Source organism: Bombus vosnesenskii, unplaced genomic scaffold (assembly GCF_011952255.1).
Source record: "Bombus vosnesenskii isolate JDL3184/JDL3185 unplaced genomic scaffold, Bvos_JDL3184-5_v1.1 scf7180000013265, whole genome shotgun sequence".
NCBI classification, from domain to species: Eukaryota; Metazoa; Arthropoda; class Insecta; order Hymenoptera; family Apidae; genus Bombus; species Bombus vosnesenskii.
The window spans coordinates 2,588,898-2,696,508 of NW_022882925.1; the positions used below are offsets into that span (position 1 = coordinate 2,588,898).

At 36.8% G+C, this 107,611-nt stretch overlaps 3 protein-coding genes and 2 non-coding genes across 16 annotated transcripts; 3 read left to right on the top strand and 2 right to left on the bottom strand.

Moving 5' to 3' along the window:
• The first annotated feature begins 3,232 nt into the window (after positions 1 to 3,232).
• Positions 3,233 to 50,235, top strand: LOC117243344. Its single transcript, XM_033510734.1, has 3 exons — positions 3,233 to 4,988; positions 44,855 to 45,054; positions 47,507 to 50,235. The coding sequence occupies exons 1-3, from the start codon at positions 4,886 to 4,888 to the stop codon at positions 49,058 to 49,060; spliced, it is 1,857 nt and encodes a 618-aa protein (XP_033366625.1). The 5' UTR covers positions 3,233 to 4,885; the 3' UTR covers positions 49,061 to 50,235.
• A 14,515-nt stretch (positions 50,236 to 64,750) lies between these two features.
• LOC117243360 (NAD kinase-like) lies at positions 64,751 to 91,312 on the top strand. Of its 10 annotated transcripts, XR_004495444.1 has the most exons (10): positions 74,664 to 74,929; positions 75,860 to 76,477; positions 81,712 to 81,795; positions 86,027 to 86,156; positions 86,622 to 86,747; positions 86,870 to 87,041; positions 88,136 to 88,488; positions 89,411 to 89,465; positions 89,550 to 89,632; positions 90,081 to 90,146. XR_004495444.1 is itself a non-coding variant. In XM_033510774.1 (9 exons), exons 1-9 carry the CDS (start codon positions 64,938 to 64,940, stop codon positions 90,271 to 90,273), a joined length of 1,308 nt encoding a protein of 435 aa, XP_033366665.1. In that variant the 5' UTR covers positions 64,751 to 64,937; the 3' UTR covers positions 90,274 to 91,312. The 10 variants fall into 10 exon arrangements, 9 of the variants coding, with proteins under 9 accessions (XP_033366665.1, XP_033366667.1, XP_033366668.1 ...); XM_033510774.1 differs by lacking the exons at positions 74,664 to 74,929; positions 75,860 to 76,477; positions 89,550 to 89,632 and adding exons at positions 64,751 to 65,050; positions 66,889 to 66,942 and having other exon boundaries at positions 89,411 to 89,493; positions 90,081 to 91,312; XM_033510776.1 differs by lacking the exons at positions 74,664 to 74,929; positions 75,860 to 76,477; positions 89,550 to 89,632 and adding an exon at positions 64,751 to 65,050 and having other exon boundaries at positions 89,411 to 89,493; positions 90,081 to 91,312.
• On the bottom strand, positions 70,611 to 70,681 carry Trnag-ccc. The gene has a single exon. It is a non-coding gene; the product is annotated as a tRNA-Gly (tRNA).
• Positions 76,761 to 76,832, top strand: Trnae-cuc. Its single transcript has one exon. It is a non-coding gene; the product is annotated as a tRNA-Glu (tRNA).
• Positions 91,313 to 91,794: 482 nt separating the features above from the next.
• On the bottom strand, positions 91,795 to 100,255 carry LOC117243337. Of its 3 annotated transcripts, none has more exons than XM_033510719.1 (6): positions 97,988 to 100,255; positions 97,669 to 97,695; positions 94,449 to 94,570; positions 93,888 to 94,127; positions 93,561 to 93,793; positions 91,795 to 93,114 (listed from the first exon to the last, which is right to left on the bottom strand). In XM_033510719.1, exons 1-6 carry the CDS (start codon positions 99,475 to 99,477, stop codon positions 93,058 to 93,060), a joined length of 2,169 nt encoding a protein of 722 aa, XP_033366610.1. In that variant the 5' UTR covers positions 99,478 to 100,255; the 3' UTR covers positions 91,795 to 93,057. The 3 variants fall into 3 exon arrangements, with proteins under 3 accessions (XP_033366610.1, XP_033366608.1, XP_033366609.1); XM_033510717.1 differs by having other exon boundaries at positions 93,557 to 93,793; XM_033510718.1 differs by lacking the exon at positions 97,669 to 97,695 and having other exon boundaries at positions 93,557 to 93,793; positions 97,988 to 100,254.
• Positions 100,256 to 107,611: the final 7,356 nt, after the last annotated feature.

The window sequence follows — 107,611 nt, forward strand, 5'->3', positions numbered from 1 at the left end:
TTTCGTTAAAAAAGGAACGAGATACAACTGTTACTAACGATATTTTTCAAGATATACGTCCCTGACATAGAGTAGACCGAATAAAAAATTAAATATTTAAAATGTATCGTAGTTACTAACAGAAGTATCGGTTATTCGATAAAACATTTATCGTACATAGCGCTACAAATGTCATTCATTTGTTTTTATACCACAAGACTAAACACGTTAAAAACCTATAAAATCTACTTGAGAAAAGCTTCCCGAAAAAATTACTTCCCGAGGCTACTGTAAATAAATAATAAAATGTTGTGGAAAAAAACAGTACAAAACTGCTGAATGCTTCAACCCCACTTTACCCTACAATCTTTTTTCATTCTCTTTGGATTGTTGATTTTATTACAGAATATAAATTCACAAATTTATGTTTCCCTCGAATATGTATGTCTTAATGCGCAGAGAAAATAGAAGAAGAAGTTTGATCTGCATATAATTTCTAATCTCACGAGATGTGAATCGATACCAGTCCGATTCACCTTATTTTTTCACCTGGCCATATTGTGGTAACCCTCGGCGAAGTAATTTCGTCTTCCTCTTCGGCCCCTCTGATCCGTTTTTCCTCGGTGACAATAGCACGTTACTAATATGTCGTCGCCACAATTCCGCTGCGAGGCAGGACATATGACATTTTTCGGAGTTTATAGTATTCGAGCCGGGAAGATAGTAAAAGCGATACCTGGAGCATCCATCCCTACTAGGGATGGTACCCTATGTACCCTTTTTTTGGGGGGTGACTTTGCTTAGTGGACGACCGAATATTTTTCTGTGACTTTCATATCCTACTGGTAGCTCTACGTTTGTTCTTATTTATAGAAAAGTAACGTTTGAAGTGTGAATTTCATATTCGACTCGTTAGTCTGAAATTTCTCTTATTTATAAATATAAAATTAATATTGTTAATTAATTAAAATTAATATTATTTATAAATATAAAATCAACGTTCGAGGCATGAAGATTTTTCTTCATATTCGACTCGTTGTATATTTTTTCATTTATAATTCAAATAATGCTTGAAGCATGAAGCTTCTTCCGTTACTTTCATATTCGTTTCATCGCTGTAGGATTATTTTTATTTCGAAGAAAGTAATAATCCACAGCACGAAAATTGTAATAAAATAGAAATGAAATGTAAATATAAATACAGTAAAAGAATTCTAATGTATCAGATACATATATGTACATACTATTCATAGGTTGAAATATATCTAAGAGATGAGTCAAATAATCATCGTAAACGCATCTCCAATTTCCCAACTTTCCATTAGAATTCAATATTTGCAACGTCAAGTTGACGCATGTTTGCGTCCATTTCTTATCTAGCTTCACCAATAAAGTGAGGGTGATGAGGGTGTGACTCAGCTCCTTCCTTCCATCGATATCCGGTGTTCCGTGTCGTTTTGCACGTAATTAGACGGAACTTCAATGGGGCCCGTTCACAGGTAGCCCGCGCGAGCCAACGAGTGAAAGTGTGTCACCGTATTTTTCGTTTTTCACGTGTTACTCGCAGACGGTGGTCTTGAGACGTTTTGACGTCATGCGTTCCCGCCGATAGCCATTTCCGCGGGCCATTCACTTGACGTCCAAGTACACTTCGGTTTAACAAGATCCAGATAGAAGCCTACCGGGTAGAGATCTATAATATTTATCCAACGTGAAGAACGATGAAGTTGTAGGTACGGGAATAATGCTCGTTCGAAAAATAGGAAAACATACGTGTCCGATCAAATGGAAACGAGAAGATCAGACAGAGGGTTATTACCAAAGGGTGAATTATGATCGTAAAAGAAACTATGGTGTGAAAATAAACTGCCACGAGTCACATTTTAACCATTGAGATATCACGAGCTCGGAGTAACAACGAAAATTCGTGGTTTTACTCGCTCGAGAGATAGAGAAGAATACGTGTTCGATCGAATAGAAATAAGAAGATCAAACGTGGGTTTACTAAAGGGGTGAATTGTGGTTCTAATGGTTTAAATACGAACTTGCACGAGTGAAAATTCATGATCTTATTGGCATCCTTTCAACAAAAGTTCGTGGTTTTACTGGCTTAAAAAATAGAACAGAGTACGTGTTCGATCGAATGGAAATAAGAAGATTAAATGTAGGTTTACTAAGGGGGTGAATTGTGACTCTAATGGTGTAAGAATAAACTTCCAAGAGTCAAATTTCAGCTGTCGAAATATTGCGACTTTATCACTATTGTTTCACTAAAAACGCGCCAATGGTTTCATTATCTCGTATCATTATCGACACGTCCGATAAGAATGACGTTTTGCCGCACACCAAACCAATCCAACGTTTCTGGACCATTAATATTTTCTTTTCGCCATCCACATTACCAATATCGTAAATCTTAGCATACGATATGAAGGATGGAAGAAGTTGAAGATTAGTGCATTACATCTATTCCCTAAGGATTTCAGAAACATATCGAAAATGTACAGTTTGTTTGAAAAATAACAGGATTGTCAATATATGTATTTTAATCACGGTGGATGTTTATGCATACTATGAAATTACGATTCAAATAAATATGTACGAAATGCACAAATAATACACAAAGATTTACACGACACTTAAAGTACTCATTGTAATATTTAAAGGACGAAACAAATCTCATTCCTTTAGTTTTGTTCATAAAAATGTAAATTTGCGTACATGCACGTAGTTTACTCGTCATACTTGTAAAAATCGTTCTTTTATTCAACATCGACACAACTCTAGAAATGGCCAACGTATGAATAGATTTCGGATTTTAATAATATTATTCCTTTTCGCCATTCATATTTCAGCTGCTCAAAAGTCATAGATATCTAACGCCATAAATCCATACATTTTTCAGGAAACTGCTTCCAATAAACAAACTCGTGCAAGTGAAGAAATTCCTTCAGAAATTCGACGCTACGTGTATAATTGGACACGTATTTGGCAAGTAAAATCGAGAAACTTGCAAAAGACAAAGTCGATGATCGAATTCAAAGAGACTCGTTTAACAATTTCATACGTGTTATCGTATTATCGCATGAGTGAAAGAGGAAAGTTGAAAAATTAGCGTGCCACTCCTATCCTCGAGGGATGCGTATAAACAGAACGAAGAACGACAGAGGGTTGGTTCTGAAAGGGGGAGAAAGAGAAACCAACGATGGCGATGGAAGGGGAACACGAGGCAGTCGAGCTCGATGCACTCGGCCGTCTATTTAGTCGTTGGTCGTGCGCGCGCCATGCTGGATCGACAACGATCGTTTTTACGTTGCTATTGCGACCAAATGTGTCCGTGTTTTCCTCATCGACGCGTTAATTAAACAGCCTCCTGGCTCGTGAACGATCGTTGACAACGCCGGGGGGTTGGGGGGGAAACTCGGCGAGAAAATCGGATTAATCAGACCATATATTCCTCCGTTTTTGCAACTACGTACAGAACATTGCGACTGTGATGGAAATCGCGAGTGTCGTTGAAACTAGCCTCGATTCGATGGAAACGTACGTATCTGGTTGTCAAGCGAAAAACCTGGTGTTGTGAAACGAAGACTGTTCTACGAAATATCGTCGCAACAAGGAATTATTATACTAAAGTATACGCGTACATATTACTAAAATTTCGGTGCCAGTTGAGTCCAAAGTTTCTGCGTTCAACTGTACTGAAACTGTGAAGATTCTGTAATTAAACCGAAGTTTGTATTTAAGCTATAATTAAGATCCGTGGAATTAAAAAGTGTTAGCAATTGGCCCGAACTAAAATCAGAGATTGTAAAGTTATATCTGAATTGAAGCTTCTGTTATCAAGGAGACGGTGAACCAAAGTTGTAGGCCTTTAAAATCGAAGGTTCTAAAATTAGATTTAAATTAAAGCGTTTAAAAAGTCGGCGAACCAAAGGCGAGTTGTTCATCTTAAAATTGAGGATTCTGAAATTAAATCACAATCAACGTTTCTGTTATTGAAAAATCCGCCGGCCGAAAGAGTTGACCTTAAAACTGAAGGCTCCATCACGCAACTAGACTACAGTTTTCGGAGTTGAGAAATCAGCAGACCGAGGGAGTTGACCGGCGATACTTGTTAACTCGGTTTCGAAGGCGAACGCGCCGGCTTGATAAGCGTTATCTGGCTGCAATAATTGCAGGCTGTGTATTACGGTCGGCCATTGTCGTCGAACGTGGAGGCTCCGTTGAGGCGAAAGCTGCTGACCGTGTGTGTCAACAGGTGATACGATCGCGAGAGACAAAAGGTCGAGAGAGTGGGACGTTATCAATCGAACAGGAGTTTGAATGAAAGGGAAAGAGTGCGTAGCGAGCTCACATGAAACGAGAGAATAGAATCAAAAAGAGGCTGAATCGATCGTACAGTGCGTTGTAGCGTTTGGTCACGCGATAAGGTGAAGCTTCGCGTGCGCCGCGAGAAACTAGATAGAGTGATAAGGCCGAAAGAGAGTGGAAAAGGAGTCTGGCGCCTCGTTCCTTCCTCGCTAAAGTGACACGTCGCCTTGGCCAATAAAACGACAGACGGTCTAAACTGAACGGAATCGGCAGCTGCTCTCCCGGTGTGCGCCTCGTACGTTGGCCCCGTCCGCTTTAATTTCAGATCCAGTCAGACCTAGCATTAAATCCTCGGTCGAGTATCCAGTGAGAAAAGTGATCAGCAAATAACAAGAATCTTTTTTGGGGGCCTTCCAATTGCTTTTCCTCTTTTTTTATTTTGGTTCGTTTGAGAAAAAGGAAGTTGGTGTTGTTTCTTTCTTTTTTTATCTTGGATATACGAGTTAATAGTGAAACGAAGATCGAAAATATCGTGGACGATGACTGGACGAAACTGATCGAAAGGGGAGAAAGAAACAGAGGATTCGTCAAGATGATGATGGCACCGCAGGTCGTGGGTGTCTTGTTGAAGAAACCGGGACAGCAGAACCACCCACGTTTTCCACCGTTGGACCCACAGGAAACGAAAATCAGAGGTTAGTTTCTTCGTAACGGATCTGCTTTGTATCTTATCTAGTCTCGACTGTGTTTAATTAATAATATCAAGGAAGTCCTGCGTGATAAACGAGTTTCGCCTTGAGAATAAACGTTTTTAGGGATCGTTGAACTCCTCCTGGGGTTAGGTTGAAGATTTCGCGTGGAATTTAATTATTGGAGATACAAGGCAAGCGTGTTCGGTTGAGTTTAAATTGGTTTGAATGTGACTCTAATGGCGTTAGTTGGGCTGGAAGTAGTTGTTTACCAGTCGATTGGATGCGCGGAAACGTAAACTCACCATTCACCACCGGCCTTCTATGCTCGATCCTCATTATATTATCGATGTTATGATTCATTGGGCCGTGTTGTTACAACATTCATCTTATCGGGCCATAACTCGAGGCGCTGTTTCGAATGAAAGTGAATGTTCAACCGTTCCCTGAAACACGCGGGTTTCGCTCATCGGATCTATCGATTTTCTGGATAAACCTCGTATCGAAAGAAACCTGGTGTTTTACGTATCTCGCTGATTAATAGCGTGTGGAATGATTTAGCGTGATATTCTGACGATTTATCATGCGATAACGGTGAAATACGTTTATTAGCCGTTTTAGCGCTCTGAATCTATATATTGGTTTTGAAAAATTGCTTATCTTGTACTAGAAACTCTTGTATTTGCAGATAATATTGTTTATGTATCTTGTGATTATCAAATGCTTGGTTTATTATTTTCCTATCGTCAATGATTTGTTACGTGTAATCCGTTACATAATCAGTTACATAAATATATTTAATATCGTGCAAAATATGATATGCGATTTTTAATGTCTGTAACAAATCAGCTGAATGATATGAATTGTCGCATTTGGATCTTCAAACGATTCCAAGTGAATCCAATTCAGAGAAGGAAGATTTTAATCAACAATAAAAAGATTAATATTCATGAATCTTTTCAAAATAACGTGGAAACACCGTGACGAAAGTAGAAAGATCTTAATCAACAATAAAAGGGTTAATATTCATGAATATTTCCCAAATAACGTAGGAACGTTATTATAAAAGAAAAAAGATTTTAATCAACAATAGATGGGTTAATATTCATGAATGTTATCCAAATAATATATAAAAGTCGTGACGAAAAGAAAAAGATTTCAATCGAAACTAAAATGATTAACAATCGCGAATTCTTTCAAAATAACGAGGAAACGTGGAAGAAGAAGAAAGATAGATAACAATATCAAAATAGTTAACATTCAGGAAGTCTTTTTACGTAACATAGAAACGTCGTGACGTAGAAGTAGAAAAATTTCAACTAATATTGAAGCGTTAATATTTGCGAATTTTCAAACAACGTAGAAACACCACGAGGAAAGTAAGAAGATCTCGATCAACGTCAAAAGGAATAATATTAATGTTCACCACTTCTTTACGTTTAATATTGCAATTAATATTCAGGAATTCTTTTCAAATAACATGGCAACGTCATGTCGAAAGAAGAAACGTTTTAATCGACATTGGAAAGATTAACATTTAGAAATTCTTTTCAAATAACGTAGAAAAGTCACGAAGAGGGTAGAAAAATTCCAACTAACGTTAAAAGGATTAATATTCGCGAAATCATTTCAAATATCACGAAAATGCCGTAACTGGAGAAGAAAGGTTTCAACCCACGTCAAAAGAATTAATACTCCACGAATCTTTTGCAAATATGTAACATAGAAATATCGCACTGAATATAACGGAAGAACACGAGCCGTTCACCAAGCGCCGCCATTCCTTCACTTGTCTTAGCATAATAAAAAAAAGCGTATCACGAAATTCTTGCGGTCCCCCGGGCGACTAGTATGGTCGGCTTTTTCCGCAACGGAAACTCGCAACCTCTCACGATTCGATTGACAATTCGTGCTCCGTAATCCGGTATCTGGGCTACCGTGGTAACGGGATACTTTTACGCGGTTATCCACTCTGGGGAACATGAAAACTGGCTGTCTAGCGTCGGCTTCCACTACGAGAAGCTTCTCGTTCCTTTTTCTCCGCATACGAGCTCTACGATCCGAGGGATCGTGGCCCTGACACCGTCCATGATTTAATGTCAGGGTTGACGACACCCGAGGAAATTTCACCGGCTTCGATGACAGAATTTATACGAACCTTTAATCACCGTGGATCGATCGAGGTCGAACGAAATTCTGGAAACTCTTCGTCTCCTCAACGGATTTTCTTCGTTTTTAAGTACATTCCGCGTAAAAATACGGCTGAATTTCATTTTGCGGCACACCAAGTTTCTGATCTGTCTTAGTAACATATGGTAGGTAGTTTATGACGAGTAGGATCCGAATATGGTTATTTCAGTAGTTAGGCATCTGAAAGTTTAGAGCAGATGCTTCGGATGAAATTTATGTTGAATTTTATTCCATTCTTTTCGTCATATCATTTTAATTCTATCAATACATGTACGTGTATAACACGCATTACGAATGGTATTGCAGTTGCTAGTCATAATTCCACTTTTCGCAACGATTTCCAGTTAATCTTGTTTATAGGTAGATGACAAATAATGTAGTATCTGTTTTGTAACGTTTTATCTAATCTATATCATCCGATTTCAAATATCAATCACGATATGTGGCTTAATGAACGATATCCCGAGTTCTAAAAGATATCACTTGGAAAAATCGGTAAGAATACCTGGAAAGTTCTTCGTTGAGTATCGCGTAGGTTCAGGGTTGAGATAAAAGTGGGAGGATCGCGCGAAAGCTTGTTGCGCCGTGTGGCTAATTGTGACTGACAAGTGGAGTACCTAAATTCCATCGTTTACGGCAGGTCAAGAAACAGTAAAAGGAAAGCAGGTGAGTCTATCAACGTATCCGTACTGGTTTTGACGCCGCCACACTGAATTTCTACCTGCCTTCCTCCCCCTGTACGACCAATTATCAAACACCCTTTCTCTTCTAACGGAAACTTCTCCAATTTTTAACTCCTTACTTGTTCTATTTACAAACTATGTTCTGACTTTTCGAAATGAAATGTGTCAAATAGCACTGTTCACAGAAACGAATTTATAATAAATGTGTAATATTAGCTTCCATGGAGGCAAGTCTCAAACTTCAGGACCATATAACACTCATCAAAAGAAGTAAGAATCTTTTAATAAACGTGGGTCCACATATCATTATAATTATTTGACATCTTCATCGACGAATTATTTATTTACGAATAGCATATGATAAGGAAACATCAGCTGGTCATGCACAATTTTCTACGCAATGATGTGGCTATCAGTTCCTTCTTCGTATGTTATCCTTTGACAACTTGCGTTGGGATTATCATCAGTTCTTTGTAGAACTCTTTTTCCTAACTGAAATCTAAAAATTCGACCTGCTTCCCATGTTCCACAATTTAGAAAATTACCCTTCAATATTGTATCTCTTAATCGTTGACATATGGCAGTGAACGAATTTATGATCGGCTGTCTGCAGTGCAAAAAACATTCACGCAATAAAAAGATTCTTCTCTTATGATATTACAGACTCATCTCGGAAATGTTTTATAAAACCAATGACATATGGAGACACATTTATCAAGACTTTTGCTTCTGACGAGTACCACATGGTCCTCAACTTTGGCTGCAACTCTTCGAAGCATCCCGTATATCCCAATAACTTTTGTAGCATTACCGTTACAAAAAGATAGTGGTCTCGATTTTTTACTTTCACAAAGAATACTTTTCCCGGCAGCGTCGACTTTTCCCCGGACACGGCCGACGCAACAAATTCGGCACTTAATCGTGCAGAAACGGAGTTAATCGAAGGGAAAGTTTCTTTATACGCGAATGCGAGATCTTAGGGCATTACGTTACGCTAATTTTCCAAATTCTCGATGAATTTTCGAACCGACCAGGTTCGAACGAACCGTGTATAGATGTTGCAGAAGGGGAGTTTGAATCCCTTGTATTTCATTTTTCGAAGCATCTTCAGTTCCTCTCTTCGGTTCCCCTCGAAGGATTTTTCGCGAAACGCGAGTCCTGACATAAAGGAGCGTTCTTTGTAGTGCAGAGGGGCTTTGCAATTCTTGTAAATAGCCAATGGGTCCCCTTAAAGAACCCCACGGAACTCGCACGAGTGTCCGCAAATGGTGACACACGTTTCACACTTCGAGGTCCGCGTGTACGAGCCGGGAAACAGGATCTCCGGATTTTTTAGGCTGTACGCAAGTGGCTGTTGCCTTGCCGTAAATAAATTGTCGCTCATGAAATATCCGACCAATGGTCGAGGTGAAATAAATTTGCAACTCAATAACACGGCCTCCACGATAACGTCCACGTTGACAAGAGACACGACTGGGACGTTTCTCCTCGAATTTCGCGATCCTTTCGGACGTGTATGCTTCGGTATGATGGTTCAATTTCTTATCGACCTTGAATTCGAAAGACGAAACTCTTCTCCTTCGAGTTTGATAAATTTAAGGATTTTTTTGAAAATTTCATCGTATGATATGACCGTCAAATAACTTTTGACTTTCAACACGTTATGTAAATGTGCAAATGTAGAAAACTTAAGTGTGTTTTTATTCACGATCACACTTTCATATCTATCTCGAATTCGAGAGGCTGTTCCTTCGAATCTGATAATTTTCACGATCTTCAAATTCTATTCATCGTTTCGGACCATTTATAACAACGTTTAAGAACTTTTGACTGTCATTACATTTTAAATGGCAGATATTACTGGAGACATACGTATGTTTCCTTTTTAGGGTAATATTATAATCCTGTGAGCAGATTTATGTTTTTAATAAATCTGATGAATTTTTGTTGGTTTCAATCTTCTGACTATGCCAGTGTAGCATTTATTTAACGAAAAATTTATGTGAGATTCAACTGTCGTATTGTGCATCTTCGTGACTCATGTAATTTCTTCCTGTTCAGGGAAGATGTTTAATGCCTTACGAATTTCCTCACTTCTGACGCATAAGAACGGATCTATGATCGTGTGAATTATTTTACCAACCAAAATTCCCACTTTTTTATATACGTCTGGCTGCTATTCTTTAAAGTTGGATTGTGTAGATTTGAAACCATATTCATTATAAATAGAGATGTTAAATAGTCGATATTCAATTAACAGTATAATAGTAGTTTTAGACTAATAGTACAATATAAATAGAGTGAGAGTAATATCGAATATCCTTTGTCTGGAGGAAGACTCGAATATGTCATTTAAGGAAGTCAGAATTGGTATTTGCGAGTAGAATGTACTGTATCGTAATTCCCGTTGCGTCGCGAGGACGCCAGCTTGTGCACGCTATTGAAATTTAGGTCACAGCGTCGAATTAAGCACGGTTCACAAGTGCCATTGACGAAAACCCGCTACGACCAGGGATTAAGATGTACACACGAAGATAATGTTTAATCCCCATTCGTCGAGTTTCTTCGAATGTCCGCGAATCCTTTCATGAACTCAATTCTATCCTCCTGTGAGAAGTTTGCCCCGCTTGATACGTTTACGAGAATTAATTCCTTAAGCTTCTCTCGTTGAAGGAAAATGGAGGACCTTTATGGAACAAGAAACCATTGGGAAATCCTTTAACGACGAACAAAAAGAAAAATGTAGTACGTTTTTTACTATTCAAACGTCATGATATATAATAATTGAAATTCATAACCACACTTCCTTTGGATGAATTGAAATTCATAACAAAAGCTTCCTCCACACTTGTCATTTTTGTTCGATACATTTCCATTTTTTTATTGGTATATTCATCATATTACACAATTGCCACGAATATATCCGTTCTTGCAGTAACTCGCAAAAATATTGCAATATTTTCTAGAAATCTTTTATGAATATTACCAAACACAATTAAACAATATTAGTAATGTAATGAGACTCGACTATTATACTGATAAAGCTCGACATAAGTTTGATAAAAGTTATCTGAAGTAGAAAAGTATATGAAGCTACAAGAAACGTATTTAATTGAACCAGGAAATTATGAAATATTGATAAATGATTTTATAGAATCAGTCAATTTTCATTCGACATGTTTCATTCATCGTGAGACAAAATATAGGTCATTTTTGATAATATTAATTCCAGCATATTGCGAGTCTTCTGACAACTGAAGTACGTCATTATCTAAAAAGTCAAGAAAACGAGGATTGTTCTTGTTACGAGCTCCTCTATTTTCCTAATAAAATTTTATTCATGACGTACAATACCATCAAAAGTAATTGCATATATACCTTTATTTCTCAGTGAAGCAATTTCTTATCCGGTTCTACATTTCATTGCCATAATACCACATTGTCATTCCATATCAAAGTATTACTAATGATATGAAATTTAACATACTTGGTCCTAAATTAAGTAACAAATTAAGTAACAAACAGCATGGTATGCAAACCTCTTTTGTAGCCACTGCGAATGAACGCGGGTGTAAATAAAAAGGACACGGAGGTGATCGTGCAAATGACACGGCGAACGATGCGAAGAGGATCGACTGCAAATCGCGAGGAACGACACCGTGGCTTAGGTTCGTCGATCGAATCGAATCTCGGCCACGAAAGACGCGCGTTCTGCCTTTCACTAAATGCTCGACCGTCTTCTTTTACACGTATTCGGGATTCAAATAGTCGACCCGGTCGTGCCATTTACCATTCGAGGTTCTCTATATCATTGCGCTGTCCGTAGAGCGTTCCTCATTGTGCGTATCCAAACACACGTCCCGCGAGGAAAACAATGAGATTAAACTTGGACTGATTTATTCGCTGAAGGAAGAGTAAAATTATCTCATTGTGTAATATTTCATTTTATACTCTTAATCTGGCTGCGATCTTGGAATTTTTATATTTTAATCTTGTCTTTATTTCGACAAACGAAAAATTGCGTTCAACCTTGAGATATTTGTTAACATTGGAAAAATAGAATTGATTAAAAATGGCCGAAAAAATGCGGCGTTAGATTGCAAACGTGGGTCGTTCATGTGTGTTGCGATCTTTCGATGGATAATCTAAAGATAGTCTAAAGAAAATTTTAAAAAATTCCTATGAAGTCTTCGAAAATACTAAGTTAAAATTATCATCAATTTTTTGAAAAACAATTGAAATACATTATGTGGTAAACAGTATGAAATAAAACACATAAATAAAAGTTCATATTTACACGCCAAGGCTTAAATAAGATATTATAATATAGTTACAGATATAGCTTAAAATTTTCTCCTCGAATAGTAGAAACTGCGGTGGTACTCAAATTGAACCATGTGAACAGCGCTTAAACGCGCGGCGCAGATTGAAAATGTTTGTAAAGTCGTGGAAAACGGGGGCAGAGGAAGTGGAACGATTCCTCTTGCGGTGTTATTCGTAGGTAAACAGGTGTTTCAGAGGAACGTGGGCGCCGCTATGGTGGGCGATTTCAATAATTCACTTTCATCTGTTCCCGAGCTTGCCTAAAGAAAGGAGAACGATGCCTGATTTTAGAAATAAATCTAACGTAAAAAAAATCTCGAATTTCTACAATTTTTTGGAAATTTTATTTTCCTTCTAAATCTTAAAATATACATATATATATTTTTTAATTTATGGGTTTTATTTCAGTCCTATTTCACTAACTGTGTTCACAAAAATATAAATTTGCATAAAAATTCGTAGCCTACTCATCACGCTAATATATAAAGATACATGTCACAAAATATGAACATTGAATGTTTGTAGCTGGTTATACACTTGTAAGAGCGTATTGCAAAATTTGTTTCTTTCGTTTGAAAATATATAACACAGTACATAAAAATTGAAAGGATGATTCTATATAATATGAAAGTGTATTGCAATGTTTTCTCCGTTTTGATATATTCGTTCTCGAGCAAAGTACTGCAAAACTCTTTCCTCGTTGCTTCATTAATATTAAAGCAGCGGTTAGATTGGAAGATCGCTCCAGTTACGAGAGAATAATTAAAACAGCAGGCGTGGCGAAGTTGATCTCCTTCGGTTACTCGACTTAGCCAGGTTTGCAAGTGATCATTTTCGATAATCGTCGATCACTCGGTAAAGCAATCGATCGAGGCTCGACGAGTCTTGGAGCGTAGAATTGACGTCTTCCGTGATTTCTCGCGCAAAGAACACGCCAACAAAGAAAAAAATATTCGTTTCTCCGAAGAAATGCCGTTCGACTAGTAGCCATCCATCTATCGATCATAAATCGATCACGGATCGCGTCGAGAAGCTGAGGAATCGTTCCGGTGAAAACTGGACGTGACCGTTTTTTTATTTCACGACGATCTCTCGCCGCATCGATATCACAATTAGCCGACCAGAGGATTTAATAATATTCACTTTCTAATTCCAGAGTTCGTGATTGCACCGAACTTGCTCGGTCACGACTTAACATTTTCGAGTGAGCCTCATTATCGATCGTTTTCGGGTTCTCGAATTGCTCTACATTCCTCTGCTAGGTATAGATAAAATACGTTTTTCACAAAATAATTGTAAAATGATTGCAAAAATATGAAACAATTAACCCTTGCAAATTTTTCGCAAACCTAGAAGAAGTAATTTAAAAAATCTCGCTACTTTGAGAATTTTATTCTGAAGATTTGTGGTTGAATAAAAATCGTAATATTACTTTCTCCGCAAATTAAGAGAAGCAAAACTTAGAAAAGTAAAATTGTAATTTTCCTACGTCACAAGACTGGAAAGGATAATTTAAAAAATATTTTACAGCATATTCTGAAGAATAAGTAAAAAGATCTGTTCCATTGTGCTGTAATATTTTCTTCCAAGTTCGTTGCTCAATAATGTTTTCCCGATGAATTAAAAAAAAAATAAAAATTAGACTGATCGAACTTGCAACGACGTACACAAAACCGAACAGTTCGACAAACCCGTATACTATTTGCGATAAGGCTAATCTAAATGGATTTTACATAAGCAGAGCTCGTTGAAGCGGAGAAGAACTACTTACATACATATGTATACGCGATCTCTCGAACAGAAATAGTAGCACAATGAAGAGCCGGCGGTTATACGCAGAACTGTATATTATCTCGTTGTTCCGTGCTTCTTATCACAACCTCGGATGATAAAGCATCCGGAATTATTCAACGTTCAACGTACGCCTCGTTGGACCGTGTTCCCTTCGCGTAGTTGATGAGTCTCGACAAAAGCGTCTACAAACAACTGTTTCGAATTACATATGGATACGCTTCACACTAAAACTGCCACGTTATTGAAAATAAAACGAAGCTCGTATGATAAAAAACTTCGTAATACGAGAATTATGAAAATCAACAGCAGCAATCGTTCGAGAAACAATCCAGAAATCATCATCGTTATCGTTTATCTAAGAAATATAATTCAGATGGTCGCTCTGTTAGAACATGGAACGTCGATATTTTTTTGTCGGCGAACGATTTTCTCCGATAGTATCGGCGAGTTGTTCCGTCGACCCCTTTAAGCCGGATTTCTACGAGGTTGTATCGCATAGAACCGGGTTCTGGCCGCCCGGATTCGCAACCAGTCCTGCGAGGGAAAAGCGGTTGTGAAAATGTCTCGGTGCGAGTCGTGCGGCTAGATCTACGTGATCCAGGATCTATGATCGTGGCGCACGCCGCGATCGTGCGCGCGTTCACCGACTGGATCGCGTAGCCTCTTCCGAGTCGAATTATTATTTTCTCGATGAAACGCGTGCCACAAAGCAAGATGCACCTTCGTCTGGTACACTTTCACTATTCCAGCTGTTCCAAGAAGTTTGCTCCCTGTACCATTTTTTCCTTTTCTTTCTTTTTTCTTCTTTTTTTTTTTTTTTTGTTGTATAATTTTGGAATTACGCCACTGCATCGATGAATTTGATAGAATTCGATGAATTACATCAACAGGTTTGAAACTATATCGCTGGTCGAGAAAGGCATGCAACTCCATGCAAATTTAGAGACGAGGAAACTTATATGCAAAAATACATAAAATTGAATTCTTATAAAAACTTTTGCCTTCTTGTAATCGATTCAAACTGTTATTTATGTATGTGCATTATTTTCTACAGAACCTACATTTAATGCATTTAAATATTCAGTGTGATTGATTTCACTGTATAATAAAAAGAAATTATACAGTAGAGAATAATAGATTTTATCGAAAAAATAAAGAATTTATTAAATTTTATTTTCATTATGGGTAATTGTTGTATAATTCTGGATAGAAAACCAAACTTAATAATATTATGCAGGAATTTTTATTTATTATATTTATTAATAGTGCTAACTTCCATCTTGTAATTTCATTAGTATGTAATACTAATTCAATCGTGTAAGAGGATCCACGTCCGCGTTGATATCATCCGATCGTATCTGAATGAAGTTACAGAGAGGAATTGAGCAACTCGTTCTCCACAATTTACCAATGTATTCGATAAAAGTGCAGATTCCCATTACGTGTTAACTAGGTTGAAATCGTCGAAGGAATTCGATACGAAATACTAGTAATGTTTCTACCTGCTTATCTATTACATAATCGCAGAATGAATATCAGAACACTGGATATTCATGACGCTGTAGAATTTCTATGGAATCGAGGAGGGAAGTCGAGAATCGGAAAGCTCGTTAATTCCATTGACACCGACTATGTAGGATGGCTGAATTTCACCAGCCGCGATTCTTACTCCAACCGGCTTGGATATCATATTTTACTGCGATCAGTTTTGCCTGGAAACGGACGGGACGCTATGGGACTTTCTAAAAAATGATTTGCATGAGGTAAAAATATTCCGTACGACGACACACGCGAGACTCGTTAGATTGTCAAAACTGTGCGCGACGTCCTGGATAGGAAATTAAATCAGGAAGTGGAGAAGAAAAGATAAGAAAGTATTGGCAGGGAAAGATCGTTTCATAAAATTGAATCGACAATAAGAAATAGGAACAAGGAAGCAGAACGTATTACTTTTATGGAGAAATGAATTTGATGACTGGGAAGTAGAAAATGAGAATCTAATTGCGCGAAGTGGCAAGCCATTGAAATTGAAACCATAAAAGTTGGATTCTAATACTTATACGATAGTATGTACATAATAATCTGTTTATAAAGTAATGAGAATACTAATATACTAATTCATACATCGAGTATATTTGTTAAAATTGCTCTTTCTATATAAAGTATACGCTTCTTCAAGATATATACGTTTCTAAAAATGGTCAGCTAATAAATGAACAAATTTACAAGTTCTTGTATGTATCCTTGTCATATTTACTTGTATGGTAGCAACATACTTAGCCACAAGTCTTTTATCGCAGTTTTGTGTCTTAGAAATAATGCTTATAGAAAACTATATCAGTATATGGATAAGCAAGTAAATATTGCAAGTATATTTTAATATCTATTGATAGTTAAGAGAAAGAAATTCTATAAAGTAGAACAAAGCTTTTGGACAATTTCTGTTCCGATCAGCCATGATTAATCAAGTAACTTTCGCCTGACAGATGTCATTTTTTTCCCGCAATATCCAGACGAGCTTTTTCCAATATACACGTTCTGCGACTTTTCCCCACGATATGAGGCATCCGCATGACTTTTTGCCGGCGCACGTGTTTCTCCGGTCCACGAATTAATTAATGTCTCAAGTGGGTGTAATTAGACGCCCTCGCGCGTCTGTCGCCGCAGCAAGAAAATGCAGAGAGAAGAGACAGAGAGAGAGAGAAAGAGAAAATAAAGACTTTGCTTGCGTCGCGTGGAACGATGGCCCCGGCGGAAAGAGAAAGCAGCAACGCGTTTGAATAGAAAACTATCTCGTTGAAATCCCTCGGTTTAGCATTTTCTGCCAATGTTTTACCTTCGATCATGATATTAATAGTCGCACGATTAACCCTGCTGTTCTTCTCTTACTCTTTCTTCACCATTGTATCCCTTTAGATATCTTCTTCTCAAATTTTCAAATACTTTATCCACGAAAATAAATTTAGGAAATAAATGTGATCATCCAAATATAATATAAATACTGCATAACTATACTGCAATAATTCTAAAATATATTTATACCTGATATACATATTATTTGAAAAGTCCAAAAACATTTAGAGGAAAAATAGTAATGAGAACTAAAAGTAACGTAATTCGTAGTATAAAGGGTGGAAAGAACTCGAGAACTGCTTCGGCAAGCTGAGTGTAGTTCATCGAGCAAACAAACTCTATGTCCATTAATTTCTTTCCCTAGTTTCGTTCCGAAGGCGACCGCAGTTCTAAACTTTCTCACCCAATAGCCAATGCTTCATTGAGCTCGCTAATTCGGAGGAAAAACTTTCTTCTCTGCTCCGAAAAGAACGCGAAATTGTTAAGTGGACTGTACTACGACAGGCCCCTGCACACGATAGCGCGGCTAATGTCCATTAATTTCTGTGACCGGCTGGTTTTGATCCATTAAGGACTACGCAGCAAAATAATGCGTAAAAGTTATATAAACGCGACATTATTTATCGTTTATTGATATTGTTTACCCATACAAAGATCATTAGAAGTAGTTATGTAATAATTTCTCCCAAGTAAAATTTAAAAGTCTAGATGCCAGGAGAAATAGTATCAAATACAGACACATAATACACAGATCCTTGAATTTATGACATAAAAATCAAATAAATTGTAAATTATAAAATATAAATGTAAAATGTAAATATTGTCCAAAAGAAAATTGAAAACGAACCCTATCAACGCAATATTGGTTCTTTATGGGTCAAATTCCACTTTACACCGGAATTTCTCACCAATCGTCTGGATCAATCGTCGGACTGAGGATGAAGGGATCGAAAGACACGTCGTGATTAAACAGATTCGCGGTTAATCAAGTTCCACGAGAAATTCCAGCTCTGTCGCGGCTTCTGTCCGAGCTGACTGTACTTCATCACGATTGGGTTAACTATGTAGATGGGAAACATCTTGCATAGTGGGGCGTTGGTTCAATAATGATAGAGCAGACGCGATAACGGGAACGAAACGGACAAGCTGACGAGGCGCGACGAGCGATGTGGAATTTTCGGGTGCGTTAGCTTGGCTTCTCAGCTGATGGGGATAATGCGTGGACAGGAAATGGCCCTCTCCCTTTTTTCTTCTTTCCGACTGCTTGTGCGTCATAGATAAACCCGATTAACAGAGAGGGCAGGGAATTAGGGAATTGACGTAAGGGAAGGATCTTCATGCTAGAAATTCCTCAAAATTGTCACTGACAGATATTAACTACTCTTTAATTCTAATTCATTCTTAGAGTCATTTTCAACCCAGTTGTATTTTGCTATTTCTAACAAGCTTCTCGAGCTTGAAGAAACATTAAAGTAATTGTTATGGGTTTTCCTACTAATGTTTTTGTTTGAAATTTTAATAGAACATTAAACTTTTGGTGCGTTAAAATGAGAGCATTACTCGGACCATTAACATTGTCTGGATCATTCCATCGTGAGGAACTTCTACCAGTATAAAGTTAAAAGTTAGCAAAGAAAGATCAATTTCAAATAGATAATTGAATTGAATTGGTCGAGATATGAATACAGCGCAATTAAGCTAATGAATATGATGAATATGAATGAAGCTAATGACAGTATAAAACCATTGCACAATTTAGGTTAGAAAGTTTTCACAAGTTTCCAATTTCATTCCGGAACCAAGGCAAAAAATTCGAGACACTCGTGATTGAAATATATTTGTAGGAGAATCAACTACGATAATTTTCTTTGTAGGATAACGAGAAATTTCTACATCTTCAAAATATCCAAGCACGTGTTTCTCCGGTTTTAAAAGAGTGTTAAAACCTGTATTTGCATGAGAAAAGGTTTGAAATATTGGTAGAAAGGAAGAAATTCTAACGTTGACACGACACGATTCCCTCACAACCTATACTACATAACATTGTTGTGTTGATCATATCTACCGTTGACCATTTCCAAATGAATCAACCTCGAAGAGCGTGCCAACTCAGTAGGCAGCTAAAGATCAATAGAAAAATCATCTGCAGTCGGAGGACGAGTCAGCTGTTCGTCGACTGATTCGTTTTATGTATATAGTAAATAGTGAACAAGCATGAAACTTCCGTGCCTGCTGAGAGATTTAAAACGAACCGAAAATATGCTTATATCTTGGCTTACGAAAGCATTTGAAGCTTCAGCATACAAAACATTTACGTCCATATCGTACAAGTTGTATAAAACATTTTGATATTTTATTAGTACTGTAATGAGACACAACTGTCATGACTATATCGGTCAAATTTGAAACTAATATGAAATATGCATAGCAATTGTGAGATATTTATGTATTTCATGCTTATATTTAGTAAAACATTAGTATACTACATTAATAGCCATTTTAAGCATATAATAAATGTTAAAGATAACTGGGGTTTACTAATATTATAAATTTATATTAATATAACAAATACAATTAACAAAGTTATATCAATATAACAGACAATTCACTTAACGCCTAGTTCAAGCGTTTTCAGTGCTAATTTTCTATTATTATTTTCAGATTTGTTTCAAACTTTATCAGTGTGATAATGATAATCACTTTTCATAACAGTGTTAATGAAATTTCAAAACGTTTCGTATTACACACATAATACATTCATGAAAGATGTATCAACAAGTGTTCCAATACTTTCTTGAGTCTGTGAGTATGTACACAATAGTTTAACTGGCAATGAGGTAAGATACGAAGAGCTATGAAAGACTGTAAGAAGAGAAAGAGAAGTTAGATTGCCACGAGGGAGATGAGTAGAGATGATGAATTGGAAGGGATACCAAAGATCGTGAGGAAAAAAGTGTACACATATTAGATAAAAGAGTGTGTATAGTGTGGAAAAAAGAAGACGGAGACAGGTCAGGACGTTGCACCGATTGCTGTGACCCAGTGGTCGCTTATGGATGCCTCGTGTTGTCTTCCTATCTCTGCTTCTTCCACTATTCCTTTCGACACTGATGATACTGCCTCTCCGACCTTCGAACACCACTTTGGACCAATTTTTCCTTGTCGTCACTATTTTATTTTATTTTACTGTTTTTCCTAGCATCGTATTGGAATGCAAGAAGAAAGAACGCTTTAAGTATAGTCGACGCGTGATTCATTTATATGACAGATTGAAAATCAGAATGATGTAAGTCAGTCCATTGTTACGTATAACACGATGTTCTATTTTCATTATTATAAAAAACCTCAATACTTCTGTTTCTTGAAGTTAAACATCGATTGACTAGTTAAACGAATAATTCTTTCAAGGGTTATAAAATACTGCTTGTTTTTCTCGCTATCCGAGCTGTTTATGACTCATATTTATCCGATTTATAGCAATAACGACGACACAAAGGTGATTAGGGAATATTCGAGTACATAGGTTTGCGGTTACCGTGGCGACAGATCGTGATATGGAAACTCGTAGTGATATCGTTTTCTTTCGTTTGATCGATACTCTTCGACTCGGGCATGGCCCCAAGGTCAGCTCTCGTAGAGGTGAACTGGAACACAGACCGTAAAATAGATTGTTTTAACGCGATACATAGTTATTTGAATTTGAATCAAAGCCTAAGCTTCACCACATTAAAATTCAATCTCGAACTTTGCATAGAATAATCAAACTTGCATATCACGCGACAGACCGTTAGTCTGTAATGCAATGTAAGAATGAGAAAATACAGCGTTCTGTATATCCCGCAAGAGACAATATCAAAAACGAGAAAATGATGCGAATAACTCTATCACTGTGTTATTTGAATCAGCGAGGTGGTATTATATAAGAACCAATAAAATATACAAGTAACTTCCGCAAATAAGACAATGTACACAAGCTATTGAATTATAATTACGGCAGAGAATATTAACACTAGGTGAACAAACTTCTTTCTTCTCGAAGAATAGAAATTATTTCCTCCTAGGAAACCGGCCAACAAGCTGTCAATGTACACGGCATATTTCACCGTTTATCACGCCGCTGCTAACAAGTTAAATAATCTGCTTTCAAATATAGATCGTTCAAAAGTTGTTCAACCAAATTTTCCAAATTACTCGGCATGACTGGAATAACCTCATCGTAGCCTGTTATAGACAATTCAACTGATGAAGAATGTACGTTTTAACCTTAATAACTGTGCAAATTGGTTGCTTTAAGATGCATTTTTGCCGGGAGCGCGATAGACCGTGTTACAAAGAATTCCTCGAGAGGAGAACAGCGAGGAACAATTAGATTCCTAACAACAATGCGAGGTTAATAATTCCATTTTTATGATTAATGATAGACTGACCGATGCTCGCGGAGCTGTATAACCATTTCAGATGGTCTTTTTCTTCTGTTTCCATTCACGATTCTCGTTCGTCCCACCGAGAGTGCACGTGCTCGTTATTTCAGCAAGGCTGCGCGTACTTCGAATCCACCGCTACACTTTTTGTGGGTTAACTAGCCAGGCATTCCGCTATGTTGAAAGATAAGTAGAACAACCATACGAACCCATGCAAGATAGTAAGCCTTGTAATTCTTGCGCGTTACGCGCACGAGCGTAGCGCCTTCTTTTCCGCGTTGCCTATCTCCTTTACTCCCTACTTCGTTTACAGATTTTTTACCAATTTTTCTTTATATTTTTTATCGTGTCTTCTATTAGGATTTTGTAATTTCCACTTCTTCCTATGACTTGCTTTTCTGTTTATGATCAGTTACAATAGTCTTTGTTCGCTGTACGACAAGAGTATTTTTATTGAAATCAAAATAAGATTTAGTAAGACTATTCTCAGCTCACAAGTCTGTTATTTACAGTCATCAGTTGTTTAAAAATCCACCAGAGGAAATATTTCTACTGCTAACAAATTAACGAACAAAACCTTCTTTCACAGGCTAAGAAGAATTCGAACTTTGGGTGGGTTAATAAATAAACGTGATTTATTTGATTAAAAGCAGCTATTTATAAAATATACGAAAATTGTCGTGCGTGTTGCATGTATTTGTTTCTTACTTCATTAACGATTTTTTAAATCATTTCGAAATCTTAAATTTTCCTGAACTCGTCTTCTTCGCTTCTAACAAATGGACACGATTTATCTTAATGAGAATAACCCTTTTACATAAGATGAACGAATTTTGTGAATGACTATACCTCACATCTATTATACTTCTTGCATTCATCAACGAGATTTCATCATTCTGCAATCTCAAATTTTCTTCAATCCTTCGTCTCGATTATCTTCGTCACTAATTCTTCCTACCTACTCTCCGTGCCTTTCACCGCCATTTTATAACTTTATAATCTCCTCTCAGTTAGAACTAAAGAAATTATATACATTCTCCTCTGAATTATATACATTGAATCACAACATATTCGCGACCTACTGATTCGCTAGATTTCCCAAGATTCAACGTTGAGAATCTCACTTCCGCGAATCTCGTAGGTTTTTTTTTTTTTGTTTCATTAACTGGAAGAAAATCGCCAGTTAATCGCGCGTAGACAGGCAAAAGAAAAAGGAGCGATGCACGTGGAAGGGAACGACGGTTAACAGCGATCGGCCAAGTTGGCGTTTCTAGTCGGATGGACACGCTCGAAGGGATCCGGGCGAACTTACGGGAGCCGTGGCGGAATAATTGCCGGCTTGGACGCGTTGGATCGACGTGATTGCACGATTGCATGCCGCTTTCCTTTTGCACGTTACGCCCCTGGTTTTGTCGCAACGCTCTGCGGGCGGTGTCTTTTGCTACATGCTCCTTGCTATTTCCAATCGCGATTCGGATTTCAATTTTCCTAACGTCTCTCGAAATTAGGGTACGCCATTTTAACATAGGGCGAGGCTATTCAACACACGCCACTTTTGAAGAAACGTTAGTCGATGATTGCAATGGTTTGCATTTCCTCGATTGAACCCTCGAAGAATTACTTTAGGGTTAAACGACATCGTTAGAAGCAACAGTTCGTCCCAACAATGGACGCAGCTTTAATTAGATTCCTGGAGTTTCTGCTGACTCAAGAGTACAGACTCGATCGAAGAGGGTACAATTACGTCAATAATGATGGTGACTGGAAGTTGTAGATGAGTTCCTGGCACACTTCACTGAACTCTGACGATCCTATATTTATGAGCCACTAGTTGAACTTCGAACACACAGTGGCGTATAAAGGAAAGTTGAGAGTTGATACATTATGAATTTTAGTAATTTTTATAATAATGGCAATTTTTTCACCATATTTATAACAGACATCTATTATATATATTATCATCTGCTGTATATATTATATTTATGTTAAATAAATATCCATTTTGTATGATTATAGTGTTTTCCTACGCCTCTTACTTTATAAACTTTCTTTTCCTCGTCACTGTATACATACGCGATTTTCAACTAATGTACCGCATGAATTTTTAAAACATGCAATACGTGACTACTTAGTCGATGTCACTGACCTATTCTTCTTTAGATTGTCGAATAAAAACAATAATAGCCGTCCAGTGTGAATGGCCTATCTTGAACCAGATACAACATCCTTTTCGCTGTGTTGCAGAATTTTAGTAATTAGTTCATGTGACAAGTGACAAAGTTAGTTATGTAACAAGTTGCTATACAGACAATTTAAGGTATCAAAGTGGATTTACTCGATAAAGAGATTATTCTCTCTGGAGAAGAAATTTGAAAGAAGTAGATAAGATAGGAAAAATATGGAAGGAGGGTTGTAGAGAAGATCTGTCAACGATTCTCACAGGATCCGCTCAGGCATCCTGGTGATTACGTCAAACAGTGTCTGCAAGAGTAACACGAGTGACACGAGCACACACGTGCATCGTGCAGCAGATTTTTTGACAAGAGACAGAGAGAGGGAGACCAGTTTTGCGCTATACGTAATTCTGGTTCTCGAAAAGAAACAGCGAACAGGATGGAACTTCCGATGCTGACTACTTATTTTGACAGCGGACGAGAGGTGAGAAACTGACAGCTGGTAAATAAAATGGCCAAGACAAAAAGCCGTTTTAAACCAAAGGGTGTCTTATTGTATTGACTTAAGAATCTGAAAATTTACTACAATAAGACAAAAAGAATGTCTGACATTATGAAAAGTCCTAAGACAACAATTCAGAGATTTGTATCGAGATATTTCAAGTTGGACAAAAGAATTCAAGTTAAGAGCTTCGTATTGTATTCTATACTTAAGAATCTGAAAATGTACTGAAATAAGATAACAAAAATATCTTCCGTGAGATATATCGAAGCAACATTTTAGAGATCTATATCGAAGAATTTTAGGCTATAATTTACAGAACTTACGGTTGAGATTCATACCAAAAATTTCAGACATTACTAGTTCTATTATTTTTTAATATAAAGGAATATCTAACAACATGACAAGCTTTGAAACCACATTTTGGATATCTGTATAGAGACATTTTAAGATACACAGAGCAGGAAGGTGAAAAAGAAACTAGGAAGTCACCGTGGGTGTGCATAGATTTGCTACTGAAACCCTTAGGGATATTTTACTGAAAGCATAAGCAGACTTCCGCGCAATTATTCGATCCGGGGTTATAAAAAGAAAAAAAGAAATGGAGAAAGGACTGACAGAACCTTGTCGAATCATCAAAACGTGGCTCGTTCTCTCGTAGGGCGAAACTTAAGCAACAGCTGGCAACATACCGGGTCGTCACGTGACAATTATTATAGGGGCACCGTATAGTTTGGATTACGGGGATCAATCCGTGTACACACACACGCCCGTACATAGATACGTCGGAGAAAAGCGTTTTTTTCGTCCAGACGAAAATATTCGACGGATCTGGGTTATCTACTGTTGCAACAGCTGTGCCTTGCTTGTTCTGGATGGAGGCCAGACACTATGAAAATTATTCTGATGGACCTCTTGAAACCCAAACTTTAATGTTTATTGGCGGAAATATCGTGGAGGAACGCACGACGGGTAGATTGTGAATGTTTGTGTATTTGTGAGAAATTTGGAATTCAATCAATTCAGAACCGTTACTAAAGTTGTCTTTCTATTTGGTTTTGGAACTACACGCGTGTTTGTTCATCTTCTTCGATTGTCAAAATATTGCTCCATCTCAATAATAAACGACATTTCGTACGTACGAACCTAGTAATCCCTAAATCGTTCATTCTGAATTATCTATCATTATATTATAACACAGTGAAATTTACAGAAAATAAAGTTAGTCGCTCTAGCTTCTGAGAAGCGCAATTGATCGAACTATTTCTTTGTTTCATATTCTTATATTCATACTGTTCTTTCCCTTACAAGTAAAACAGATTAAGAAGTTGTACTTCAAACAAGGTTAAGCGCGAGTGAACGAAAGGCCATCCGGTTTTCACACTTCTGCAAAGCGGATTACGCATTGAAGATTCGTCATCCAATTGTTAGGTTCGAAGATTCCCTCAAATCGACAGCCAATTTGTGTAGGGGCTTATTTTTCATCGTCGGGGTGTAACGGTCGCGATACGTGTGCACCCTTCGGGGTCAATTAGGCCTCCTCGAGCTGGGGTATAATACCTTGCATCGTATTACATTCTACGGTGAAAAGCTCACGGTGAGAAAAGATGCTACGTGGCCTGCAGAGAATAATTGAATTTGCTTCCGTTTCTAGGACCAGCGAAATGGCAAATTTTCATGCTTAAACCTCGCTTACTCATAGTGGAAGCATAGTCGAATAGTTACAAATATTGAATATTTTATTTTATAGTGATAGAGAAAATACAGAAAGAATTTTTATTTCTGTGCGATAATAAGATTCTCTCAAAAGATTAAAATTATTGCTATTAATTAATTATTATTATTAAAATTATATTATTATATTACATATTTCGATACACTATTGATATATATTAGGAAACATTGGTTCCAGAGCGACGATTGATTTTGAAAGGAGACAGTTGGGAAGTCGCGTAGGTACTTTCTTAGTAGGGTCGGTCCTCTGACTCGAGGGATGAAATCGACGTAATGGCGGTGCAACCCTTTGACCAGATGTACAGCACAATGGTCGTCACGAAAAATCTGACGACAATGTTATCTCGATCTTACTTTCTTTACAGGGTCGCGTCGCAGAAATTGAGTCGTCAGGGATGTTGGTTGACGAGGTGAATTGTACGAACCATAGAGATCTACGTGATAAACGGGCAACTCGATTTTTCGACTTCTTTTCTTCCTTTCTTTATTTTGTTTTCCTTTTTGCTCAATAGAGGACAATAGTTTCAGATCAATGTTAAACTATCGATGATATCAAAACATTCTAAAAATATAAACTCAAGAAATAGTCTTTTTTTCCTGCTTCTCTAAATTATTTCATAGAATAGAATACTTTCGGACAAATTGTAATGCACATATGTAAATCCAAAAAATGTTCTACAAATATAAACACGAACAGAGTCAAAGGAGAAAGCTAACCTTTGAACTGAAGAAGAGGAGGAAAAAGTTGGACATTGTGCTACTTTCTCATCTAAGGCAAAAGGGTTTTTTCAAGGGATGGCCGCACAATAACAGGATAACAAATTAGTCGTCATTTTGGCTTGTCGTACGAGGCAGGCAGCTTGACCTCACAAAGCGGCGGTTTGGCTTTCGGTGAAAAAAGCAAACAACAGCCTAGAGCTGCTAAAGTCTCTTTGCCCCTCACAAAATTGTTTCTTTGCTCGCGTCGAAAGAGTCAATAGGAAGGAATATTTTGGTCAGTGATTCTGTGTAGCCTAAAAAAAAGTAGGGTAACCGAAGAAACCGGTCTTCCACGACGGTGCCTCTCGCGTGTTCCTCTACGTTCGACCTTGCCTTCAACAATTCCATTTCCATCGGGACTCGCGTCGATGTTTGCACAGTACCGCAATGTTGCGCCGCTTTCTGAACCCAGAAAAAGAAGGGTGAAATGACGACTAGAACTCGAGGGAGGGAGAGCCAGCGAAAGGGTTGGAAAATCAAGTCGTGCGCTGATATCTGGTAGCAGCTTCCTAGTGGAAGAAACAGGCGACAGAAAATCATAATCGTCTACAAAAGATCTCGAAGGAACCATAGCGTGCAGTCACATAGACATTGCAACATTTCTCACCCTTTTCTCACGCAACACCTCACTCTAGGAAGTCGAAGGGTTCGTCGATCAAACGTCTTGTCGACCAGTTGATAACGTCTTTACACGTAACTGGAATTACCTTGTCAAACAGTTGAGGGTCAATCTAGAGATTGTTTAATACTGCAACTACTAATGACTATTATTTGAGTTACTATTAATACTCTTATACTCTACTGTAATAATAATAAAAACATATGAATGTTTCATGTGGAAAAATATATAGTAGTAGTGACTAATGGAAAGATAGTGAATTTTAGAGATGAATCAATATATATATAATGTATGTTAAAATGTAGATTAATGTTGAATTTATACTTCTATCTCAATGTTTGTTAAACATTTATGTATATAAATATACGTACATACATTGTAGAAAATATTATAGTTCTAGTGTTGCCTTACATATGTATAAGCATCTATTCGCAAGTATTAGGACGCTTGTGGGTCTGTTACAAATATGCTAAAAAATTCAAATTAGCAGATAAAATGACCCAAAAAGATAAGAGAGACTTTCTACATACTATTTGCGATATCGTAATAGTAGCTATATATAAAACGTGAATATACAGTTTCCATGACCCTAATTGGGGTAGTCGTATCATGCACGTTCAACAAGTGCGAATTAACAAAACAAGTAACACTAGAAAAGCGGTCCCAAATCTTTGATCGGTGGTGCAATGCCGCTAGTGTAATTCCTAATTTTTCATAAGAATTTTATACATTTACACCGATGCATTTTTTAGAATTTCAGTGATCTCTCGTACAACATACGGATGAAAGTTTGTTTTTTTTCGTATAAAGACGGGAGAATCGACCATCCATGGCTAAGCATGTTTTCCAGCTGAGTCATTTACGTTCACGTCTATGTTTCTTATTATTCTAAGTTTCCAAAAAATCTGAAAAAATTCTGGAATACTCATCGAAGAAAAGAACATTCGATTTCATTGTTTCACACGAAGTAAGCCATCAAACCGTTCCCAAGAGGCGTGTAGCACCGCGTTCCTCTTTCTCTCTCTCTCTCTCTCTCTCTCTTTCTCTCCCTTGCAACAAACTTGCAAACCGGAGACGGAAGTAACCCGTAGAATCGCTCGTTCCACGCTCGACTCCGTCCTTTTTCCCCCGGTGGATCGTACGATCGAACGCACGGAGGGAGTGACGAAAGCGGCGTTAAAGGGGTAGCCACATAGTTGCACACAATTGATGCCAGGCTCTCATAAATCAAAAGCTTCCCTTTCTCTCTCTTTCTGTGATGGTTGGTATGTACGACGCACTAGGTAGCCGGTTCAAGGGCTGCGTATATCGAGTCGAATTTCGTGCAATCACATGGGCCAACTACGGAGCCTGCCAACCCTTTTGGTGTACCGTTACGAAATTACGCCAATAAAGTGGCAAAAATATCGCCTGCTACAGAGTGGTTCGTGTACGCGTGATCCTCATTTACATTACAATGACACGGTGTTAAGACATGGCCATTCTATTGGTCGAATTTCGTATTGGCCAATCGGTAGGTTAAAAATACTTGAATGAAACGCGATTACCAATTAGACTGAGGGACCATTCGAAAATGTGAATATTTGAGATAATTTCAGTCTCAATAAAGTTTCAAATCGTCCGATAAGTTCGTGTCGTTTATTGGTCTCTTAGTCTATAGAATTTAGAATTAATTGTTTTGACCATTACGCGTATCGGATTCATATCGAATTTCATTCGCACGTCAAACTCAACAAGTTTCAGAAAAATTGTTCTATAAATGACCGAATAATATAGTATTTTATCCGAAAAGTGTGTCAAATTGACACAAGGGTGAGGGTTAAGCTGTAATATGCATTTAATTTCGATCGAATGTTCACGACTTTGAACCAATTATAAGCAATATACGATTGGATCTGAATAGACTGAGTATCAACTAGGCAATGATACTATTGTAATGACGAAAAGTTCAGCTGAAATTCGATCTGCACCGAGGCTACTCCCAACGGTCGCTCTAATGATTACAGTAATAGCCTCTAAACTAGCAATACGTATGCAAAGAGACGGAGAGACGCATAGTGTGAAAGTCAGTTAATTTTAACCCTGCTGCGAAGCTGCAGCGGTCCGCTGTTTGTATGGAAATTTTACCGGTCGGAAAATGACCGTGTCGAAAGGCTGAACGAACGGGGCTTCTTCATTGGCTCGCCGCGTTCTCGTTTTGCTTTCTTCCCAGCAATTTACCGAGCAAATTATCGGGACCAGTGATCGCGTCCAATCACATGAACAGTAACGTATACGTTTTGAGAAAAGAAGAAGCTTTTTCTGTTTCCTTTGTAAGAGTCTGGACCGGTTAAATTGGATTTATTGGAAGGAGCAAAAAACTTTCTTTGTTAATAAAGAAGTGTACCATCCGGAGACGTCTAAGAATAAGTGAAGTTTGAGATTATTCTAGCAAGTGATTATAAAGAGAAAAATTCTCAGTTTTTTGCATGAGTTTAATGTGGCTTTGTGTTCCATTTCCTAAAAATGTGAGAAATATACAATAAAGTGAAATTAGTGGAGAGGCTCGTACGAGGCTGATTTGAATAATATCACCATCAATTCTTCCAAAAGATATTGTCTTTTGTCAACTATTAATAAAAGGAACACTTCTTTTCTAATCTTTATATGACGAAGATGCACCAAAATTAGAAACATCATTTGTTAATTAATAATGTGCTAAAGTATAATGCTTCTTATACGCAACATCGAGCGTGAAGGAGTTAGGGAAGAAGAGGAATCTTAAAGTATACTAATCAGCTCCATAAATTTAAAAGCAGAAAAGGTGGTGATGCAACGAAAATCATATTTTAAATTCACTTTGGAATTTATGATTCCTTATGACGTTTCGTTGTGATACATAAATTCGTGGAAGCATTTCGATAATTCGATATTAATATAAAGCCAAAAAGTCTAGACTGATACATATATACTTCATCCAAGTAAAAATATATCGTCCACAAAGAGTAAATTGAAGACAATCATAGGTGACTGCGCATTTTTCCAACCAACTAGTGCTATTAGAAAAATCTCTCATCCGCTTTTCAGTATTCGAACCGCAAAAATTGGTCCATGATTAATTGTCTGATTCCCTCCCGTTGAATCATTCGTCATTCGGGTCCAAAACACGACCACAATGCACCCAACCAACACTATAAAGTTGCCAAACGGTTTGTCAACCGTTAGTGAGACCAAAAGAATAGACCAACGACCTATTTTTTCTTTGGTAAATTCGACGATATTATTAAGACGTTCTAACAGCGACGCTGTGGGACACCATGATTCTGTATGGGGGTGTGGTGCATGCGGGTACTTACGTAACTCGAGACGTTTCTCAACGATGCTTCTAAGTTTTTCCTTTTGAAAAACGGGCATTCTGCTCGTGGCCCTTTAAACATTGCTCTATTCGAAAATCGATCAAGATTGTCATCATGGTTCCACTATTATGGAGCTTTGGACGTATTGCAGCTTATGCTGCTTGCAGTATGATGAGAATATGAACTTGTGCGTTGAAACGTAGCGCGCGCGCGCACTGTGTCGATTATGCAACAAGACGCAGTTATTCGGCTCTAATTAAGGAAGTAGTAGGTTATTGTTCCCCTGTCTGAGAACGTTAATGATTGCGCGGCAGGAAAGGTATAGCTTTGAATCATTGCCAGGTTGGCAACAGTTAATATTCTTATTTACGATTTTTCTGTGGTATTCGTGATTTAGTAATAATAATATATTAGATAAAGAATGGAATTAACACGTTAACGACTACGCGAATACAGTTTGGTTATAGCATAACTAATATATGCATTTTTTATCGCACGTTTTTCGTAAGCGAGGTGCAATAACATATTTAACTCTTTGTTGGTATTATTCACACTAATTGCTTCATTCTTATTGGTTGCATTGTATATTCGCTTTCTAGTTAATACATTCAGAAGATTTAATAAGAAAATTATTACAAATGTCTAGTAAAATCTTTTATTAATCTTCTCCTCTGTGTTAGATTTACAATGTTGATGAAATTTTATATGTATGATGTAAATATCGTTTCCCAACAGGAAGTCCGGGGTTATAATAACACAAATATTGAAAAATATTGAGAAATTGTGTTTGCATAATTCAAATCTCAAGAGATTGAATTTAAGCATCCATAAAGCGTAAAAATTATTTCAGATAACAGAATAAAGATACAGAGAAGAATTATAGAATTTAACATAATTTAACATTTTTCTGTTAACGTATAAAACAGTCGATAATTAGCTTGGCATAGAATTATTGTAAAATTTTATTTCAATAAAAATGGCATTTCTGAGTGCCATATTGGCATTTCTGAATGCCATATATTTCTTCCTGAAACATTTATCGAGATACACCGAATAGCAATTACTACGAGCAAATAAAAATTATTAGATGGTTTAAATGGCGAAATAAAAGAGGAACGCGCTTTTTAACACCAGATGTCCGGCGTTTTAACGATTTTTCGACGACAGATACTGTAAAAATTACGGCAAAATTCGCGCCAGCTGTTCCTCGAGAGATCCTGCCCGGCGCGTGAGCTCGCCAGGACCTTTGTGCCATTGTTTCGCCGGGCATAATGCACTCGAATTGTGCACCGGAGGAAGGAAGGAAGGAAGAGAGGGAAAATAAAAAGAAGAGAAAAAAAGACCGAATCGGCTCGGTCACACGATCGATCGGGAGGAAAAGAAAAGCCCTCTTGACTCTCGGGGCAAAAGAGAGGGCTTCGAGAGTGCTCTAGTCGCGTATACGCGCGTACTCGTGCGAGTCGGGAAAGTTGAATCTGAAAGAAAAAGCGTAGAAACGTTTGACAGATGTGGTCTCGCCGCAAGATGTGCTCGCTTTCAGCCAATATCGTGTCAAACAAATCAGGGTACCAACAAAACCGCGTCTTATAAGCAATCAAACTCCGCCATTAATTTTCTCCAAATATTCCCATTACGAATCATAATTTGAACATTTACCGTAGAAAACTTTTAGGTATATGTTGTATACGTTATAAGAAACATATTGAAATTTCATTAGCATTGTAGTGAAACATAACTGGCATCAGAAACCAATTTCAGATCGTATCATACAGTTTGATAGAATTTAATTAATTAATTTCACCACATGTACACTTAATCTTCTCGTTAAGCGTAGTAAAAACTCCATGATCATTCTCTGAATCGCTTCTCATTTTCAACTAGTATACGTATATACATATGTATATACATATATACAGTTTGCAATTTAGTCGATTCTAGTCTTCAAGCTTAGAAGCTGAAACATTAAGGTAAAAATACAAAAAGTTTGAACATTTGTAGCTTGAACGTCGACGGCTTTTAAAACATCAGTCTGTCGACTCTTATTTTAACAACAACACTGTCCTCGACCGTTTCACAAAATCTCTCAGCGGGAAACAAAAAGAATCATCAAGAATGAAGCAACCAAATGACGATCGAATGGCAAAATGGTAGTGTCTGTTAAAAATCCTACACGACAATTCTTCCGCGACCCTTCCAAATGGATCTTGATAATTTCTTGGGTAAACAGAACCATTGTCCTGTACAGTGTGTCTTTCATCGATGAATGGGGATGCTGGTTGATCCTTTTGTCATCGGAGATCGTCGATCATTTCTCTATTCGTAGTGAAGATAAATCATCCCGGGACAATCGTATCTTTCTCCCTGCTCGTGTGATTCTAACGAATTTTCCAATTGAATCTGAACGTTTGCTAATATGATATCATAGCAAGTCATCGTCGCTCGATTTGTTAAATAGCTGTTAAATAATTGTCACAAAGCGGATTTTTCTACGAAACCTGTTTAAGTGTAAAAAATACGCGATTCTTTATCAGATTTCTTTATGCGATATATTTTTTCAGTGTAAAGCTTAAGTACATCATAATTTATCATTGTCAAGCAGCTACACATTACAATGAAACTTGATAACAATGAACTGTATAAGCGAATTGTAGACACGATACAACAACCGATATAAAAATTGTAATCAAAGCAAAAATTCCGATTCGTCATAACTATTATTCGGGATAAGATTGTGGATAATGATTTTAAAAACCGAGGATATCATAACTTTAACCCCCAAAAATTTTGCATAATTATGCATCATGCAAAAATAGATAACTATTTAATACGGGAAAATAAGCTCCGAATAAGGACCAAAAAATTAAATAAAAAATCGTATTTTTTACAAAAAGACAACATTTTACACAGGAAGTCCGTGCCAATACTTTTGTTCATCGGCGTATATCAAGGGATGAGGTTCATCGATCATGGTGGCAAAACCACCTTCCTTTTTGCCTGGTGGAAATTTGTTCCGGAGAAAAGAACATTCGAATCGATTTCCTTTCTCCTCTTTCTACCGTTTTCCCCTCCTCTGAAGACACGTTATTCGTGTTGCCAGTTCCTTTCTTCTCGCCACGTCATTTTCTTCAACTACATACCATGACGTTTCTGAATCCCCGACACGTTCCCCATTGCAGAAGGGTAAGTGAATGTTTACCGTGAGTCATCGTCTATTCACGGCCCTCCTTTCTTCGTTACCGATAAAAATCCGCGGTATAAATAGATAAGAGCAATTAATCGCGAATCGAGCCGCGTCAGCGCCGCGCAAACGTTCGACTTCCAAGTATGTAATGAGACTCTGCAAAGGGTCGAGATGAAGAGCCAAAGATGGTGAACCAGAGATGAGGAATCTTCGTTATACAAAATTTGCTAAACCTAAGTAACTCATAGTTGGGAAGATCGTAACTCAAGATACAATACATCTATATTTTATTAGATATATGATACACAAATGACTTATAAGATCACTTGATCTCGACCTCTTCTGTTTGCACAGTCACGTGACATTATATCGATTACAAAATCATAAGTCTGAAGCCATAGAAGAAATAAAATGATGAAAGATGGATAAAAATTTCATTACGCGAACTTAAATCGTTTCAAGTGGTTCATCGCTGTATGGTGTATGCGATTTTTGTAAGATGAGGCGTTTTAAAAGCATGTTAACGTTATTTCTATTTTTCTGAATTGAACTATATTCTAGTACACTAATTTTAAAATCATAATTTTCTGGCGTAAGTAACTTAATACCTTTTAGAGCGAATAAAAAGCAACTTCGATTGGTTTATAAAAAAGTCCAATTCAATAAAGTGAATGAGATCACGACAGTTTCGATCAATGACAAGAATTCGTGCACTCCATTTTTATAATGACGTGAAAATGCGACACCGCGATACTATATATAACCAATCAAACGCTGCGTTCCTTTAATCAGCTTCTGATCTCTGCAGACTTATTCGTCGCGACGCAATTATCCACGCTCCCGGAACACGATCCTCCAATTCCCTGTTCTGCGTTCGCGTCCTTTGATCTTGCGCATCATTTTTTCCCCGGCGCACTTTGTTCGAGACGCGATTCGTGGGCGTTGCGGGGCGATAGCGCAAAAAGAAAAAGAGAAGATCAAGAAGAGGAGGAAGAAAGGCCGGGAGTGTGCGCGAGAGTAACGGATACGCGAAGACAGAAGAAGCATTCATGGAACGACGACACGTGTTTCCTCGCGAGTCCCCTAGCAAGAACATCATCCACGAGAGCGAATCGTCTCGAGCAGCGCGAAACTTGGGTAATTGAACGCGAAATTTCCTTGTAAACGAACCGAGAAACGAACAGCCTCGTGGGAAAGTCGCCTTTTCCTTGGGAACTTCTTCTTCTCTTGGCTTTTCCTTCTCCTGGATCGAATAAATCTTTCCTCTGTTGATCGTCGATTGTACTTCAAGATTATCGTCTTGTTTGAAATTCATTTGAGATTACGACAATAATAGTAATTTATCGATATGAACGACACAAATGCTCTGCTACAAAAAGTGTGGAACGACAACAGCAAAAGATAACAACAAAAAGGAAACAAGGGCAAATATAAAATAGACAACATGATAGATAAAAGACAGGAGTGGAAAATACTGATTCGTGAGGCAGTTCATAGCTACGTACAACGATAGGAGGAATTATATTCTAACGAATTTACATATTTTGTGCTATAGTAAGAATCTCGTAAATATTTCCCCCTTGTATTTTTAATAAAACTACTACAGAGAAATCTAGAGAATCTTCTGATAGGAATTTTTAAGATTAAAAAACTTAGCATGAACCGTAATAATCAAACGCAAAATTGATATCAGCGTCGTCTTCTTCCTGTAGATTCCAAGTATTCCAATTACTGTCTCTGTTCTCAAACTTGAACAACAAGAACTCTACGAAGAATTCTTGTTTAAATCTCCACCAAGTCTGATAGCTTCTACAACGTCTTCTTGTCGATTGTCACTCTCGATTGTTCCTCTTCTTCATTGTCGAAGCTAACAATAGCCTTTGTCACTCGTCGGACAATCCTCGGCTGTTTATCGCATAATTTTCCGGTTGGAAAACGCTGCATCGATCGATCGACCGAAAAAATAATAACCAAGCGCGAAGTAAGAGAAAATCAGAGGAAATGTTGTTCTCTTTACGTAGGTTGTCGCTAAAAGTTCAATCGTACGTAATTTCTGTAAAATATCACATATTCGATCAAAGTAATCTTCGTATCATTCGATGCACTTTCTCGGCGATTATCTAACTTCATTATTCCAGATTTGAAAGAACTGTCAGTTTTACAATTCAAAAATTCTTAGTTACGGCCTCTTCGTTTACGGATTCTTTCAAAATAATGTATTCATTAAAAAATTGTCTAGGTGTGATCTTCCACAAATGCTAAATTTTCATTTCCCATAATTTTTACGTTAGTCTCGCCGAATTTAAATTCATAAGAAAGTCACATAAGCGTTTTAATTATCCGCGATGATCAATATTTTCATTATGAATCTTTTTGAAGCGTTCACTCTTTATACACACTCTTTATAACGAATTTCCTTTTTAGTAGTTTTCTTCTTCTTTAACAAATCTCTTCTTTTCAGTTATCAGTGTGGTTGATAATAGACGGCATGACGAAGTTTAATGAGTGATATTATCAAATTTAATCTTCAGAAAAACATCTTTTCCATACGTACAAACTTAATCTCGACGATGCAAAATGTCTCACGGAAGGAAGTACACAAAGGAAGATTAAAGATCATTAAATGTGCGAGGTAAGGGGACGAAAAGCTAGATAACAAATGATTCGCCTCGAAGACGATCGTCATGTTTTCCATGCGAAGATTGATGAGCAGAAGGAAGGGTGCAGCTCGGCCATTTTGCTTCCCTGCTCTCTCTACGCATATTTTAATCCTCGAATCGCTAGTTTTTCCACTTCGGTATAAAAAGCTCAATGTCGGATTAGAATCAAACGGAACGTGCCTTGAAATAATTAATGAACCTCTTTCCGCTTATTCGGCCAGGGAATAATGAATACTTAAATGCATCTTTCACAGAGGAATACATTAACATACTTGTTATGTTGTAACGTATAAAGTGTTCGATTCTTAAAGATTCGTACTTCACTGAATTCTAACTTGGGAAGTATACGTTTATATATTTGTAAGCGTTAAAAAATCCGAACTTTATGCAAAGGAGAAAATTCTCAGCTCTGAAACGATATCCAATGATGCTTCTATAAATACAAAAATATTTATTGGCAAGAAAAAATAGTTTTAAGGAGTTGATATAATAACATGTTACAAGTAGACGTTTATTCATTTATGGGAAATTTAAATGTATTAAAATTTATAAGATGCACATAATGTATACACACGGAAGTAAAGAACTGTTATAATATTTAGAGAGAGAGTAAGACAAATCTCGATTTAAGCTCTGCTTCTTTAGTGGTATTCACGAAAACCTGATTTTGTATAACATCCGCGATATAGTTATAATCTATGCAACATTTTAATCGATGAAACGCTTGTATCGGTTTCGTGGATGTATTTTCTGCCCCAGATTGTGAACATATTAAAACGTTTCTCTTACCAATTATCCTACTATACTACATATACTACAGGCAGGTAAAACCATCACAAAATATCTAAAGATTCATTTCTGCGTAACATCAGGAATATATAAAATTTTATTTACCTTTACATATTAAGCGCATTGCGTTTCACACATTTAAATTTCCCATGAATGCATAACGATAGCGTCTAATAACAACCCATCAAAGTGTAATATGTTGCAATCTAATATCTGAACATTCTAAACGTTCAAACTGCAACGAGGTCATACCCGGTAGCTGTTTATTTCCAAACACAATACTCGATCGTTGAGGGAATGGCCCGCGGCGTGACCCACGAAAAATCGTGGAAAACTGGGAAAGGAGAGACGCGTCTTGAAAAGAGCCCCCTTGCAGAGAATTTTTCCAAACGAAGGGACGAAGGAAGCTTCGTGTCCCCCCTGAAGTCTTTTCATGACTTTCTCCAGCAGGCGTTCTTGCCACCCATTGTGCAGGGATTGTGAAAAGTCAAAACTAACCGTTAGCTAGCGACTCGTACGGTTCGTAGCCTTTTAAATCGGCGCGTTTCACATGGCCAGAAAGAACTGGATGGAAAAGGTGGTCTTAATAGAGTATGGATAAAAGCCGAGAATTCATTAGGAGAGTTGCTAGACGTTAATGTAAAGGGTTTAGGACGCGTGGTTAGTCCTGAATCTCTCATCGTTGCAGAGGAACCACTCGGTGCAAACATAGTCCCGCGAAAAAAAGAACGGTCCCTCGTAAGCGTACCTAACGGGTTCGTCGCGTAATTACTACTAACGAACCGTTTGTTTCGCTCGACGAGACACACGGTGACTCACAGGTGTGCTTTTAGTATCGAGGTACCCGGCGCCAAAGCGCACCGAGATTACATAATAGCCGACGTAACGATTCGCGAACGTTGCACCGAGATATTCCGTTGCGCACCGAAACAAAGATCTTCGGTAGTTGCTCGTTAACGATTACAATAATTAATAATAATTTAATATTCGACGGTATTAAAGCCTTCTTCGCGGAGATTAGAAGCTATGGAGGTAAGTGATTTAAAATGTTTTTTTATCGTGTATCATGTTATCGTAGATTCTTTTTTAACTACAGTTTGATTTTTGCTCAGCTATTGTTGTACCGTGGATTTTTACGCATTTATGGGAAATTTGAACATGCAGAATGTAGAGATGTATATAACGAAATATCCAGAGTATTTGTAATGTTATAGTAACTGACTAGAAAATATTATATAACGACCTGCATAAAGAGTTACGTTAAAGAGGAAAGATTGTACTTTCTTATTCTCGAATTGAATTCTTTCGAAGCTGGGCGGAGAGACATAAGACGATTTCTTTGAATTAAAAATTTTAGCGAAGTCGAATTTAAATCATTCTGTTTGGTTCATTTTACTGTACAAATGGTGTTATATCACCAAATTATATTGCGATTAGACAGACTGGAAACTTATTTGATTCATTCTGCGTTAAACTGTATTACTAAAATATTGCTAAATTATATTACGAAGGAACGTAAACGGAATGTCAATGGAAATCGATGTCGTTTTCTGATTTTGACCAGCAAAACCTTAATGACCGGTTCTCATTAGCGGTATGCAGCAATAGTCGGAACTGATGTTCACTGATGCATTTCAGTTCGAGGGACCAATTATTATGACAGTGTTTTTAGAGAGGGTAGACTATGACGGTTACGAAAGTCTTATTAATAGCGGTTCGTATAACAGCAGGATAATCGGTGAAGCAATGCACCGTGTTTTGAGGCAGTGCTTGTGAGAAAATGAAGATAAATACCGACCCAATTCGATCGTATTAATCATGGGAAAACGCTAGGTTTCGTAACGAGAATGATGAAGAGGAAGGTATGTCCGAAGAGAAACAGTAGCGCTGGTTCATGAACTAGCTGGATTATACTGTCACGGTTAACTCTGCGCACCAGAAAGTAACAGCACGCAATAACGGTGACCGTTTTTATTATAACTTGCTTGTTTTATCTTCCGTACGACTCGCATGACGACTGTCAATGCATATGGTTCCCACCTCCGCTTCCTGGTTCCTAGCGAAGCTTCCGGTCTCGTGACAGCCCGTCCTGGTCCACCGCTCGTTCCGTCCCAACATTACAGCTTCGCCACTTTCACGTCGCATTTCACCTCCGAGTGATGCAAACTTCCTTCCTCGTGAACTACCGGTTTGCGGTCGCGCTCAAATCACCGAAAGAAGTCAGAGAAACACAACTTTGACTCGCTCGTTAACGCTTATCGGCGACGCGACATTGGCGCCACGTGACTGTTGACTAGTAGCAATAATAATATAAGACGTGGAAGATTGCGCGGTATAATTAGACAGAAGGTTATTTTATTATGTAATACGTGCAAAGATAAGTTGGAAATGTGCAACAGAATTTTGCCAATGGAGCTTTGTTTCTAAGCCAGTCGAGTTTGAAATCCTGTCAACGTGAACACGTGGACTTTGCAACTTTTTGACTGAATATACGACTGGACGACTGGTAAATTGGTGTACCCGTGAAAGTAAGTTAAACATATAGAATAAATTTGTTGTTTAGGGCTTTATTGTTTAGGAAAGTACGTTTGAACTTGTTCGGTTAAAAATTGGCGCGATATCGATGAATTTTCTAGTACAATTTTCTAGGCTTCAAACGAATGTATTTTATTATAGATTTTCAATTTATTTTTGGATGAAAAATAACCTTCTGCAGATTATACGTACGTTCTTGAATTATCTATTCTTCTTTTTCTACCTTTCTAATAATTCAAGTTATTCTATGAACACGATAGAAATCATACTTTATTCCCTCTTGACGTGAAAGTTACGTTCTAAACTAATCAAAAGCTGTAGTGTTCAGAAAGATCCTCATTACCTAACATTAAAATCCCGAACTATTCCAGAAATATTATTTATGTTTAGACTTGATTCAATTCCCAATGTTAATTTAATACAAGGGACTCCACGTGGATGCATTGAAAAATAAGAAAAAAAGAAAAACGTGAGGAAAACCGAGGGCGTTCACGCCGGCGATTCATCAGTGAATAAATAATTCATGGTGTTTGCGGGGACAGGACCATGGCGGTAAAAACGTCTGGGGCCCTATTTAACCAGGATGACGTTCCGGGACTGACAGGAGGCAGATGAGCGTGAAGGAACAAGGTGAAAAATGGAGGACTGTTAAACAGGATTTTCGATGTTGACCGAGGCAACGGAAAACGAGGACGGTACTTCCTGAGGGAAGCACGGAAGCTTCGTTTCTTTGATCTTCGTGGGACCGACGGACTCCGTTCGACTGTCGAAGAGACTTTTCTTACTTTTTCTATTGTATAGAAGTCGAGAATTAGGTCTCGGTTTAAAGTCTCTATCAAATTATTGTAGCTCGAGTTTGGACGATTCGATATCTGATGCAACATTATCAAATCCTATATAGCTAACAATTATAAATACTATGCACAATTAATTACGTAATGAATAATTACATAATTCAATAATTTCAATAAATTCAATAATTTTTTAAATAATTTCAAAGTGGAAAATTCTGTGACAAAAATTCCTAATATAACGAATTACAATATCTGTAATTTCATTTTCTTTTACAAGTCGCAAATATCAGAAATTTTCGAGGGACACTGTATTCCAAGAAAAAGATCGACTTTCTAAAATCACGGATGCAAACTGAAAGATCAAAGGCATACCTCCCACAGTTGTGCTTCGAAAAGAATAAGTTAACGGTATTGATTTTTGAAAGAGTCACCCGGTATACGTGACAGTCATGCGTTATCCTAGGATCTGAGGAAATAAACGGTTTCCTGAGTGAAACGTGCCACTGTGGTGTGGGCCAGCTACGAGGGACAGATAAAACATACGTCGAGGCACGTTTGAGCCTCTTCCACGCAAAGAACCAACCAATGCAATGCTTCAGCATTTCCGTATGTTCATAAATATTCATACATCTTTGTATTAAGAGTTCGTGAATGGAAAAAGGGACTGTCCTTGAACAAATGTCATAAGGGAAGAATATCCAACTTCATATACCTCTCTCTTCATCGAATCGAAGAATCATATTTGTCAAATCGAAGATCTGTTATCGTTCAATTTTGGTCGATTAAGCGATACCTGAACGACGATGTTTGATCGAAACCTTCAACTCGCTGAGATAAGGCAAGAAGAGTTACTGGTTTGTATATACTCTCGTCGAGGAACTTTTGGATCGACAGGATGCGGGTCTACAGGAGGATTGCCTTATTTATGAGCCATTCACAACTGCCTAGTGTATATACTAGTTCTCAAATTTAATGGACCGTGAGAGAAAGAGAGAGGATGCTGACTCTCTAGGATTCTTTAATTCGAAACATGTTTTCTGCTCTCGAAATACTACCATTTGAATAGAAAGATATATTATACATATATATCGATCATAAACATTTACGTAGATTCTTTAAATTTGGTGCATTACAGAGAAGATTGTTTTAGTTGTATTTTTGCATCAAATTTTGTATTAATTTAACGCAATAATTGAACGATTTTAAAAGTCAATAATCAATTTCATGTTATCAAAACCCATCTTTTTGTGAGTTTTAAGATAAAATATACGTTTTTGCGTCATATTGAACATCTTAAAAACGATGTTGCGATATTAAATCGAAATGAAAATTTCTTTTCCGAATAAAACGGATACATAAAATGTAAGAAGCGTATACAGACATTTGTGACTGACTGTATATACAATCTCGGCTCAAAAGGTTTCATAAATGAATCTCTTCGCAGAAAATACGATTCGCCGATTTCCCGCCTCAAACAGATGTTTCTTCGCTTTTGAACTACCAATAAAAAGAAACACTCTGGCTATAATTTTCTGTTTGCAAGATGGACGCCTAAAAACCGAAGTCAACGATGATTCACACGTTTCGTAATTCCGTTCCTGGAAAATCACACGTAGTCCGTAATTGTATCCGACAAATAGACTGACCTTGAAAGCAGCGTGTGATTCACCGTTGCAGAAATGTTTCGGACCAAGCGATTCGGAACCGTGCTTCAGCTGGAGCGAGATTAGAAAATTCGTTCCAGAAACGGCAGCGTAGCTCGGAGCTGCTTTCATTTTCCATTTTCATGCGAGCGAAACTCCGTTGGCTTAGTTTTCCATCGACGTTTAGTAGTGGAGAATACGATCGATCATGGCGACACTTTCGCGATAATGACGTGCTCAATCTCTCGCGGAATAGGTCCAAAAACGGTCGAGGATTTGCTACACACGAGACACTACAGCGTCCTGATAGGTAGACCTGTCACTTCGTAATAATTTACAGACATCATGTAGTAATTTGTGCCAGTATAATTTATGCGGACGCCGCGTGCAGTTTTCCACAGTCGTTGGAGCGAGAAGAACAACCACAGAACTCGCGTTACGATTTTTAATTCGCACTTTATCGATGTAATACCGAGTGACGGGAAAATACTGCAATTGAAAGTTTTGACGTAACTTTTTTGTAAAAGATGTTGAATTTTATTAAATATTTCGAAACGAACAACTTCAACAGTTGAATGATAATTCTACTCGAACTGAACAACTAAAGTTAACGACTGAGTGAAAAATAATTTCCTATCGTTTCAAACTGCTTCGAATCCTAAAAAAAGACATCAATTTAATATCCGGACGTAATATTATCTCTTGAAAGCTATCTATTAGATTAATTTATCATGGATACAATGTTACCACAGTACGATATTTTTATTCTAGAAATCAATAAATCCACTACTCTATTATTACCCAATATTAAATGAAAAGCAAAAAAGTGATTGTTTGCGAAGGTTATAAATAACATCGCGGCAATTCTATTAGGAGACGACAATATTCAAACAAAAATGGCATGGAGTGAAATTTCACCCCTGATAGCTTCTGTCGAAGGCTAAGCAAGGTATAAATATCCATCGATGTAGAGTTTAAAAAAAGGCAGAAATCCATCACATTTATACTTATTCCACTCACGAAATTCACAAAGAATAAAATACACATAAAATAGGAAAATACTCAACAATGACTTTTATTTCATTCACGATGTGAGATTTTAGAACTTTATAGATTTGTATAATTACATAGACGATATATACTATAATATTTATGAATCTATATCTTCTACATTCGAAAAATTCCACAAATACTCTTCTGTTAGCAAGGTGATGCACTTACACCACTCTCGAAGCTATATTGCCGACGTAATTTATTAAATTGTGCAGTTCTATACCCTGTAAGGTAAAAAGCATTAAAAATGTTTTGTGTCATCATGGGTGTTTCCCCTTCGTTTCTATCTTTAGCAGTGGCAATCGATGCGAATATGGAAATGATCGCGGACTATTCGGTGACCATCAGCTGGTTTCCGTGGAAACCAGGTGGGGGCGTGTGTCGTAGGTCGTCGAGCGTAGGCTGGTCGTCGAATCCATCCGCGTGGACGTACACCAAGCGGTCAGGAATGCAGGTGAAGGATTTCCACGTAGTTTCTCTGCGCCAATTTACTTCCTTATTGGGCTGAAAAATGTCTGGAATCCTGTCCATCGCGTCCTTCCCGATATTTTACCCATGAACGTCCTTCGCTCGTGATAAGGAATTCCTCATGGAAGGTTAATGGATGTACTTAGCCGATGACTCGTTTCCCAACCACTTTGTGCACCTTCTCGTGTTACTCCGCGCCGAGTGTTCAATATAATAGGCGAGATAATACAATGGAACCGGGACAACTCGAAAATTTCTATACAACAATTTTGTAGCTGTGAAAACTCTCTACAAATGGAAATATGTTTAAAAGTTATTTCCAATCATCTGTCGTGTTTAGATACATTATTTTACCTCTGTGATTTGGATTCACACAAGAAGCTTAAGTTTACTTTAATAAACATCAAATCAATATAACTTGTGACTCAAATTCACAATCAAACTTTGATCACCGTTACCTCAAAGTGATAGGAATATGGATATCTATATGTCTTATAATGAAAAATTATATATTAACCTACACCTACTATAACATTCATGTAAGAGGAAACACGAGTATGTGTTATAATCTATCATAATAACTAGCAGCAATAGAAAGAGTTTGATTCGATCAATCTAGACGTCGAATAAAGAAGAAATGTTAAAAAGTTACTTTAAAAAGTATCGCAAAATAATTCAAGCATATTTAGATTTATTGTTTCTCTAACAATCCGAACCAATTATCATTTTCTGTATAAAACCAACGAATACCTCAATACCTATAAACAAAGCTGTATATACATACGTATATGTAGAAGATTCCCTACTGGCGTCGCGTCGTAAAATTGGAAGACGTCGACGACAAGGGTGTAGTAGGAATCCCGGCGTCTATTTCTATCTTATGGCTGAAATAGTCATTATGGTCGACGAAACGTGGGTGTGTTTAGGTACTGTTTCCGACGGTAATTGGCCGGGGAAAGGGGAGATGAACCGTAAAGAGAGAAAGCACCTAGAGTGCCTGCGAGACCCATCCTCGCTCCTACGCCGTTCAATTGAATGACGTCAATCTTCTGATTACCTAAGCTTACGCGATTCATCCGCCCGCGTTCGAGCGGAGAAAAAGCTCGAAACATATTATTAAATTGAAGTCGCAGTCAACTGACGAGTCAAAGGGAATGTCAACTGAACGCATTGACAACTTTCAGATAAATTATGCACGGTCGACAGGGTACTTTTAATTAGATATGATTGGAGCGAAAGGCCACCGCATACATCCGCAAGTACTGCACGAACAATCAGTATAATTCGAATCACTTTAGGCTGTGGCACTGATTGATCCGTATTAAGAGTCTAATTTTCTTTTTTCTCTCTCGTTTGTTCCAGGCGAACTGTACGTGGAGGACCTAGGTGAGAGGCGGATCGTATCCATCAGAATGGGATGGCTTTGGGTCGAGGGTACTCCCAGGCTCCCGTTGAGGGCATTGAACCTACGACAAGCAGCACCCAGCCTATGTCAACCGCACGCACTGGCTCTTGGGTTCACACTCAGCAACTCGCAGGGCCACACTCTTGCCACTTTTTGGGTAACTTCTCAGTTTTTTTATTGACTACTGAACTTACAAACAGAGAAATTATTTTTTGATATCAATCTTAACGATCTTTAACCTTTGGGGGGTATTAGAAGGTTTAAGACATGTCAGGGGAAAGTTAATTTATGTCCATGTGGCACTTTCATGGCACTCTCACAAAAACCTGAATCAGTATCTAATTGCTTCACTTACAGTCACTGAATATTACTCATTAAAATTATTCTTTTATTTAAAAACAAATTGTTAACTTTGTACAAAAATTCTGTTTTTGGAAAAACTTATGTTTTACGAACACAGGACGTCCTAGGTTAAAGATATTTATCAGCAAACATGTCAGCGATCAGTTCAAACCACTGTACGTACACTATAAAATGTATCTAAATATGTCATACATATTTAATTATAATTAAAGTAGAAATGACAAAATGAGATAGATACACGTAATTATATCTTATGGTTATACCTATTTCAATAAAAGTACACATTAATATCAGAATAAGAATGTGATACCGGTCATTTTGATTAGTTTGACAGCTTTAACGTTAAAAATCGGAGGCTTGACTCTCTTTTGACATTAGATGTTAACTGATTCGAATCTGTGTTTCAAGATTTCGACCTTTTTGTCGGTATGTAATTCGAGGCATAACAGTATCAGGAACCTGGACGTGAAAGAAAGAAGAAGTGGACAAGCGAGATAGAATAATTCGCCGCAACACGCAATGTAATTACATGTAAATGGCTTTTATCCGTGGCACGATCCGTTTCCTCGCCCGCAAACACTTTCTCGTCTTGGTCAAAGCTCCTGTTTTGCTAAACGCCGCAATTTCTAATTACGCTCTGCCAACGTCTGCAGCTCGATTTCTATCTAGTTATACAATCCTACCATCTATCTCGACTCTTAGTTTATCAAAAGTTTCGATTCATTTGAATTTCTGTGCCAATTATCTGTATCCAGCAGCGTATTTTCTTTGACTTTGGTTGAAATTGAAGTTTAAATGGCTGAAAATATATTTTATGAATACATTATACATGTGTTATAGGAAGCATTTTGAAATTTCATTAACGCTGTTAGGAGACACGTTTATGTATATTTCCAGATTGTTTCTACTGTTAATGAAATGCCAAAAAGTTTAGTTATAATACATTATAATCATAATTCGTATGAGTCTTCCATTGTAAGTATACAAATACCTTCATGAGTCACTGTGGCTGAACCTCTCAGAAACTAAATTAATCAATTCTTCTTGTAAATTTGCCAATTTATTATCCAGATACATGATTAATGTGCAATTGTATAAATGTCACTTATTTCTTAAGAATTGAACATTAATCGTGTAGCTATGTAATGAAATTGAGAAATTCATAAAAAATTGAGTTTATCAAGGTTTTGAAAGGAACCAATGAAAAATTCATAAAGGTCGATTGATAAGATAAGGAAGAGACGCGAAGGACGCGAGCAGGTGACGTAACTCGTATCCGTACGGGGTGCGGAAGGTAATAAGGTCAGTAGGCAAGGTCAAAATCCGCCGGAGCGATCACGACGATAAGCGGACGCGTGGGAGATCCGCGCGCCACTCTCCCATGACCCGGCATTGTCAAGGAGTCCCACCATCCTCCTTTCCTGGCAAACGAGTTCCTTCGCCTCGTTACCTTACTGACTCAAAGGACGTTCGCGCGGTCATCCAGCGGCGTCTCGCTCGGAGCAACAAAGCTTGAGTCGCCATTCACAGATCTTAATAATAGCCTGTAATTGAGTTTACAATCGGCTAACAGACTCCTAACGTCGGTTTCCTTGAATATTTCAAGAATAATTATATAGTAGCGAGGGTTCTCTAAGACCCATTAAACGAATGACATAGGACGTGGCTAGAATTTCAATCGCTACATTAGAATGAGAAACATGAAGTATGAACGAGGAAAAGGGAAAGATTCGTCAACTGAACACCTTTCGTTAACACCAGTAAAACGACTCAACTGCATAAATATCCCTCTCACATTTTATAATACTATGTACAAAACATCAAAGGTATAGTTTATAATATTCAATGAATACAACATCAAAAGTGAACTCCTTATATGAAGTATTGAAAGTATACTTTTTATAGCATTCGATGTATAAAGCAAATCATTGTTTAGGTTTTATCTCTTCAAATATATGGACAAAAATATGAATTTGCACAAACGCCCGCAGACTAATAATTAATACATACATTACACAATATTTACATAAGATATATTGAACATATTCTTCGAATCCTATTGGAAAAATAAAAAATAATTTCGCTTCAGATTTCCACTGGAATTCGAATTACATTCGAGACGCCTGGATAGAAATTACATTGATCCATATATAAGTCGGAAAATCTATGTATTTAGTACTGAAGAAAATATCTAAGAAGTATATATCCAATATTTGTTAAGACAAAACTACTTTCCTGTTTTACAGGCGGATTCAGAACCCGTGTACTGGTCCTGGGTGAGAGCAATAGCAGCAGAATTGGTCAGGCAAACACCATTCCGAGCCCAACGCTGTCTAAACTTCCTGGAGATCCTGACCATCTGTCCAAGGGGACCCGTTCCATTACCCGACAGTCCCACAGAATCCAGAAGACGTTCCAGAAGCGAGTTACGCTGCTGGACCAGTGACTCTCCCACAGAGAAGGAGCCTAGAACAACCACGACAATCTTAGAAGAATCCAGACGAAGAGCGAGAAGCGAGTTACGTGGTTGGTCCAGTAGTAACTCCAGCGACGAAGATCTGTTAGGCGACTTTCGAAGTATTCCAACGATAATAACAAAGGACCAGTCGATGACCAGGACCTGGGGCTGCAGCGAAAGCAGCGAGGGAAGTGACGATAGTCTTCCCTGGAGCGGCGTGTGTCGTTCCAGCGTGGATTCCGTGGACTCAGCAGTGTCTATTCCTGAACCAGATACCAGAGAACAACGGATCCAAAGGTATAAAGAAGCCAGAAGACGAGAGAACGAAGCTAGAAGTAGAAGAGTGCTAGAAGAAGATGCTAGGAGACGAAAAGACAGAGCTGAAGAGAACAACAACGATATCCTAAAAACTTATGGCTCGAAATCGAGAAGTAGGTTCTACTCTGGCAACGACAATGACACCTATTGTCTAACATCCATAAAGAAGAACAACGATAGTGGCTATGAAACTTCTAGACTAAAAAACGAGAAGAACATCATTATCAGATTGCCTCCTGTGAAGCCTAACGAGTCTTCCTTAGTTAGATTCGAAGACGATCATCGGAATGAGGATGATAAGAGGAACAATAATAGTCCCAGAAATGGTAACGCGAGTCCTGGTATACTTAGAATGGATATGAATGAGAGAAGAAGTCGTGCAAGAGAGAGGAGAAGCATCAGAGAGAAGAGTCAATTGCTTCAAACACAGCAATTTACTAATACAACTGTAGAGACTCTTCAGGAACGTAAGGAACGATTGGCCCAATTATCCTCGAGGATTCCAGTGCCTCGACAATTGTCGCAGAATTCGAAACTCGCGGAGAATTACAATTCGACGGCTCTGCCTAGGTCGTCGACCTCTCTGTCGGTTCTGACCGAGCCACCTTGCGAGGAAGACGTGGCCAGGCTCTTGGAACGGTGTCAAAGGGTAGACCATTACGTGCCAGTACGAGAGAAGCTGACTCTGTTCGAATCTCTGTCTAGACTAGGTGGTCGACTGGCTAGAAGCACCGAAGATCTCGGTCGAACGTCTTCGAAACCGAGTCCCAGAGGGAAGCAACGTGCCCGGTCGCTTCACGATCTCAACAGAGGAGCGAGGGCCGTTCCCGTCAGGGAAATGTGTCGATTCTTCGAGGGAGACGTTGAACAGGATCAGAATCAGAAAACTCCTCTTGCCAAAACGAGGTTCAGTGACCCTGTGACACCTACTAGGAGTACTACGTGGAAGGATGCTGCGAGTTCCAAAGGCAACGACACGCCTCACATAAGATCTTCCACGAGAAAGAAACATTATTTAAAGTAATGGTTGTGTTCGAGGTTCATCTTTACAAGTCCTAGATCCTCCTGCACAATAACTTACTAACTGATAATATTAATGACTTGACAAATTGCAAATTGTTTTGCTTATACACTTTTTCTTTACAATCTTCCTTTGCAATATCACGCGAAATGATCAGATGACTTGTGGATTCGTAAAATCTAATTTTCTTTCTCAGCGAACATATTGCTGTTAGATATGTAACTTACGAAGCTCCACTAATAATATTAGCTCAATTGTGTTAGAGGATGGTGTTTTCGAGTTTTCGGTGTCTGAGGCTCTGATGTGTCTCTGCTGAGAAATTCTTGTTCGAAAGCAGGCCTTTCAGAGGAACATACTCTGTCCTAGATTTGAGTGATTAGAGTCACAGAGAAAAGCGCCAGATCTGATACTTCGATTTCCGATTCCGTAGATTTACTGGTATTATAGACCGAATCGTGAAGTTAGAAAGGATCGATATCGATCAGTTTAGACGCGAATCCGCTCGCTTGACTGCGATGGATCGTCACACTCGTGTCGAGAGAAAGTCGCTGCCTGGAGCAGCTGGTTTTTTTGCTCTCCAGGATTTGAACTGTGCTCGATTCGAGGTTCCGATCAGACGTTTCCACGCGACACGAGCATCGACGATGCCTGGCAAAGTACAGGAAGAAATACAAGGTTTTTGCGAGCGCGGTTTTGTCAATTTTTCTTATTTATTGTATTTTCGTTCTGTTTTTTGTACGAGATTCCCCGGAGCCTAGCGTAGTCCACGAACGTGATTCGACGTCACGGATAAAGAGCGCATCGAATCGAAAGATGAGGAGGAAGAGAAAAAGAGAGGGAATAGGAGAAACCGGTAATTTCCATTCACTAAGCGATTCTCGCGCACGAAACACCTGCCGAATGCAAGTCGAAGGCGGTCTTCGATTTCTCGATTAACCGACCAAGACTCGTGGAATCGTTAATATCCGGAGATACGATAGTTACAAATGAGAGACTGAACCATCCTGAAAAGTTCTACGTATTTTGTTGAGTGGAATGAGAGATAAGTTCTTAAGAGTTCTTACGGAAAGTTGCAATTATTAAGTTGTATAAATAGATTAACGAAGTTTTTGAAACCGTAAACAGTTAGGGGTCCTTTAATTTTGTACATAAAGTAATTATATTCAAGTTGTTCGAAAAATTCGTAAAAATGAAATTTAAGAATGATTGGAAAATGACATTTGTATAGAACTAGAATTTTATTGAATAATCTATGCATTGTTTCTTTTTGTGATAATATTCTGCTATTTATTAGATTATTTTCTCGCAGAATTTTTCAACAACCAGTTCTTTCAAATGGTGTTTGAAAGATTCTAAAGTACTCTGGTTTTTGCCATTAAAAAAGGTTTTATAGAGATTAGAATAAAAGTAAATGATTCAAATGTAATGGAACATATTAACTGGAATTATTCTTGTTTAATTAAAATTATGACATTGTTTTATCATTTATTATTTATTCTATTATCTCACAAAAATTTCTAACGAATGAGCATCTTCCAATCATGAAAAGGCTACGAACGTTTCAAACAACCCGATATTTCCTTCCACGCGTACCTGAATGAATAAAATTCGCATTTAATTCGCCCGTCGTTTGATCAGCGATGGCTGTTGTAAATAATTTATTTAGTTAAAAATCGGAAGCCGGGAGAACGTAGCCAGCTATTGGTCGGATCTCGAACATCCGTTTCAACGAGTGGCGCGTGAACTAATATCGACTTCCGTTTGCTCTTCCAGTCAGGACGAACATTTCCATTCCTGTTTCTCCTTTGCTCTCCTTCTCTCTTTCTCATTCGTCTTTTTCTCTTTGAGTTCAACTAGGTCATGCGAACGGCCCCTGAACCGTGTATCTCGTGACTCTTTTCTTTTGTTCCGAAAAAAAAATAATCGCATTAGGAACCAGACGGAAAAAATAGAAGAAGAACGACTTTTAACGATGACGAGATTTTTTTCTCGAGGCGATTTCCTTTGCCTGCAACCTATCGATTAACGATAGCCAAGAGATATCGAATTATCATCGAGAAATAGCGCTAACTATATAACGAAGTGCCAAAAAAGAAAAAGTGTTATGTTGCTTTTGTCGAGAAGAAATATGAAAATGTATAGAAAAATATAAATAATTAAATCTGTATATACTTGTTAATTTTAGGATTACAGAGATCGATATAATTTTTTTGTTTCGTGTCTCGGTTATTTCAGATCGCAGAAAAGTTACATTGGAATTACCTTTTATGCGATCTGCAAAGCGATTATTTATTACATGTGTATAAAATATATATATATATATTATTATTAAGATATAGTTATATTGAGTTGGTTCTGTGAGAATCGATCGACTGATGTTGGAAACGTTTCGACGATAATTTTATACAATAAATTAATTCTTCTAGGTAAAGTAGCCTTTCGCTAATCAAAGATCGAATCCATTTATTTTTCGTATCTTCGTATACGCGTATCACATAGGAAGCCGTATGTACGATTGTGTGACAATGTACGATAATTCGAAAAATTAGTGTGCTTTGTGTAGAAACCTGTAAACTGATGGAAGTATAATGGAAATATGTGTATGACGATTAACAGCGGGAAGATTAATTTAAACGACAGTGAATTGATCGAGCCTTGGTGAACTTTCGTATTACAAATCTAATCGAAATTTTTAGTTAATCACCTAGTAAATTTGTCGAATCGCTCATTAAAAAACGCAACTTCCAAAAACACTTTCCAAAGAGCAAAATAAAAGATTATAAAGTAAATAACAATTATAAGATAATTATAACAAAATACGAAAAAATTGGATAGTTTGTAGTAAAATTTGTAAGATACAAATTGAATAACGTATGGCCAGTCTTGTGACCATCAAATACCTCCACTTTTTAGAAAAAGATCATTCATCTTTTTCCACAATAATTTGCTTCAAGTCTTAGAAGGATTAAACTGTGTCAAGAATGAAAAAATTTTATAAAATGAACAACAAATAATTATAATAATATGTCATATTTCGTGGATAAGGTAAATGATATTAAATATTCCAGCCAAAGTTCGATATCGTCTTGTTGGGAAACAGAACATTTGTAATTAATTGGTTTCTTTTCCCAATCAGAGACAACATTTGTTCGAATTAAACATTTCAATGTTTGAGAGAAATTGAAGATAAATAAAATTGTTCCCTAATCCTACCAACACAATAAAGAATATATTTATTATCAAAAAGGCTACAAACTTTCCGAACAATCTAATACGTATAATAAAAACGAATGAAGAGTTCGAGAACATATAACGAATGTATAAATAGGATATTTATGTTCAGTAACTGCTAGCATGATAAATTACATTTCTATGTTTTTCCATAATACAGAATTTAAAGAGATATTTTTTGAACTTAAAACGATTTTCAAAGTTTTATTTTACTTTCAATTATCGAACTATGATTACAGATTAAATTTAATCAATAATAAAGATGTTCTCTATTTATACACTCGCAATGTGCACCGAAGAAATAGTTAACCTGCAGCAAAACAACCTCCAGCAAGGCTCGATCGTTTTCGCGTCAGCAAGCCGACGACCGTGTTCAGGGTGTGTCCTGGCAACCCTCTGTGCCCGGATGTCTTATCTCCTTATTCTTTCGCTCGCGAATAATGGTCGCGCATGCACGTCGAGAGGAAACACGTGCAGAGCTCGTCTGTAAAAATGTAGCAATTGAACGCGGTAGGGCGAACGTGAGAAGTCATCCGGGCAGTGAAGGGGTTGTTGCCGGAAAAAAGTGGAAAAACTCGGAGCGGACGTTGTTCCGCGGAAACACACTGGCAGCCTGTAAAACCGGTCGATCGCCAAAGAGTCCTCTAGTCCCTGGTCGGAGAAATCCGAAAAGGCTGTATACATGTATCCCCTATACGGGGCTGCGTAACAGAAACCCCCATAAAAAAAAGAGATCATCCCTGCAATACATACGATCCTATAGTGGCTGAAGTATTCGTCGTCCTAAATAATGATAACAATAAATATTATAATAGAAGAACAGACACAACTCTGGCGGATTTGTATGTTACGTTTGTTGTAATAAAAAAGGACGAATAATGGCCGTTACATAAAAGTGATTGTCGTTAGAAAGTGGACGGGGAGAAGGCCTTGGCACTTCTCGTGCACTCCATAGCTTATACTTTTATACTTCGTTCTATTCCCCCATCAACTGCTCTCGTGTTCTTTTACACGCTCTTCTTTTACGAACACCCACGCGATTTTCCTTCTTTCCACCTGAGTCCGCGACCAGCCACGCGCTCCGCTAATTAGCGCGTGTTTTCGTAAGATCGCGAGCGAAGATTAGCAGGTCTCTTGAGGTGAACTTTAGAAAAGGAGAGGAGGCTTGTGCAACCATCGACACTGTGAAATTATTGTATCTCTAGCACGCTCCTCTGTTACAATAGGAAAGTGGAAAATTCCGAGAAACGCCTGAGGAAGGAAGATAGAAATCGAGAATTACTCTTGATGGAATATAACAAAGTCACAATTAAAACATTAAGTGGATATATTGATCGATTTAGCCGCAGCTAGATTCTTACGTGTTTCCTACGCGCGTAGACTTATTTTCATAGAATTTTTATGTATTGCTGCTTACAATTTCATGATGCACCAAAAATCATGGTGCAAAAGGATAAGTACATCCTGCTATTTCATTAATTTCCATCCTGTTATTTCAATGAAAATTAAAAATTATTTTTTCAACAGCACATATACATTTTCAGTAATTGCGAAAACAAATTATCTGAATCCTGTCATTTTAATAGGTTCAATAGTACTTTACTTGCAGCTGCGAAAGGAAAAAAACTAATTCTGCATTGTCATTCTACGTTCCTGGCGAGGTTCAAGCACTTTATCTCCCTTTAGATTTTTTCGAATTTTTGTTTCTACGATCAGAACTAGTCGTATACTCTGAAATCTGATCAACTTGACGATTCGACGATGACCTCGTCATATCTCCTCTAGCAAGAGTAGAAGTTTAAGATTGAAAAGGGACGGTCGTCGATGAAACAGAGTTAATTTGCAGGCTCGAAGGCCAGAAAGTTTTTGCAAGGATCGCAGACTGTCCTCCATGCCGATACTCTTTAACTCTCGTTTATTTGGCCTGCTGGTGAACTCGTTCTTGCGTTTACAGGACCGCCCACTTTACGTTCCCCATGTAATTTTCATTCCACGCACTCGCACACGCGCTCTCGGGAAAAATAGAATATTCCATAGGGAGGAATCGACCGGCAGATAATTTATTTGCTAGCTTTAATGAAGTCAAATGTTGCGATAAATTTAACGATGTCGTTAGCCGAGCACCTGAACACAGCCTCCTGGAAAAAGAGTACACGACTCTGCGTCTGATAATCTAAACTCTGCCATCAAACTCTACCACTAACATAAATAAAAAAAAAAAGAAGAAAAGAAGAGAAAAGAATGTAGGATACACGAGTAAGAAACAAGAAACTAGAGTATCATACAGTCGTCACGAAGATCACGACGCTTATCATAATTTACATTTTTCCTCGTTGGATCGCGAGCAACTCGATGCATATGCATACACGTTCAAGAGACACACCTGCGCTCAATGCAATTTGTCTCCTTGATAAGGTGCTCGTGTTCACTTTGTTAATCACTGTCGCGCGATCACGACACGTTCTATCCACCTTTTTCGATTATCTTTTTCTTTTTTGGTGTTCTATCAGTTCATCAAATGGCTATCACCTACGCGACATCAGCCGGAGTTGAAGTGAAAAATCGAAGGAAAGCACGTTAAACGGGTTCGTTGACCATTTACCGGGTTTCGTGCTAGCGTGAAGAATTTTTTCACGGGCACAAAATTTTTTTTCACGGCGATCGAACAAGCAGGTGTCCCGGGTGTGGTAAAAACAGCCGACGTAAACTAATGCCTGGTCGTCCATTACAGAGTAGAGAAGGCTCGTGTGTCCTGTCGGTTTCACGTTGGGCGTAGAAGAAACGCGCGTAATCGAGTGACTGACTGGCCTTGATAGTTGCCGGTGTTGACCACGTGAACCGATTCAAAGCGAAACAGGTACATTCGCGATCTCCTGATCTATCGATCGATGGCTAGCTTTTCGAATATACCTAGACTCCTACCGCGACGCTATTTACTCTCCTGTTATCTGATCACCAGTGAAACGAAAGCAACTACAGTGGCTTGACAAAGTGTCTGAACACTTCTAAAAACTTTTGATGACTATGCCATGAATGTTATATAAAAGATTTTGCATAGTGCACGACATGATTACAATCGGGCCTATCAGAAGCTACTCAACTTTCTACTAATTTCTTTATTTCATTACATAAGAATACGATTAATGTTCAGTCTTCAAGAAACAAATAACTTACATCAGATCAAGCAGATTCTTTGCAAGAAGATGACATGAATAATACATTACAATAATAATAAATTCCAAAGTACATTAAAAAAAAGAATGGCAGTTTTGTAACATCATTGCTATTCTGTATCTTTCTATTCATGAAGTTGATCAGTGTGGTTTCAGAACGACTCAGTTTCCATGATATATTCATAAAATATACCTATTCGTTTAATATATTCGTGAGGTATATTCATAAAATATATACATATAATATATTCATAAAAGGTTTCAGATACGTTCAGATACATGAGCCAGTTGAACACAATATTTCGTCCCGATGACACTGTCTTCGAAAGTCGAGAAATTAGTACCTTCTCCGGCGGAACTTTGTTTCAAGAAAAAGAAGATTTAACTGGTTTTTAACGAGCGTCATTAGTACCTCGTGATAGGAAGAAATCAGGTTTCGATAGTAGTTGTTTGTTAGAAAGAATAGTAATGGTATTCGCAGTCATTAGAAGGAATTAAGATGCTGTTGGCTTTCTAATCACGGATAGGAATGGAAATCGAAAACATGCTCGCTGAAGACTGACCTCGAAGTATTATAATGCTATCAGTGCAACGATTCGCTTACGATGCACTTGTCGCATGCAATTCGACAAGCACAACAATCTCTTTAACCTGCACTTAGTTCTCATCTACAGTTCGTAGAATGTTTAAAAAGTAATACGAAGACCTATACGAAGATACCTATCAATGAACGTGACATTAAACTTTACATCTCAGGTTTTGAAATACTGACTTTGAAGAAAATTAGTTGTATTTTATACCCCCTGCGATTTGCTACGCCGAAGAACTTAATCAACCGATCGAATGACAAAAACTACCATCGCAATCGCAGCCAATCAGCTCGTATTATTTGCTATATAATTAATAATTGTATTACGTAAAGTAATGCGATTAGTAATTATATATGAAATAATGACGATTACCCGGGACTCACCGCATGGAGGTTGCTGCGAGTGGAGACCCTCCCTATCCACGATCCCATCCACCCTTCCTTTTACGCAAAAATTGACTAATTTTTCATTAAAAAGTTTAAGGAAATTCTTCTTTTGATGTGCGTTTGCAAAACTATCAAACCTTTGATCGTTGTGCAGAGGGAACAACAAAAGGAACATTTCAGAAACCGACGCGAGCTGCTAAATCTGACAGTAAATGATATAAAACTTACTACTACTACCACCATTACTACTACTACCACTACTACTACTACTACCACTACTACTACTACTACCACTACTACCACTATTACCACTACCACTACTACCACTACTACTACTACTACTACTACTACTACTACTACCACTATTACCACTACCACTACTACTACCACTACCACTACTACCACTACTACCACTACTACTACCACTACGACCACTACTACCACTACTACTACTACCACTACTACTACCACTACCACTACTACCACTACTACCACTACTACCACTACTACTACCACTACGACCACTACTACTACTACTGCTATTACTAAATAGTACTTTAATTATGCATGTATTGAACCCAAAACTAATCGCAAGCACTGAAAGCATTAAAAGCAACTTAAAGGCATTGCAAGCAACTTGACAGCATCCTATTTGCTAATTTCAAGAAAACCCCTACTTAATTGATAATCCAATTTAATCTGCCTAGTAAAAAGTCAAAGTTCTCATGAGTTCTAACTACACAAATATTTTAATATAACTGGGACTGGGAGAAGGAGTATTTTATGAAATACTTGTATCTTGAAATACTTCGTTCCTGTAGACATTTCTGAAACAAACTTGAATTTAAATCGATTAAAATAAAATAAAAAATTTTGTATAAGCTCTACCTATGAGGCTTTAATGCACTGCAATATTATAAAATTAATGAAACGTTAATAATTTTAAATCTAATCTTAAATGAAGGAAACATTTTAAAGGACACAAGAAAGCTAAAATGTATTACTCTCTTAGAAATTCTGGAAATTCATAATCAAAAGTGCAAAAGAAAATCGCGATATCATAATTCGCAACTCTAAAGCAAACACGATTATCATTTTATCGCAACTTTAATTCAAACCGTAAACATTCTCTCGCGACATTAATAAAAAGGCACGTTATTATTTCGCAACTCTAATTCAATCCGTAATTAATCTCTCGCGACACTAATAAGAAAAACCGCGATCTCCCCAATGTGACGATGGACCGACATATACATCGGCCAAAAAAGAAAAGAAAGAACTACTACTACTGCTACTACAAATACTAAAAGCGAGCATAATGACAAAGTAGTAATGAGAATGACTTTCCATGTTCTGGATGATCCAGAAGATGGAAAGCCATTGGTAGTTGCCCTCTTGAACGGCAGTTTGCCGGGCCTCTTCGGCTCGTAGCCTCTTCTTTCTTCGGGCGCAATGCCCGCTGAAACTTAAATCTAGGCTCGAGTCTTTCTAATCGCAAAATAAAAAATAACTTATAAAGGTAAAGTAAAAAGAAATCGCGGATGCTATTCCCAGCGCATATGGACGACCAACGATCATAGTGACCGCTGTCCGTTCGCATGTGCAAGCTCGAGCAATAAACGTTCGTTTCGGAACCCATTCGCGACCACGACCGCGATATTCGAAAAATCGATAGGCAAGGCTCAAGACAAATGGTATGCTCCATTCGTGATGTCAGCTTCACCGTCAATTTTTCAAATCAAATTTCCTGAAACAGGTTGGACACGCGAAAACGCGCCTACCCGACGAAAGACTATGCCAACCTGCCCGGCCCTACCTACTTATAGTTAACACTCATACCAGAAAATATGCTACCTATCCTACCCGGTAACCTTTATTTAAACCTGAAAAAATGGCAAAACAAGCACACCAACACATTCACTCCACGGTTCTCACACATAACCCGGGCGCAAAGGCCTACACTAGAGAGACATCCCGGGACGCCTCCGACACCCGAGTTTGGCATACAACTTTCACACTCTAAAGTACGTACCATTTCCCTGAAATCGACTGACGATGGCTAGCGACCATTGCGTAAAAATATTCCGTATATTTTAACTTTAATTAGCCAAATATATTTAATTTTCAATTTTAATTAAATACTCATAATCGTATATAATCATGTATATGTATATCATCTAAAGAAATAATTTGACTGGAATAGGTTGTATTTTACTCAATGTAATTATCATTGTAGTTTAATACTGAGATTAGTAATATTAATATTTACATCCACTATACCTATTTACTAACAATGTTATTTCCAATGGTAATTGGATTCATATTTCCGAATCCATAACTATTTCAAGATTATAATAAATAGCAGAAACGACGCAATTCCACAGCCTAACCACACACATACATAGTGGAAAATACGTCGTGCACGATACGCTAACGCAACGTCAATCGCTGAAAAAATTGTTAAGCTTATAGACTACTCATCATGCCCATTACCTTCCTCCCACCCAAGAAGCACCTGGGCACGTGAGTGAGATTCTGACAATGAACATGGAAGGGGTTAAACCTGAAAATCCTATGCTAAAAATATGATTAGCCTATCTATTATATTTTCTGTCTAACGGGCTAATATTCTTTGATTTTGCAATCTAATTGCATTTCAAATTTTAATAATTCTATACTGCATTTTACTTTATTATTTTAATGAACAATTAAACTATTAAGCTAGAATGAAGGAAATTAATGAAGAATACAGATATTTATTAAATATAAACTAAGATTCAAAGCAAGTAATATTTATATCAATGAATAACAATGGATTCTAAATGAACTTTATTACTCAAAATATCCTCAGTCGATATCTTTATCAAAACACATCTTTGAAAACACAAAAAAACGTTCACAACTTGTTTTGATTCTGATATCAGCCTGCCGCGAAATGTTTTCTTGCACGTGAAATTTGATAACATCCGTCATAACGGACAAACAGAGTTATACTTTAACATATACTTTCATATTTCATATTCCGAATTTTACTGAAATTATACTGTGTATACTCAAATGATAAAACTGCTCTATACCATAAATAATGGTATAATTATAAGAATAAAGGTATAAATATAAGAATAAAGTAAAACATTGAAATAAACATCATTTATAGTCTTCATCAGCATTATAATAACTTTAATCATACTTGAATTTCCATATTAACGAAGTCTGAGGGTATCAGACTTCTTCACTACAAAATATTTTGATTTTATAAATAATTATAATGAATATATTGTAAAATTTTCAATCATATGCATATATATATATACTAATTATATCTCATAACATTATATTACTTATACAAAATACTTTATATTGCAGTATGTAAATATCATACTTATATATATTATATATATTAGCATCAACATTTAAAAACGCGGTGTGCAAGAAAACCTATCCTAAACTAATAAATAAAATATAGACAAAAAATGTTACTACTCACGGGTATAAATACCCGCGGTCACTATGCTCGTCAAAAATTCTACGTATACAACCAATCACCCGTGTCGATTCGGATCATTCATCCTTCGACATGATTGAATGACCGGAGGAACACAAATACATGCGACTCACGATTAGCTGTGAAGAATTTTGTCTTCGATGTTGTTCTGATCCAAGGGAGTTCGTCATCAAGTCACCATCAAATTGGAATCCTCGAATTCAATGGAAGAAAACTGTAACAAAGCATAGAATATTTTAATTTACTAGTAATGACGGTGTTAATTACTTTAAAAGTTTGAAATGATAAACGACTAATTTCTACTAAATAAATATTTTTTCTAATAATATTCAATTTAGGAATGAAAAATTTACAAGTTTTCAAATTTTCAATCAAATTTTATTTTTTAATTAATAATAATTATCATGAAATATAAAAAATCGACTTACATAAAATACAAAATAAGTAGTTACTTACATTTTTGGCTTTTGAAACACCACTAGGTATTTTCCAGGCAACTGGAAGAAGGGGAAGAAGTGGTATACCTTTAACAAAATATGAATTATTATAATTTATTTTGAGAAATACAGCGATGGTTGATCAAAAAATTTAACATAATAAAATATGAAATTCTATGAAGACTTAACTTTAATAGCAAAAGAAATTAAAATTCTAATAAACTATAATTAGAGTAAAAATTAAAATTCTAATATAAAAATCTAAAACTAGATTTTAGTTTTTAATTAATAATAATTGCAGCGAAATATAGGGAATAAAATTAATAGAATACAATGTGCAAAGATTCTTACATGTATAAATTTGAAACACCACTACATCCTTCCCAAAGAAGAGGAAAAATGATGGAAGTTATGAAAAACCTGTAACAAAACATGTTAAATATTATAAGTTGCTCTTGAAAACGTACTTGTGATTGTTAGAAAATTGTTAAAACAATGCAAAATAAAACTCTATTCAAACATGAAATTTTAATAATAAAAAGATTTGAAATTCTAATAAAGTTTAATTATTATATAAAAAGTGGAATTTTAACACAATAATGACAGACTTAGAAATTGAGGCTCTACCAATTTCTGAACGATATCAAACATTTTTATTGTGTACTTCAATAGCAAAATTTTAAGATTTTAGTTCGATAAATAAATTAAAATGCAATGTACGAAAAACTTACATTCTTGAGCTCCAGGAAAGGCTTTATCCTCTTGCGAGACCTGCGACTCTACTACCGAAAACGAACGTGTAACAAAAAAAAGAGAATCATAGACTATTAACACGTCCGTTTAAGTCAAATGACAATCGGCGGACACACTGACTCTAATTTCGCGTCTGATTATTACAATTAAATTTAATGAAAGTTGTTATGTTCTAAGTCAATATTAAATGTGATTTAACGCAGCAAGCACTGACTCTACCAACCGCATTGCGCGCGGTTACAAAAATATTCTGAAAGAAAAACTTTATAAGAGGTAAGGGATAGGGAGTCGAGTGTTTGTTTATGAAAATACTCCTTTTTTAGAACTACGAATTAATTATTATTTATTTACAATAGATAAAATATACATACAAATATCATACCAAGAATACGAAAGAAAATGTATATATATATATGAATATTTCATAATACGATTGATTTGTAAAAATTACCCGCCAAATTGAATGTCCGCCATTACAGCTTCTAGTACTTTATGCGTTACGTGACTTCCTTCTAATGCAACATGGCGCACTTTTTCTGACCGTTAAACAAAGCTGCACAATACGAAAAAAATGCGATGCACAGAACCTGTTCAAACTTGTCTCTGATAGCGTACTTTCTCGAATGTAATAGAAGTTATTGAAAATGAAAATGACAAAATTAATAGTCAATATTATATTACAGATAATTTACAAACAAACAAAATGAATGAAAATGAAACAAAATGAAGAAGTTATTTGAATTTCTTACTCAAATGAAACAGAATCGGGAAAATCTATGTCAAATTTATGTTAAATAATCTTTTCAATTTCTTCGGAAACATAATTTAATATATTCGAAAGAAAAAAGTAATTTCCTTAATCTTGCATTTTTCATCTTGGTATTCTTAATTCACCGTAAATTTAAAATTTGCTATATTAGATATTAATTAACTTAATGTCACAAAATATTTATAATAAATGGAGTTAATTGCATAGTGAATAAATATTACCAATTACCTAACTAAAAAAAGGAAACAAACATATAAATACGTTTACCTTCCTTAAAGTATACGAAATATTACCTCATTTCGAGACAAAAGTTGTTAAATTTACCGTTAATCACCATGGCGTCTTTTCGACTTTCACTCTGTCCTTTCGAATTTCGCAGCATCCGTCTAATATTTTCCCTCGGAATCAAATAATTGCAATCTGCATAAAAATAGAACAAAATATTAAAACAAATGTATAAAAAGAACAAATTATGTGAAAATAAAACAATGATCAAGGTCAAATTGCCTTTCGAAAACCCATTATACGAGCTACCGGCAAATGGGGCAATCAAAAAGACAATTAAAAGAAAGAAGATATGTAAATAATAGATTATAATGAAGTGTTAAAGAAAAACGTACAATTAAATGAAAATAACGATAGCGTGGATTTGAACTTGGTAGAAAAATTTGTATGAAAGTACCAAAGACACCTATCACTAAGTGACACGAATTGATCTACGTCTAATCTCTTTGATTGTCCACACTTAACTGACACCCCGTACCGCGATTTACCCAGCGAATTTCGTCAAGCAAGGAGTGGGAGGGGGGCGGCTCGCTAGTTATATGCATATGCACGAATAGGATTCGTCAAATTCCTGAGAAACTTATGCTCAAGGATATGTTTTCAATAAACATATTATGCCTCGAAAGAAAAAAAAATACATTAGACTGAACAGTAAGATGCACCTAGAAACTATAGAAAGTAAACACAAATGATCTAGTATCATTTCGACGAACAAAAATGTATCTGAGAAACTGATTATTCGATACAAAGCTGGAAAAAAATAATTTTTAATTCAAAATAAAATAATATCTGGGCCGAAGGAACTGTGATTAACTGTGATTGATATCTCGTACATACGTATGTATACAGAAGAGCCTGCATAAACATATTTATTATTCTTTCATTTATATTTTATTCGTATGACAATTTTTATTAATTATATGTTACTCATACATTATTATGAATCATTAATGCTACTGTTAATCTGGCGACTATAATCAATTATTCGTATAGATGTTAAAACATTTAACACTTATAACATCTATACGAATAATTGATTATAATCGTCTTAAAATCTCAAAACATTTAACACTTATAAGACTTTTTCATATGCCATTCGTATGACAAATTTCATCAATTATATGTATGTTATTTATACTTGCTGTTATTATTCATAAATGTTTTAAGACATTGAAAATTCTTTTATCATCATTTTTTATTAATTTCAATTGATATAGAACAAAGTAAAATATGATTCTAATGTGGAGGGAAGTTATAATATTAAAATAAAACCCTACTAACCTTCTTAGAAACTTTTATTGTGTAGATTGTACAAAACATTTTGAAATCTCACTAGCACTGTAACGAGACATGAATATCGCAATTAATAATCACTGATTGGTAAAATTTAAAACGTATATAAAAATGTATGTATGTAAGATGTTCATTGAAAACACAACATTTCGCAAAAATCATCATATATTGAAACAGTCAATTATTCAGTACATTAACGAACCATGATATACAGACACCAATTATGAAATCATCTTTGGCATTTATTTTACATTTAAAACTACTGTTCACGTTGTGTACTAATTTTTGTATGTTGCTCAAGTTTATAAAAAAAGACTGACACGAGTATCTAAATTCTTCTTTTAGGTGCAATATGAAGTTTACCGACTGAGCTTACAAGGAACTATAAGAAGGAAGGAATATCGCCATCTAGCATAAAATAAAGAACAATCTTTCAGAGTTTTGGAGCCATGGATATAGAAACACATCTTATCTGACGAATATATACAATAGATTGAGAATAGTAAAACATTACCTGAGCAGGTTAGAAATATAAGAACTGTAACAACAATTATTTATAGCATTTTGCATCAGTTCTCTAAAAATTGAATACAATTTATCCAAGTAGAATAGTAAATCCTAATTACGTGATTAGGTAGACAATTTCGAGACAACTTCAATAGTTGTAAATAATGAATTGTACATATTTTGATATGGAATTGACAATGTTGAAAATAATCAAACACTAAAGCCTACCGTCGTCTGCTGTAAAACTGCATCGTCTGAAAAGCATTCACAACCTCTATTTACATTATTCAACGAGCAGTTTAGACAAAAGTGCAGAATTTCATAACGAAGTAATTTCCATTATATCTTTACACAACTGAAGAATATTACGCAGACGATTGAAGTCCAGGTCGAGCAAGGTAACATGGACCGTTGAACAAATGGACTACTATGAAATGTCATCTACCATTCTTTTGTCTTTGATCACCTAAGTGAGTAGACGCGCGGACAAGAATCGAAGAACCAATAGGGAATAAAGCGGGAAGTACAGAGATGATTCGAAAGTGGAACAAACGGTTGTACTAAGCATGTATCGCAAAAGAGTAGATTGCCGGGACTGCGACCGAGGATAATAAAATTGTACGGCCGGTATTAACACGAGGATATTATGTATTCGGCGAGTGGCGAGAAAAGTATGTTGGAGGGAAGGGAAAGAGGGTTCCATTAGAGTAGCAGCCAATCCATAGGCGTAACAACCTCGATAAAGTTAACTCCGTGAGTGTTCGCTTTCAGTACGCGACGAGACATCTCTTGGTGTGGTTCTTGCAACTAGATCCTCTGCTGATTCATAGTGCACCCATCAAAACAAGTTGTTCTCCAACGTTGTTTCTCCAATCAAATACACCACACCAACAGTTATTTTTCACGGTGATAGAACATACAGTAAAAGGAAAAGAAAGAAAACTGAACAGGATGAATGAGAGAGATCTACAGTTGGCTAGAGCAATGGTGGATCTTGAGTTGGATGAAAATGCTCCGAAAAAAACGATTGTCATCAAGATGCACGATAAACAGCAAACGTTCAGGTAGTGTTCGTATCAATATCTTGTTAAACTAACCAATTAGTATTCTGTTAAAATAATTGACGCAAGATTAAAGTCGAAAAATGGTTTGATTATAAATTACGATTATGTGTTGATTGGTGAACTTTAATTGATTCACGAACGATCTATAATTTAGGATCGATAGGTTGTTCCAATTATGGAATATCATTTAAATTTCATGAATCGTGTGTGAATCTACGTCACCGATTATAATGCGCGTTGCTTGTTACACGTATTAACTCGCGTATCGTAATAGTATTTGATTTTTGTCGCGTGTATAATTAATAGAAGCTGCCGGCCGAAAATAAATTGGCAGTCGCGTCTATCGGGCCCGCAAGGAGCGCGCCTGTGGAAGACGCGTTAAAAATAAGAGATACGCTCATTGATTGTGAGGCACGGCCGTGACATCCATGGACACGAAATTTCCTTAGAGTTGGTGTAAAAGTCAAGGCCAAAGAATGCTCAAACCTGCTACGATATCGATTAATTTATATTAAGCAATAGGTCACAATGTGAGGCTGACTTTATTTTTCGAATCTTTTTGTGGTGTAATGCTCGGCATTCTTGCCTTAAAAGCAATTGACTGGAATTCGACTCCTAACCGTCGCCCATGATTTATTTTTTCCTTTCTTCCAGTATTATTATTCAAACGAAATCCACAAAAGAAACTCGTGATAACCACCCATATTTCTATCTTTTCAATCAACCAAGTTCAAAATTGTCTTTTTATTTGGTTTTAGATTTTTATTTACTTTTTATTTTGTTTCTAAATATGTGATTTTGTGAGTATCTTGAACGTTTAAAAGATGGTGGCCTTTATAAATAGACTGAGGATTTCAATACAAATTTATATTTGTATTATTATTATACAGTCAAAGAAATGAGACTCAATCAGAGTTTTATTTCACTTACTAAATATTGAATAGTTTACTTTGAATATACTTTTGTACACACTCTCAGATATATGCATGAATATCCTCACTCTAATTACGAGGCTAACTATAATATTATACAATATTATCCCGCTTAAATATTGGTTTATTGGTTTTCCATGATAATTTGTAAATCTAGATCTAATTATCCGCATTTCGAATATCTCATATTAACATACATCCTTTTAGTCATTAAGTGGCTTTAAAACCAGAAAACCAATAAAAATAGACTTATTATGTCTTTTATCCGTGATCTTCAAGTATGACAGAAAAATCACAACAAAGATGTTTATCTTTCTATCAAAGATCTTAATTTCTTTTCCTTTTTTTTTTTATAGTCCTAATACTTTCTACGTACTACAAGCTTAGATCGAAACTCTTCACAGAAATGAATTAACCGATCTAGAGCAAGGCCGGAAACGGACCTTGCCATTCTTATTTCTAACAACGCTCTCTATTTTGGAATAGTGCATACAATGGAAAGCTACGTATAAATGCACGCACATCGTGATCGTAATATTAGAATTATCATATTATTGATATCCAATTAATGTTTAATTAGCGCTCAATCAACAGTTTATCAACAAATGATATACACACTTGTTAATGACCCACAGCCTCATTTCAAACTCTAATGAGATCTCTACATTATTAGCAAACGGAGTGAATTACATAAGTCATTTTTATATCTATTTTAATATTAATGTTTCTAACCATCCTTGTATGCATACATTATCTACTTATCGTTCTCGTACAAATACAAAATTTCTATGATTCAGTTTTGAAACAGCTGATACTGAAAGTTCTTCAAAATGTTAAGGATTTGATACATGTTACTTGACTAATCTATTCTTCACTGATATCTAACCAGTTCTCTTTCTCTTGAAGCAACACGCGGTGCGAGTTAACAGTCGATTACTTGGAGGCAGTGGAACCGCGAAGGTAACGCAGATTTCTACTTTTTAACATTCTTGTCCTTGTAACTAGCGCCATCAGCATGACAAAAGAGTCCTTGTATGATCTTTTGTGTTTTTTGTGTTCCGTAATATCTTAAACGAGATATATGTGTAACGCACCGTTTATGTACAGTGTTGTGCAAAAGTTTTTGGCCAGACAGATTTTTCACTTTACATTGCAAAAGCAATATTTTAAATTCTGCCAGAATCAAAATAGGTCCAATATCTGCCAGCAAAAAGATAAAGAAGCGTAATTAATATTATTTTGCTATATATGTATTGGTATTCTTTTTACTCGCCATATCTTTATACGAAATATTAATCAATATTCTTTTATATATTGCTTTTGCAATATAAAATACAAAATCTGTCCCATCTGAAACTCATATCATGACACTGTATACGTTTACAATGTTTGAGTTTTTGCTTGGAATGCACATCCATTCCTCTTGTTCCTGTTTTCGTAAAGAAGCAAACTTTCTCGTAACACACACGAGAACGCTTCCTAACCCGAATTGCTTCCCTTCCTTCTTTAGCATGCTGTACGATGTTACTTCAATATTTCTATAATTTAATGCATGGAATTTGTTTCGTCTGTTATTGTACATGTGCTTTCTAATTAGTTCTAGATTAGTTCTAGATATGTTATAGTCATAGCCTTCATCGAATTGTCTATGCCTGTTTGTTAGTTAAATACGATCACTTTATTTGCTAAATACCCTGAAGCATAGTGTAGCTTTTCATAACTGGCGTGACCGTTTTAAAAAAGAAACTAGCTTTCGATCGACCGAATGTTGCAAATTAACCTTGAGCCTTAGAAGGAACTTTCTCGCAGTGCAATTGACACGCACTGAGGATACTGGTTTCCAAGCGTTCGAGAACAAGTTAGTCCTGTCGTATCAAGAAAGTTAATCCAATTCACAGTCGTTCTAGCTGCTTTCATTTACAATCATCGACGTCAACCTGGTTCAAAGATCATATTCCTCGTTACGATTCCTCGTTATTATTAAAACGTTTAATCAACTAGGAACAATAGTTTGGTGCATAAAAAGTTTCACTTTCATTTAGAATAAATGAACATTTAATTAACCTTTGAATGCATTGTATTATTATTTGACAATATACATATGTATATTTCTGAATATTATTATAATAGCTATTAGAATATTTGACGCAAATCAATTCTTTGTGTTATTATAGTAACTGTTATAATATAATAGTTGATGGGTCTGTGAACCACCTGTTGAAAAAAGAAAAAGTTGCCAATATTTTTAAGTATCTCATTATACAAACATGAGAATATGCATTTACGTGTTACAATTTACAAAATCGAGGAAGCAAATATTTAAGCGAATAGCCTGTAATATCTCGCAAATGTCGATTAAAAAATGTTGATTAAATAATGCTTCTGCTTCTATGTAAACAGTTATTCGAAGAATGTGAATGATTACCACGTAACTTATCCAAGCATGGTAACCTGCATGCAGGGTCGAGATCGCGGTCGATCTGCCTATATTTGTCAATACTCCACTATCATTTTCAAGATCACAATGTCATTGTCGTCATTCGGCGATAATAGTTTTTCTTCGTCAGTTTATGTGTACTTGAGTGACTAAACGATGATCTCCTTTTCTCCATAATTATTGTAAACAAAGTTTTATAACAAAGCAAATCGACTAGTAGCTGATTATCGGTAACTTTTATTAGCGATAGATGATAAACTTATATCTTATTAGCCGAAGTTATCGCTCTGTATCGCTGATTTTTCACATCGTACATCAAGCAAGAAGATACCCAAAAAGCAGGTTGACAATTTTGTTGCAAAAAAAATACAGATTCATCTCACTTATTCTTAGTTTATCTTGTATAATTCAGTTAATATCATTAGTGAAATGCTGAAACTTACGTGTCACGAATCAGTAATGCCAATTGATTTTCTTAGATAATTGGAACAAGCCTAGTAATAATCGTATTTATTAGAAAATAATGAGGTCTATAATCTACCATATGACTTGTCAATTTACTAATATTATTAATTACTCAATTATTGTGCAAGATTTAATCCAACAGAATAATCTTCATCATCGTTTAACACAATATAACCACACGAAAACTCTTAACTGAATTAGGAAAGTCTATCGAATGATCTTTGATAACGTACTAAAATAAGACTGAGCATGAAATCTGATAAGACTAACAATAAGCCTATTGTCAGATTGGGAGCTTTGTTTATTAGCTAGATAAAAATACTCGTGACTAGGTCAGATTCTTTAACCTCTTCACTGTTAGGTCTGTTGTTACCTAACATTTACAGAAACTTTCATAATTATGAAATTAAAAATTGCAATATGACTTCATTTTTTGGAACCAAATTCTAGTCAGCCCTTAGACGATTGGATTTCCACCGATTGAATTCGTTTATCTGAACATGAACTATTACTATATTACTCAGATTATACGAACTAATTATCTTAATAAAGACAAAAACAATTTCAGTTAGGTCAGTATTACAAGTGTAAATATGACACAATTAATTTCCTATAAAAACAAAAGTACGTGTTAAAAGATAAGGTATCTCTAAATAAAGAAATTATCATTCAAATGACGAGTTAATTCCTTTATAACGATACTTGAATTGCAATATAAAATTACATCTTCCTTCGAGAATACGTTCGAGCTAATATTGCAAGACTATGACTAATTCATAGTTGCTTTGAACTTATATATCACGTGTTCAATTTGTGGTGGAAAGATAAGGAAGCTGAGAGTAAATTTGGAGGGGACAGCGGCTTGGGAATTCAGAATCCTCAGGTCAATCAAAAATCACGACGCACTAGTAAAGCACGCGAACACGATCTGTTTTTATCAATGTTCGTTGGGTTATCGCTAAGGTTCCGTCTTATCATTGGAAATTTTTGTTTTTCTCCTTTGTCCAGCGAAACGCCGATCGAAAGTGTACGTTGTCGAGTCGTTTCAGTATAGTGGTACCCGTTATATAGTGATGCAACGTAGTGGCAGTGTGCTGAGTAGGGCGGTTTTGCTCAAACGATATTCAAGTATCGATAAAATTATCAGGTATGGTACTGTTATCGGTAATGAAACAAATCCTCCAAGTTAACCGGGCTATTGCGGATAAAATTTCATGTCGAATTACCATGATAACGAAGATCAAAGTATTTTCAGTTAATCCGCAGAAGTTAACCAATGCAAAATGGTAGAATACGTTTACATTAAATGTGGCATTAAAATATAGAAGTACGAATTTAACTGGCAAGTGTAGTGATAAAAGCTATAAAATACTGGTTAAGACTTTTTGAAAATGAAATTGATAACAATCATCGTTTTTGCTCTAAAAATTCTATTCGAATATTTTCGCTTAAAATCTGACATTAGAACATAGGAGTGATAAAAGTGATAGTAGTAAGTGTAGTAGTGATAAAAGATATGACGTATTGCTTTAAATTTTATCATTAGAACGTAGAAATATGGATTTAAATGGCAAGTGTAGTGGTAGAAATTGTCAAGTAATTTTCTTTTAAGAAAAGATTAATATGTCACGGTTTCAATACATTAAATTATTTATATTTAAGAAATATTAGAAGGACATGCGTGTATTTCTTTAGAAATATTTTCCCAAAGAAAAAAAATATATTATGCACTGCCCGGGAATCGAACCCGGGTCGCAAGAATGGGAATCCTGCATGATACCACTACACCAACAGTGCTACTTGCAAAGCGTAGATTACTTTAGTGAAGATAAGGTTACGAAATTCCAAGTATTTTTATACTGTTATATTTAGAAATACTCAAAATACAAAATAATTATATAAACATTAGCAATAACCTTTCATCGTTTTATACGAAGAATCCTTGCTCAAGTTTGTATATACTGTATTGTATATGTAAGTATGTATAAAATCTGATGTAGTAAAGTACTACATATATGCAGTTGCATAAAATTTTCATTAAATACCGTTGAAATGAAAATGCATATTTTAGCGCTTGAATTTTTACGATCTTCTTATAATATAGATAAATCTTAAAATATGTAAGAATTTTTGAAAAAATACAAAAACAATCAGAAATACAATGATCAGAAGTGGAACACAACTATGCTCTCGCTTATACAGCAGCGCATATTTAATATTGATTCCACTGTATGTCAGAGAATTGTACAGTATAATATTGAATTTATTAATTCTTATTTTTATGATATATTAAAATTTTAATGTATATAAAATTTAAAATAAATAATCTTCCCTCGCATTAAATTTTGATTTTGATTACACAGAAATTTGATTATGCGAACAATATATGTCATTTTTATTTCTACTGTACCTCAAAATTGATCCCAATTTTATTTCATTCGATTTCATTTTTTATAACACATTTTCCTTCAATTGTAAGCGATGTCATTCGTTAAATTTGCATAATTTTCCACTTTCCTGCTCATCGTGGCAATTTAACTGGGGGAAACGCGATGATCGCTTGTACGTTCGTTTCCACTTGCTCGCCACTTTTAGCGTCTTTCTAAAAACACGTAATCTCACTGTTAACCACAATATCATCCGCAAGCCACCAGTTTTGTATTCCTCCGCGAGAAAGTATTTTATTTCATGAAATGCATAAAATAAGTCCATATTATCTTCCTGTGAAAAACGCTCGTCTGTTAGATCTTATTATAGAAATGTTGCAGACAGATTTTTTCTTGAACATGTAGAGTACTAAAGAAGGTTGTATTCAAGGACAAAATAACAAACCACTCAATGATTCACACAGTACAAAAGCTATATTTAAGAACGAAACTTCCAATTCTTTAAAATTTTCTTTCTTCAGTTTTCGAGTAGTTCTATTATCCACTCTATGATTCACACAGAATAAAAGCTAAATTTATAAATAAAATGGAAATGGTAACTTCTATTATACGTAGATCCCGAGTTTCTCAAACTTATCTCTAGTTGACTTTCAAATGGCACTATTACCTATTCGACGATTCACATAGAACTCTCTTTCTTGCTGACACCATAAATTTACGCGCTTCAATCGCCACAGATACACCAGCATAAACAATTCAATTCTCATTCCTTCAATCCTCTGTCGTTCCTCATTTACACGAATTTTTGTTTCCACCAATATAATCATGGCAATCGTGCTTCATTACAGTGTTAATGAAATATCAAAATATTTTATATGCTATAAAATATTATACGCTTTCTATATAATAAGTGTTTAAATATCTTCATAAGTCATTGTATGTATCAAAAATATCTATCTTTATCTAAAGTATCTTAACAGAAAGCAACATATCGTAAAAAGCGTAAATTATTATTTTTAGTCGCATATCGAAAAAAAAGTGGAAATAATGGTACAATCGGTACGGCCCTGATGAGACGCTTGTTTCTCCACGGGACACTTCACTCTGTTTCTCGCCCATCGGTTTTGCAACGCCGGCACTGGCGGCCGCAATAAATTTTGATCACTTTCATACCATAATTGCATTACACGCAACTGGTTTACAGTTATGCCTTACGACTTGCTTGTTATATATATTCTCGCAGAACGTACCACTGTTTATTATGCAATCGATGAAGCATCGAATGGAGCGCCTCGTATTCACGAGAAATATTTTCTTCGCGATGGAGCTTTACTGACATATACACCGTGAGTTTAAATCCTTGTTACAAGCGAAGTCAAGGAAATTTTACAGCTCAAGATAAGACGAAAACCAAAAATAACAAGATTGCGTTGTAGACTTCATTTTTAAGAAAATCGAAATTGAAGGTTTGCCAAGTAGTTATACGTGGATTCGCTTACTTCCAAAGTAGATCGAAATGAATGATCGACAGGAAATTATCCTTTGTGTGGAAATAAGTGCAACATATCGAATAAATTTTTCTTTTATTTTCTCGTGTTTCCTTAAATTTAAGCCCACGGTATACACATATTTTAGTCTATTCGCAACTGTCTGACAGAATAGGCGACAGAAATAAACGGCATTGTAGTTGCGAAGTCGACGACCGGAAGTCGACTACGGTTTTTCTTATCAAGATATAACGCCGGAGGGAAAACGGTAGAGAAAAAAATAATGGACATGAGAGGAAAGGAAATTTCATTCTTGGAGACTGTCTTTCTATCTAAAGATATATAAAATTAACCATTGTAGAATTAGGTAATATGATGTGATTCTTTATTAAACAAAAAATTAATAAAATTGATCGTTGAAAAGTGAAAATAGATAAAATTGATCATTGAAGAATAAAATTAGTCATCATACATACGTGTAAATATCTATTATTAATATGATGAATCAAAAGTCGGATATCCTATTAGATTTTAGAAAGAATAATAAAAATAGGTCGAGTTCAATTCGATTTAGGCTGTCGAGCAGCTGTATGGTCTCTTTGAAAATGAACCGTTAATCGTTCGTTCGCCTTTCATTGTCGCTTTTACCACGATTAGCGACTAGCTTAACTTAGTGCCGAGACTACCATGAAAGGAACCTTTCTTCTTTCAAGCATTTCTCTTTTAACAATGGGAGAACAAAGGGATATGTCGTGAAAAGGGTATCTAAGTGCATATGTTATCTGAAAGTTCCAGAAAACCATATGGAGCGCAGGCGCAAAGCAACAAGTATGTACATATGAACTCGGAATCTTTGAAAACAAATTAACTTGAGTTTCACGAGAAAATCTCACTCTGATAATAACCAATAATTAAACAAAATTAAATACGTCATTTACTATATACTCTTTGTCTTATGTTAAATAGCAAATTGGTGAAATATCACATCCAATAAGATCTTTGTTTACTAATGTAAGAAGTGCAGTTTAGAGGTGTTTTTGAACTTAAAATTATACAATCCGACTATACTACGCTGCTGCTATTGTCAAAATGTTCTAATGTACTCAATACGGTCTGATATTCGTTAGGGTCCGTTATGAAAACGCAAGGGCCTTGTTGCCAGATCAATAAAGGAAAATTCCTCCATTCTCCCTTTCCCGTTATTTTAAACTTTTGTACATAGTATGTAGAATATTCCAACCTGGTGTATCCTTTCCAGTTATATACCATATCCAGATATATACGGAATCCATATATATACACTAATATACACTAATATATATACACTATACAGAATATATATATATATACTAATCCATCTTTTATTGACAACAAGCATTATAAAATTTTTAAGTTTTACGAAGAAACGCAAAATATGAATACAATGAAGTAGAATAAATGGAAATTTCGGTGATACTCTTTCGAAAGATCCTGTTGAAAGGTTTTAGACAAGGTTTACTGAATTTGCCACTAATAGTGATCATCCCTAATTAACAACATTCACTGAATCGTTCTGGAAATTTATTGCGGATGGAAACTCAGCGGGGAAATATACAATCATGGAATAAAATAATGAACTGTTTTAGCAATTACAATCAAATGTTCATCTATCCAATCAATGTTCAATGTACCGTACCACAGGTCCTTTCATTAAAAATTTGGAAGTTGCTGAAACTTTGCAATCGCAGAATAATGTTACAACAAATGTTGATGGCCACGATCGAACGATCCATCGCCACTTCCCCTACATGTTTTTTATCGTGTACTGCGTGTACATTCAGATAGTTGGTGCAGATTGGTGGGGACGTGTGTGAGTTAGAAAGTCGTAAGTGCCTTTCAGAGGCTGTAGCCAGTACAGTCTTGGTTGCTCAGTGAAATCGGAGCAGTCGTCGATCGAGGTACGCTCGTTACTGTATACCGTATACACTTACGCGATCGTTTCATTCACCAGAATGAGAATTCCGGCTTCCAGACCTCGTTTCTATACGACGCGTTCGATTTCTATTAAAATGTCTCCCTAGGAAGCACTGTTATTTGCGAACTAGCTCGATATATCTCAAACGAGCAAAGACGCTCGCGCAAACATTTTTTTAGTCGCGACGATACGTTTAAAAGCTAGAATTCACGGCCTTGTAAGTATGCTTTCTCTTTTAAAAATAGTTGTGTGTAATTTCGCGATTTGAACGATCGACGAGCGACTTTGTGCGATCAAGGAAAATTATCTTGAAAAACTGACCGATTTCTCGTCGCAATCCATGTAAATTTCGATACCAAATTGGAGACAATTTAAAATAGGATATTCTTGTCTGTTTAAGCGATCGATCCTTAATTGCGATTGACACAACCATCGATATAAAATTAAAGTTAGTTTGAAAAAATAAGATAAACCATATTAGTGATCTGATGATTCCTAATTACGACCTACGTGTATACGTAATTACTATAATTTTTGTTTCCAAAATCAATACTATGCATATATTTTATTTCCATATTCACACGCATCCATCAGAATATACATTTGTAGAAAAATTTGAGATTTACATATAACCTTCGGTACGATAATAAATACTAAAATAAGGTATCGTATATATTACATAATACTTGTAACATATTTTTGCTGCTACTATACTGCCAGTTTAGAAAATAGACCGTTACCGAAAAAATAAACTGAAGCGGATGTTTTAATAAATTGTAAATCAAAACGATGAATAATACAAATATTTTCAACGAGCCATTAATTATTTCTAAGTGCAATCTTTCTGAACTACAAGAAGTAGGTTCTAATCATGTTAAAATGAAGACAAATAAGTAGAATTGAATCTTTTATGGAAATTGTGCCAAAAAAAGTTGTTGGCTTATTATATTTGAAAAAATAGTCATTCGTTTGAACGTTGAAAATTGTGCAAATTGCACGTCAAGCATAAAAGATGGAGGCGAACTTACAAGCGACAAGTGGGAATTGCGCAACGCTTGCAAAGTTTCATTTACATAAGCGTGCAAGTAATATCAACTAAACTCAATCTAACAAATTTTTTCCTTATTCCAACTCGCTCTTTGTTAAGTCTAAGCTGGCATAATAATCTTCTTCGTTGCGCAAACGAAAAAAGAAAGAAAGCGGTGCCTCATAGGGCGTTCGAAAGTGGCGCGTTAATCAAGTGTCACGTGATAGGTAGTTGATTAATATTGGAGATCCGTCATGGTCGATCGCGTGTGACAAAAATCGTCAAAGGTGTTCACGACTTCGCAAAGGTTACTGTAAAATCTTATACCAAACGCTATAAAACAAGGGAACGTAAAAATAATTTAAAAATTATTGAGACATTAAAACTATTAAAGTGTTGAATATGTGCGTGAAACCATGAAATGTTTGATTTGTGTAAAATGTGTTGCTTCGACGGGGAAACGTTTAGACTGGCAAATTATTGAAAATATGCAATAAAATCCATGATTCAGCACGAAGTTACTAAAACTATGTTGAAAACTAAAAAAGATGTTGTATGGGTAATAAACATGGTGGGAGATAAACAGAGACGTCGAAGTGTGAGCGAAATGCTCGATTGGCGATGTGTCGTCAGGAATAAAGGGGACGATATGGACGATACATGCATGAACGTGCCCTTCCTCGAGGACTACGACAAGGATACGAAAATGCGTCGCAGGAAACGTTCCGGTACTTGGCCGTGAGTAAATTACTTTACGACCCTTTGAAAGATTGGAATGGAAAAGTAATTCCTTCTTGGGCTGCTATAATTTAATGAAAAATGATAAATACGCGAGAATGGTAAATTTGATAAAATATTGATAAATATGAGACTTAGTTTTAGGGTAAAATTTGTATAGTGGTAGTGAACTAGTGATTGATTGATTGCAAATAATTTAATTACAATTAACCGATTAAAGTATATAAAATAGTAAATTAGGGTCTGCTTAAAATTCGAAATTTTTCTGTATAGTAGTATGTAATCCGGTATGGTCTAGTGGCTAGGATACCTGGCTCTCACCCAGGAGGCTCGGGTTCGATTCCCGGTACCGGAAAATTTAATTTTATTTTTGGCTATTTAATATTTTAATCTTAGGTTTATGTAAAAGGCAAATTTTAAACTATGAAGAATTAAATTAATTAGAATAATTTTTTGTTATATATAATTATGTATATGAAGCGAGCGTGAATTTTGTTGGAAAGGAAATGAAAAGTAAACCGAATGGTATAGCGCGACTATCACGAAACCTGTACATATACAGCTGTTCAATTTCGTAATTAAACTGGGACCTCGCGTAATCCGATTCCAATTCGTGCGAAACTTGAGCGAAGTTTGCTTGCTCAACATTCTTGTTAGTCAGGGACACTTCATCGCGACGCCCGTGCAAACTGACAATTTGTCTGGCGTATAAACTATACATATTGTCGAATAATCGATGAGTGTGGTCTGGGAAAAGTGAAAAAGTATTAAATAACAATTACAGATACATTTACGGTTACTGTGTAATGCCATAAATTTTCAAGAAAAGAAATTGTAATGTATTTATCATAAATTGAAAATAGAAATCAGATTACATTAACATAAATTGATTAAAAAAAATTGTGAATGACATTCATAATTTATGTTAATGCAAATTTGGCTGTTAATGAAGTAATACGTATAATATAATATAACTGATTTAATACTCCATTCGATTATCTTTTCTGCTTCGTTTTTGTTAACTTCACATTGTCACTTTCATACTCTAAATTGCGTAAAAGTAGTTAAATAAAATCATCAGAACATAAGCGTATATCCGGTACGCAATTGATTGGTCCACAGTGTTAGAGCATGCGTGGCGTACGTCAGGCGTCGCGACGCCAGCGTCGACCCGCCCGTATCGTCAACGAGCTTCGTCTATTTATTAACTTTTATTTAATAATGAAACGTGCCTGCATCAATTCAAACCCTTCTCTCTAATATCTGAACATATTCTGTGTGCATCATTGAGAACCTCGACGAAACAGGGCGTCTGTTTTGCAAATCGGTCAACATGGACGACGCAGAATTGAGGTAGGACTGGAGGTAGGTGTTGGTTAACCTAAATCTCGCGCGGGGACATGTGCTCGTGCCGATATCAAACACTGTTCGCTTTTTCCAATCTGTCGTTTATGTAACAGAAGCTCGTGATGCAGGCGTGATATCGTTTAACGATTAATTAACAAAAATAGCCAACGCAGAAATTATAGAACTACAACGGTGCTTAATTTCGTCGTTGATAAGACCACAAAAACAGGGGATTAAAGTTAAAGGCGATCAAAAAGTTGTGATTTAATTGGTATATACTGTTATCGTTTATGTAAATAAGAATTGAACCGTAGTGACCCATGCATATTTTTAAAAGACGTTCTACGAACTCAAACGTTGTTGTTCCACTGTCTAAATCCAAAGGAACGGGACTATTTGTCCTAGGTTATGTCGCATGGCAACGAAGTAGACCGTTCCAAGTGGAAGGATGACGTTGAGGCCGGCGGAGGTAGACATCATTAAGGGGGCACGCATTGCACCTCGTTTCGCACACGTGTACAAAAAGGTCGGAGTACCTGTTGGAATCGGCATAGTGGGAGTGTTTTCTGTTGCTCCTTTCTTTTGTGAGCGAGAACGCGTTCACGTTTTGCCAGGTAGATTCCATTTTTCGCAGCTTGTAGGTCGGTCACCGATGGCCCTATGGGCTACCGTAAGCCTTTACACGCCAATAGCGGCCCCGTTAACAACCGTCGCGTTCGGAATTTCAGAAATTCACGTTCGATGCAATCGATTACCGAACCGGACGTAGCCGTGAGCCGATCGTTTTCTCCTTTAACAGATCAGAGTCGAAGAGAGAGCCGACAACAGGTTGGGAAAGAAAATCGATCATGGTGTTTTGCAAGCTTTCCATGCACGGCAATCTGGGCCAAGCCACGATTAGGGATACGTGATCGTTGTTGGCGAACAAAAGGGCTCTTTCTCTTTCTTTCTCTTCTTCCTTCGTTTCTCATCCAGCGTGTTCATTTTTCTTCAGGCTTCTCTTTCTCTCTTCGAGTTTCTCAATCAATTGAGAGAAAGTTGTATGTCGAATAGTTGGACCGAGTGAAACCGAGAGGAAAAAGTTACCTAATGATGTCCGAAAGATCCTTGTAATAATTTGTAAAGATTGCTTCTCATTTTACTATTTTTTTCTTCGATTTCTAAATAATTCGGGTTCTAGTGGTTCGAGTATCTGTCGTCATTTGAGATCAATGACACAGCACTACGATCTATACGTTTATACAGAAGCGTACTATAGAAGATTCGTTGCAAGATAAGATAATATAATACGATATAATTGGATATTATTACGTAACGTTAGTGTTAGTGTCGACAAGAACCATGAAGTTTACGGTATACCGACGGTTCCGTGGAAAGAATCCCATAATTGTTGGCTACCTCCGATCTGATCGTCATTCTGCGTGCAGCCACCTTGGGATTCGGTCCTTTCTAAAAAGTTACTGCCTTCGAGAGAAATGTTCGCTGATACATAATGCTACGCTTGTGACTAATATCATTTCCCTTGGTTCTGGACGGTGACAGTGATGTGAAAATTTGATCGTGTTTGTGGAACAGTGAATTTCTTCGAGATCTCTCGATAATAAGAGAGAGACGCTGATTCTATACCACATAGAATCATTGGCGTACATCGATTGACAAGATTGAAATAAATAATGCACGAAAGATGGTTATTGATGGTTCGCTTTTTTGAATAGGATTTTCCAACATGAGTTCGGAGTTAACAAATTAAAATCTTTTATCGTCGCCGATAAATAATTCGTACATTGCTGATTTAATTATTAAAATTCATCGAAAAAGAGAAAGGTCGTGAAACTTGTTGCGAATTCTCAACTAATTGGCGATCGTCAGGTGCAATTGATCGATCGATATCGTGAATCTTGAACGAGATTAACGTTCAAGGTGGAAGTAGAGATACGGAGTAATAGTATGTTTAGTTTATTTATTTTCACTCTTTAGTATATACGAAGAAAATCACTGGCAAGTTAAGATGCTGAATAATGTTTTGTTTAGCTAATTTAGTTGCACTGTTGACTAACACAAAGAGCATGACGCTCTGATGAGAAGACTGTTGTAAGACTTCCTTAAGGAAGTCTGTCCCCTGTCTACTCTCTGTCCCCTGGTTTTCCTTCGTACCATCGTTTCTATGGGAAGGAAATCTGTTCTTTCAAATCTTGTAATTGTGTATTCTCGTAGGCACATATCCTCTGGTTTTGTTGTTCGTTTACTTTAGACAAGACGCATCATGACATAGAGTTAGTTTGGGTTAGGTTAGGGTTATGCTTATTACTCTCTTTAATGACGTCATTATCGTAAAATTTATAACCATAAATCACATCAAAAGTAGGAAATTCGGACTTTCCCAAAAAGGAAAAATGTATCATCCGAGTCAGAAACGAACGGCAACTTCAAATCCCGAACAAAATCCTTTAGAACCGTTCGACTAATTTATTCAACGTAAACATAATTTTGCCAGTGCTATACTGTAAATATTAAGCAAATTAGTGAAAAAGGATATGACGAGAGAGGCTCGATGCAAAGAAAGAACGTGCCCTTGAGAGTAAATCTTACTACTTCTTGGTAACTCGCTTAGGGGACATCGCATTAATTTCACATTAGTCGACCTTCGGATTTTAATGACTGCATAGTTCCGCAAAACAAAGACGATTTTGCAACGTTTCAAGAATCTTCGTGTTTCCAGGCGAATGATATCCTACCGTTGCGACTAAGCTTTTACTAAAGTTTTCGCGTCGACTCTATCATGAAGAAAAATTGCTGCTATTAGCGGTTACTCGAGCCGTATCGAATGATATATCTATTTCATCAATTGATATAACTGTTGTACGCCAACTACATATTTAGGGGAACAACAGAGTGGAACACTTCTAATCCAACTGAATATTTAAACATTATATTCTGCTCTGAATAACGTTATATGTGTATATGTATATCGATGCTAAGAATAAGGAATAAGCTAGAAGATAAGTTAAATGGACTTTTTTATGTAAGATCTGAGAAAGGAATTAAATTTAACGTAGAACTGATTAATTCGATAAAAGTCTTACAAAATGGCAGACCAAGTCTCACCTTTACTGGATATTCAGTGCAATGACCATTTTCATTTTAATTGCGATATGCTTGATCGTCTCAGGAACGGATCGATCACCTCGTCGGCAGACAATATTCCACGGAGCAGAGTGCTCAGGTAGACACTGTTTTTTCTTCGAAGATTTATAATCATGTGTCACAGTTATGAGCGTTATGAATTAGCAATTCTACTAAGTTTCTGCGTAAAGCAATTACCGTCCAATTTCTTTATTATGTATATACATTACGTCGAATTGAAAAAAGAAACAAAATATTCATGTACTCGAATATTGCATTTTAATATTTTCACATATATATGTATATTGTATATGTCTATTTGCCAGCTTCTAATACATTGGCCGCTCAGTTTTCAAAGGACTCGTCAGTTTTTAGTTTTTAATAATATTATATAACTAACAATTTAATCTCATTCTATATGTCATCGATTAGTTATCATTTTTTTTATCGCTACTTCTAGCTATTTCAATTATCATTTATCAAGTCATTCATGCAAATGTATCTTTTTCATATGATGTTTACTATTAATTCTCTATCTTGACGTCAGTGCCCGTTTGTTATTCCGTCAAAGATTTCATTAATAACAAAATTATAATATAATTAAAATACAGGTTTCTTTTCTCGTTTTACAGCGATAATAACAGAACTTTGTTATTTCTTACGGAAAGTGAAAAACAGATAGATTAGATAAGAATGATAAAATGTTCGTAACTGTCATAACGACGACCTTAATTGTTTATTCACTTGTTTTTTTTTATTTGCAGGAGAACTAGAAGTCTAAATGCACCTAGTCCCATACAACAATTTGGGCCATGCGGGCGCATCATGAAAAATTCAGCAATGATCATGTGAGTACATATATAAACTTCGAAAATATGTATTAGATCATTCCATAAATAATATAATATACATATGTAACTTTAAAATGTAAAAATTTTGTCAATTTTATCGAGGAATAATATTATTTATTTTCTGACGCTATGCTCCACCTTTCTAGGCTTTCTTACACAACTGAACTGATACTGTTATCGGTTCAATATTAACGCAATTTGACGCAAGTTACAAATTATCGGTGTTGATAGATTGTTTTGCATAACAATAAAGCGCGTAAATTCTACGCGCCAATTTTACAGATCACAATTTGTTTAATTGTCTAAAATAGTAAAATTGTTCGGTAGAAATTCACAATCTGCAACTTGTCATTTATCGATCCATTAACATGTTGAATGTCATGCCAGCTTTGCAAGGTTTGGCCGAGTTACCACGATGAATTTTTTATTGTGCGATATATATAATGCTGAAATATTACCCCATAGCGCTATAGTGCAATTTTGCTCGATTCACTTATTTTTTGAGATTATCAATTACCTTATATTGTTTCTTCGCGTTGCTAAATAACTGTTCCATGTTGTTACGTCCAGACACTTATCATAAACCCGGACCCGCAATCCTAAAGAACCGTTACAAGATTTAGCATTTTCTACTTTATTATCAAGGCTCTTAATTGTCACCAAACAGCTTTCAAGTCGAAACGTTCCTTAGGATTATTGTTCATTAAGGTGAAACACGGAAAAAGCGGGTGTTTCCATGTTCTACAGCCATTGGTGGGGGGCGCACATAATAGATCTATATTTCATGTATAAATAAAATTATTTTCATACATTTTATACTGCATTAATTTCGTCACACCATTGTAGTAACGATGGTAATGATAAAAAATGTATATCTATTGACGTTTGTTCTTCTCTCTTCATGACTCATCTTGGTGCTCCGGCCACCGGTGACCCCCATAGCATTCAACGTGCTAACATTATTAGTTAATAAATTATTGTGCAGGAACGCCCCGATAATTTTTAAATTCTTTTATTGAAAAATTCCAAAAATTGTGGTGTCAAATATTGCATTATTACTTTAGAAAGTTGTTTGCCGACCAAATGCAGAATTTTTAAATATATCCTTTTATTCTATCCAATGTTGAACATTGAAACGGTAAAATAAACTTGCTTCTCGACTCTTATTATTATACCGATTATTTCTTTACTAATAGCTATTCATAATTCCATGTATAATTCTTCCAATTCCCATAAATTTTAAACCTTATCTGATCTTTTATTAATGTTATTCGTACTGTGCATGTGAACTGTATGTGTATAATGTCGAACGACTTTACTGTGAAATGACTCGATAATTCCAAAGTTTAAAAAATCATACGAAATTGGAAAGTATCTTCCTCTGGTCTTTTTTTTCGTCTCGGTTAATTAGAAGGTGAGTTTACGAAGCAAAAGAGAGCGTACCAAATAAAAACTACGCTGCACGCGAGTATTTTGACCTAATTATCCGTGACAATGACTTTTTAAGCGAACCTAAGCGTTGTTTTGCCAGTGTGAAGTAGAAAGCGGTTTTATAAACTCAAGAGGTACGTTGTTAACGAACACATTGAGAACCAAGCAGAATATCTCGATCTTCTTAAGTAATATTATGCTAACAATGTTGCTGTCATTGTGACAATCACATTATGCAACGAAAGAATCGAGAAACAACTATGCACTGCGTTTGATTCTGGATGTGTTTTGTACACATCATCGTCAGGAACTTTACATAACAGTATCTAGTTTCATAAATTTTGTGAATTAAAAACAGTGCGCAATAACATGATTATAATAATTTAGTGATTACTGAACATATACAGTTTATGTGCGTAAATGGAAAAGAAGTCGATTAACGATTCTTTTTAGCATATCATTATTTTTGAATGTAAATCGACACGATTCGTGTGCTTAGATAAGCTTTCATTTCAAGCATTTTTAATATGAAAATTAAGACGATTCATCCATTTACATATACATGCAATTAATATTCAGTTCTGTCTATCAAAACTGTTTAATTAATAATCTTTCGTATCGATAAATCCAATGTATAAAATTTTGTAATGATCAATTAAAATTTTTTTTTGTAAATCTGTTACGTCAAAATTGCAGCCAATTTACTTTTTATATCTGAATAAATACAACCAAAGACTATAAATCGTAGTTGAACTTTGCGATCATTATTGAACGATTAAAATATTAATGTACATTAAATATTTTTGAAATTAATGAAATTTCTTAGAATAATAATAAAGTCAATGAAGGTACGGAAACAAATAAAGCCGTGCACGTGTATCAGTTATTCGCGTCATTTCAAGTATTCTGCATATAAGAACGCCCCACGATGCTCTCACGTGCATACGAAAGGTCTCGTGCGCTTGCGCATCGTCCAACTGTTTACCGTTAAAATACGTAGCGCTGTGTTCGGTCCACGTTCAGTACGAGTACAACTCTCAGTCTAGTGTCACCATGGTTGGTTCTATCAGGTAGGTCTGACAAACTCCATAATTTGACAGTAAATTACCAAATCAAGAATTACCTCCGTTTTCGCTTTAGTCATGCACATCAGTGTATACTTATCATCGGCTTTCTATCGCGACTACTTATCAGTGAGAATTTTTGATTCTTACGTGATTTGGCAATTAAAAGTTACACAACGAATTCGACACAGAAAAATAAAAACATTACAAATTGACCTTAAAAATTACACAACAAACTCAGCACAGAAAAGTGGAAACGTTAGAAGTGAATCTTTGATTTATGACAATTGGAAATTATACGTTAAATTATATATTTCTGTTGAGTAATGCGCAAGTATATTCCCTACGAAATAGTTTCTCTACACTATTTTCATTTGTATATCTTATCATTTTTTCCAAATGTTTTTAATAAAATTGTTGACGTAAATCATCAATAATCGGTAGCAGTAATGAATGATATAAAACCAAGACAATGACCGCGTTCGATCATAAAATATGTACATAATCACACGTTTGATCCCCGTGACCCTAATTTACTGATAAGATTTGCAATCGATTACCTTTATGTTAACACTTAGCCAACCGCGCGCGCTGCAGCGAGCTATACGTTTCCGCCGCGCTCGGACAAGCCAACCTATACGCTGTCAACCGCATATTTTTCCAAGTATCTAGGACTAATATTCATTACTTGAAAAACAAAGAAATCTAAAAATTATTTAAGTGGTTAATTATATCTGGCGGTAATGATTTTATTTAACGATTTCACATATTGTTTATCCAAAAGATCAAATTAGAAGTTTACATTAAAAGTATAAAATAATATAGGTAAAATTAAAAACATTAAAGATAACTAAAGATTGATAACACAACTTGAACGTGAAATTACAAATTCATAATGCATTTTAATATTTTTTTACAGTGTCGTATCGTTCGATTATAACTTTGTTTAGTCATAACTGATAGTGTAACTTTTTAATTAATTTTAACACCACTAAATTCCTGTATTTTATTATATACTATACTTTATAAAAGTAGAAAAAGTGGCGAATTAATTGGGAACAATTCCAGATAAACAATAACTGATAATAACAACAACAACAAAAATGAGAACGCGTTGCTAAAGTCAAAAAGGGAGATCTCCCTGTTCGCTTACGCAGCGGTGTTCTTCACAGAAGGGAGGTCTCCCTATTCGGTTGGCTAAGTGTTAAAAAGAGTTCGAGTCGCGCGCGGTAGCTCGTAAAGTATGTTAAAGAGTTCAACCCACCGTATCTTTATAGATTGACAATATTCATTAGGTATAAAAGTCCAATTCATCCTGAAACGTAAAAAAATTCCTATCAATCAGAGCATAAAACTTCAACGTGAGAACTTGTCGATATTATCACTAATTACACCATGTCATGTTTAAGATTAAAGTTTTGTAATAATAAAGCCTCCAGAAGAATCGTTTTATCGTTAAGAAGTGTTTGAGCGATCAATATTATTGTGAATATCATTGCCAATATTTTGTGTCCACGATATTATTGTCAATATCATCGCCAATATTTAAGGTACTTAAATTATCCTACGTAAGAGACCTTCTGGACTTTACAGAATCTTTAGATAATTCGTATACGTATATTGTCAATACAATGTTGAAACCCTTAAATATCGACAATAATATTGATCGTCTGAACGATCCTCTAGAATTTCATAGAATTCGATTAACAAATTTGCCGTTTATTTTATTGCAGGACCATTCAGGATCCAGCCTCTCAGAGGTTGACGTGGTATAAACCCCCACTTACTGTTCTAGTCATCAAGAAGGTCCGTGATAACTCGGTATTGCCACCGTTTGTACAATTAGTCACATGGCTAATAGAAGTAAGTATTATTCTCCCCTGTCCGACCATTTTGTATGTATATTGTATAATTGATGCGAAAAAACTCTATCGATTCTTTGACTGTTCGATAATTTTAATTGTGCAAATCACTGCGCATAATTTGAGGTTCGATAGCCAGATCTACTGGACAAAGAGGAAAACTATATTCGAACGTCCGTATATATTATTTAGACGATATCATACTTTCACTTGTGCAATCATAGTCAGACTAGTTTCTTTGCGAAGACTCTGTGCTCGTGCTCTAGTCTATCGATTTGAATCACGTGATTGCACTTTTTTCATACACTTATCTACACTTAGTCACATAGCTTTGTAATATATTTCTTGCAGAAGCGAGGTTACGCATTTTGTTAATCTAATGACCAACTTATCTAAAGGCCAACGAGCATTTTTAAATTTTCTATGTTTAAAATTCATGAAATTTAATGTTTGAATGTTTTTGCAGGAAAAACGAATGGTAGTGTTCGTCGAGGCGTCTGTTCTGGAAGATCCAGCCTTAGCTAGGGACCTTAGATTTCAGGCGGTTCGAGATAGGCTACAAACTTTCAGAGATGGCACGGATGACCTTCAGGTAATCATTTTTAGCCGCCATAAAACGTTTATTTGTGCTCTTATTGATTCTCAATAATTAAAATATGTTTCTATTGTATTATTTTATATTATATGTGTCATTATTATATGTTTTTATTCAAGGATCGTATCGACTTCATCGTGTGCCTGGGAGGCGATGGAACTCTTTTATACGCCAGTTTATTATTTCAACAATCCGTACCACCAGTCATGGCATTTCACCTTGGGTCATTAGGATTTCTCACCCCTTTTGAGTTCGATAATTTCCAGGAGCAAGTAACAAATGTACTAGAAGGTAAGCACGTAGAACTTCTCAACGATGATCTCAGCGATAGCGATGATCTACGTCCTTCAATATTTCCCTCATTTCTTCCTTGTTGATAGCACAAGGCTTCATAATGTTTAACAAGAACGCGAACCCTTGATATATTTTGTGCAATTATTATATACTGCTAACAATTCCTCCACGTGATCATTCGTTATTCACATTAAAAAGCATGACAAAAAACGAAGGATTTAGAGAAATACTAAAGGTAAAATGTTACGCCACGAGACTTACCACAGGCTGTATTTTCTAGCTGTCGCTCGCGGCCCTATGGTGTCGCAGGCAGATCGTCTTATTTGCCCAACGGATGATATACAATGTATCGACGAGCGCATAGTTGTAGCCAAGCAGCGAGCTCTAGAAACGTCGATTTTTGTCCGTTACGTTTTCCAGCATATTGGGAGTCGTCTTCCAAAGAAGACAAAGAAATGATCGCAGGGCAATCAGTCCCCTCCGACGAGCCAAACGTTATACATCGAGAGGTCTGACGAGCAAAATCAAAGACGCATAGTCTAACGAATTCATTGAGAGATATTGTAAAGTCGAGTCAATTTTCTGTAACATATTACTTCATTCATTGTTAAACAATTTGTGGCGTGTTCATCTGTTAATACAGTGTTAAAGTCAGTGAACCACCTCTGTTATCTTAATCGAAACAGGGGAACGACTATTTCGCGGCGTCGATTAACAGAATCGTAGCGAGAATTTACGCCTCTCGCTGACGCGTTTTCCTAGCGACCGCGTCTCTCCGCGAACGGTCGTAACGTAAAATAAACGTGTTGATCATTTTACTATACAGCAATTATAGCGCTATTAACATCATATTTATAACCGCAACCATTGACATCATAATTGATTCAACTCTCCGCTCAAGTTAGCCTGGCATTTAATATTCTTTATTTCTTCAATATATTCTTCTAAACATTTGCATAGACAAGAAATAAATCATATGAAACAACTAAGTTGCTTATTGAAAACCTATTAGCACCCGAGACTTGTGCTTGAAAGTTGACAATGTGATAAAAAGCGGGTTATAAATCTGACGATTGTTTGCCTTGCTTTAGGCCACGCGGCCTTGACCTTGAGGAGCAGGCTGCGATGTATCATCATGAGGAAAGGAGAAGAAGATAAGGAGGCGAAGCCACCAACGAATTTGCTGGTGCTGAACGAGGTCGTGGTGGATCGAGGCCCGTCCCCATACCTCTCGAACATCGACCTCTTCATCGACGGAAAACACGTCACCAGTGTGCAGGGTGACGGCCTGATCGTGAGCACGCCGACTGGGTCGACTGCGTACGCTGTTGCGGCTGGAGCCAGCATGATTCATCCTTCAGTACCTGCGATTATGATCACTCCGATCTGCCCTCACTCTTTGTCCTTCAGACCAATCGTTGTGCCCGCCGGCGTCGAGTTGAAGGTATTTCCGAATTTTTTTCACTATCCTACCAATATGCCGGATACCTTTTATAGTCAGCACAAGTTTCGGTACAAAAGGTCTTGAATTGCGAAAAAGAATCGAAAACGTAAACTCGGAAAAATTTCGTAACCGTAGGAGAATTTGATTAGTAGACTGTAATTGTAGAATTCCACGAAATTTTATTTGCAATAATCTATTTTTGTTGGAAGATTCTATTCTAGGAGATTCTATCATATTAATTGAGAGATTCTATAGAAATCTTTTGATCAGAGATTTTAGATGTTCGCAGTCCAATATCATAGAATTTTTAGAATCGAGAAACTTCAAAGTGATAGTCAATACTGTAGTCGTAGAGTTACGTAAATTCAGATTTGCAATTGTACAATACAAGTCGATGTTTCACGGTGTATCACTGTGCTGCAGAATTCTTAAAATCAGACATTCTGGATGTGAGCCAATTCTTGAGGGAAATCCGTTTCAATGTTTTATCATCATTGCAGCTAGAAAACCACGATTCTAGAAATTAATGTAGCGTTAACATAATAGTCTGTCCGTGTGAGTCACTAAAGGTTCCTTATCATAGTGGTGTCAGTATTTTATGATGTTGCCATAGAAGGAAACTTGGTGGATATCGCCCACATTCTCAGACCATGCGCTGCTTTGTTATCCTCTGAACAAATTTTCAAACCGTTGTTCCAACATATATTTTAGAGAATGTATGCTACATACCATCAATTAGACTTACTAAGTTGTAACATAGATTCATCCTGTTTTTATATTTATTGCGATCTGTGACATGTGTGTAAGAACAGAATGAATTAATGTCACAACCCAATACATTCTGTTGATAAAGAAAAGACAATTGTTAGAAGATATCATGCTCCGTTGTTGAAGATTAACTGAAAGTTCTTTTCTATCATAGATCTCAGTTTCACCAGATAGCAGGAACACCTCATGGGTATCGTTCGATGGCAGAAATAGGCAGGAACTTTTTCATGGCGACAGGTAAAGATCAATCAATTTCTGAATCTAACTCTCTGCATTTTTGGCTGTTATTACAGATAATGGCTAACAGCAGGGACTGTAGCACAGCTTACGTCTCCTTTGATGGTCGCAATCAACAAGAGCTACGTTACGGGGACAGGTCCGTCCTACTATTAAATACTATAAGACTTTCTGTCTTTTCTTATCTTCATCAGTTCTAAAAATTCCAGCTCTTCTAAAATATTGCAACTTATTACGACATTCCTTCATACATTTTTGAATTTTATTCTTCCCTCTGAAGTACGTTTCATTTTTCAATGTTTCCATGGTTTTGGGTTCATGAAGAGAGATTTTGATTTCATGGTTTTGGTTTCAACTCACTTGGAGAGTTTCCTTACAGCTACAACTGATTGTTTCTCAGATTTCCAGAATGTAAGTCAACTTACATAGCTGAGAAAATATGATATTTTCCTAGAAACGAGACGTTAGCTGTACTGCAAGCTGAAAGTACTATCGATGCTTCATCTGCTACTACTTATCACTGTTATCATGTTTTCATATCATATATCTTTTTTTACATATTTTTAATGTTTTTCTATTATTTTCAGTCTTAGAGTAACCACATCCATCTACCCAGTGCCCAGCATTTGCGCTGCGGACCAAATTACCGACTGGTTCGATTCATTGGCAGAGTGTTTGCATTGGAACGTACGCAAGAAGCAGAAACACTTGGACGAACTAAGTGATTTGACTCATTCATCCAGTAATGACACTTTGGACTCTCTAGATCGCGACAGCTAGGCTAGGCAAGAAAGTCACAATGCACTGCCTTTAAACCAGATCCTAAAAGATCATTATGATTTATCAGTAAGGACTGGTCTCAAAGAACTTCAATGACTCGCTGCATGATACATGAAAAGAACAAGCCTAACCTGTGTTCATTTTATCATAAGAATAGAGGAGAATGAACTCGTTTAGTAGTCGCTGAAGAAATTGAGAAGAAATAGTACGTACCCTCTAAGCGTCATTAGTGGTGCATAAATTCATGGTACACCGCAACTCAAAGCTACCAAAAGAACCTAATAGTATTTGGATGCGTCGTAAAAAACAGTGGATTAGCTATGTTGCAGAATTGCAAATTCTTCAAGTCGGATTCGTTTTTACGAGATAAAGGATCATCAAGAATTTACGTATAATCTGTAATTAATGCATCAAAAAGCCCAACAAGAGTGTTTTCCTATATTTCCAACGCATAATTCTACGCTCTACGACGACGTTCTAATCCGCGAAATCATTTCGGAATGGATCTTTATTTCCTTTCTTTTCTTCTTCCTTCTGTTTTTCTTCTTATTGAATTAATAGATTTTTATTAACATAGACAAAATTGAAAATAAAGATAAAAAACGCAAGGACTATTGTCGTTAGTGATACTAGTAGTAAAAAATTATTTAAGAAGTGATTACATCGAAGCTATTGAATTGATTTGTGAAAAAAGCATAGTTAATATAATTATTAATATTCCTTATAAGTAAACAATATTAAAGAAAAAGGTTATGAAAGACACCTCACATCATACATATATAATTATTTATTTTTCATTAGTTTTGATGCATTTTAATAAGTCTATGTTTCCTATATGGATTCATATTCTGTTAATGTTATCAAACTGGTTCCGTTAACTGCAGCAAAGAGCACATAAGCGAGAATCAACTAAAGATATTGTTGTTGATAAGTTTTGTGTTCTTACAACGAATATGATCCGGTTAAGGATCTTCTTTTTGTAAATGTTGAATGTACTTTTCCTATAAATGAAAATTTTTAATAAAGACATTTTTGTACTACATATAAGGTCTACATCAATAACATCGAGCACAATAATCTAAAATACTTTCAGACATTGCAAAAGATATAAACCATGATAAGAGAAACAATTTATTTTGTTCAATAAGGGATAATACACCAAAATATAAAACTAGATTAAAAGACAAATTTATGCTGAGATATAAATGAAAGTAAAAACAATTTGAGATATAATAGATATAATATAAGGATAATACATATGCTTGACAGTGAATTAATAAAATAGTATTTTCAGTAAACAACTTATACAGATTAACATAAAGTTAATACTTTCTTTAAATAAAGAAATAAGCTAATACACAAAGTTTAGTTTAGACACTGGAACATTATATAATTTCAAAAAGCTCTATTTCTTAAAAAATACCTTTTTTCATTAAAAAGAAAATATAAAACAGCTAAAAGACAATCCATCATATAAAAGGTAGGAGTCAAACTTAAAATGTGTTCAGTATAAAGGCATCATAAATTTCGACATCAAACCATTTATTTTTAAACAACTAGGCAATTAAATATACATTATGTACAGGAATTATGTAGGATTTTTGAGAACGTGTTGTCTTCTTTGTTAAACAACAACAGCATATAATAGTAAGTAACATAATCTTTCAGATGGGCCATTACAACATAGTGAAGTACTTAGTGCTTGTACCAAACTGTAATATTCTATATGGTCCCACCTAAAGTGTAGTAATAGAAATTCAGCACGGATTTGCGCTGCTTAATTAACGTAAAACATAAATATCTATGTCTAAGCTCTTACATTTGGTTGCATCAGTCGTGGGCATGACATGTATATGCGCGTATTACTTTGCACATACATGTGCAACGTGTACATGCATACATGTCAAGAGAGTAACCTATTCGATAATCTAACATGATCTAATCTAATTTAATATTAATCAATCTACTGATTCGATTTCACTGGTATGTACATCATTAAATCATACTAAAATTTAACTCTAATATTCTTCATAAAATAACGGGCATTTCGATGTTTTTCTCGTAGAAGCCGCGGTCTGTACGCATACTACAAGAAATGATAAGAAACAATAAAATACAGCTTACCACTACTACACTTAAATAACACGGCATTCCATCTTTAAGTTAACATCTTGTTTAAATTAAAAAGCAGTCTATAAAAAAACTTTTACTGGGATTATACTCACTCTCTCACCAGTTCGCCACTAATGCAATTTTCGCGCGTTTTTTTACTTCGTTACTGCTACGAAACTAATTACAGTGGTGACGGCGCATTTGTCTGCGTTTTGTATTGCGCGCGCTTAGAACGATAAAAAAACCCCAGAATGTCGTCAATATGATTTTTGTATAAAAAATATTAAATTTTGTTTTATTATATTAATGAATTTAACGCATTCACTTATGCAAGAATAATTGCATATGCATTGCATAGCAATGGAAAAATTGGTTTTTCCATTTTCTTAACGAATTTATAAAGTATGTAGTTATGATCGATAATCGATACAAACACGTCGCAGCTTAATGACGACTATTCTTTCTACAAAAGTGTATTTCACACTTATTGTTGGTATGTGTTTGAATCGAGCAACAGTTCAAGGATTATGTTCTATGGTCTTCGTAAAAATGATCCTTGTTTTTTCCAAGGATAAAGTGCAACGTGAATGATTGTCTATTTTCTCACAGCATGTAAGTGTTTTTCTCTTCCACTCTAATGCCTGCAGTTGACGTACGTCTCCGTTTTTCCATTTACGATGCGAACGTAACGAGTACAGGCTCGTACGAAGAGTGCAGGTACTCGCTGGTCTGTAGAAAAAGAAGGCACTGTTGTAAATATGTTTTATAATAGGTAATGCCATTAATTATACTAAGACTAAATCTTTAAAGCTATCTCTCAAAATATTTAAATAACTACTCCAAGTAAATTATGCGGTACAAATATTTTTGCTGTTACATTATGAAAAATGTAGCTATCTATGAAATAAAAATTTAGTCTCAATATGATGGAACTGGCTGCGCGCCAGCGTGAAATCACGACAAAAACCACACAGCATCGCCAATACAGCAAAACTCGCAAACTATTAATCGCGATAGTCAACAATCGCGACTGTTTGAATCATTTAACTTATTCAAATGATCTAAGGCATCCAAGTCTGTTATGGCACACGATGTTAAGTGTCACGCAGGTATGCAAGCAGGCAATCGAAATTGTCACATCGGAGTTAGTATTGTTAGAGCACACACTCACATGCCTTCTGATCTGAATCCTGATCCGCGCAAGACGGTTGTTGAATATATAGAGCCGGTTTCAGCGGCCTGCCATCTTGATCTTCAACTTGTATTACCAGCCCATGGTTACTTCCGTTTCCATGAGAATTCCGTTGGTTAAGTCTCCAGAATCGAAGGCTTTGTCTCACATCCAATGCCAAATGGGTACCTCTGGATGTGAGAGGAGTCACAACCGAATCCATCAGGCGTTTCTTCGCTGTTAATACAAATTTTTATTCAGTTAATATTATCATTCGCTGTTAATAATACATTTTTATTCAATTAATGTTATAGATCAATCCACAACTTACATCGATGCCTCTTCAAAGTTTTCGTGTAATAGTAGACCGATATCCTGATCTTCTTCTCGTCTTCCTCCTCCTCGTCGAACGTGCTTTCCGAAGAAGATGTCGTGTTTTCTTGTGGTAATTTGAATATTCTTAATTTAGCGGCGACCACGTGATCGCTGGAAGTCAAATTCAATTGAAAGTGCATATTCATAGAGAATGAGTCCGTCCAGGCATCTTGATCCGTGTTCCGAGGAATTTGACCTGGTGGAAGAGAACGATACATATTTTATACCAGAAAAATATTTAGAGTATTAACGAGATATTAGCCTATTAATTAGAAAGCTCGTCGGATATAATAATTTCTTTATTTATGGATCCCCTATTCTTTAATGCATTATTTCATTTATTTATAGATTCTCTATTGTTTAATACGTTATTTCGTTTTTATTAAAAATAAGTTGTATCGCATTTATATTTTCGGACCCTGAAAACTTAACTGAAATTGATTTATCTATATTAAATTTTTAATCCGCGATTACACATAGTTAAGAAATATTGCTGTTAACAAGTTAAGTAACTTACAGGTCGGTGAAAACATGGTGAGTCGTTCGCGTTGAACTTGGTTGGCATCGGTGCTGAGGTTGAATCTTCCGGTGAGAGCCAGAACCCGCGTCTTGATGTCCTCGATGGCTTTTTCACCCTGGCTGCACACAGAAACAAAGGTTTATAAACCGATATAAACTAGCAATAAAAAGTAAACTGGAAAATAAGAAATCACAGCAGCCGACAAATTCTCAATATAAATACTCGAATAAAACAATAAAAAAGGAGAGTTTGCAATTTAAATCTATTAGTAGATAGAAACTGAAGTTTTAGATTGAATCGAGGATAGAAATTGATAGTTAGAGAGTAAAGTGAAATAAAAGAATCAGAAATATTCGAAGAATTCCGTGCCTGATGATGACGACGTAAAAATTTTCACTTGGAGATACGTGTAAGCTTTCCGGGCAGCAAGGCAGACTAATGGATGGTGGTCAGTGACCTATAGGGCCCATAGTGTGGGTCACAGATATTTATTATACGTTCTAGACATTGACTAGACAGCCGACACGAGCACTAGTATATACCTCATTCGTCTCGTCTAGCAGGGAAGTGTTAATGCATTTGTATTATATCTCGAATTTTAATATCTCCTATTAAATGAATTTTTACTTTCGAATGTTTCATCGAACAGAGAACAATCTCATAATCTGAGCTTACGATAACGATAAATACTAATTAACTACTAATTAAACTTACAGAAGAGAAGACTTTTAAGTCTATCTATGTAGAACTTGCATCGACCATCAGGTGAGATTACGGGATTGCATAATGGAAGCTCTAAGTCATTAAACCCGGCAGGAAAAAAGGAGGAGCGTCTTTTCTCTACGTCACTGGCAAGGATTGCTTCACTGGACGCCCACTTGGACCTTTAAGCGCAGCCAATCGCGCGTCAACGACCTCGTTGTTGCTCGACAAACAACCAGAAGTGGTTTTCCTAAACAATCGACTGGTCAGGTTACGGGAATGGTGACCACGTGCGGTTAGACGTCCATGAGAAAATGTGAAAAAAATAGATTCCTTTTTTACGAGTTTCAACTTGTCCCACTTTTTTTTGTATAGGAACCCCTTTAGGGAAGCGGAGAACTAGAAGGATGAGAGTATTCGGACGAAATCTCGCCACGAAATCTTGACGGGTTGTATTCCATTCTAGACATGCTCCTTAATCTAGCCACGTCCAAGTCACGCATTCTACAGCGTCTCGTTGCGTACGTGTCACGTCTGTCTGCCGTCTGGGAAAGGGAAGGACTCGGGTGTCTGGAGGCCGTTGCATCATGAGAATGAATCCAGTGATCCTTCCCGAGTACCGTATTAAGAAAATTGGCTACGTTACGCCGGTTTTGTAACAGCCTTCGGACGAACACGAAGTAGCGTCGGCACGTGGAAATCTAGTCAAGAAGATTTCTTCAATTTCTTCAAGGATCTTTCATTTTTATCATTATGAAGAATTTATTGTATAGTTGGACAGGTCTTCGATCAACCAGGCGAATATTGTATTACAGAATAATCTTTAAAATATTATAAAAAGTATCATAACTTTTAGGAGAAAAAACTTGGAAGCTGTTCTGGACGAAAAAAATTAACGCGAGAAGATTGGTAGGTGGCGGAGGTCAGAAGGCTGAAGAAAATGTTAGATCCCGAAACGGTGAACGACGACCTGATTAACGACGTCAAAAAATGCACGTTGCATCGTCTGGCGGTGAGGTGGGGAGCCACTGACGAAAACTTCCTCCTCGCTCTCCGTTGCGCATCTCGCATCATCTTTGTCGGCATAGGAAGAGAGACGCATAGACAAGGTCAGCGCATTAAATTAAAATGTATTACATAACCTCATAAGAGAGCAGTCCTAACTGCAGTCTGACTAGACACCCGGTGATTATGAGGGTGCTCAACTTAAGGCTGCTGCGTCGTTGCGATCTAACTCACGTCCGCTTTACTATAGACATTGTAAGAAATAAATTAATCCGTCTGATACTATAGAACCACTTTACATCAGCCTCTCCCCTTGATCTGCGTCCCTAATCCACGTTGTTACCGTTGAGTAACACGTATAATTCTTTAGATGAAGTAACTGCGATTACTCTGTTCCTTTTCCTTCGACTGAAACCAGGCTAACCTTTGAAATCGAGCAAGAGGATTCTAGTATCGGTGGATTGTCCAGATCACCCTGTAGAGTCCCGAGGAAGAAGCGGAACGACGGGTACACCGGAGGACTCTCAGCAGGCTACGCCAGTGCCGACACGAATGCATTTACGCGTCTAGACTTAATAAAATAAAAGAAACGCCTTCGCACCAGAGGCCAAGGTGGTGGAGGAGAAGGAGGGCGATTTAAAAACATAGCTAGGGACCACGGCGGAATTTCCACAGCGCGTCCTTCCTGGCTTGCTTTTCGTTCCCGCGTCTGTCTTTCTCGACCACTCTGGTCGATAAATCATTTTTCGCTGGCACCAGAAATCTCTAAACGATATTATGAATCACTAATTTTATCACGAAATCTTGACATAATCATTTTAAAATAGTTTACGTTCGTAACTGGATTTGTTCAGGTATAAAATTTTGTCAATACTCTTCTAAAAAATTTGAACGATCTTTAATTAATTTTTGAATTTTTTGTTTAGAAAAATATCAGCGAGGAAAAGGGAGGCGAAGCGGTTGAAGAAGCGGACGCTGGTCAGCCCGAGGCGTAGAAATTCAGTGGCGCTTCGTGGTTCTTCGTTTCATCACGGTATTTTTACGGGCCATCGAGATATTTTTACGTGGCGGGGGCAATGATTCGTCGAGAACGCCTTTGTCGTCAAGTATTCGCGAGCACAGGTCTGGGTTACGTCGTTGGAAAACCGTTTGCCTTTTTCTTTCATTACGATAATTAAAGAGAAGATTGCCGATTTGGTTTCAAGGGAAAGAGTAAGAAGGGAAGAATGCGTGTTACCTTTTCATGCAGACACAACATACCTCTGTGGAGAATAGATCTCCTGTTGTTATCGCAATAAATCGTATCTCATGCAATACGAGCAATGAGATAATCGTGATGAGAGAGAATGTATTTTTAGATTATGCAAGCCAAGCCAGAAGGAAGGCAGCCGGTCGGCCGGGGGAGCAAAACAAAAAGAGTTCGACAGAATTTATCTGTCCATCTTGCTCGGTAAACCGAGTCCCTTACCCAAAAAGCATCAGATCATAGTGCCATCAGGGTGAAGCTTACCTGTCGAAGCTTGAGGTTAGGTTTCCTCTAAAAGACACAAAAAGCACATTGTATAGACTTTTTTATTAGACATTTTTGCAAAGCGAGACACACGATAAACAACATTTAATGTGAAAAATGAATGAGACAAAAAGGAACATAATGAATGAAAAAAATATCGAGCCATCTACGATTATTGAAATTTATAATCTTCCCCCATGAATCGAATCTGTACTGAATTAATTACATAGAAATATATCTTAATTATCAAGAGCATAGTGAACTGAAGCATAGATTAGGAAAACGTCGAATCCTAAAACACATTGATTAGCTCACTTACCCTCGTCGATGAGCAATGGCTAGTTGCAGGTAGGACGACAAATTGGCTAAGGGAAGGCTGCCGGCGGATACGTTATTGTTGGCCATGAAGAGCTTGACAGAATCAGGAGTGTCGTTTAGATACCCCAACGTATCATTTTCGTTATCCTCCGGATTCCAATTTAGTCGGGAATCGTGAGTAGAGTCTTCATAGTCAGATGTCTCATTATCCTCGGTATTCTCGAAACCAAGGGAATCCACGAATTCAGGGATAACTCTGTAAACGTCATCCTCGACCCATTCGAGTCCTTCGTATTCACTGATCCTTTTATTCTCACTAAGTTTCTCTACACTTTTTGAAACTTCTATTTTATCAGTAGAATTGGTAACATGAACGACGATATCTGTACCATTTTTGTCCTCCGAAATTTTATCTGAAATGGTACTCTTGGTGGTACTGACGCCACTCGATGTTGAAAGTGTGGTTGCTATAGGATCATTGTTTAGATAGTTACCCTTTATGTTGGTGCTGCTCAATTGATAAACCAAAGGCACAGTAGTAGCAGTAGTTGAAGAGAGCGGTGACGATGTGGATGCATGAAAGGAATTGCCAGTATTCCTCGAAGTTGTATGTCTCATCATCGAAACGTGATGTTTAGGCATTCTAAGATGATTTTTGTTACTTTCCTCGGAACCTGAGCTGGAATCGAACTCAGAGTCATCGTATCGGATCTTAAAGACCACGTGAGGCTCCATAGCTCTGTCAAAGTCACGATGAAGATTATTTGCGACATCCTGCTCCTTGGAAGCTTTGGTAGCTTCTTCGTAGTCGACAACCGTGGGTTCTGACCAGGATTGCTGAAATTCTAAGTTGGAGGGTAAGTTCTCGTAATCGAGGATCGCCTGTCGATTATACGCCTCAAAGTCGAAATCTTTGTAAGAAGGTGACCTATCCACGTGACGATTCTTTTTACCTTCTCGTTTAACGTTTTCAAAATCAGGTTTCTTCGAAGACGAACGGTCCATGGAATTTTTATTCCAATTTCTACTTTTCTTTTCTCCATCTCCGTACAACACCTTCGACCAAGATTTCATATTTTCCTTTTTCCTCAGTTCTTCGTCTTTCTTCTTGTTCAGCTCCCTCTCACGAATCGCCAGAACTTCCTCTAGACTGTAATTTAGGCTTTTTAATAGCAACATGTCACCCGTGCTGAGATCGCCAGTGATTATTTTTAGGATAGCTTTCTCCAGCATCTTCTCCAGCCTCCTCTCGCTGAAGGGAACGGTGCCTTTAGCTTCTTCGCCCCTCAGACTCCTGCTCTTGTCGCCCTCGGAGAGCACCACGTTCTCGTTGTCACTGGCCGCGTACCTTTTCACGTGGTCCATCAGATCTCCCTTCTTCTTGTCGTCCGCGTGCACACTGCGGTGATGATGGTGGCCCGAGACACTGTTTGCAATCGAGACGACCAACAACAACACGAAGAACCCAGAGAATTCCATGACGACCACCATCGAACTCTTCTTCTCAGACTGAGAAATTCTCACTTGTTTTGTCCCTTTCTCTCTGTCAGGATCGTACGAAGGCAGAAAATGCCACCACTTCGTTCATTGATACGGTAATGTAGCCACTGTTATCGTTCAATGGAGTCTTTCATTTTTATCGCGTGAGGGAATTCACAACCCCCGAAAGGTAAGCAATCGTCGTGACGAGGTAGGTTCGCTGAAAACCGCGTGGCTCTTCTCGTCGTAGCGAGTGACCCAGAGAACGGATCGACAAACGTTGACGGAAGACGCTGGCTGTGTATCCGCGTTACGAAGAAATGTTAAATAAACTGGTCCGTGATACTCTGTGGCGGGTGATCGCGGACTAGTCTAATCGCATCAGGAAGCCGCGGTATATATGTAAGTAGGAAAGATTCGTAGCATACGTGTGCACGGGCTGAGCAGTAAGTCTCAACTGAGCCGAGCTGGTCTGCTCACGGACATAATTCTGTCTACTCACTAATTCCGAGACAAGCACGAAGCCGCGAGAGGAGACGCGCCGGTGTTACTACGATCACTCGCTTTTTTCTTCTTCTCCTTCGTCTCCTTTCTCTTTCTCTTCGTGCGTCTGTTCCTCTCGCTCCACCCGCCGCGCGCGTGTGGTAATCCCTTTCCCTCGCTCGCCCAAATCCCGCGGTCGACTGCCTTTTCTCGATCTCCGTGACGCTTTATCGCGCTCGCATCTTCTTCTTCTTCTTCGTCTGCTCGATTTTTCCCTTTTTCCAACGATTCTTATCTCTCCTGTTCGCCCCTTTGTCTTTTCGAAATGTCAAAATAGGTATCTCACAGACCCACTTTTTGGCAATGGCGATGTTCTATTCGATAAGATGCAGACCAATGCTACTTGGAATAATTCTTCGCCAGATGCAGACGAGGGATTCAGGATCAGTATATCATGACAAATCTAGGAACGTGAATTCGCCCCATGTGACATTTTCGGAAGAATTTTCGTCCGATGAAACGATTTGTTCGTGGTGTGGGAAGAGAAGGGAGACGTTTTCACGTGTTCGAGAGGAACGCGGACTGGCGTGACGAAGGGGCTCGCGGGAGAAAAGAAGGAAACGAAAAACGGTGGCTCGGAGGCGAGAAGAAATGAACGAGAAGGCACCTTGTATTCGGTTGCTTGTTTCAGGGGCAGCCACGTACGACTTTATAGGGTGTCTCCCTCTCCACCGTCTAGACGAATCCCAAGATATGATCTTTGAATCATAATGTATCGCTTTTAATAAATGCAGCCTCCGCGTGCGTGCGTGAAAATACGTGGCAAAGCACGTCGACGACGGGGCCCAAAAAGAAGAACGGGAACGAGGAAAGGGGGAAAAAACAAGCGCAGACTGAGAGAGACCGGGAGAGACAGAGCGGGACGAAAAATAAACCCGTGCTCGTGATCGAATCGGTCGCCGGGATCCGTGTGAAAATCCATAAATTTGGCTGCAAACGAGAAAGATTAGAAAGGTCGTGAATCTTTTGTTTTTTCGACGGACGACGTAAATTGTGGTGACGCGACCGAATCTGAAAATTAGGTTAAAGGATTCGGTTCTTTGAACCTGTCTGCTGTGACTGTCTCTCTGCTGGACAGACATCGGCCAGGCGACCGTCTGCTTTCTGAAATAAATCATTTGTGATATGTTATAGTGCGCCAGGGCGAGATTTATCGGAAATGGTTCGCGTCTAAAATTCTTCATAACAGTCGTTCGTATCTATTCTCAGACTAGGTAGGGTTAACTAACACCATATTTCTGAATAAGAATGATAGAACGATAAAGAAGTTGCTAAAAGTTAAGATTTTACATTCTATTTTGTATCTTAGATTATGCTCGGTTATCCCTGTAACAAGTTGAAGGTATGTTGCAACAGTAGAAATGTATCTTTTAACAAGAATGCTAGAATAATATAGAATAAATTTTCATGCTAAATCTTTCTCAGAATTAAGATAAATTTAGATTCTATTCTGTATCTTAGGTTATCCTCGGTTATCCCTCGGTTTGTCTAAAGCGAGTTGAAGATGTGTTGCAACAAGAAAGCCTCTTTATTAATGATTGATTTCTCTTGGCAGGTAGCCATCGTCCAGGATAAACTTTGCTAGACTACACCTCCTCCTCTTTCTCCTCCTACACACCTTCGCATCAGAAGATGCCTGGAAAATTCTGAATCAAATTTTCGTTGAACGCATCGTGCGTTCGGACCAGTCTACCAAAAGGGTAAATTTAGCCGGGTGTATGCGATCTTTCTGGAATCGAATGAATATGTGGCAGCGGCAGGATCACCTCGATCGTAAACAAATGGACGGAGTCACGAAAAGAGAAAGAAAATGCGAGGGATACTTTATTCACCCCCGGAGCTACAGCGAGCGACTGTGTTGACCGATGCGTTTGGATCACGGGTGCATATAATCGCAGGTCGCTGCGCACACGCAGACACGTGCACGCATTTAAATGTACAAAAAGAGGGAGGCCACATGATACTGACGGACAACAGAGAAGTTAGATGGCAGACGTCGGGTGAAAGAGAGAGAGAATGCAATTTGATCCGGCGAAGAGAGACAACTCGAATCGTCGAATCTCTCCGACGCGACGATGCAATACAGTCACGTCTGACGTCACCTCCGAATCCTCCGTCGCGATTCGGACGTACGGACAGACAATCTGGCGTCTAGACGTACCAAAATAAATAACGCGGGGCCTTGCCTCGCCATCAAACTGTTGTTTGCAATCGTAACACTTATCTGTCGGCCTTGTCAGGCCCCTCGCGTCGCGGATAGGGATGAGGAATAGAGCGGAACCCTTTCGGAACCGGCCCGTGGACACCCCGTGTCGTAATAATCTGGATCGTTCGATTAACATCCTAGGAGACATCCATTCGTGACTGGGTGCTTTTTGAAATCAGTAGAAATTTCAGTTCAGCGAGTTTGTAAAAGAGTGATGAATTTGGGGTAGCTTAAGTTCTTAGGAAAGTTTACTATTCAGGAAGCATCAAATGTAATTAAACTTGCTGCGTTCTTTTAGTCATTTTAGACCCAATCGTGTTTTCTTATTTTTAATAAATTTCTTAACCATTTCAACCTAAATGCGTATGAGTTTTAGTCACTTGTTTTAGCCTAGTTCTAAACTTACTCTAAAATAAATATGTATATACTTTATGAAAGATATATATATATATGTATATTATATTCTCAACTTCATTTTCATATTTTTGTGATAAGAGAATATAATCATCTTTGCTTAATCGATAGAAAGTTTGTAGATTAGGAGGTTACACTTCAGGAAATTATGGAAAAGTATGAACTATCTCTTAGATATCTTCTTGTTTGATAAAACAAAAGTAAGATCAAGATATAAAAATACGATTCGCAGTACAATTATCAGAATCTATTTCTGCGCAATTCGCGTAATCCTTGTAACTTATATATTCTTACGCCAGCTCGGCGGAATCATCGATTGTTCGATTGACGCAGAAAAACATTGATAATAGTAGCCGGGTTGTGCGCTAGACAAAATGTGATGTAGGTTCGATGACTTTCTCCACGAACCCAAACTCTGTTAAGATTTCGACCAGTTGCCAGATTCTCTTGATACGTCAAACGACTGGTCAGATTTCCTTGATATCCTGATGTAAAACGACTGGTCGCAATTCGGGGAAAAACTATGGACGTGTTTGCGTCGCCCACGTTTGTCGAATTATTTCTCCGATTGGAATTGAAACGTGCGAAAATAACAGTGAGAGAGAAATGTTAAGTGTGATACAGCTCGGTCAAGGGTGAAAAGGCAGCGCGAGAACACGTAGACAAGAAGGAAAAAATGGAAATGCTGCAATTTACATGACTCGGATACATCTCTCTTCCTCTGACACCTTCACGAAGGCAGACAACTATCGAGATAAGGAATATACCTGGAATCCGGTAAGAAAGGGAGATTTGGTCTCGCCTGCTCGATCCTCGGGCTTCGTGGAAGCGAAATTTGAATTTCGAATTGTATTGCGCAATCGCACCCACGCATAGGTGCACTCGTTCCGCCGCCTCGCCATCGCACGTGGAATCTTATGAAATCGAAAACATCGGTGTCCCGTCCACCCTTTTTGTAATATTCCAGTATTTTTATTAGACGAAAGTAAAATATTCAACTTGAACGATCACGCTCCTAGACGATTCTCGATCATAGATTTCACTGGTACCGTTACATCATGCATAATTACAGTGACTGACAAAAGTATTGGGACACTTAACACAGAAAATTTTGACGAATGTATTACGCGCGTTAGATGAAACTTTTTGGAGTTTCATTAACATCGTAATCAGAGTCGACTGTCGCGATTATATTGGCACAGTTTGATTGCAATTTGAAAATGTATATAAAAGTTTATTGCCACAGTTTATTCGTTGTATTTGAGAACAGTCTATTATTTCCTGCTGATCGTTGATCATTGAATATATGGTATTAGATTCATTAAATTCAAACCTCGAATAAATGACATTTCATTTTTACCAACCAAATGATTAACAGTTGACTGTTCAAACGCTTTGATAATATTTTGCAAAGCACGTGCTTGTAACAAATATATTGTAACTTGTACATTTTTTCAGAACGGTTTCAAACTTTATCCAATATAATAATGTGTCTGATTGCAATGTTAATGAAACTTCAAAATGTTTTATACAACACGCGTAATAAATTAGTCATGTATTATTGAGCAGTAGTAGACCTTTTGGATTTTTGCATTTTTCAAACATTTCCCCCTTTTTTAAAGGAAATATTATTTATTATCGCCGTCCGTCATTATCGATCTTCTTGTCCCGATCGATAAATTTAATATAAAAAGCAGCATTTCGTATTAGATGGTAATTTATAGGATGCAGTCTGGTTAGTCGGAGATCAGAGATAAAATAAATTCGCTGTCAGAGCACAAATTGTTCCTACCCGTCGATTCAACGCGTGTCCAGCGCGGAGATTAATTTCCAGCGGCTACCAAGCTTTCGGAAGATGATCGCCAGTCCAGATAACAGAACATAGGAACTGACGCAGAGATGATAAAGGGCGGAATCCGACTCTTCCCGCCTCGGGAGAAAAGTCGCGTGCTGCGACGAAAGACGACGGATCGGATTCGTCGCATTCCGGCGAGACGTGCCCGAGACCACGAAGAGAGGAACATGAGTATTCCAATTTTAATGCGTACTTGTATTTCCCTTCTCTCATCCCGTATCAAACGTTATCGATACTTTTTAATAATGCAGGAATAATTCAAGAATCGAATTAAAAATGCATTGCCAGTGTCGAGAAGGGATTTAAATCGATGCAATTCCTGAAGAGTATCGAGGAATATCAATGAGGCCAATCATTCACCACTAATTTGAAGTCACAAGACACGAATATTCCAATTAAAAATGCATTACAATCGCCACACGGCGTTATTTAAATCGGAGTCGTCGATGATAAATCGCTCAGGATTTCGTCGAAACGATCGTCGCAACGAAACTTGTTCCTGGCTCTGTCGTTGGCATTTCGGGGATTCTTCTTTTTTAAATGTTCCAGCAGAATCGCGCGAAATAAGAGGAACAGGAAGATGCCTCGGAAGAATCTTCAATTTTCTTCGGTTCTCATCTTCTAGGACTGGCTGGCCATCTGGTTTACTGTTTCCATCGTGGCCAGCAACTACGCATTTCCGCGCGTTAAATTCCTCTGTGGGAATCACACTGTTCACTTGGATCAGATACGATACGTTCGGCTGAACCAGATCCATGTACCAGAATCCGGCGAGTCTCCGATCGTAGTGCAGTCAACGTTGTTTTTTATCTTCCGGCATCGCATTCCCAGACTCTCTGTATCTTTTCAATTTGTTACGTTCAGCGACTTTCGAATCTTTAATTAAGGTTGTGTTTTCATAAATCGTTTTCTATAAACGCACAAAAAGGAAAGATGACAAAGATAAATACGATATTATTATCAATTTAATACGAATGAATAAGCGAACCTAATTTTGAGCTGGCCGATATTGAATGAAATTATTCCAATACTTTCGTGGGCCACAGTATGATCTCCAATTGGAATCGTTAATGCGTTATTTTAATCAAGAGGGACAATTTTTTACGACCCTTACGAGAATTGATTGTCGATACGCTGCTTTATCCTCGTACTTATCTCTTTCATAAATTTTGATGAATTACCATGAATGAAAATAATTTAGAAAATGAGAGAACATTGAAAACATCTTCGTACAGTCGCTTCTTCTTTTTAGAAATTCTAATTATTATACATCGTTATGCTCATAATGCATTGTTTAGAAACATCCAAATTCGATTAAAATTGTAATATGGTTCATCGATGACAACTGTGTTCTACGAAATTTTTGTTTAACCTACTAAGGAATAAGCTAACGACAGCATAGTTAGAGGACAGGATTGGTGAATTTTCGCACTGGAGGTTCCTTAGAGACGATTTTTCGATCCGGGAGGCAACATGATGCCGCGACGTGCTGCACCGCGCTGATGTTGAGAAGCATGTGTAACGCCGATGTTTATCCACAAGTTATGCTCTTCGGATTTCGCTATTCTCAACGGGCTTGGCCCCGTGCCAGGGACCTAAAACTGGCTTGCTTAACTTCTACTACGTAGAACAGGAAAATAGAGGAGGTGTGTAGAATTATCAAGGCCGTAGACAGTTCGGCGAAGCGGATAGCTCCGAAAAATGCAAATTGCGCCTGAGTGGCGGGAACGTACGTCAATCGTTCGTTTGACGCAGCCATTTATCTTGAAATAATTTCGGTCTACTCGTTTTCTCTATTCTTAGAAAGAACATTCTCGGGGATTTATCGAACGATTAAGGAAAAACTAATGGTTGAGGGAAATTCTTAGATCGTCCTGAATCCGATCTCTATTCTTACTTTAAACAGTAATTTAATTATGTCTGTAGTAACTCGCACCTCCTTTCTCTAAAATACCTACGAACTGATTTGTTTTCCTTAGCTGAAATTTAGCATCTTCTCATTTTTCAAGATATGTTGAAATATTTGAAGCTCCCTGCGTTTTGCGTCCCTTTAAGGAACGTCAGAAGGTATACAGGTTCGATATTTTTAATCGAACGAAGAAAAACAAAGATGGTATAAAACTTTCGTTTTCTTCAATGTCGATATAGTAGATGGGGCATTTTAGTTAAGAAGGGCAATGATCTTCTTTTGCTCAACAAGGGGTCGCAAACTTTACAAATATCTTATCAATTTGTTATTGATGTTTCCCTTCATCCCTCGTGTTTCTTGAATTTTTACTTTCCCTTCGAATTTCTTTTCTCCGAGTAGATTGTCAAGGGCGTGCATTGAACATCATAAAATTTTATTTAAATAAAAATGTCCTTCAAAAAATAAATGGCTTAAAAATGACTCAGATACCAGGAGAATGACCTAACAGAATGGACGTACGTTGTTTGTTTGATCGATGAAACGATCGATCAAGAAGAAACTCTTCTTGTAGACGTTGATCAAGGACTGTTTATCTCTGTTTTTTAACTTCCACTTCTTACGACGCATCACAGTCGCTGTATAAGCACTGTCTACCTAGACCTAGACTGTCTAGGAAATCAAGTTCTCCGCAGTTAGGGTGTCAGATAGCGCATGAAAAACATGCGGGCCTGGTTTCCTACAAAAATTTGTACGTGACTCGTGTTCCTGTCTCGTCTCCCGTCACGTCTCGGATAGATAAGAGGCGACTCATCTTCCTGATCCACATCGTCTTAATCTTTGCTCCGCCGAATTAATTTGTTAATCACTTCCTATAATCGTGAAATTAAAAATTCGCGAAAACAAATCAGTTTCAGGTAGTTTGATTTTAATTCTTCCAAAGTATGTTAGTACGATATATATAATTTAATTATTCATAAGCATGATACAATTTATTTTATATAGAGATGAAACAACGTGCACCATTTTGCGCGATTAGACTAATTAAACTAGAACTACTGATCTTTACCATGCATCCAAAGTATGTTAAATATAGCTAATTAGAACTAAATAAATAAGTACATATACGTAGTCATGTTTCTGCTTCGATGAAAGTAAAAATTAAATTACAATAATTTTCAATAATTAGGAAAAGAAAAAAATTTGATACCAATCATTTTAA

Coding starts and splice junctions, on each gene's coding strand:
- LOC117243344 (XM_033510734.1), top strand. CDS start 4,886: ATGATGATGGCACCGCAGGTCGTGGGTGTCTTGTTGAAGAAACCGGGA. Junction 4,989..44,854: donor ACAGGAAACGAAAATCAGAG/GTTAGTTTCTTC, acceptor CGTTTGTTCCAG/GCGAACTGTACGTGGAGGAC. Junction 45,055..47,506: donor ACACTCTTGCCACTTTTTGG/GTAACTTCTCAG, acceptor CCTGTTTTACAG/GCGGATTCAGAACCCGTGTA.
- LOC117243360 (XM_033510773.1), top strand. CDS start 76,308: ATGGTGGGAGATAAACAGAGACGTCGAAGTGTGAGCGAAATGCTCGAT. Junction 86,157..86,621: donor TAGTCACATGGCTAATAGAA/GTAAGTATTATT, acceptor ATGTTTTTGCAG/GAAAAACGAATGGTAGTGTT. Junction 88,489..89,549: donor CCGCCGGCGTCGAGTTGAAG/GTATTTCCGAAT, acceptor CTGTTATTACAG/ATAATGGCTAACAGCAGGGA.
- LOC117243337 (XM_033510717.1), bottom strand. CDS start 99,477: ATGGTGGTCGTCATGGAATTCTCTGGGTTCTTCGTGTTGTTGTTGGTC. Junction 94,571..97,668: donor CTAACCTCAAGCTTCGACAG/GTAAGCTTCACC, acceptor TTCTGTGTGCAG/CCAGGGTGAAAAAGCCATCG. Junction 94,128..94,448: donor CACCATGTTTTCACCGACCT/GTAAGTTACTTA, acceptor CTCTTCCACCAG/GTCAAATTCCTCGGAACACG.